Below are 128,373 nucleotides of genomic sequence, written 5' to 3'. Positions count from 1 at the left end.
GCTCATGCAGCGCTTTGTTTCGATATACGTTATCGGTCGAGGCGCTCGCCGCATGCCATCGGTGAACAGACGACAGCGCGCTACTCTGGCGCCATCTCGTAGAGATCGTCGCCGCATAGCCCATCCTGCGCGTTACTACACTTCTCACGCTTTCGCCGCACCCTCCTCCTCCGCTTTGCTCCTCGCGCCCTCTTCACTATCGCCGTCTTTCATCCCCTGCTACGCTTCGCGTTTGCTCTTTCATCCTTCACTGTGCTCGTTCGCTCGGTGACGCCGATGGAGGACGCCGAGGGACGACGACGACGCGAAACGCAGGAGCAGGCGCCCTAGAGCTGTGCTCTAAAGAAAGTGGGGAGGTCGGCCAGAGAGAAACTTCTTTGACGTGCTACTCTGCAGTACGCTGGGGCAAGGGGGAACAATATAGGCAGAGCAAAAGGGTAGACAAAACACAGCACGATGGTGAAGATAACGGCGAGACAAAAGTACGATACGCTGTTCTGAGCCCATTCTGCATTCATCCCTCGCTATGTCGACAGAAGGACAGCGCATTGTGCAAAAAAAAAAAAAAGCTATGGGGGCTACTAAACAATTCTTATGATGTGTAAATGCGAGTGCATGCATTACTTGTCGCTGAGTGTGTCGCCGAGTTGTGTTGGGGCGAAATGTTGCTGAATTTAGTGCTGCTGCGTTATGTTTCCGAGTGTAATGTTGCAGCTTATGAGGTCGCAGTAACACAAGACGATAAACCGGCCATACTGCGATCTCTCAGCTGAGTTCTATTTGAGGAGTGTTTCACGCACATTGCGTTGGATGTTCTTTCTCGATGACACCACTTTTCAGCACAATGACACCACTTTGCCGAGCGATGACAGTACTTTTCCGAGCGGTACCATGATGTTAACACTACATTTCTTCATCGGCTTCCTAGGCAAACTCCAGCTCATACTCTGGAGGCTGTCGTAATCGTCATCCGACGAGCATCTGAAGCGCGTTGCACCTTATTCGTCGTCGTCGTCCGTGGATTCCCACAACAGCAGCTGCGGGCCCCCGACAACGTGCAACGCAGAGCGAGCGGCTGCAGCTCGCTCTGCCATCTAGTAAATAGCCCGCCAGGCAGAGCCCAACCCCGTGCACAGGCTCGAAGATATTCATCACTGTCGCCTGTTGCAACGGTGCCGCAGTGGTTAGCGCGCTCGGCTACAGAGCGGTGGGGCAGAGGATCGAACCTTCACCGTGGTCACTGCTTTTAAATGCGTATGCACTTTTATGTCTACCCAACCAGGAAACCCATCCGTCCGTCCGTCCGTCCGTCCGTCCGTCCGTCACGTGAGATGATCGCTTTTAAGCTAGGGGCCACAGCAGCGAGCGAATTGACCTTCGTGCTGCCTCTCACTTCAACGCAGGCTAAGCGGCGAGAACACAGCCCACACGAAGCTATCAGCACTCGGCGCACTCTGTCCCCATCGCAGGTCGCTTTCGATATAGGGCCCACGCGGCCGCGCCATACGCAACTGCGGCCCGAATACGGCTGATCACGGTTGATAATGGCTCGACGCGGATGGATGAGGCGCTAACGAGCGATGACAACTTATAACGATCGGAACGTCATCAGCGCGCCTCGCGCCGCCACCTGCAGTAGTTAGTTTGCGTCATCAATTCACATTGCGCCGCCGTCCGCAGCAGTTCGTGTCGCCGCAGCGCTGTCGTTTATACTGGCAGGATCAAGTTTCATAACATTGATAACGACACCAGGCTGCAGGGAGATGAGCACGGGGCACAATGTTTACGCACACTTTGAGAACTTCCAGAGGAGTTTCAGCGTGAATTTTTTAGTTAGTTGAAGATGATGTAATTTGTGTGCCGTTTTTCTGCCGCGACTTTCTGATGACTGCGGGGTAGCACAATGAGCCAAGTAATGCTCTCGCATTCAAAAAAGAAAGTAATAGTAATAAACTCATCCCGAGGCCACTCACGCATAATGAGCATAACTGCGTCGTTATTTTCGCAGCGTCTTAGGGGTGCGGTTGATCGGCAAATTAGCTCCTGCAAGGTGTTACTTTATTACCCCTTTAGTGTGCCATTCCGACACTGTGCCCGTTGCCCGAACTTATGTTCGAAGCCTCCTCGACTCACTGCGCCGAAAAAACGACCATCAGTTTTTTTTTTTCGCTCTTTCCTGCTGACGAACGTCTTCTTCCGCGGCACATCTAAGCTGCTGTCGCTGGTACGGCCGAACTCCTCCTGGCGTTTTATTCAAAATCGAACTCTCGCGTCTCTTCCTTGGTATCGCATTTCTCTCTTTCCTTTCCTCTTATTACACCTAACTCCTTGGTCGCGGGACTGTTCATGTGTCCACCGACAGGTAAGACTTACAAATACCGCGGCCTATCCTCCTGCTTTGCTTCTTTTGAACTCCCAATAAAACAACCAGATTTATTTTCCAGCTTTGCAGATTTCATGTCAATGGTGCTGCGCCGCGCATTCTATAGTTACTATTTCGCTTCTCTGCGAGTGAGGATTGCTCGAAAATATTTAAGTCACGTACGTTCACGGTATATGGGACAAAAGCAGACATTTCTTCGTATATTGAGCTTCCTTCCTATACGCACACAAGCCATAAGGCTTATGCGGGCTGGAACTTTCTCCTGTACATCGTTCATGAGTTATTATTATTATTATTATTATGCGAAGCATATCAACGTAGGTTTCGGGCCTTCGCGCGACGCCCGGCGGTGGCCACCATTGACCCTGAAGTGGGGTCACGTGACATGACGTCACGTGATGGCGTCACACAGGCTGCAGATGGGGCCTCATATCGCGCCGTCGGTCGCCTCCCGGCGGTGGCCACCATTGACCCTGAACTGAGATCACATGATGTGACGTCACGTGATGACGTCACACCGGCTGCAGATGGGGCCTCATATCGCGCCGTCGGACGTCGCCCGGCGGAGGCCTCCACGCTTCGGTTCGCGCCGTCGCGCGCGACGCGGCGGCGGCGCCACCATCGCTGCATCACGTGATATGTGACGTCACGCCAGGGATGAAGCGGCGCGCGCCCGCCGTCGCGTCAGTCTCTGTGCCCGCAACCGCGCCAGCGTCTTTGCGCCGGGCGTGTATGCGGTCAAGATGCCTCCAAACGCTAAGGATACGCTAAGGTTAAGCCCAGTGGATGCTTCGCATCCACTGGGCTTAACCTTGATAAGCCTCCAATTATTATTATTATTATTATTATTATTATTATTATTATTATTATTATTATTAAATCTCCATCCATTAAATGTTCTTCAGAGCAAAAAATAAAGGTATCGTATTCGTCCTAAAGAGCGTATGAACGCAAAAAGTTTCACAAGAGCCCCAGCCCACCACCTAACAGCTGGCTCCAGTCAGGCGTTGCGTGAATAATAGGCATATTTTGACAAAGTTATGCTGCTAACCTACACAGCCCGTTGTAAAGAGGCAATGAAACCATTCCGTCAGCACTCGCGAGCATTTCTTAAACACTCACGGGTGTGATGTATAGGTAGGACACACTTGCACACAAAACCTTTAAGAATGCAGAAACAACAAGGAAACTGATTTTCCTTTCTCAGGACATAGGCTCTCACGGCAAAAGCCTATAAAGAGAAATTCCTCTAACTTTTATGTTTCCCTAACTACTTTGTTTTATAAACTGTACACTGATTTTTGGCACTTTTGTGTTTTGTATGCTATGAGTTTGTATTTTTGCATTGCGAAGTGTTGAAATGGTTACGGCGTTCTGTATTCGTGTCCTACCTTCTTGGGCCTTCTATACCGCATTATTCACAAACAAACTACTAATCCATGCCATAACAGAAGTGGTTCGATCATGGCGAACTCACGGTGTGGCGATAGGGCGACCGCTTCTCCCTCCCCTAACGTACACAACGCTTTCCCTATGGAAGAGAAAAAAAGACTTTAATCTGCAATGCGCGACACGTAAGATTATTTTTTCTCGCAACTATATTTCATGATCTTCTTTTCAATCAACTAAGCCTTTGAATCTTGTCCAACACTGAGTATCATTCACGTATGTTCACTGTATCCTTTTGTTGTGCACACGATGGTAGCTTCAAATATTCATTGATTCACACTACCGCTCCAGGTGAAAGTACTGAGAAAAAATAAAGACAGCACTGGAATAAGGGTGTGTAGTCGAAGAAAGTTTCAGCTTTTCATAAGATAGTGCATGTTTATATCACTTAGAAAACTGGTATACAGGGTGTTTCACGTAACTTATTGAACCAAGGATTTTTTAAAAAAAGTGGTTAACAGCAGCTGGGTGAAACCAACGACATATGGTTTGCCGTCATGCGGCACTCCTCAAATTATTTTTAATATTCCGCTGAATTACCGAATTAACTGAGATCATTTATTCAAAATTTTTAATATTCACTTTAGGGCCAAGTGCGTTTCGTTGCATTGTAGAGGGGTTTCAGAAACGACCGATCCAATTTTTTGTGGCAACGTACGTGCTGCGTGATGATTTTTTTTTTTCCGGCGTTCAAATAGTGCTTGCGCATAAGTAGACAATTCTCAGAATTTCTGTTGCATATTTTTATCGAGCGTCGCTCTATAAGGTCGTTTCCGATCCGCTTCTGAGCACCTCCTTTCATCTTCTCTCTGTCTGTTGATTATCTCCGAGTTCATGTTGCTGTTCTCGTTCTTCCTTCTGCCGACTACGATATTCTCGTCATTCAGCATTCCCATACGCCACTTCTCCGTTTCACCAAGGTAACGTTTCTTTGGTGCCACTGCAAGAACTCATCGTGGCACATCCAACCGATTCAAAGTGATCGTATGAACTAACCGTTACCACAACGCGTATTTTGCCAAACCACATCTGCCAATCAGTTATTCTTATCATTTTATACTTTATTACATCAAATGACTATGTCGAGACGATGGCAACGTGACCACATCTTTTTTAACGACTCTAAAGCTACCAAGCATTTGCAGTTAATAACGATTATCTTTACCAGTTACGCACTTATTTCTCATTTACAAAGCGTTACGGACAGACACGGTTTCTCCGGGGTACTCGCCAAAGAATGCTTACGCATTAAAATAATGGAGAGGTGACCCCTCCCCCCCTCCTGACTTTAAGCACTGCATGCAGTGCCGCATGGATGTGTGTGAATGAGGTCTATAGCTTATTTGTCACAGGAGAGCCTCAATTGACGGGGGACATTTACTCAATCGAATGAGGCGACTTATCTGAGCTTGGGATTCCAGACCGGCCAGACAGCTTCATCCAGCGCTTCCGTGTTCGAAGCTAACTAGGCAACGAGATTAGACTGTCAGGCTAGTTGGTTCATGATCGCACAACAGCAGCGCTAAAAAACAGGACAACAGAGACGTGTGTGTTGTGTATGTATTTCCTTTTGTCATGTATATGTTTGAGCGCTGCAGTTCTATGGTGAATTTGTACCGTCTGTGGGACAGCCTACAGGACCCTCCCTGGGCACTGTTTCCAACCAATCACCCTGGCTGTCCAACGGTGATTCGCCCGCGGCACGCGCCATGGAGCCTTTCAGAAAATTATACAGTAACACGATCCACAGCGCGACGCGCCCATTAGCTTCCTGCATAGAGCAACACCCAAAAACTGAACGTTGGCACCTAGCCGGGTTGCGTCCCAAGGTTGTAGCTTCGAATGCGTATAGATGAATTTTCGTCTCAACCCGGGAAAGCGAACTAACGACGATTTTTCCGCCGATAGCGAGAAACCATGCGTTTATACGAGCGGCCTTGGATAGCACGGTGCAATGTCTGCTTGCCAGACAGTGGCGCTGGTACCCAAGCAGAGAGCCAGAACTAGATACAATCTACATAGATATATAAACATTTCCTCTGGCGTTGATCTCAATAAAGCGAGAGGCTAGCATGCGGTGAAGATATCAAGCAGCGAGAGATATATTTTTCTGCAGTTATACAGATTTCATCACTCCAGTGCCTCCCTGTTGAGCAAGAACATGGTGATCAACCGACAATATAGAAGCGTTTAAGCGAAGCACAGAATGCGCCTTGTGACGCCCATACTTTGCAGTCGGCTGAAGAAGACACGGCCGCGGCCTGCGAGTACGCGCTCCTTAGCGAGAAGAGTATAATAATAATAATAATATTTGGGGTTTTACGTGCCAAAACCACTTTCTGATTATGAGGCACGCCGTAGTGGAGGACTCCGGAAATTTTGACCACCTGGGGTTCTTTAACGTGCACCTAAATCTAAGCACACGGGTGTTTTCGCATTTCGCCCCCATCGAAATGCGGCCGCCGTGGCCGGGATTCGATCCCGCGACCTCGTAGCGAGAAGAGCGCGTGGGCTGCAGACCGAGCGTGATGAGGGCTGCCTGTGACGCGCAGTCGTATGTGTGCCTCGAAGGCGTCCGTGAAAACGCCAAGCGCCGGGAAGCCATCCATTCTCAAGAGCAGCAGCGCCGACTGCCACAGCGCCCAGGCATGCACGCCTCCGTCTCTGCACAATTTCTACCTTTGTTCAACGTACCATGTCAGCTATGCACACACTGTTCGGTACGCAAGAAGTCTATCTGATTTATTCACGCAGTTTAACATCCCAAAGTGACAAAGAGGATAAAACAGGGAAGGCGGGAGATGGAAATTCAAGACGATGAGCAAAACGAGAACAAGGTGAAAGCAGGAGCCAACGTTTCGACAAGTGGACTCGTCTTCAAGGCGACATACGCTTTCCTCGCCCCAGTATATATAGGTGGGGTTCTTCTAAAGGGGAGAGGGCGTAAGGAGGGTGGGTGCGCCAACTAGCGAAGGTGTGTTAGCGGCGAGGGTGTCGAATTGAGAATAAAGGAGTGCTGTGCACAAGGCCAGGGACACGGCCGTCTGTCAATCACGTGTCAACGCCCGTGTGTCAGCCGGCGTGTCAACGACGTGCACAGCAGCCCTCTATTACCTGTTTCGCTGGTGGTCGTGGGCTATCGTGTCTCTGGCAGAGATAATAGAAGGAGCGGTAGAAACAGGTGCTCGTGAAAAAAAAAAGGAAATACTGAAATTGAATAAATAAATAAATAAATAAATAAATAAAAGGAAAAAAAACGGAAACAAGAAGGAGAAGAAATAAAAAACGCTAAGAAACCAAACGAAGTGTTGTTGCCTATAGCTTGCAATTTAGCATAGCAAATAGATTTTAAGAGGATAAGGGCTCCGCATTATTGTCGACCGCGTGAGGTTCTTTAACCTCCACCCAAAGCACGATACACAACCGTTATTTGTTTAGTTATCTTTTTTGCACGCCACCCCCATCGGAATGCTGACGCCGCGGCCTGGAATCGAGCCCGCGACCTCACGCTCGGCAGTAGCCTCAAGAAAATTATCTGAGTATCTCCAAGCAACGGCGAACATGACCTTGGTTTCGTCCAGCTACGTGGTATTCGCATATCTTTAAATAATGATGCATTATAGCTCGGACACCCTCATATATATATATATATATATATATATATATATATATATATATATATATATATATCCCGCGTTTTGGTAGTACCACCACCCTCCCGCAAAAAGAAAAAAAGAAACCAGGATAAACGCCTGCATGGGTTGGGCTTCTTTTGAAGTCGGAGAAGAGCAGAGCAAAATAAGTGTCGAAGAAAAACCCAGGAAAACTGACAAAACCAAGCGAGAAAAAAAAAAGGGGGGGGGGGGGGGTTCAGTGTACGAAATACCTGTGCCTCAAAAGCGGGAATACGGAATGGAGGAGGAGGTCAAGAAAGCTGCTAACCAAGGGGTAATTGAAATGGCAAATAAGGGACACGAGCCGTAAGTATACTACGTAGAATAAGTAAACAGCGTTCTAGTATGCGAAGTGACCCACTAATCATGATTTACCGTATGTATGTACGACCGATTCTAGAATTTGGCTGTGTTTTGTGTTTCCGGAAATGCAAAATATAAAACAGGACTACTTGTTCTTCTAGAGAGAGGAGCTCCTCGACTATGTTTAGGTCTTCCTAAATTCATTGCTAACAATGTGTTATACAAGGAAGCACGCCCACCTTCTCTTCACACGAGATTGCGCATGGTTGTGGTCCAAATCTACTTAAGACCTTATGAATATCCTTTACGACGTACACAATATGCATTTATCTGGAAATCAAATTCATTTTTTCGAGAACACGTGGCCACGGTTGCATACCCCGCTGGTAGTACTTGCGCAGGCACAATCACCTTTATATGTTGGTATTAGCGAAATCTTTCCGCTTGATAGGTACACGTTGTCACTCGAAATAGAATTTGCAGACATTTTCCCCCATAACGCTAAATTGCTGCCCCCAACGTATTCGAATGCCCTTTTGCAAGACTATTTGGTCATTTCCCAGTAAGTGCAATGGCGACTGATGCGTCTTCGTGTGAAGAGAAGGCAGGCTTGGGAACCTACTGACCATCCCTCGATTGGTCTTTTTCACTTCGCCTCCCAGATCATACATTATTTTTCAGGCCGAACTCCTGGCAATAGTTCTTGGTTTGCGAAAGTTATCCCTTAATGCTACAAGAGTTGTTATCGTCAAAGATTATCCTTCTCCGTGCAGTGCGCTTAACGCGTCTACAAATTCGACAGCTCTGAAGACGTTTTATGCATTAACTCCGCCCCACTTGAGTTTAGTTCATTTAGTATGGGTACCAGGTTACCGAGAAATAACTGATTCTCTAGCACGGCCTTCTTTAAGTGGTCCGGTGATATATTTGTGCTGCCGGCAACTGCGCATATCACTGCAGCTAGATATAGGCAGTTTTCTTTGACCGAAAAAAAAAAGCCTCTCATTAGAAAAATCTACAGACTTTATGCATCTGAATTATTCTTGGAACTGACAGTGTTGTCCTAACCGACAATTCGAAGTATCATTTACAAGGCTGCGTCGCCGTATTCCGCCACTTAATTTTTACTTGCACAGATGTAGTCTGGAGGTATTCCTTTTATGCTACCTCTGCTATTAATGAAACGGAATTCATCAAGCACTTTTTACTATCGTGTCGCCGGTTTTCTACACAACGAAAACGATGTTTGGTAATTCCGCTGCGTATCTAGGACATGCCCTCATGCAGTACTGCTCTACTCTCATTTGGAGCAACGGCATTAGGATACAGCCACAGGAACGTTTGCCGAGCCATTTACAATTACCTCTGTGACACAAAAAAGAGTGCCTTATTAATATTTCCCAATTTCTATTAATAATTTATTCCTCCTTCGATAAATTACAAATTTAGAAAATTCAAATAGCAAGCCCGAGCTGTTGCGCTTCGTCCGTCCACGTCCTGTCCTTCCTTAATATCGTGTTTGTAAAACTGAGCGCAATATAACCATGAACGTTCAGCAAGAACAGAAGTTCACAGTAATTATTAATATTATTATTCAAAATTTACCTTACACATTCTTTATGTCTGCCCTTTAGTATAGCTATTTTTAATATTAATTTAAATTACTATTCTTGTCTATGCAAGGCTGACAACCTTATTATATATATATATAGACTATATTATTTCATTTATTAACGATTTCTTTCTCATCTTCGATTATTCCTTTATTTTTCCTTTTTTTGTTTTTTTTTATCATATTACCACCCGATTCGTGGCCTGTCCCCCACAGTGGGTTTATGCCATTCAATAAGGCCATCATCATCATAATCATCGTCATCATAATCATCATAGACAACCCGCAGTCCTCAAAATGATGAGATAAAAAGAGACGGTACATTGAGTGCAAAGTTTGGAGACAAAAACGTCCGTGAAGATTACAAAGACTGCAAGAAAGAAAACGGGGGAGAAAATTTTTACGATAATACAAAGGAGAAGTGTTTTGCTACTTCAAGCCCGAGCTGGTTGTCCGAGGACTGAAAAATATAGGAGCAAATAGTCGCAATAGGATGAGGCATACGTGTAGCTGCACGAAAAGACCGGATACGACTCGGCACATCCCAACGGAATGCCAAGATATTCGCCCAGCCATGACCGTATGCAACGTCCACCTGCCGGAAACTCTGAGGTCAAATGTTATGGGAGCGTTAAATGTTCAACGGTCGAGATAAGCAACAGAGAGTAAGTAAGTAAGTGGAGTTTAGTGGCGCCAAGGCTATGCTGCGTCAAACACCAGGCGTTATAGAATCCAATTGAAGAACAGCAAAAGCTGTGTTGTTCTATACCTCGTGTAAATAGCCGGTGTCATCTAGAAATTTAAGCAGCTCAGGTAACGGCACTGGTGTATCATCTCCTAAAACTAAGGCAGGGTGTAAAGGTACGTGTAATTTATATAAATTGTACAACAGTTTTCGTCTGTATGTTTCAAAATGTGAACATGTCAGTGAGATGTGCATTACTATTAGCGGTTCTTGACACTTCTCGCACGTTGGTGGGTCTTCGTTTGTAAGTAAAAAATTGTGTGTATGGTGTGTGTGTGCTCAATCCGTAGTCGGCATAAAATTAGTTCAATAAACTGTCCCTGGTGATTACAAGACTTCCACTCGCCAAGCACGGGTTTGTGAGATGTATACCTTGTTGTTCTTGCAAGAGTCTCATCCGTGCTGCCATTTTAACGTAAAGGCTTTCCGAATCACTCGGATACCATCGTTGTAAGGAAGCGTCGTGTTCGTTGTACCCTTGTACGCTGTCATGGATGCGCATCTATCTGCTGCTTCATTGCTTGGTATCCCAACATGGCTTGGGATCCAGTAGAAATGATCTACCGTATGTGTTGCGAGTCAACATGTGCAAAATAACCCCTGCAAGGGATTCACACTCGGATTTCAGATTTAGAGCCTTCAGGGTCAGGTACTTAACGAATCAGCGTATATGATTGTATTTCCTTGCTTGTCGGTGATGATTTCTTTAACTACAGTCCATACAGCATACACTTCAGAAGTAAAACAGAGGCCTGCTGTGGTATTTGAATACTTGTTTCCCAATTTTTCGTTACGGACCCCGCACCCACGTATTCATGTGTTTTAGAACCATCTGTGTAAAATTTTATGTAATCTTAATATTTGTCCTGAAGAGCGCGGAAATCTTGCATAATGTGTTCTTTTGGAGTGTCTCTTTTCTTTATATATGTCAATGTCCAATCACATAACTTTGTAAAGTCACACCACGTGGGCAATCGTTCTGGCTTTTTAGTAACCAACGGACATCGTGAGGAGTGAGGAATGTCAAAATCCCGACAGCATTCCTCATAAGGCAAGTGGTCCAAGCATGTTCGGTTTATTTGTGGAGTGTAAGGCGTGAGTTGCATTGAGTGACGATGCTGTGGCATAAGTACTGTGATGATGATTGAGTTCAGAGTACATATAGGAAAGGGTGAGCAAAGCTCTTCGCTGCTGTAAGGGAGATTCATTACAGTCAACGTATAAACTTTGGACAGGTGATGAAAGCCCCACTTGCCAGTCGCAGTCCTAGATTATGGACTGGGTCAAGTCGTCGAATGTATGACTGTCTGGTTGAGCCATAAACTACGCAACCGTAGTCCAGAAGGCTACGCCCAAAGACCAGTAAACACGTAAGAGGCACGTTCGGTCGCAACCACAGTGCTTATGAGAGAACGCTTTCAGAATGTTCAGAGCTCCGTTTGCCTTAATTTTTGTAGTATTTATGTGGGCCAGGAAATTTCGTTTCTTATCGACAAACTCTCCAAGGAATTTGAATTCTTGTTTCACCGGCAGCGTCACATCATTAAGCTTTTAGGATCCGGTCCAAGTGTAATCCTCGTTTTTGCGAAAATAGCGCTGCAACTGTTATTTGTGTGGAGCCATTTTTGTCAGCCCATTGTAATAGTTTATTTATTGTAACCTGGAGCTGCCTTTCACACATGAGCAGGTTTGAGACGCGGTACGCTATTTGGAGATCGTTGACGTATATGGAGTACATAACAGGCGAGGGAACTACATTGTTAATGGAGCTCATCTGTATAATAAATAATGTTGTGCTAAGTATGCAACCTTGTGGCACGCCATTTTCCTGGACAAATATGTGCGAGAGCACAGTGCCCAGACGGATTTGGAATGTATTGTCGGACATGAAATCTGCGAGACAGTTTAGCATTTTGCCACGGATTCCTAAAACAGCGAGGTCACGTAAGATTCCAAATCTCCAAGTAGTGTCATACGTAGAACTGAGGTTAAACAGCGTGAATAAAACAAGGACACGAGGAAACGAATACCACGGACAAGCGCTGACTGCCAAGAGGAAGTTTATTTGAAATTCTCCAGCCATTTTATACCTTATTCAGCGAATTATCCAGCATAATTATGGCTGGAGAATTTCAAATAAACTTCCAGTTGGCAGTCAGCGCTTGTCCGCGGTATTTGTTTCCTCGTGTCCTTGTTTTATTCGCGCTGTTTAACCTCAGTTCTAAATATGAACCAACTAGTCGTCATCAAGATCTTACGAGCGACATACGCTTTTTCGATATCAAAGAAAACCGCTAGAAGGTGTTGTTTGTGCAAGAATGCTTCACGTATTCCGTGTTCAAGTCGCACGAGGTGGTCAGTCGTTTAACAGCCTTTTTTATACCCGCGCTAATGAATATCAATTAAGTTCCGTATGTCAAGAGTGAATGTTAATTAAATGGACACTAAAGGTTACTGTGAAGTCAAGCTAAAGTGATAAAGCAATGCCCTAGAACGTCTAAGGCGTCAATATAATCGCGAACAGAGTTTTAGTAACCGAGAAATTGAGGTAAATGCATGACACGATTTGAGACCCCCCAGCGACATTCCGGTACTAGCCCGATGACGAAGGCACTCCTCATCATAATTTATGTCACTAGTACTCAACTACTCGTATTAAAAAGAACATTTCATTAGGTTATAAGACGGAAGAAAATGCTACTTGTCTACTTCTGTTCAATTCTAAGTAAATAACATTTTGACGTTACCGCTCAGTAGTATGGGTGGTCGAAAGGTTTCGTTTTCGCTCGACTCTGCTCTCCACTCTGCACCGCGTGCGCTTTGGAGTTTCAGTTGTTTAGTTATCGCGTCGCGCTGTGCTGATTCTGCTGGCTCGCGAAACTTGCATTTGGAACAAGCAGCGAGAATACCACGTCCATGTGTTGTCGTGTGATGCGCGAACGGTCCGCGGAACTTGGCCAAGGGCAGTAGCAGCGGCGAATCCAACGTTACTTATCACTGTGTGCCAACGAGTGAACCTTTCCGTTCGAAGTGGTTAAGTGCCGTACCTCTGCCACAGCGCGTTGGCAAATAGCCGAAAAATCGCAGTGTGCTCGCTGCACTTTCGGCCAGAGGATTACGAGTTCAACGCCGACTTACTGAAGTCGTGTGGAGTGCCTTTCAAAGCAATGCTTTCCCGTAGCGCTGTTCCGTCGGTCTTGTCTGCATTCTCCGAAGCGCAAGAACAACTGCAGGTCGAAGAGGCGGTGAGTGCGGCATTTGGTTTTCATGAAGGAAAAGCTACAAATGTGCGAATATGTACAGCCATGAGTTGCCGTCGTAGTATTACGCAACGACGCCGGCAGCGCGAGCCCTCAGCAGCAGGTCACGTTCATCAGTGCTTAAATCACTGAAGTCGAGCCCAGCATCGCGAGCCAATGTGTCATTGTCAGGGTCGTCCATTGCAACGAGCGTCAAAGTTGGCGTCATAAAATGAATGAATGAATAAAGCCTTTATTTTAAGGAAGGGGACGGCTCTAGGCCGCTGATAAAATAAAGAACCAGCTTATCGTCGCGCGCTTTCCCTTCCGCTAGCCACCATAGTTCCGCTTTCGCGCTGCCGTCGGCTCTGTCTTGGCTCGGTTTCTGGCCGCGCGTTTGCATTTTGCGCAGAAAAGCCGTAGCGCCTTCTGCGGGCGTCGTTTTGCTCACCGACGGCGCAACGTCACTATGAGACCATTACGTCACCACTCCTCGATCGGAGGGCGGGCGATTTGAACTGCGCTAAAGGTACGCGAACGCTTCAGAACGCATTTTCTTTTAAAATAAGTCTCTTCTTCGCACGAAACAAGCGTTTCGAGGTTTCTGGGATGGTATTTCAACAGTTCACGTTGACTTAATATTAACCTTTAGTGTCCCTTTAATCTAGCATTTACGACACTTTCGTACTATTTAGCCAAACAGCTTGTCAGGGCAATGGGTCGAAAGCTGCTTGGGGATGTGGGGGATTTACCTGTTTTTAAAGAAAGCACAACTATTGCATTTTTCCAATCTTTTGGCATCATTCGAGATTCAAATATCTTATTGAAGAAATTAAGGAGAGCATCCACCGATGCTTGGGACAAGTATGCTAGCATGGAAGAATGGATGCGGTCAAGACCTACTGCTTTTTTTTTTTGTTTGTTTACCAGCACAGAGTGCCTGGTTTAATTCCTGGAAATCGAATGGAGCGTTATATGCTCCCTTGGACACACAAGCAGTTAGTAATTTCTCCTTTTCTGCTGACTGTTTGTATTTTAAGAATGTGTTTGAGTAGTTCGCCCAGCTTGAGACGTTATAGAAGTACTCCCCAAGTGTATTCGCTTGTTCCTGTAGTGTTGTCTGGGTGCCTGAAGGTGTAAGTAAGGGTATCGTGTATGATGAGTAGTCCCCCCTAAATTTCCTGACCTGTTCCCACATCCTTTTGGATGTGATAGTGCTATTGATTGCGGATACGTATTTCTGCCATGACAATTTTTCGGCTTGTCTCCGATGTATTGGGCTTTCATTTCGGCTTGTTTGAAGTTAAGGAAGTAGCAATGCATTGGGTATCTACGCAAGATGCCCCAGGCCTTCTTTTGCTGCTTTTCTTTCTTTTTTTGCTTCCGTGCATTCTTGTATCCACCAGGGATTCAGCCTTTTCCGAACAACGCCAGAAGGGGTTGAGAAATAACCTTTTCAGCTGCGGCAATTACGCACTGAGTAAACTTTTCATTGATTTCATCAATCCTTAGTTCCGTAAAAGTGAGTTCTTCCAGCTTGGTATTTTCCGAGAAAACAGACCAGCCTGCCATTTGCAGTTTCCAATGGCGCGGTTTTTTGGGGTATTATTGGTAGCGGTGATGGGAGTTTATGGCAGGTCAATGATCACTGCCATATGAGGCGTCCAGTACTTGCCATTAAAAATCGGTAAAGACAGAAGGTGAGCAAAAGGCTTAATATCAAGGCAACTAAAATTACGGGAGCTGGGTAAAAATTATGTTGGCGCATCTAAGTTCAAAAGACAAATGTTATTTGTTAAAATGAAATCTTCGATAAGTTGCCCTTTTTGGTCAGTTTTATCGGTGCCGCAAGGAGGGCAATGAGCCTTAAAATCTCCTACTAAAACAAAAAGCTCCGGCAATTGGTCTGTTAAATTTTCCAGGTCTCGGGTTGTGAAATGGGTATGGGGTGGAGCGTAAAGTGAACAGATGATGACAGTTTTGCACGATAAAACGGTGATGGCTATACAGCCTTGCACGAAAATAGCGACAGATCCTCCTGATAGGCTGCTGGAGTGTTCGCGATCCTTTCCTACGACAGTAAAACCTTTAAGAAAATGTGTACTTTTGGGGCCGAAGTTCATTTCTTGAAGGCGTAATGCTACTGGCGATAACTTATTTATGATGGCTTTGACATCGCCCAGATTGTGGATTAGGCCTCTGCACTTCAGATGAATGATGAAAGCCATTTCAATAGAATTGAAGATATTTACTTATGTGTGTGAGCTTAGACCTTGTAGGCGACATGTATTAAAAAGTTGGTTGCTTTCATCAGTGGCGGTATTCGTTCAGGCCCCCTTTTCGGCGCAGTTACAGCAAGTTTCTTCTTCTTGGTACACTCCAAAGAGCGCGGATCTTTCGGCGTCGATGACACCGGGGATTTCGAGTCGACCTCCATCGCCTTATCCGAGGCGCTGGACGATCGAGAGCCAGGCGCCGAGACGCACGTTTCGGGCACTGCGGTCCGCTGGCCCGTCTTCGATGATGATGCAGCAGCACTGGCTGCAGCCACCAAAGGGGCGGATGGAGTTTCGACAGGAATACCATATGCCCTGTAGACCCCCGAAGGTGCGGCGCCGCCCCCTGCCGCGTCGCACTGGCATATAGCTTATTTGAAATAAAAGCCCGAGCCTTTTCCTCGCTTCATGGAGTCAGATTCTTTCTTTTACCGTGATTGCAATTATTTATTTTTCTCTCTTCGAGCAACGACAGCTCCGTCAGCAGGCTGGATGGTCTCCCTTGCAAATGACACATTGTGCAGCAGCATTGCAATTGTCAGAAGGATGGTCGTTGGCACTACACTTCGCGCATGTTTCTTTTCCTCTACATGATTGTGATGCATGCCCGAACCTCTGGCACTTGAAGCACCGCCTCGGGCTCGGTATGTATACGGTCTCACGTTGATTTTCATATATCCTGTATCAAGTAAACTGGGCGCAGCACTCGTATCAAGAGTGAGCTAGTATCACGTGTTTCGCGGGGATCTGTGGGTATTTTCGCCAGAGTGTTATTTTTTGTACTTTAATGACGTTTTGCTCTTGGAATCCTTCAAGGAGCTCTTCGTCACTAAGGTTCAAGAAATCTTCTGCTGATATTACTCCTCTGCTTGTGTTGAGTGAGCGGTGTGCAAAGATTGTCACGTTATAGTCACCGATACTGGTGAGTTCAGCGAGCTTTTCAAGTTGCTCTTTCTTTGCCAGTTCGAGGAGAAGCTTGCCATCGCTTGCCATCTTTGAGGCTTTGTAGTTAGGTTAGTTGGTTAGTTAGGTTAGGTTTGCTAGGAATTTGGATGCTAGGAAAGGTGACCATTTTCTAACAGTTGTGTCGCCTTCAATGTGAAGGACGTGGCACTTTGGAAAGGTCTCGTCGTTTTGCTTCAAAAAGAACTGGAATGTTGCTTCGATGCACACATCTCTTCGGAGGGCGATATTGAAGAAGAGTTGGGGGGGGAGCGTTTGCCATCTAATCCTTGGGAATTAAGTTCGTGGGAAATGGTGGCCACCCACCACCGAGCCTAACAAGGGGGCGCTACAAGGTTGAAAGAGTACCTGCAGACGCCAGCCATGCATTGCCGCTATAACCTAATATAAAATACCCAAGGTTGGATTACTGCACCAAGTTAACCCTTGCCGCCCGGAAATTCAGAAGTGAGAAGTAGTGAAAAGAAGACAGGAAAGAAAAAACAGCAAGAGAGAAAGCAACAATTGCAAAGGAGGACAGGAAAAGGCGACTGCCGATTTCTTCCAGGTGGGTCAGTCTGGAGGTGCCTTCTATGTGAAGCAGAGACCGAATTAAGTGTGTTGCCTCCGCCTGGGAGCCTTAAACGTCCGAACAATCGGCGTCGGCTAAACCCCCAGGATACCCCTTTCCCCAGACACGGCCAAGCCGCGCACGGCGACACGCGGGAGGTTCCAACCTTCATGTGCTCGGGCACGTGGTGTCACGACAGACCAAACGCCTGCTGAAGCAGACGCCCCTGCGGGGAAGCAATAGAGAGATGGCGCCGGGATCGTTAAAGACATATCTGTACACCTTTACAATAAAGAGAAAAAGGTTTTAATGAAGCTAAAGAATATAAAGTAGAGATACGCAAAATGCTACACTGCAATTAATGTATTAAAACTTGATTAGCTCAAGCAGGCTAGGTGATTGTTGTCGCCCCGTTTCAAAGGGGTGTCATATCATTAATCATGATAATCGGCGGCGCCCCAGTTAAAAAGGTCCACGTTGACAAGCTCTGTCGAATAGACAGACACTTAACATGGCCATATATAGAAGAGCCGTGCTGTCAAAAGGAGGGAAAAAAAGGAAAAGAAAAGGAATAAGAAAACCAGTCTCCGAGTGCTACAGAACGGCGCGCAGAAGCAGCCATTTGCTAAATCCGCGCAACGTCGCGAGCCATAGCTCGCGCAGCGAGGAAAGGATGAGTTAACTTTAATTGCTTGTTCAGTTGTTTTGTTTATTATGTTGCTAGTTTTCTTTTCAATTAGCTGACGCCAGGGGTCTTGTAACGTGCGCGAGCCACAGTGCAGCGGTGAATGATGATTAAGCTGGCTCACATATTTGGCCTAAATGGTTTTAATGAAATCATCCTTGCGGTTGCGCGCTTGGTGGTTAAATTTTGCCACGCGCTTTACGGAAAAATAGGTGTGCGGAACGACCCAATTAAGCAGCACTAGCTGATGATTGGCAAACAATGGGAAACAAGTGGCTGCCACTTTTAGCGGTCAGCCATATATGTCAGAACGAGGATTGCTTTCTCGCATTTAATTGCGCAACTCAAAAAGTCCACACGAGAAATATGGACTTTTTGTTGGGAATTTTACCTCTGTGGGAATATTTTTTTTTTTCAGGGGAATTTGGCCTCTCTTGGGCCTCAAAATGTACCTTTGCGTAAATATCACTCTCTACGTGGCAAAAACTGAGGAGGCCGCCTAAACTTCTGTCCAAACGGGATCATAGTGGCGGATACAGACTGTAATGGCGAAGCATCAGCTTTTGGTCAGTGGATGACCCGTGACACTGAGGCGCACGTAACATAACGTTATTTGCACCCGCCGTGGTTGCTCAGTGGCGATGGTGTTGGGCTGCTGAGCACGAGGTCGCGGGATCGAATCCCGGCCACGGCGGCCGCATTTCGATGGGGGCGAAATGCGAAAACACCCGTGTGCTTAGATTTAGGTGCACGTTAAAGAACCCCAGGTGGTCGAAATTTCCGGAGTCCTCCACTACGGCGTGCCTCATAATCAGAAAGTGGTTTTGGCACGTAAAACCCCAAATATTATTATTATTATTATAACGTTACTTGCCGCTTCGCAGTGCGGCTCGGCAGAATTATAGGCGTAACGTTAAGAGACAGGAAGAGAGCGGTGTGGATCTGACAGCAAACGGGCATAGCCGATACTCTAATCGTCTTTAAGAGAAAGAAATGGAGCTGGGCAGGTCATGTACGTAATGCGTAGCTAGTTATATAAGCGGCAAACCATTAGGATTACAGAATGGGTGCCAAGAGAAGGGAAACGCTGTCGAGGACAGCAACAGATTAGGTGCATGGGGTGATGAAATTAAGAAATTCGCAGGCGCGAGTTGGAATCGGTTGGCGCAGCACAGAGGTAATTGGAGATCGGAGGGAGAGGCCTTCGTCATGCAGTGGACTTCAAATAGGTTGATGATGATGATGACGAAACTAACTTTTTATCGGGCGACCTTCTGCCCACAGAATGACGCTCGAAGTACAATGATAGTAGCAAGGACAGTCCGCGATCATCGAAATCTGATCAGCGATTCAGGCGCGTCGGCTTTTACACGACTCTTCGAAGGCTTCAGGGTAATCATCGGCCCGCGTGCTTTCCAGAAATTACTACACAATTCGTGTCGCGCATAGTCCGATTACACAAGATTCGGCGAGAAAATACACAACAGGTAGAATCAACACTTCGAGTAAGTTCCAAATCATGCAGGCGTGTTTTGCCCTGAACGATAACACTAAGTTGTTAGCGGGTGAAATGCAGTCCCCGAGAGAATGATAAATAAGTACACGTGTCAATACCTATTCGCGTGGGTCGATCGCTTCGTTCTTGGCAGGTACCCTCCATGACAGGCGTAGTGGCAAAATACATCAAAAATATTAACTAAAAAATGAAATCCTTGGGTTTTATGTGCCGAAGCCGCGATCCGATTATGAGGCACCACCTAGGGTTCTTTAACGTGCACCCGGGTCACGGGTCGGGTGTTTTGCATTTCGCGTTCGGGCGGTAGGCCTACTAAAAACGCCCTACTGGAAAGGCCTCCTCCTTTGTGTATTCCCCTCATCCCTCCCCTATGCAGTACTGTTGAGGTGTCCCCGCAGCGAGACAGTTCAGGCGCTGCACTTTCTCTTCCATTTTCATTCCTTTAGAAGTCACATACTAATTTAATCGGCTGTATAAACTTATACTGTATAAACTATCATTCGCTAACTAAATTTACAAGCATGTTGTCACGCATGCACAGGCAAACATAAACACATCTCACTTGATGACCACGGACACTCGCTGTCAAAACGCTGGTATGTATGATGCTGGCGTGAGGAAGAGTGGAAGCAACAGTGAGCGAATTGACCTTCGTGCTGCCTCTCACTTGGATGCAAACTAAGCGGCGAGAACACAGCGCACACGAAGCTATCAGCGCTCGGTGCGCATAGACTCTACCTATCGCATATCGCCTTCGACATAGGGCCCGCGCGGCAGCGCTCAGCCGCGCCATACAAAGCCTCCGCCGGAGTTTTCGTGGCTGCCATGTTGGGTACTAGTGCGGTGCAAGCTGCGTTCATGACGCAACATGAAACATGAGAACCGCAATCGGGCCACACTTGGGAGCCAACTACGCTAGTATAAATTGGCCGAAAAACGCATCAAGACCATTTCCCAATGTCCTAACAGAACATTCGGAATGCCAAGCTGGATAGTGGCACGTCGCATAGTTTCTATATCACTATATATCTTGCGTAATTATTTTAAACCGCCGCCACAAACACTGATTCATTATATCGCATTACTGTGGAATTGCGGCAGTTCGAGAGGAGATGAACGCTCGTTACATATTGTAAGCTACATGCATATATCTATTCTTCATACAGCTTGATCCAATATTTCGTGGCCTTCTTCAATACACGTACGTAATTACAAAGGCTACAGTTAACGTTATTCATGGTAAACGTACCACGCGAGAAATTAGTAACTAATAATCGTACATGAAAGCAGAGTGCATGTCAATGCTAGAATTGAATTCGCACCAAAACTACAAGTCCAGGTCTACTCGTAAGCCTGTTATTTTGACTTCGGACAGATCGGAGCCACCGAAGAACTTATGTTAAAACATGCAAAGCACACTGTTAGCACAATATAGGTACCATGTTATTCAGCCAACGTGAGACCGTCAATTCCTAAGCTCAGCCCAACAAATTCTTGGTCGGCTCACCTCTGTATGATGCTTATCGTTATTGCTCTCTCGCATACGCACGAAAAATTCATAGGTAGCTTTGGTACCCAAGGTCAAAATAACAAAACAACCAACAGCATGGCCCATCGTGGAAAAAAACTTTATTTACAAAAGAAGGATGGCAACAGCAGTGCAGGATTGCACCTACACCTATACATATGGCTTGCACATTCCCGAACTAGAATCACATTCAATAGCAAAGAAAAAAAAAGTTCATTGACTCTCATTACCTAATGGCCAGACTTGCTATCCATCACCTATTGTACTCCAGCAAAAACAACCAACCCACTGAAACATTTCCACAAACAACACAGCTGTCAAAAGGCAACTGCCATCAAAACTGCACTTTTCCCCTACATGTCTTAATGGCAGCAAGTGGAAACGTCAGATGTACTTTGTACTGCCATTGTACAACCAAAGCCGACACTTTCGTTCTACATTGCACTCGTACGCTTAGGCACAGCCCTGTTGCTTATTAGCCTGGGTCAGTCCTGTTCTGTGTCATCATCACTTAAAATCTCCAGGCAGGCAAATAACGACTGTGAAAACACACAAGTGCCAGAAAAAGAAAGCCCACATATTTTAATATAATACGAGAGCTGCAATATGACTAAAAGGAAACTTGGAACAGGCAGATCATAGTACTTTCTTATGTTGTGCTATGCTAGTCTGCTTTCACAAAATTTAGCATTCAACATTCTACATTGAAACTTTGGATCAAAATACAAAACTAGAATTTAACCTAATTTTTTAAATAAGAAGTTCTCCAGAAGTTATGAACATGCTTCAATGCATTGAGGAGCTGGATGTGCTGAATGTTGAAGATTAACAATCAGAGATATTTAACATTACCACCATGATGCCTGAACATAACTAAACATGCCAGTGTTGGTACTAAAATGGTGTGCATGTGTCCCAAAAACCACTTTTGTTAAAGTCAAAGCATCTTTCTAGCAAGCCAGCATGCCCCAGGTGGACGAGAGGTCACAGGAGCCTCCACGTGGCACATTTAACCACAGTCAACAGTGTACAATAAACATACAAAATGACAAGCAGTCCACATGACTATGGTGAAGTAAGGTCATGACAAAAAATGTCTTACTAGGCAGGACAAAATGCAAATTGAGGCTTTATTTTCTATAGCCTGATGTTCCTAGTCCACAAAAATTAAAGCATGATATGTCCTTCAAGTTTTGTTCTGCTAAGAAATTTTTGCGCAGTAGACTGTAAAGTCTGTGCTCATCCAGCAAGCAGTACCAAGTAATAAGCATGAAACTCAGGCAGCACATAAGAAATTGCTGGTGAAACTGAAGAAATCGTCAGGTGACTGCATGAAACTGTTGCTGGAAATGTACAAGAACACGAAAACTACGGTGATGGACACAAATACATTGACAAAAGATCAGGTCACCTTGCAATGGAGCAAGAAAATGTGGATTCCATGTAATTCCATTGTTTGAAATGACCAAGGAGTCAGTACATGACATTGCATTATTGCTTTACACTCTACAATTCGAGTTACAGTGTCATGTGCTCAGCTGGCAATTTTTTCAATTTCACGGGAAAATTCAGTTTAATGTTCTCCTGCTTGCATCTACTTTCTAAGGCTGTTCACAGAATAAATACGAGTGGCAGCTAACCCAGGATTCTTCCCTTAGCCTCAGAGTCTCAAGGTGGCTTCTCGCAATGCAATTTTTGCTACACACTTGCAAGGTTGCCAGTCTCATTTTTAGCCAGCACTTGATTGTGCCAAGATCTTATGATAGACATTATGTCAAAAGCAAGAATTAGCATGCTTGACCAACTATATGAAAGGCATGCACTAAAATGCTAGTGAAGACATGCAAGCTTCTAAAAACTGGAGAATAGAACAGATCTTTCACATCTTAGCATTATTACCTTAAAGAGATATCTTCAAAAGTGACACGAAAGAGCCTTATGTATAAGTTTTACCATTCGTGGAATATCGAAAGGTATAGCTGAGAATAGCACAGAACAGCACTGCTGCAACATCTACTGATGCTGTATTTAGCCAAACAGCACAGAATTCTTAGAGCAATAGCAGCCATGTTCACTTGGCTGCTGGCGTAAAGGTATCAGCAGTGAGATTATATTCCCTAAATTTATTTTTTTTACTTCAATAAGAAGCAGTGCACAGCACATTTCTCATGTATTATGATTGATAAATGTGTCAAAAGGATGCCACTACCAGCAGTGCTCTTCTCAACTACCCCGCCAGCACGTTGTGAACAGTAGAACACATACATAAGGCCGAAAGTCTAATGATTTTTATTATACAACACAAAACCTTCTATTTATTAAATTATAGTCATTTTTCTTTCTTTTAGGAAACAGGACTAGTTGGCCCGAGATGTATTACAAAGCTCAGATGTGTTAATAGCAACAGGCAAGCACACGGTTGACAATACCATCAGCACCATCTGCTATTAACCACGGGCACTATTGCGAACCATAGGAGGGTGCGTGGCATTTTTGAGCAGCACACCCTCTTCAATCCAACATGAACCATGGTTTTGGCATGGACTGGCTTGGCAGACACTGATGGTAGAGCGCTCACCAGTGTGGCTAGTTGAGCCTCCAGCTGACACAGCTGAGTCACCTGTGCCTGCCCATGGACCAATATCAAGCCAGCACATGCAAAAATCATGACTCACATCCTTCAAATGTGGACAAAAATGCGACCTAAGAACAGGTGTCTGATCTTAGAAGGGCCAGCTCATACCCTTGACGAGAGCTGCAGTGGCTATCAGAAGACAGCACTGTCGCTTTTAAAAAACTGAAGCCTTGTACATCCTCACTGGCAACACATACCAAGACGAAAAGCACAACCATATATTGTCTAAGTCACTGGATAGGCATAGCAAGCCCTCTGCATATGCTGCCAGCTCTTAATCCTATGTCCATCACAACAGTCCATAAGGCAATCACCAAAGGTGCAATGAAAAACTATATTGATGATATACACATATACTAGAGGCCATTGTGATTTCAACTGGAAGGCTGAGGATTGTTGGTGTAGTCACCTGTAGTACACTTGAAACATGTCTGCAAATGATTAGGACTAGCAGACCAGCACTTGAGCGATCTTGGGCATTTCATCATGGGCTTGGTGCCCATGACTACATGCTTGATTACCATATGGCTTTCCACAAATAAAAGAAGATTTAGATTTAGTAAAATGGCATTCCAACAAAAAATGGCGGCTATGCCACAACTGCTTCCTTAACAATACTGTGGATAAAGAATTCTTGCGGCAAATTGAAGTAACCAAGTACTGCATATAAAAAGCTCTTTCATGCTCAAGTAACAGCGCAGCAGGGAGTCTACAATATCATGGTTTCTTACATTGACCTGGGTTTTCCCTGCCTGGCACAAGTCCTGGCATCATTTACATCTTGTACAGTGTGCAATGCTGGCCAGATCATTTAATAACACGTGGGTGCCATCTTTTCAGTGCCTCACAACAGTGCGAGAAAGCGAAATGAGTAAGGTTAAAAGCATACGTAGTGTAACAGATGATGCTCCCACTTTCCCATGCTTTCATCGCATGTGCTTAACCTCACTCTCTCACTCATCTCACTATCATCAGGAACTTAACAACTACAGTGTAAGACATATTCTTAATGTGTGGACATAGCATGTTGAATAATGCTGCAAACGCCGTTGGAATTTTCTCTCAAGGAGCTCCAAAACAGACTTATGGTAGAGCAGCCCAAGTGCACGGTTACAAAATATAGATAAACAAAATGGGGTAGCCAGTGCTGTTCAACAATGAACTTGCACATCCCTGCCTGTTCTCTCAGGAGAAGTTTTGTTGTTGGTAGTGGTGCTGGCTGCTGGCACAAATTTAAAAGTAAGATAGCGAACTGAGTACAGTGTGCAGGCCTTCCAAGTAACAATAATAAATGTTTCACTCAGAAAAAAAAAGGACCCTTCTTTATAGCAAGCATTTCTCGTTCAGCTCCGTTTTCACCCCCACCACAGCATTTCGCTGAAATTTCAGCAGACCAGGGATCGTGTCCCAATATGCTACGCTTCATGAATGTGATGCCACAGCATGTGCACAAAAGAGTCAAACTTCACTGCTTGAGTGTAGAGTGGTGATGTGCCAGTGCTGGACACCATAAGCTGGGTGTCTAACAAATATCTGCTTATGCCAAAGAAAGAAGAACTCATGTAAGAACTAATGTTCTTACACGAGGTATAAGAAGCATGTCAGCATTGAGTGAAACTTTATGAGCTTAAGAAATACAAATCGCCGAACTCTGTGTAATAAGTTCATAATTTTAATTTTTACATAAAGAAGCTGATTAATAACAATTATGTGCACATATACATATATAAATGAAGCTGCAAGTGGCTCAGTACATCAGGACGATTTGGCATATTTTGTACAACTACTATTGGAATGTTGGCATTCCATGCTTAATGCAGTTGACGTCTGTTAATTGACAATCACTGTGCAATGTGAAAAAAAAAAATAGTAGGGGATTATTTGATGCTTGAAATAAAAGTAGCATATAAAAAGCATGGCCACCTACTGGTAAAGGTCGGTTGAATTAAAGGAAAACAAATAATTTTTTATTTTAGCTCTTTGAAGAAAAACTGCAGCAATTATGTGCACTTCCGAGGAACTGTTGTCAGAAAAAAAACATGACTACAAGGCAATAGGATGCTTCTTAAACAAAATGTTGAGGTACTCACAAAAGATGTGAAAATAGCATGCTGCAAAAAATATGTCTTATTGCCTTCAAAATCGACCTCACCAGGCATATGCATAGTCATAAGGGCATGAACCTAGCTTGACAAAAAAAGTCTGAGGAATTAATAAAGCAAAGGTAATTGCATTCCTTACACAGGAAAGCATACAAGAGTAAATTGTGCCAAAATGGTGACCATTTTTTATATAAAAGCACTCTTTAATCTCGCACCATAGCCTTATGGAATGCAAGTCTACTGGTAGCACTTTGAACTGGAGGATATCTGTTCCATAAGGCACGCTGTCCACACCGAATGAGTCTGTCTTATACCATGTGAAGGAATGAAAGGCTACCGACCGTGTGATATACTTAAAAATTCAGGCAGCACTATGCCAGATTGCAGGCTACACTGTGCTAGCATAGGTCCTCTCTAGGCTGCAGGCTGTGCACAACGAATACATGGACATTCACCACTCCCGATTTTCCATTTGACATTACGTTTGCAACATTGCAGTCTATGGCTGACCTCGCACATTTTTCATGCCCATGTGAATTCAACCTTTAAAAATTTGCAGCCATCCAAATTGCTACTTTAGTTTTTTTTCTGCTTGAAATGATAAATGGCATAGCTAGACAAGTAGAACAACATTGGTGTGACACCAATACGTGTCGCATTTTTGCTGGCGAGCTTTCTCTACCAAGGTGTTTCATTACTGTGTCAGGCATACATGCTGTTGCATGCCAAGAACAGCATGTGTTCTAAGCATTCGCAGGTCAACCTGTGTTCTGCTGGTATGTACATAAAAAATTCCTGCTTTCGCTACAATCCCATCGCATCAGTAACAGCTGCAAACCAATCTGTGCACACAGTTAAAGTTCTGTTACAATTGGCCAGCAGAATATGCCTTGGCATGCACTGGACATGATTGCAGATTTGATCCTATATGCTTACAGATATCATACTTGGTTTTTCAGTGACGACTCTCCTTTAACGAAAATCAGGAATTCGAGACACAATATTACTCTTTACAGGAAAACATTCAGAATGAGGGTGAACCAATACCAATTGTATGTATGTCACTAATGGCAAACTCATATCAAATCAGCTTTTAAAACTGATCAAAAGCATTTATTTAAAGCATGCTCGCATAAAGAGTTCCCACTTATTTTCAGTGTGAAAGCAAAACCGAGCATGTCAGGAGCGTGTGTAACCATGCATTAACTCTTTCCCTACTGCGCCCATTGGGCATCGTTAGGCCACTATAGATAGTTTGAAACACAGCTTTTGATACCTTCTGCGCGGCTGACGGACGCACTGCGCTATCGGACATAAAGAAGAACTATTTTTTTTTTCTCTATGCAGTTCGCTTTTTTCTTGCAAGGCGGTGATTTTTGAATGTGCTCCGATCATCAAAGCAGAAAGCAAAAATGGGCGCTGGTATCGACAGTATGAAACGCCGCTTTTGAGGCCTTCCGCACCGCTCACTAAGGGGCTTTACTGCTCACGGACACTCTGTGCTATCGGACGTGAAAGAGGAAAACTACATTTCGTTTTCTAAGCGGTTTGCTTTTTTCCCCATCAGGTGGGAACTTATTAACGTGCTCCGAAGTTTCATGATCGTCAAAGTAGAAAGCAAAAATGGCTGCCTCTGGGAGCAGCGCGCATGCTTCGAAAGATCGCATATCTCACAATTCCGCTGTGTTTATGGCTGATTTTATCGATAGATCGAGCAGCAGCGAGTCTGAGGATGCTGCTTTTTCGTCATACTTTGACTCTGAGAGTGACGACAGTGCAAACAAGCCCAGCAGGCCAACTGTAGTGCTTGCAGCAAAATTTTTGTAGTGGAATACCTGTTCAACAAAAAAGTTTGATTTTTTTGGAGATAGTGCTTATTAGACAACAATAACTTTTGTACATATCATAATTCTTGTTACATTTTTTTTCTTAGTAGGTACAAGTGTGTCTTTGCAAACTTTGTTAATTTTATTCCACATTTTTGATTCTGGAAATTTGTCTTTTTTATTACTATACCTCGTTAATAAAATGTTTAGGTGTGATAAGTGCATTCATTCTGCCTTTTGTTTATGTCTTACATAAAATATTAAAATCAGTAGTTCCGCAAGAAAACAAAATCTGGCCCCATAACATGCAAAAAACGCCCGTTTTCCACACGGTAGGGAAAGAGTTATTATATCATGTGGCGACATGACAAGACATGTGACATGCCATGGGTCTGATTGGAGTGTCAAGACAATCTATTCAAGGCAATTTCAGCTGGCGGCTTCCATTTGGTTTGTGCTTGTCACTTGAAAAAAGAAAATGAACAGTCAATGGTACTAGTCAATTGCAGATTCACACAGCTGTGCATCTATTGCCGACCATAGAACGCCCAATTTTTCAGCCAACGGCATCTAGTTGGCGCAAGGGCTTCTTGTTTTTGTTTCTCGGCATGGCTTTTGCTATTCAACACAATGTTAAGGCATCATTAAGTGCACTCCTGATGCACTCATCATTACCTACAACCACCCAATTGACATTAGCGGAATAAAGTTGATAATTAAAGGATTCATGAGCAAATACTATTTAACTAGGTTGCTAAATCGCCTGACAGGGAGTTTTATTTTGTCAGTCTTTGTTGTTAATCTTGACCTGCAAAATGCATAATTGTCTCTTGAATCCCCTATTTTTTAATGTTAAGAGACAGTCATCACTGAAACACATGGTAGAATAAACACCATTGAGTGCTTAACTGGCGATTAATGGAATTCTTTGATTATGCAGTCCCCTAGAGTCCTGCACAGGTAGAGACAGCATACGTAATGCTAGTTGGCTGAAAGCACTGCCTTTTGCAGTCCTGGGCAGTCTGGAACAACAAATCGAAAAGCCCCGGTGTGGCTACTTTTACTATAAGTTTTCTGTAGTGATAACAAAAGGCTTCCATTAACCTTTTAGCAGGCAAATTTTTCGTCGGAATCATGCAAACATTTTTTGCTGTATTTCAAAAGAAAAAGCTATCAAAAGTTCCTTTGCAAAATTCCTAAATTTCTGAAGCAGCAAATGGAGACTGGGAAGCTTGTTTTTCACTTACAAGTACAACAGCACTGAGTGAAAAATTATTCAAACTTCAGGCATGAAACGAACGAAAAAGCATAGGACACTTTTCTTCTGTAAAAATTTTCATCAAAAGTCGTAAAAAAATGCAATTCATATTTACACAGCGCTTTGTAAAGTATGACTCAATACACATGTGGCCAACACACAAGCCTTGCAGGCCTGCTTTATTTTGCTGTCTTCACACTCTAGTTCCAGCACCTTCCTTGTCACCTGTTTCCAGCAGATGCGCATCCACTCTAAGGAGTCTGATTGTATCTGGCACTGGTGCTTATTTGCAACAAAATGTGTGAAATAATATGAACCGTTACCAAATCCTAGCCAAGGCAACCTGCTCCGTGTATAGCGAGTAGAAAGCTGTATTCCCGTGCATGTTCACATTGATTCCACTCCTATTTGTGCATACCGTGAATGTTTTGAAGCACTTTAGGCACCTTTATGAGTACGTGTAAAATAACATGAGGCAAGTTTACGTGGTGGTGATGCACTGCTACAACTTGCACACTGCACGGGAAAAGTGACCCCAGTGAAGCTCATAGTATAGCAGACAAAATGTCTTATTTTTCCATAGCTTTTGCTAATGGCAACACTGTCCAGTATTGGGGAGAATGTTTACTGCAAGCTCAGCACTGAAGTGGGATCGTGGGAAGTTCACTGCTGCCTATTAAAAGGATAACAGAACAGTTATGTAGGCCAGAAGCCTGCTGGCTGGTGTAATAGCCTTGCTGTGTACACAATTTCCATCCTGCATAAATTGCACCTCTCTTCATAGCACGTGTAAAACAAACATTGACATTATGGTGTCACCAAGCAAGGCAGGGTAGTTATATAGCTGGAAATGGTCCCTTCTTCCTGCTTTCCTCATCATTTTCTTTTTTGTAGCAATGGCTATCTTCAAGGTTCAGAACCTAGAGTTGCTGTTTTATTACTGATGACTGAAACAGCATGTAACAATATAAGTCAAAGAAGCGAAAACACAAAGCACTCCTCAATGCTAATAAATGAGGTGGAATTTTTCTGCAGGATTCTTGGACACATATTGAAAACCCATGCACAAGCTTTCATACCTGTCAAGTCTCCCCCATATATAGACACAATGAGCAGGTAGCTAATTTGCATGATGCAACAAATTTCCTGACAAAACCACAATACCTGCCGCTACTCTGGTCCCATGGAAATGAAAACACAAGGGGCTAGGCCAAGCCAAGTGCCATCACCCCCTAAAAATCTTAAGATGGAGAGACTCCATCTCAGTACATGCGATTGCAGCACTTCATTCTGCAATGTGCGGTTCCTACAACTTTTCGCTATGCTAGCCGTGAAACAGAACAAATGTTGGTTAAGCTTACTAATGAAAGCATTTCTCTTATAAGACTCATTTCAACCCCCTTGACTTGGCTAAAGTTGTCGCATTGGTGTTAAGAGTCATATCCAATATGACAGTGCACACTGCATCAACAAAAGAAGAAAAAAACTTTTTGCCTAGCCTTTCCCACTTTAGGCCAAAAGGCCGTGTCTTTTTCCAATGACGATTCTTTCATTTATTAATTCATTCATGTTGTCTAGATGACAGTTGGTATGTGCTTTAGTACTTGTGTAGTTGCTATTTTGTAAGCACAGGTCAAGCAGGTGTTATGAAAGCCATTCATTACCTATGTCATGGTACTGCTCTTGTAGCTGATACAAGAAGTGTTGAATGATTTTCATTTTTTGACTAGAATACCAAGAGCTCAGACAGCCATGTCATCAGAACTATTAAAGTAGTTCACAGACTGGACCAACAGCAAAAAACACGCAAGAGCCCACAATGGTGGGCTCTCTATAATTCTCTCAGTACTGTGAAAGTAAAACAAGGAGCACTTTTTCTCACACTTTAAAGCATATATTCCTCAGCATCAGGGAAAGTCACTAAACTTCAAGATGCACAGGGAATCCCTTGTGCTCTTTCTTTTTAACGTAAGCATGCACTTCAGGGCACAGATGCATAGCACCTAAGTGAATGTCCATGCTAAAACACTCAAATAGTTACACAGGACTGATTAGAAGGAAAGAAAAATTAAAAGAACACACATGCTAATGCAGAGGCTGTACCTGTTATAAGTAGAGAGTCAATGGGCGTCTGGCTCAGAGATGTGCAGTCAGCACTCATTTCAACATCTACTTAAGGCTGGTTACGCCGCAGCTGAGATCACATGCTGACAAAAACCTGCTGTAGCGGAAAGACACAGCATGTCGCTAAGTCTACGAAATTTAAGAGCTGTGAAAAAGGGTAGGAAAATTTGGGTTATGTAGCAGAAGGAGCCAGCTTGTCGCTCAGTCTATCAAATTTAGGAGGTGTGAAAAGAGGGTAGGAAAATTTGGGTTATAACAAAACCCAAAAAGTCACACTTTTCCACAAAAAACAAGGCATTGATAGTGATAGCAAAGTATTAAAACTATTACACAAAGTAAGGCCCATAGTTTTATGGGCAGTATAAATTGCAGTAAACATCCGCTTACTAACTAAACAAGCATTGCAGATCACGTGATCTCAGTGGCAGCAAAAATGCACCTCGAGTGTTTGTATAACTGCTATTGCAATCAAACACCGACACGGAACCTTGTGTTCCCAGAAAAGTAGTTTTGGGACTCCTGCTCAATTTTCACAGCCCCATAAGTGCTGCACAAGCTTCACAATGAATTCCTGTCATGTGCACCGTGGCCTTTGAGCTTCTGTAGCAGGCAGTACTATATATCGGGATTAAGCCCATTCGTCACAATCCCACTCGTTACTGGAAAACTTCTCATAGGGAAACTGGTCACATCAGCCATCTGGTTTGAGCCCATCTCGAGATAGGAATTCTCGGGGAGGGTGCCTTTTTGTTGATTTCATTTCCCCATATCACAAATGTTGATACTGGGAGCACTAATACACAGATCGCCAAATTTCTTGATGTGGACTGCCTTGACAATGTCTTTTTCTGTTTTTGTGTTAGCATGCTTTAAATATGGTGGCTAAAAAAAGGGCAAGCAAAGGCTTCAGGTGATTTCATATTGACATAAGCTATCGCTCAACATAAAGATGGCAGAAAGATTTGACGTCCGAGTTTTTTGTGTGTGTGCTTTTTTTTTTTTTTTGGCGGCTTGTAAACTAGTGCAAACTAAGCAAAAGCATGATTCATGCGCCAAGAAGCATGCGCACCGTTACACTGAGTACACAATGTGGGTAGCATACAGGATTCTGCTGAGTGGCGACCGGTGTATATTGGTCGACCAAGGCGATATTTCAATGTCAGAGCACGTGAACATGAACTGAAAGTTATAAACAAATCTGGGGGGGGGGGGTCATTTAGTGGATCATTGCAACAGATGTGGGTGCACCCCCTATTTAAATAAGGTCACCATTCTAAAGTGCACTAAAACAAAAACAGAAATTGTCGAGGTAGCCCACATCCAAGAAATTTGGCGATATGTGTGTCAGTGCTCCCAGTATTAACATTAGTGATAAAGACCTGCAGTTCTTGGAAGATCATCTCTGGACTTTTTTTTTGTTCTTGTTGCTCATGATTTAACCATGTGTCGGCATGTATAAAAGCTGACTGATGATTCTGGTAAGAAACAGTTGGAAGGCAGTGCCTGTCCACATCATTTTTGTGTTTCTTGCTGTCCTGTCTGTTCATGACATCATGCTGCAAGATATGCCATGCACAAATAATTCTGCAGAACCCTGGCAATGCGGCTTTCAGGTCTGTTATGTATTCTACCTCCAATATCTTCCCTTGTTTATATGTTGGTTTATTGTTTAACTAATTTAAATTGTTACTGTTTTATTGCAGTCTAAAGTTGAGTGCTGCTTCCTGAATCACTGGGTATTCTTGAGGTGCCTGAAGGATGAGCAAGAACTGCAAGAACTTAAGATGGCACAATCAAATGTCAGACAGCACACTCCCTGCCTCACATGCAAATACCAAGATGTTAATGACTGCATTACAAGGAACCTGGTTCAACATGTCAGTGGAACAGCAGTCAACACGCTTGGCAAGATTGATCAGAACATCTGTTTTGAGCTTATTTATCACGCATGTTGAATAAACGGTATTTTTCATTGTATAAAAGCTGTTCAATGTGCCATTTATAATGTCGGCTTGTCTCAAGCATTTTTGCTGCTAAAATTGCCTGCAACGCGTGTGCAGGTATATTACATTCCCCTCACTTCAAGCATCTCAAACTTTGATGAGCAATCCCTCTAACGAGGCCTTCCATATTACTTTTCTTGTTATAAAGCTGATGAGTGGTAGGCAAAACAAATTGCTTGTCACATCGTAAACCCAGATCTTGTGTTTTGTCAAACAATATGTCATATGAGAAATCCTCGTACGACATGCCCAACGAAAAGTTGGCCTTCCCAACAAGTTTACCTACGATGAGTTTGCCTAAGATGAGTGACCTTGACAAGTGGGGCTAGGCCCCTATATATCATAACTGTGCTCTCATGGCTCACAGACTTGGTCTGCCTTTGCCTTGTTTCAAGAACTTAACTTACACAACAGAGAAAACATTATGTTGTGTAAACAATAATAAAGTTTTCCTACACCATGCTTATGATGCACAATGGGCAACAAGAAAACATCACAAAATGGGCCCTATTCATAAATTTTCGGTGCTACATGAACCATGTGGCAATGCTTCTTTTATCCACCTGGCCAACAAGTCCCTCCTTTGTTTTAATCCTTACATTAAACGATGCACTTATTTACTTAAATAGCTGTTTAGCCATAGTATCTTAGCTTTGTGCTTATAAGCCATGTTTGCCCTTCTTTAATTACTGTCGATGCTCCGCAGCAACTCCCAGCAAAGCAGTAAGAGTATATTGAGAACAAAAGGTACCTCCACATGTTTCTAAAGCATTTGATTGTATGATAATTTTGCATTCTAGATAGAATAAAAGGGAAACACTCAGCATTTTATGTCTGTGATGGCATACAGGTTCCAACCTATAAGCATGTAAGTCATCTTCAGTGTAAAGACAGGCACAATCTCCTATCCCCTAATGCAAGATATCCCTTGTGCTTGAATGTTTGTGGCCAAAAGCCTGGAATGAGCAGCATGTTTTGTTCTATTAAACAATGTTTAAACGAAGCTTCTGCAATGTGAATGCAGCATGTCAGCAATCGAATAAACAAACTAATCAGCTATTTTTAAACAACCAAGCAGATGTGCCCTTTTCAGCTTCACTAGAATATATTGAGACAAAGTAAAAACAAAATAAAAATACTTCAAATTTATAGTTCCTCATTAAATAAGAAATAAAAACTACCCCATTAGACAACACTTATAGTTATCTGAATCACAGTAAATAGTTTTCCATACCAAGAAATGAACCAAATACACCTCAAAATATTAAATATTAAAATGATTTAAGTTCCCTGATAAAGAAAGAGTAGCAAGCTGTAAGTGCAAAAAGAAGTTTTGAAATGGTGTACTAACATGGAGTGCCAAGAACATTGTAATTAAATATTCCACCAACTCAAACAGCCACTACAGCAGGCAACACCAGCTTGGAAATTCATCAAAATGACTGCCCTCATTTACTGCCTGCCGACATAGGCAACACCAGCTTGGAAATTCAACAAAATGACTGCCCTCATTCACTGTCTGCCAACATCTCAATAGGTAGGCTTCAGTGAGCCCTGTCAACTCACGCCTGTACTCAAGATCAATGCTTGTGCTTCATCTTCAGTGCTTGCATTTTCCCTGAAGATTTTGATAGGTCACATCTGATAGACTGCAACTGATAACCTTGCTATCTGATATACAAGCCTGTAAGACCCGTCAACAATCAATATAGTAATAAAATCTGCAATTAACTACAAGCACCTAAAGACAAAGCAAAGCCCTTACTTTATTCTTCTCCAGCAATGACTGTCTGTTTAAATTTACAGAAATGAAATTAGTGAGCCAGAGCAAAAGTGACCGGCAATCAGTGCCTACTGAAGGGCTGCTTTGAGCATGGTGCATGTAATGATAGCGTCATATGGAGGAGAAAGTTTTTACAGACAGAAATGTAATCTGTCTTATTGTTAATATCCAAACAACCAGTTAGGTGGGATATTCTTGGTTTATGACCTCTTACAGGCATCATTATTCCTGTTCAGGTAAGTAACACAGCACTAGTGGTAGAGCTGTGCCCAAGGCCTGGCCAAGCACTGTACATCAGTAAAAATGATCACTGTTGCACCTAATGGCTGACCTAATGCTGACCTAATGAACCACTCTGGAAGGTGCCTGTTCATGATCGCAAGAACAGTGGATCACATAATTTTTACTCAAATAAAATTTGGCAAGGCAGTTGTGCATGGAGTGACATGGCCTGTGTAAACACAGCCTAAACCATGGGGTACTCTGCACTGCAAGTTGTGAGCCAATAGCCAACAACCCGTGCAGTAGCAGAAACCAACAGTGACACTGAAGATGGAGGACTTCTTCAAGTTAACGAGCGCCAAGATGGTGAATGCTAATTATAGTGGAAGTGTGGTGTCAGGATGTGTACAAGGGCAGCAGATGGGCTTCGGTATTGAACAGGTATCTGGTTGGAGAATACCGCTCCAGAACGTCCTCTTCACTAAAGAGCAGGAAGAGGTATTTCAGCGTTTCTGCCAGGAAGAAACTTTCCATCATATCTCGTGGGCCAGTTTGCTTCGTGTTCAGCACACTCCCGATAGTTGTGTACCCACCACCAGGCACCTGCACAACCCAAGAAAGACATGTCAAAAGGTTTCTGGGCCCCACCAAACTGAGCTTGTTTTGTCAGCAGTAAATCCTTATCACAATATTTTAAACCACTGGCTCATCTCACTGACGCCAACTGTCGAAAAGGAATACCGTATTTTCTGGTGTATAACTCGCACCCCCCTCAAAACAACAATTCTTCCGAAAAAAAAAAAAAAAATAGAGTGCATATATAAAGCTTTGCAGAAAAGCCAGCCTCTCAGTAGCAAGGGGCATGGGTTTGCGAACAGCGACGGTGCACTTTTTTTGCAGGTTCCACTCCCAATCCTGAGCTTATTCATCATCATCATCAGCCTGGTTAAGCCCACCGCAGGGCAAAGGCCTCTCCCATACTTCTCTAACTACCCCGGTCATGTACTAATTGTGGCCATGTTGTCCCTGCAAACTTCTTAATCTCATCCGCCCACCTAACTTATTGCCGCCCTCTGCTTCGCTTCCCTTCCCTTGGAATACAGTCCATAACCCTTAATGACCATCGGTTATCTTCCCTCCTCATTACATGTCCTGCCCATGCCCCATTTCTTTTTCTTGATTTCAACTAAGATATCATTAACTCGTGTTTGTTCCCTCACCCAATCTGCTCTTTTCTTATCCCTTAACGTTACACCTATCAGGTGCAGTGGTGGCGTAGAGGTAGAGCATCCACCTCGCGTGCAAGAGGACCGTGGTTGGAATCCCGGTGCCGCGCAATTTTCCAGCGGATAAAAAAAAAAAAAAGAAATCCGCGTGTTGATAAAATTGCACAAACAGGCATGGAGTGCGGCCTGATCCCCGGTGACCAGAACCGGTAACACACTCCCTCACCAGAGCAGGATTGGCCACCCTGGTGCAGTACTTGGCCACCACCTTCCCATATGAACACAACAATCAAACCCTGAGCTTATTTCTCGACAGCAAATGCGATGAGTGACAACTGGTACAAGGTCAAATGCCTCCGAGTTTACAGGTAATCGATGTGGTATAAAAAGGAACAGGTTGGCAAGAACAGACTAGTGGAAATTACTCAATTTTCCAAAGCTAACATGAGCCAAACACACAATCTTTTAGCATAACTGCTTACTAGTTTAATTGTTTTACCAATGACAATGTAATTGCAATGTTCCAACATTTTAAAATAAGCCAACTTGCTAATAAATGCATGTGCATATTATTATTCGATATTCAATACTAAGTATTCGTATTCAATTTGTACTCAACAATGTTGACATTTGCACAATCCTAGCCAAAATACCACAATACACAGCAATCACTAGATACACTTATACTCTTGCAAATTACACTGGCACTTGGGTGCTGCCAATGCATTAAGCACATTAGCAACTTTCACAGTGACAGAACATGTTTTACCTCAGTGCACATCACACTGGGCGAGCAGAAGTAACAAATCCCATGTCGACGAGAATGTTCTTTTAAGTGATTGTTTGGTGCCCTGTCAGATGCTGGCAACCATTACATAGCATACTATTTAGTTGTCAGTTCATATTTTTAGTTCATATTCTTTAGTGGTCGGCGTAGAGTGCACCGAGCAATAGAATATAAGCGAGCCTTTTAGATGCCATTATGGCACAAATTTGTCCTTTTCGCACAACTTGGTGAAATGGTTTCCATGGATATCCAAACAGCACAATTGGCACAGTTCCCACACCACTGCTGTATTGTCTGTACTCCTCCAAAGATCACAAGTATTTATATGCACTGAGTGAACAGCCAGCTCTTCTCCACATAAAAAATGGGCAGATGTTAAATGCTTACAAACCTTGCAGTGCTTCTCAAACCCCTGGAAAATACGCCAAGCCAAATCCCGGTAAGTTTCGTTGCGTGTAAAGTAGTACATGTACCAGAGGCTTTCCAAAGTCTCTGGCCGAAGAAGATTGTGTGCATCATTGCCCTGCAAAAAGCAAACAATGCTATATCAGCATTGTGGCTATTGAGTTGCATAACTGTAGGCACACACACAAAGCCATAAATAACAATATTTTGTATAAACAGAAAAAATAAATAAAGTTGAGTGACCAGTAAAAGCCTTTTTAAAGGTTAAAAAAGAAAAGTCTCTAATTCTGATTTGTGAATGTACAAAACAAAGCAGGACATAGCAAAAGAATAACTAAGAGCAACAATAGAAAAATGCCTATATAGATTTATAAAGATCATTGATATACAGGCAATATTGCTAAATCTTAAGCTGTGAAAGAAGTAAGCACTACAACACATTCAAAATTCACATGGTGAACACGATGTGAAAGTCTTACTAGCAGTTCTTGCAGGAATACTGTTCTTATGACACCTGTTTTTACTAATAATTTACCAATACAGAATACCATTATACTACATATTGCAGTACCCCATTCATATGCTATGAAAAAAAAAAAGACAAAAACATACTAACCGGGAAAACGTACGATCCAAAGTCACTCAAAAATTTGGAAGACTCAATTATAGTTGAAATACACGTAATGCAAAGTGTTGCGCAAATCACTGCAGCATGAGACACTGACACACGCTGAACCGATGGTGCCCCGAGCGGTACACAGACACGCAATTGTTTTTTGTGGTTACGATTGTGTACCTAAGAATTTAGCCTGGGTCAGTAGCTTCCTCGGGTGAGGGGTTTTGGCGGGAAGTTTTGATGTGCCCACTCAGTGAGCATCGTTAAGGCACAAGACGCCGACGCGCTTCAGGCTGTAGGGCCTGAGCAACACGAGACGCGCTTTGTTGTTTTCCCACTTAGTAGCGTTTGACGACGGCGACGAAAAATCTAAACGAAATCGACTTGGTGATCAACACCGGGATACAACGTTGCCAGAACGAAACCTGACTTCGTGCCGCCTGCAGCACGGAATGGCAGCACGTTCGGGTTACCGCATGCAGCATGATTCCAACGGCACTGATAGCACTATGCCACATGCTCTGTCAAATGTAAATGAAGATATTTCTTGCGGTAGGGTTGGCAGCGAAGCATGAAGCACGTGAATGGTGATGTGCGACGTGACGATTCGTTGGTACCGAAAGAGGAAACTGAGCGTGCACCGGCATTTTCATGTGAGACAGGTGGGCGAGTTGCGGGGAAGCTGCTGCAGCAAGAGGCTACTGTTCGCGATCGCGTGCACCTTGCGACTTTCCTTGTTTACACGGGATCTAGCGGCCCCGAAAACTTAACATACAATCGCAGTTTGGCAGTGCACTGAAGGTTGGTGCCGAAAGATTGTGTCTTCCGGGAACGTATTAACGAGGTGCAACTGTAGTGGGTTGTTTTCTGTGTTCTCGATGGCGAACGTTGGCACCAGAAAATCGCACAAAACAGGATCGTATCAACAAGGTTCTACATAACATTATAGCATATTTTAACATTTTCTCTAAGCGTACTCTAAGTGAACTTAATTTTGAGTGTATGCTGTAGACTAAACTATATAGGTCAATACAGCACAGTTCTACTGCTTTTCAGAGTTACAATTTATTTATAAAGTGCAAAAATAGAGTCAATATATCACAATCTGGTGACACCATCTTCACTAACTTGAAACACTGTGAGCTGCAAGTAAAAGCATGCATGTGATGGGCTGACATTTAAGTATCTTTACTGACTATACGAAAACTTGCTGCAACAGTGCTTCATTGTATTTTTATAAAATGAATTCTCATTTCTACATACGTAAGCATGATGCTTAAAAAAACGAAAATAGACAGATCATGACGCCAGTTCTCTGAAGTGGTGCCCCTATCAGCAGCTTTACGTGAAACCTGGCCCGACACCCTTTCAATAATGCCTCACATGGTGTACAATACACACACTACAAGATGACACCCCAAATCCACACAGGAGGTGAAATTGAAACCAGGTAACAAAATCCCAAAGATTGCAGCATGGGGACTGCCTAATTCATGCATCCTGACATCTCCAAATGGCAGCCTCCTGTCTCTTTTTGTATCTTGGGACAGTACTCTAAAAGAAAAAAATCCATGTGCCAAGTCCACAACAAAAGCCTTGTGTCCAGTGCTCCTCAATATGTGACCCTTGATCAGCATACGAACATCTCCTTTCCCACCTCATCTATGCAAATGCTAGCTAGCCAAGCCTACAGAGATAGCTTAGCCAAACCAAAAGCATTTTTTGTAGCTCCAGTGGCACCTACAATAATACCAGTTGAAATTTAATTGCGGGGCTTAACGTCCCGAAACTGCACAGTGGGTTATGAGGGACATGTGGAGGAGTGCTCAGGGATAATTTTAACCACATGGCCCTCTTTTATGCGTGCCTACATTTAAAGAGCCATTAAAGAAAATATAATTTGAGCTAGATTGATAGAGTTTTCATTTAGTCTATCAGTGTTTTCTGTGTGCCAATACAGCCAAAACTGTTTATAATGAACTCTACAGTTCCGCGCAAAGTGGTCATTGCATCACTAGTTCGTCTATGTGGACTCCCATTTACGAAATGTTTTATTCCATAGAGCAAACTTAAAAATAAATTAGAAAAAAAAAAGCCTTTAGGAACAGACAAAAATTAACAATACCGTAGCTGGAGTCTACATTTACAATTCGTCACCACTTCATTCCACAATAGGTTTCTGAGTACTTTCATTTTTGTTTCCGGCACTTTTCCAAACCTAAATGCAAGTTTCCATTAAAAACGTCACCTAAAGAATGAAAAGCAGCTTCATAGCCCTTTCGAAAGAGCACCTGACTGGTTCCGATCAGCTGCCATTTTGAAACTACGAGCGCATCCACCGCCATTTTTTTTGCAAGAGCTTGTGATATATTTTATGGCAAATTAGTTCTGCGGAATCCTGCAATCTGGAACAATATGTAAAGAAAGGGAAAGCTTTCATCTTCCTAAATTCAGCATGAAGCTACAGAGGAAACCCACACGGATTGCTCATGAACAAAGTTTCCCAGTCGAGGAAAAATTCGTCCTGGCCTGGACCAGGGCCCGTATTCTGAAACGTTCGCCTTCCGCGAAACTATCACCTTGACCACGCCTCCGTCAACGGCACTCGCTGATTGGCCGTTTTAGCAAAACCGAAAAATAAACAGCGCCATCTAGTAGTTCTGGCCTACCCCATTTTAACGCCATGGTGTCGATGGGTCCTCTCGACATATATTGAATAAACGAACATGTCTTTTGGAGTCTCTTGGCGTTCGGTTGGTGGTGGAGTGCAGTAGAGATAAGATAGGTGGTAGTTTATAGTAGCCTTTTTGGTGGCGTCTTACACGCGTTGTTTCACGGCGATATTTGTTGATTCATTTGAAGTAAAACATCTCGCACTTCCTTATTCAATTTATTTTACCCAATGCGGCTGTAACCAACCACTGCGCAGAACCCGTACTGCGGCCACTACACTCGAAAACAACACACCCGAGCCGCTCTGCACTCGCACGGCACAGTCTCTCATACGATGTGAAGCACTCGACAGCGCGTGTTGGTAGTACACGCTAACGTCACGGATAAGCAGACGCTTGATCTATTGAACGTGACTATCGCGGCGGCGAAACTATCGCGGAAGGTGAACATTTCAGAATACGGCCCCAGGATGAATTTTCACTAAGATGTAAATCATAAGTGCCTTGAAATGTGGTCATTATAACCGAAAGATCCTTATATCTGGGATCGCTATAAGTGGATTCGACTGTATATGACTTTTACCTAATAGTTCTGTGAAAACCAGTAAGGTGGAGAGAAGTAATTAGTAATGGGAAAGTTAGACATCCGCCCAATCGTAGCAATTGTTACAAAGGAAACTTTGTTATGCAGAAAATTGCCGCCGAAGGTCCCACTGGTGCTCCTCAATTTGAACTACCCACGCCATAACGCAGGAGTTCACATAATCTCCACATGACCTCCCTCTATGTCGCTTCTATGTCTTTTATAAACTCTTTATTGCACTGCTTTGTGGCTGCACGTGTTCTGCTAGCGTAAGTTGCTCCAAGAAAGCCATATGACCCACAGTGGTGAGACACAGCAGCCACTCTGTGTGAATCAGTCATCTGGTGTCACATATGAGAGGTGCCATAGTCCATAGCAGGTGGCATGACTTCGATTTCCTATTTTCATCATTTTCTCGCTTACAAAAGCTGTGTTTTCATTACAAACGATGAACTTGTTATTACAGAAGATTAATCTCTCAAACTAGCTCAACTTAATATTTTCCTTTAGTGCCTCTTTAGGTACACATGTGTTTCGCCCTTATCAGAATGCAGCCGCTGTGGCCGTGAATCAAACCCGCAACTTTGTAATCAGCAAAAGAATAGTCACTTAAGCCACTGCAGCGGGTACAGTAATACAGTCGAATTCCGATGATTCAACTCTGACAGGATTAATGAAAGTGATCGAAATATCCGGCGGGTCGAGTTATACCAAGATGCAGAAGAAATGCCAAAACACACTGCTGATTCATTTGGCTGTGTTTGCCCAATTCTAACATGACCCCCAATCAAATGCACCCCCACTTTCTATGTGTCCAAAGTAGAAAAATAATATTAAACCTCCTAAACAAAGTAGAAATCTAAGGTGTATGTGATTTTGTCGCAAGAAAAATATGTAAGGGTCTAATATGTGTTGCACAACCGTGCAGGCAAATTACGGCATAATTTTCTTCCTAAAAACATATTGTGCATTAGAAATTCGGTAAATACCATAATAAGAAATTGCAAGCTACCGTTATTTCTTAAAGATGATGATAGGGCAAGCCAAAAAAAGGAGTTTTCGACGGGAAATTTCGATGTGTGCCCAACACATTCACTGCGCCCTAAGCTCCGCAGAGACATGCTGCCACTAAAGAGGCCGCTATTGTGATAACGATAGGGGCCAGGCATATGAATTCTGAGTGGACATGTTTGAACTATCCGGTGAAGGCCAATTTTAGGATAGAAATAACGAAAGTTTAGGCATATAGAAATACATGGGCACTGGTTGGGGCCTTTGGTCGGGATCAAATTAACCAAAAAATCTAATTAATTAGAGTATTAACAGAAGTCTACTGTACCGGCGCCTCCCTCTCTATTGGTAGTTACTAGGCTTGTGCGAATATTTGATCAAATACAGTTAAACCTTGATATAACAAAGTTGGTAAATCGGCAGTTTGCTTCACTATATCAAAATTTAGTTGTATTGAAATTCGACCTTTTATGCAAATAAGTATGGTCGCCGATCGATTTTTCTTTCACGGAAAAGGGCTGCAGAATTTTCTAAATTATCGGGCAATCGAAAAAAGCAAATTTGAATGAGAAAACAATTATATATTGATGAATTTGGGAGTTGGCGACGAGTGATACGGTTTCATGCTATGTACGTCAACGATATCTTCTCGGCGGTAAAAATTAAGTGAAGCCAGCCATGCTTTCGTGTGCACTCCGCCCCCGCAGCTATCAAGAAAAGTGCCGGCAGCAGGGAGTGGACGCTTCGTCTGCCTCTCACTCCAATGGGTCACCGAAACTCGACATTACGCAACCTCCAATACTAAATGCGCAGTAAGACAGCTTACATGGTGCCATGCCGTCTCAGCATGCCCACTCTTTGCACATGCCACAGATTACCTCTGAAGCACGGTGCGCAGCTGCATATGTGCTCAGGCAAGCTGACAGCCATGTGCAGCCACAGCCCAGATGCATGCCACAAATCAAGAAGCACGCCAACTTAAACCTTCACTTCGCCCCCTCGGGTGCGCTTGACCGCGTTACCACGAACTGGCTCCCCTCCCCTCTTTCCCTTTGCTTGCGCGGCAAGGAGGCACTCATGAAGCCACCATAAATTCTTGTCTCACCCTAACACTTTCACTCGCGTCTAAAGCACACTGTGTGGGGGTACAATAACATCTTATCGCACTTGCACTTTATACGGAATATGATGCGGCTCCACTTCGAGGGACGTTCTTGTCACGCACAGGTGGGGTAGGGGATTTGAGAGGACTGTTTGCAAACAATCGCTTGTAATTCAATCACTTGACCATCTGTGTCTGTGGGAGTTGCTATTTGTTGTCTTGGCATTCCTTTGCAGCAGCAGTGAAATATTGTTATATTGAAATCGCACACAAACACACTTTGTTATATCGAGGTTCTAAATACATGGTGTTCTATGGACAAGAGGTTATGAAAAGTTAAATACTTTGTTATATCGACAATTTTGTTATACTGAAGTTCATTATATCGATGTTTAACTGTATTAATGTATTCAATATTAACTTCTGCTCGAATTTCATTTTTTGAAGTATTTGAAACTAATAAATATAGATTTAAAAACCTGGTAGGTTTCAGTGCGCAAGTTTCATTGTCATAACATCGCTCATAGTTATGACAAGCTAAGGCAAGAATTCGTTTACAGTTGCTGCCTGACTTTTGCGGCTGATAGATTATTCAAATATCGATCTCGTGGCACCACCACCTTCTCTCTTGAATCAGTGCACGACAGCAACCAATGTCCTGAGCGCTTAAAGCTCTCCGAATCGATTTCTTGGATATGACCTGCATGTAACAATGTCTCTGAAAATAGCAGCCATGAAGAAACCTTGCATCATTCAGGCTGTGCCCCATACTCCCGCTTTCGCTGGTGAGATGGCTTCTCAGCTTCCCAAGAGCAATACGGCAACTAGAAATAAACTTGCATCGACTCAGCGTGAAACAGTAACCTTGGTCACCAACATCCGGTGAAGCAGCGCTGAGTGGACCTACCGGCTGGGGCTGGCATGGCAGTGGGCAGCACATCGTGGTACGTTTCGCGCAAATCGGTGATTGGGCCCGAAATCATGCACACAGGCTAGGCTGAAAAGCAGCGAGAGTGCCCAGCAAGTTTTTCTGTCTGCTTACTAGATATAATGAGATAAGCTCGCAAGTAGGCGGGCGAGTACTGTCAGGGATACTGCCATAGATACTTTCGGAGATGCTTTTGCGGGATTTAGCACAACTTGGCACTGGACGCGGTGCTGTTTACGCCTGCCAGCATTTCAGCTGCTGTGCCAAGCTCACTCACTCTCTGTGAAAGGAACACTTTTGGCCGACTGGTTTGCTCGACACATCCTGTGCCAAGTCACGCAAAATCTCAGAAAAGTGACCTCTGAAAGTGATCGCCCAAGAATACCGCCCCTGAATTTGCTTACTGCTGGCATCGCATAGTCAATGTCACACTTTGCGCCATTGCCTGTATCACGCCAGGCAAACGGAAAACACTCTCGCAGCCTCAATCATCGCGAAATTTCAGACTGAAGGACAACATGGAGAAAAAGACTAATTTTCTGTGCTGTTCGTATTGTAATGCATGAAAACATCTGAATAGCAGTACTGTGAAATTGAACTGATTCCAGGGATGAAACTGCCTTATTCTTTGCAAGAAAAGTACCGCATTTCCATGACTGTAAGTCGACCTATTTTTTAAAAATTTGAATATCTGAAGTGGTGGGGTCGACTTACAATCGAAACCAAAACATGGCACCGCCAAAAAAGCAAGACCAATGAGATATCAGGGGAGCTACAACATAGTTACAATTTTATGTTTGCTCTATGGCCCTACCCATAGCTTTTCACTATCCCGCGCATTTGTTCACTTTTTGGAAGGGTTTTTCAACATTTTTTAGAGTTTTACAGCGTACGCAACACTCATGGGGGGGTGGGTGTCGATGGTTGATTTGGAAGTGCCACTGTTCCATTTGCGGCGGCACCCTCAGAACGGTGGCGCTTGCGGGGAGTGTTGATAGTTCGTGGAAGAGCAGATACCGCTCCTGTGTTTCTCTTTCCCTGTAGCTCTTAGTTTGACGTGTTCGATTTGACTGCTGGCTACGTGCTACTTCCACGCTTTCTCGGTCGTCATGACTCATGTCATGAGTGCTCCAGGCCCATAAACATGCAGCGTTCATTCACGGCAGCGTTCAAGAGGGCTGCCATCCTTTACACCGAAGAAAAAAAAAAATCACTGCGCAGCGCCGAGCAAGTGCGATATTTCTGAACGGGTGGCGCGAGAGTGGCGACTGCAGCGAAGCAAAATTTTCATCTGTGATGGCAAGCGAAGAATTTCCCACAGGCCGAAGTCGGGACGCTTTCTGGAGCTGTAGGCCAGGGTTGCGGCGTACGTGATCGGTCCCTGCTCGGTATGCGTGATCGGTCCCTGCCAGTGAAGTGCGACATGGTCATGAAACAAGCCCAGATCTTCGCCTTTTAAAGACATGCTCCGCCGTGAGTACGAGTGGCTGGCGGCAGAAGACCGCGAACTTACGCCAACCGGACCTGTCAAAAGAGCTTCCCTGACGGGTGCATGTGGTTGGGTGCATTCAGCGTGGGCTGCTGTTCCACAACATGTCATGGTGCGGTCGTTTGCCAAATGTGGAATTTCGCTGAAAGACGATGTGCTACGGGACTGTAGCAGCGATGACGATGGTAGCACTAGTGAGAACGATGGCACAAGTGAAGACAAGTAGTCCAGTGACCATACCAGCGACTAATAAATTTTCGTTATGGAATGCGCCCTCGGGTACGCTCTTTTTTTTCCCCCTGTCACATGCGATATGGAGGGGTCAGCTTGCATTCGAGTCGACTTACAATCGTGGAAATACGGTACCTTTTTTAGCTTTGTCACCTTATGGCACTTGTCAAGGTTTTATGCCAAATCCACAAATATTAAAACTGTTCAGTTTGAAATTATTAGACACTAATTACTATTCGTCATGACTTCGCTTCAAACCAATTTATATATTTGCACTACCCTTGTAGTTATCACACATTATCGGGGTACCACAGATAGCAACATTTAAAGGGCCCCTGAAACAGTTCAGACAAATTTTGTAGACGTGTAGGGTACAGCTAAAGTTATTCAGTTGCCCCACAATTTGTGTGAAGCGTGTCATATTACGAGTTACGGACGATTACAAGTTACCCTCCTCCATAGCCATGCATTTTCTCCTTAACTAACTCGCCGACTGATCGGGGCTAAGTTCCGCCTTCACTGACTCTGCATCATGATGGCACCTCATGTCATCTACTTCCGGTTGTCTAGGAGCGTGCGCGTGAAGCCTCTCCAACCTCTTCACCAGCTGCTTGGCAGTCGACCCCAAGCGAGAGCTATCGAAGCAGCGTACGCTGCGAGCATTCTGTCACAGCGCTGAACGTGTCTGGTATTCCGGTAACCAAAGGCGAGCTTGGCGTTTCAACGGATGGGCAGAGGCATAAACTCAAGCTGATGAAGGAACTTTAGTGTCAACGTACGTGAGCGGCCTGATCGGTCTGCACGGTCCAGCCACCTGGTGGCGCAGAGCTTAAAGGGACACTAAAGGCAAATACTAAGTCAAGCTAAAGTGATAGATTAGTGCTTGAGAATCTCTAATACGCCAATATTATCGTAAACAGAGCATTACTAATAGAGAAATTGAGGTAAATGCACGACATGATTAGAGACTCCCCCGGGACATTCAAGCACTTCCCTATGACAAAAGCACTCCTGAGTTAAATTCTGTCACTAGTACTCTACTACTGGTTGAAAAAAACATCCTTGTATTATAAGATGAAATAAAATGCCACCTGTCCAATTCTATTTCATTTTTAGAAAAAAGAACTAATTGAAATCACTGTGGACAACGACGCGGGCGGTTGACAGGTTTCGTTTTCGCTCGACCCTGAGTCGCCCGTGCTTTCGTGTTTCACTACTTTCCTGATTGCGTAGTGCTGCGCTGGTTTTGCTGGCTCGCGAAACTCGCACAAACTGCAAGTAGCAGAGAATTCAACTTTCAAGTGATGTCGCGGGATGCGCAAACGGTCCATGCCACTGGACCGAAAAGCAGCTGCAGAGGCGAATCCACCACTCTTTCTTGGCTCAGTACCGCCGTCTGTCAAGTGCTGTTTTACTCACCGACGGCAGCAAAGGGTGGTGATGGTGTATGCAACGTCACCACTCCCCCGGTTAGGTGGCGGGAGATTTTAATTTCGAAAAAGGTATTCGTACCCTTCAGATGCAATTTTCTCGTAAAATAAGTCTTTTCTTGGCACGAAACAAGTGTTGCAATGTTTCTGGAATGGTATGTAAACAGTCCATGCCGATTTAGTATTTTAGTGTCTGTCCTTTTAACCAGCCAAACAAAGAGCTAATATCTAACCAAGTAAAGAACATTTTAAACATTTACAAAAACAACGAGTTAACGATTACGCTCCTGAGAAAAATTTAGACCAGCAGCAAAGAATACACTTCGTTACTGCTACTGTGTTTGGTTGAGCTCTGTGCCACCAGGTGGCTGCACCGTGCAGATCATTCACGTTTGCACTTCTGCTCATCCTGTGAAACGGCACAGTCAAACGGCCAGGCCCTGACCCCTTACGCTTGCATTTACCCGAATACTTGACTCGCGAAACGCTATTGTGGTAGTAATATTTTGGTGTAAAGTGACAGCCGCAAACGAGCAAATCCTGGCTTCTAACGGATAGCGACGGTCCGGTGTGCTGCAGCCACTCCGCTCGTCTGCTGACTTGCAGAGGGACACGATGTTGCAGCCTGATATATTGCCAGTCGCTACGTTTGCAGCCCACAACGCAGCAAAGGCGAATCATGGTGCTTGCAAAAAGACTGAGACAGACACTAACTGCGGAGCTTTCATCAACACGAAGCACGTTGTAGCACAAGCAGACCACAATTGCTGTGTGCCGGAAATGCGCTTAAATGTAGTGAGAAATTGTTCTTGTGCATTCTCTTTCTGATACTTTGTTTTTATAAAAACAAATTAAGTAACATTCCAGTTATTACGAACAACATTTGTTCACCATAAATTTATCGATTACGCGCCCTGGTTAGCCAATCGGATAGCTCGCCCTACTAGCGTCATTAGGACAATTTACGTCAAATGGTTAGGGGCTGGCTAAAAATTCAGCCGAGCGGTGTGCTGCGATCGGCAGCGATGTACACTTTTAAGACGTTATAATAAATTACACGCTTTATGCGGAGCACTTAAATGCATCAATTAATGATCAGAAGGACCTACTCTAACGACTCAGTACGTTTGTAAAAAATCGTCAAAATCGTTTCAGAGTCCCTTTAACGTATTTTTCTTTTAAAGAAAAGTGCATTTAAATGATCCTTGAACTCATGAAGCACGATGCAAGACACACTGAATTAGAATTTTTGGATGCCATTATACAAAGCAGGATATTGTCTTCAGTATAACCACCTAATCTAAAGTGTTGTATACAACATGGAAAGATTAAAGAAAGAAACAGACCTTATGCAGCAGAGAAAGGGAAACAGCCCATCAACTCACCTTTATCAAAATATCACGAGTGCCCTGTGGTTTAAGGTTGAAGTGGGCAATCTCAGGTGACAAGAATGTTGGGTTGATTGAATACATGCGTATACAAGTGTCCATAAGGTCTAAAGCAAGTTCCATGTGACCTTGTGGCATTCCTCCAACAACGTGGCCCAACATCAATGTCCCAGGAAAATAGCACACCAAGTGGTCCTGTAATTACCGATACATCATAAAGGGAGCAAATGTGCTCTCTGATCCACTCTACAAACATGACACCAAACAACATAACACTTTGGCAATGTAACTTTGCCTAACAATCACTGTCAGAGTTCCTTTAAGACTGTCTAAGCATCATTTTCAAGATTTATTTATCGCTTTTATTTCTTTTTTTAAGTACAGTGGACTTCTGTTAAGACACTCTTGTAGGAACAGTAAAAATCTGCTCACATAACCAGAAGTTCACCTTAAAAGTTATTTAAACATGTCAAAATGTATTATTCTTGGTGAACCCACATATTAATGATACAAAACTATAAATGAAACATCATTAAAACCAAAAGGTAGATGTAAGAAAAGAAAGATTTATTAGATGTGCATATTGCAAAACAACTGCTTTGCTTCTGTCCTGTTGGTGTCCTGTTGGCATGGAATCTCTTTTCCTGACAATTTTTTCTGCTCAACACAATGATCAGGACATTATGCACTCTTATTCTATTGAGTAATTGTTGCTTGCCAGTAGTACTGTGCAAACCTGTGCGCTGTCACAAAAGCTGACATTTCACCTATCTAGCTAAACATAATTTAAGACCTTCACATTGACAAAAAGAATGCAGAAAAAGATTGCAGCTGCATCATGTGAGAACACCGCTGGTTCTTATGGCTACTGGACAGTGTCATGACCATAAGTGATCAGCCTGAAAAAGAAACTTAAAAACCTTCCCAATTATCTCCATGGTAAGCCCTGTGGGTTTCCATGCTGCTGTCAATACTGGTGCAGCTGTTTAAGTGCACAGAAACACCATTTGCTCCTCGTGTAGCTATCACAGTTGCCTCATCAAAGTCTGACAGCCCAAGCCCTTCTGAGACAAGTAGCAGGCGTCTGTGACGGCAGCAAAAGTTCAGCTTAGCCAAATTAGTGGTTTGCATTTAGCGCATTTATTTTGCACTGTACCTATGAGGAAACAGCCAAGTGTTCACACAGTGTTCCTTATACAGTAAAAGCTCGTTAATTCGAGCCGCAAGGGGAAGCCGCTTCAGTTCAAATTAACGAAAGTTCGAACTAACGAAAGTGAAGGAGAACAACAGTACACTGCGATTTGGAAGCAGTAGGGCATGTCAGAAAGTGATGGCGTGTGCCGCGGGCGCACGCCATCTTCAAGTCGCAGCTCTGGGCCCGACTGTGCCACACCACCGGCGTCCACCGAAACGAACATTAGCCGAGGTTTAACACCATCATAAAGAATTGTGACGGCCGGAACATCCTAAGCTGAAAACGGACATGCACAACCGATGAAGACTGCTGATACAAATACGCTGAACATGTGAATGTGGCGAAGGCCCCGATTTGCCAGTTCTTGATTGCAAGTGCAGCTGCGATGCACTTGATTCACTGTGTTTCGGTGCTTGCCGCACCATCTGCCGCACAACATTAGCAGCTACACAAGATTTGCAAAGCCTCCGAGATTCCCGACGGGCAAGAAGTATCGGAGGTCATGTAGAACGGAGAGGAGGCAGCAGCCGCTGCCTTCTGGCTGACCCCACGCCGGTTAGATTTTTTTCGATTTTGCATTCTCTCACCGTTGTCTCCGTTCCGGAGGAGACCGAGCCTTGTGTGTAGGCAGTAGGCGCGTTTCTCTGGCCGTGTGCAAGGTGCCAAGCCGCCGGCACGGTGGCGCGTAGTTCAAATTATCCGTGGTGGAACCTTCTCACGTTTGAATTAACGGGCTTTTTTGTGCATCGACTTCTGTGGACCTTGGCCGGACCAAATTGTACAGTTCGAATTATCCATAAATTCGAATTATTGAAGTTTGAATTAATGAGCTTTCATTGTATATACAAAAATTATGCTTAACCGGGTTCGTCTTAACGGGAGTCTACAGTAGCCAATGGATTTTTCGGACTCCAAAAATTCAGACTTGTTGGATATTCCGGACTTCGTATATGCACTTCCAGGGTTTCCATGAGTTATTGCATTTTCGCGACCAATTTTTCAGACGAATTTAGCTGCCAAAGTTTGATTTTCCAGACTAAATCACCATTCTGAGCCACGCTACCTGATCTTAAAAGCCACCATGTTGGATTTCCTGCTGGCTTGGCTTCCAGTGGCCGCAATATCGTCATAATCACTTAATGCGGGATCCGTTTTTTTTTTCCTATCTTTCCTTTTTAAAGTTTCAATTGCTATTTTGCATGCGGTATCCAAAGAGCAGGTGTGTCTCGGAGGCATTGCGCATCTTGTGCGGCTTCACATTTGTGTTAATGGCGCCACCTCCTGTGCCTTTGTGAGAGCCAAGTGGTGCGAAGAAACATGCTCGTTTCTTCGTGTCTCGGAGACGTTGTCACATCTTTGTGCGTGCTTGCGCGGCTTCATGTTTGTGTGATCAACGCCACCTCCTGTGCCTTTGCGAGAGCCAACTGGTGCAAAGAAACATGGCTCATTTCTTCTATCTCCATGGCGATCTCCACCAACAGAGGTCGCCAATGTGGTGACGTTCTTGTCGACTGTATACGGAGACGGCAAACTCTTGTGCAAATCTAAGCAAATCTGATCGCCTCCAAGCGATGCCCTGCCTTCCAAGGCAGGGCATCATTAGGGATTTTCTTAAACCGCTCTAAGGCTTAATAAATTTCATTTCTTTCCGTGAACCGAGTTTTTCTGACTGTTCAATATTTAGGACTATATTTCAGTCCCTGCAAGGTTTGGAAAATCAGTCGGCTACTGTGGGACCTTCTCAATAATGGCATCAACTGACGTATATCAGACTGGCGATTAACTGATGATGAATATCAGATTGTGGATTCCACACACTTACTCCAAAGAAAAATTATGAAAATAGATTACAGTCAAACCCTGTGATAATGAAAGCCAGAGAGAACAACATTTAAACGCTTATAGGATTCAATGTATTTCGTGTCTCTGCACCTTATGCATAGGTGTCTACGGGAGAGTTTCATGCACGTGGGTAACAGCATTCCTGGTGCCAAGATGGTGTGCTTAGCAATGCAGGAATGCTGTTGCTCATAGGCCTTGATATGTATGGCGTCGAATCGCGGAGCTTTCACAAAAGTGATCATATCCCCGAAAGTGATGGAGAATAGTACTACTCCATGCCACTGCCACCATCACTAATTGACGCGGGAGGCATACTTTCTGCTGTTGGCAGTCTGGTTTTATATGATGGAGATACCACTCCAAGCCTCAGCCGCCATCGCTAACTTATGCATGGGGCGTACTTTATGCTGTTGGCAGTGCGGTTCGAGATAGCCTCGAGACAGGCTTACCAAAGTAGGCTACCAGGGGCGGTATTCTGTAGCGGTTCGTTTTGGAACCGGTTCCTTTTGGCTGTTACGTCAGGATTACGTCACTCGGAGAAAGAGTGGAACGGGGCGGCGTGAGGGGAACCAATCAACGAGCGGCGGTCTGCCGGAAGATCACGTCATCATTTTTGTTAGTACTTGGGGGACGGTATAGCAATTGAAGGATGTTGCTTTTGATAAAAAAACCTTGGTTTGTATAGAACACTTGCAAATATATTTTCAGTAATAAATGTGAGCTTGCGGCGCAGACGGCTACTGGGAGTTGTAATTTTATTTGTGTTGTTATATTATTTAGTCGCTAGGTGGTGTGCCATACGTTATGCAAACAACTTGCCTCGCTTTGTTTACGTTTTGGACTTGTTCGCGCACCGAAACCGAAACTATGTCGTCGCACAAGGACAGGCGGCTGGGTCCTCATGTTTCAGCGAGGCAGCGCGAAATACTCGTTTCATTTGTCGAAGAGCACCCCTACCTAGCAAAGGCGTCGTGTGTGTTGGGCCAGCACAGCTGACGGCGGCTTTCTGTTGCGCCGTGGATGGGAATCTAACCCATCCTTTTTCTTTGCCCACAACCGTAATGGCCTTGGCGACGGCTGTAATGATCCGGTTGACCGAACGCTGCGACAGTGCAATCGCTTCTTCATTCCCGATGCACTGTTGAAAGCTCCCGGTGGCAAAAAAAAAAAAAAAAAACGCAGCGCGCACAGCACTTAGTGTCGACACCACGAAATCTTTGAGGTCCGAGATGTTCTTCCAGCTCATCGCAAAGACGTCGCACTATGTCTTTGGAGAGCCTAAAATGCCTTCGAAACTCTTCTTCGGCCATGCCGAACGCGTCACGTCGTTGCCTCTCGTCGCGTCGTTGTCTTTCGGCGTTCGCCAGCAGCACAACCTAGCACAACCAAAGGAGCCGCCATTGCCGTCTCTGTCTCGTCTCATCTAGGTGCCGGCTCGTCAGCTGGCGCGAGACTAGCCGGCAGCCACAGTTGCCCTAGCAACCCTCGACATCATGCTCGCCACCGCGCGCGACCCTCGAGCGAACCACTTCTCCGCGGTTCCTCTCGTAGCAGGGAACCGGTTCCTTTCCAGATGATTGGCAACCTGTGTGACGTCATCAAAATTTGTCGTCCCGCCCACCAGGGATGACGACAACGAAGCGCCGACCAATGGCAACAGCCAAAAGGAACCGGTTCCAAAACGAACCGCTACAGAATACGGCCCCAGAAGTTTCACAGTGAACTTCAATTTCTCAGCACACCTTGATGTCTGCGCTGTCTAATTTCACAAGGAAATTCTCACGAATAAAATTTTTTTGCTTGCCACGCTGATTTCGTTATTGGGGGTATCAACTGTATATGTAGTTCATGCTGAAGCTTCCAATATGTGCTATGCTCCCTGAAAAGTAACTTTAATTAACCATACCATTTTGGGGTAGAAGGTCCGACCACGCACAAGTTCTCCAATAAAAAGCAATTTGTTGGGCTCTGAACGCCTAACCAAATGCTTCTGCACACCTTCCACAGCAGCCAGGTAGTCGTCTTTTAGCCTGCATTGAATATTAAAATTTTCAATTAGCAAAAAAAAAGGAAGAGTGCAAATAAAATGAAGCATAACTTTAATTGTACACCTGCAGCCCCCCGCTCATCATGAATAACAGATTTACAGTAATGGATAGTGTAGCATTAACCTTCAGGCAACTGATTACTTATACTTACTACAGTTAACCCTGGATGTAATGAACCTCTATGTAACGAATTCCTGTATTTTACGTATTTTTCTCAATCCCCAATGCTATCCCCATAGAAGCTAATGTATTTGTGACTTCCATGTAACGAAGGCGTTGCGGTGACTGACCCTGATCTAACGAATTTGCGACAACGATCATTTATTATTTACAGCCGCAACTTTACTGAAAATTCGTATGCACAACATGCATTTATAATTAAAAATATGTAAGATAATGGGCAGGCTGCGAGAGGAATGCATACGATCACAAATGAGTGGTCACTGCAATAATGACACAACAGCTGCTAGAACAGCTAGCACCACTCAGTGGTAAGCAGAGCAACCTTCTCACGTGGCCTTCGAGATTGTCAGCCAGCGTGTCATTGCTGCGTCGGGGCCGGCAGACCATCTCAAAGGCCATGCTCTGCAGCTTTTGCTTATGTAATTGTGACATCAGGTGGCACTACTATGCCTGCTCAGTTTGGCGCTTATCTGTGTTAGGCTTACTCCTGTCTCAGCGTGGCACCGGGCATGCTTTCATTGTTGGCCATGTCGGTTCGCTGCGAATATGAGTTCTGTAATCAGAAAACACAAAGCTTTGTCTCCTGAAGACAAACTTGCCACTGTGAATGTGATTTCCGCAGGCAAAAAGAAGAAGAATGTCACTGCCCGGTTCAACATCCCAGCCACCTGCCTATTGACAATTTTGAGTTCAAGAGACAGGACTCGCAATGCAGCGGAGCCGGGTACAAGTTGCAAGAAAAGAAGGCTGAAGCCGTCTATGTACATTGATGTGGAAAAGGCTGTTTTTACATGGTTTCTGAGCACATGGGCACGAAACATGCCCACAAGTGGCACAATCCTGCAGCAGAAAGCTAAGGATATTGCATGCATCCTTGGCCATGATGACTTCAAGACAAGTATGGGCTGGTTACAAGGATTCAAGAGCCGGAACAGTGTCGTCGGTAGAGTTATTAGCGTTGAGTCTGCCTCTGCACACTGTAAAGCCTTTGCTTCGTAGATGGCCAAGAAGCTGCCTGACATAATCAGCCGCTATGAGGCGGCGGACTTGTACAATGCCAGTGAGATGGTTTTGTTCTATCAGATGTTGCCAAATCGCAAGCTGGCGCTGAAAGGAGATGACTGTTGTGGCGGAAAACAAAGCAAACTCCACATGACGGTTTTGCTTTGCACCAATAGTGATGATAGTGATAAGAGAGTCCCATTTGCTATTGGGTGAAATATCCGGCTAATTTGAGAGCCTGGATGACATGGGAAATTTCCTCTGACTGGTTGAAGCAGTAAACGAAGACGTCAAGCGACAAGGTTGCCAAACCTGCCTTCTGCTTGACAATTGCTCTGTGCACCATGCATAAGGCCTTCAGCTCTCGAACATCGAGCTGCAGTATTTTCCTGCAAACTGCACATCCCTAATTCAGCCCTTAAACAAAGGGGTCATTAACAGCTTTAAGTGCTGCTATCATCGCCGCTTGATGGACAAGATTCTACTGGATATTCATTTTGAACAGCAGATGAAAATTGATATCTTTCATGCGATCAAGATGCTTGCTGCGTCCTGGCAAGAAGTTAGAGCAGAGACAGTCTCTAAATGCTTTGTGAAGGCCCAGATATGTACAGTCACCCAAGGTGGAGTCTGCGAAGATGGAGAGGTACCTTCAAACCCACCTGATGTCACCGAAGCGTGGGATGCACTATACGCGAGTGGTGGAGCTCCCAACAACATCCGACTTCCTGACTTTTGTGGGCAGACAGTGGTGCTGTATCTACGGAAGAGGTCTCAGAAGCGGCACTTGTAGAAACCAAAGATTGCGGTGATGGTTTGTCAGAGGCAGATGCACTGTTTGCGATGCCTACCACGAAGGAGGTTATGAAAGTTTTGCACCATCATGTCTGTTCACAGGACGATGAGGCAGCCTTGGATGGTTCAGTTTCATTGGAGCACCGCGTCATGTCATTCCTTGTGCGGAAACAGCAAGGAAAAATCACAGTTTTTTTTCTGCTAAATAAATGTTTCAGAGGGTAGTTAATCAGGATTAGCATCCGTCACATTTTGTTTTTGCATGATCTATGCTAGTCTTTACTCGAAAACTGCATGCAAGGAAAACCTGGATATGAAGAAAAATTTTCAATTTTTTCAATTTTGTTACATCCAGGTTTAACTGTACACCTATGGGCAGTGTTTGCAAGGATATGTGATAATGATGGGGCGGAAATGAATGTAACAGAATGTCTACTTGTGCAAACAAACAATCAGTACTTTTGTAGACCTTCATAGCACTCCAGGATGTCCACTCTGCGATTAGTGTTATAAATATGAGCCCTTGCGCCTCACAGAATGACTGTTTTTTAAAGCAGGCCATTACAGCATCTAGGACAGCATCTAGGACAGCATCTAGCTGCTCACCAGTCAATGGTCTTTCCTGTCTGGAGCCACTGCTTCAGGAGGTACTCATAGTAGCTGTCAGCTCGAGCCCCCAAGGTCAATGTAGAATCAGCATTGAAGCGGCCAGTCTCCGCATTGATGAACATGGGCACTAGGCCTTCCTTTTTGGGCAACTGGTGCAACAGCTCTGACACAGCAAAGGCCTTCTTCTGCAAAAGAAATGTTACCATGGCGATATGTACTAAACTACCACGTACACATCCCACAGGTGTGTGCCTGGTGTGTCATAAATGCTTGTCTAGGTGCTTACTGTAACAAATCAGGATCTTACACACCACAGGTCAAAATTCTGATCAGCCCTGGCGCTAGCAATTGCAGTCAAGGGTAAAATGTAAACCTGTAAAAATACTGAACCTTGGCATAGTATGAAAGTCTGTGCACAAATAAACAAACATGCCATTCTAGTGGTATAAACTAGAGCAGGGACCATAAAAGTTATAATAAAATTCTTCTTACATGATGTCTATCAAGAATAATGCTACATTTCACTTAAAGAAAGGGCTCAAGTCTGAGTATGAACAGTAGGTTTTCTCTAAATAAGACCCCCCCCCCCCTTCTTAGAATCTTAGAACTATTCATGATAGTATGTTTGCACATAAACTTGTGCAAACTGTTTCTACTAGGAGCAGCCTGCTTGTAAACGCACAAAACTTTCACTCATGGTTAAAAAATACATTTATTTACACAATAAGTTTTCTTTTACAGAAAAAGACACAATTTCTACGACTAGAACAATGCCAACACTGTGCAAAGAAAAAAATTTGCCCTATGCAAAGCTTTGTACCAAGTCAGCTGCCCTGCACAGCGGTAATCCTTTTCACAGCCACTATGGTGAAGAAGTTCAGGCTCAATTTGAGTACAACAGTGCCTGCTGAACTTGGAGGCTGCTGCCATCACAGAGGCCACGTGCAGCAGATGCAGCTATGCGCAGTGCAAAGATGAAATTATTTTTCAAGTTTTTGAGATCACAGACACATATATAGTTGTCATTCCTTTAACACAAAATTAGAAATTATGTATTATTGAGAATGTTCTCGCAATAATGAAATCAGCCAACAGCGTTGGTGGGCCAACTGCTTTCGATCAGCTTTTGACGACGACACTGCGGAGGCGAGAGAAAGCATCTGTTCATGATTTTTGACACAAGATTGTAAATTCTCTACTGCATGCAGTGCAATAATATTTGGCTTACATGTTCCCAGGAGCCTGGCTAACAAGTTGGGAAAGTTTTTTTACAATGTTCAAAAAGTGTTTCAGGGCCCGTTTCAGCTTTGCCTGAAAGGCAAGCCTGCACAGCATTTTTTAATTTGAACAGGTTCTTGCAGAAAGTTACCGCATGTCAGACCCCAACATGCTGCAATTGTGGCCCTGAAGACGGCCCATGCTGCCATAATAAAGAATATTTCATTGCAGAGGACTTTTCATTGTACAGAAAAGCTTTCTTGAGTTTTTGAAAGGAGCTGATAGTCTGTTTTGTCGAAGCCAGATGCTAGGAAAAGATACATGATACATCAGCTAGGGTGCACACAGTGTGGAGAAAACATGCAAGTACTGCATATGCCAGGCTGTACAACAAAACAATGTGGCATTTTAAATTTACATTCAGGAGTCAGATTTTTGTGCTAAGCAGTGAGCATAACAGGAGAGCCTTGTAAAAATTGGCTGTCCTGCATCTTGTTTGAATTACTAGCAGTCTTGTAATCCAATATACTGATTTTGCCAGGATGTGTGCTGCAACATTGATGCTACAGTTGCATTTCCCCGATTGCCGTCGCTTTGTTTCTGCTCTGAGAAATGTGAAAGCAGAATAATTAAGGAATCTGTGTGACTTATTTTGTTCCTCTTGATTACATTCAATAGACAAGAACACTCTAAGTGCAATGCAAAAATAGCAGCAGCAGCATGCAAGAAAAGGCCTCTGACTCTGCACCTTTCCAAAAGAACCAAAGGTTCAAGTGTATCGAATACAACAACAAAACTGGCTCATGCAGCAGGCCTTTGAGCAGGATAGAGGACTTTACAAGTTTTGCACTTGAGTAAAATTAAAGTATTCATTTGAATATCATGCAGAAAGCTCCATGTTGTATCACACAGCTATCTTTAGCTGACAGAACTTGTTCGCCGCCTGTTGTGCCTGACTAAAGTAGCCATTCGCTAAAGTTGAATGTGTATGCTTTAAGGTAGAACAAGGAAACACGCTTTCTGGAAGCTCTATTTCTGCTACCGGTTTGATTCTGTGAAAGAAAGTAAAAACAAGCAAATTTCAATACTTATTTCCTTATATAAATACACTGTCGCAAATGGATGGAAACAAGTTTATTCAATGCATTACGATGATAAACATACATCAGAAATGTGGGCAATGATTTCAACCAAGCTTGGTGGCCATCCAAATCGGTGATACATGCAAGAAACCTCAGATGATTAAAAAGTAGGGGTGTGCAAATATATAAAAATTTGAAATACCATTGAATATTATATTTTTCATATTTGTATTTGATTCAAAAACTAGATATTAGAAAATTTTTGAATACGCAGCTGGATACGAATATTCAAAACAAACCGAATATACTGCTGGCTGTGCGAGAGCAAACACAGTTCTTAGCGCTTGTTTCTGTCTAATCTAAGAATATGTATCTGGTTTCGTGCTGGATATTGCAACAAATTTGTGCTGCTGGCAGAATTTCACCTATAAAAAGATCTCAGCCACTAGACACCCAAGATTTGCCAAAAAGCCAGCATCCCAGGAGCAAGGAGCATGGGTTTGCAGACAGCAAGGGTTCACTTAGAGTGCAATGAAAGTGTATGGGGGAAACTGCATAAAAGAATCCAACTGCAATAAGAATGCTATTTGTGGGAGTATAGGTCGCACGGGCCAAACCTCAGCAGCGATTCCTGTCTATGTGTGTGGCCTCGCTATGCAAATGTGCCAGCTTCCCACCGTATGCCTATGCAGAGTCTCTGTGCAGCATATCACATGCTGTTACAACATTTTAGGATAGAAAAATGGCCAATTCTCTACCATGATATGCGCCCTAGCTAGAGCCGAGACTTGCAGTACAGATCTCGCAGGCTATGGGTGTTCCATGAACATGATTAACACGATGCCTGCATGCATCACGGTATGCTAAAAGGTATTGTTCTGAACGAGTATGGGTGCATTACACGTGCTTACTTGAATTTATAATCAAAACATTTCTTATTGCGACAGCAATTATATGAACACTCCAGGCGGATTTCCACCACTGCCGTCGGCATTGCCACGACATTCCACATAAAGTCCAAGAGCAATAACATTGTCGCCCCACGCTTATGCTGTATCTGCGAGTGAAAGCGTGTGGGGGTGAAATGACAATGGTGGCTCCATCTCGTGCATGCAAAGGAAGGTATTGCACCATCTTCTATCGCAAGCAAGGCAATGGGGGGGGGTCGCAGAAAGGGAGGGGGGAGGCGTTCTACACCGGTGGAAACTGCGTATGACGTGGCCCTATCTTGAAAATGATCTGCGATGGGGACAGTGTGCACCGAATGCTGATAGCTTCGTGTGCACTGTGTTCTTGCCGCTTAGTTCGTGTTGAAGCAAGAGGCAGCATGAAAGTCAATGTGCTCGCTGCTGATGCCATGCTTCCTCACGCCAGCATTTTGCAAGCGGGTGTACGCGGTCATCAAGTGAGATGTGTTCATGTTTGCTTGCCCGCGTGTAACATCATGCTTGTTAATTTCATCAGTAAACAAATGTTTACAAGGCTGATAAAGCTACTATCCTTACTTTGTATAGCTGTATACTAATTTGGTATTGCAATCTATGCTTCGCCTTTCCGGTGAAACTACGACCTTCTTATTTCATGCAATCAAAGGTGCTCTCTCCCTACTTCCTGCGGTATATGTAGTACAACTAACATGATATCGGTGGTTATGCTATATCCTTGCAACTGCAGTACCTTAACAACAGTGAGTCAGTCAGGTGAAGGAAAACAATAGTAGGGGCTTGCTGCACAAGCTGTGCTGCAAAAGTCCTGCTTGCAGTGGCATAAAACATACGAAAAGTAAAGACAATGTTCCCGCAGTTTATTTCTGAACAACGGTCATAGCAAACAGTACAACACCACTCTGTTTTAGCTGGGTGTGAGTGCAACTTTTAGCTTGCTCATTTATTAGTTTTGCAGCACTGCCCGCTATCTTGAGCTTATTGCTTGATAGCAAATTTGATGACTGACAGCTGGCACAGCGTCAAATGCCTCTGACTTTATGGGCATTTGAGGCTGTAAATAAGGCACATGCTGGTGAGAAAAGACAACTAGTGGGAATTACCCAATTTTCCAAGTTAGCACGAGTCAAATACACAATCTTTTAGTATAACGTCTCACTAGTCTAATTTTTTTACCGTTGACAGCATAATTTCGATTTTCCAACATGTTACCATAACGAAACTTGCTAATAAATGCAGCATATTTTTGTGTGTATAGCCTGCACCCCCAATTACAACAGCCCGGAAAGAAAAAAAATATTCTCACGCATAATCTGTGGAAACAGCTGAATACAACAATGTCCACATTTTTGCAAAATCAGTCTCCACTGGCGGATGCATGACTCATCCACGTCATATCTTTGGTCAGTAGCTCAGTACTCCATTCTTCGGCGATACTGTGAAAGCTGGATTCACACGTCCGACATTCTCATGGACGAATCAGTCACATGATATGTGACATGATTCGAAACTAGCACTTACAAGACAGCGGATGACAGTGCGGATGGAGAAGCCCTCACATGGGCAATGGCGATGAAGCAAACGCGACCGAGCCGAAAATCCCACCAGTGGTTTGGCTCACTACCGTATTGCAAAGAGCTTTGTGTGAACCAAGGGAACGCCGTGAGAACGTATGAGCTTGCACGCATGAATTTGCCGGCACCACGTGCGCTATTCGCTAACTACTAAATGCAACATGCCTACCTGTAACGGGGAGGAGAATTGGCGACCATCAACGAGGGGAGAAGGGAGCTTTAACATGCAGGAGTGGGGAGAGGGTGGGGTTACTTAGGAGATAACGAAACTTTGACTGGCTGAGAACCTTGCCTTGAGGTGTGGCTTCACGGCAGCACGACTGGCATTGCCGTGAAGACACACTTCGAGGTGAACTTTGCATATAACCAGCACCTCCACTTTACTGATAATTTTCTTTAAATTTTGGCGTGTGTTATATGTGCAAAAATACAGCATATGCATTTCATTATTCAACATTCGAAGTTAACTTTTTGCATTAAATTTGTAATTGAACATTTTGATATTCATTACAGCCATACTAAAGAGCCCTATTGCAATCAGCTGAAGGATACAACTAATATGTCGGAAGAGCAACTTCCAGAAAGCTCATGCAAGTATTGATAGTGAAATCTCCATATAACAAACTTCAGGGGACTGTGCAAATTGTTTATTATTCTGAAAAGTCCTTATAGTGAAAGCCCCAAAATGAACCATTCTGCCCATCAACCCATTAGTTTATCAAATGGCACCATACGAGCTATCAACGAAAACACAGCTGTTGATATTTTCAACATATATTCTGCCATCATGCACCATTAAACCACCTTATAGTAACAGTGGTGCACACAAAAGAGATGCGGACGCGAAGAAAACCACCAGCAAAGAGGAAGCTCCATGTCGCTTCCAAAGCGCAACATATCTTATTGTTTGTTGTTCACATTCCTTGCCCCCTTGGTCACCACAACTGTCTCACTCAAGGCGGACAACTGAAATATTCGAAAGCGTAACCGTGTGGCATCCCCGCGAACACGGAGGTTACATATCTCTGCGCACGTAGCTGGTACAGCCACAGAAAGAAGCATGAAAGAAAGAAGAGGCATGTGTAGAAGAAAACGGCAAAAAAAGAAAGAGATGTGCCTCCATTGTTAGGTGACACTTGTCTGGGCGGAGCATGTGCTAGCAGAACCTGATGCGTCGTCGTTTCCGCAATAGAAAAAAAAGTCCGCTCCTGCATTTTTCTCTTCTGGCGCTGTCTCAGGCTTTCCAAACCCATGCATGGCAACGGCCGCTTTCTGTGCCTTGTCGCCTGCCAATCTACTGTTCCAGCTGCTACGAAGGATACATAGAAACCCAAGAATCCCCAGATTTCTTAATATTATTTCGTAGTACTGAGGTGTTGTTAACGTGACATGGAAACTGAATAACGATTGTTAGTCTGAAAAGTTTGGTATTCTGAAGTTTGTAGTACTGAAATATTTTTACATTGAAACTATAAGCGGTAAGCAGGGGATTTCCGAAAAGTCTGTTAATCTGAAAAATTCATTAATGGGGTGTTTATAGTAACGAGGTTTCACTGCCTGGTGAGACTGTTCTATTGTAATGCATGAAGCTGTGATGTGACCAAAGAATAACTTCAAACTATCAATCAGCTTGAGTTTAAATTATCAAAATTTCATAGAATAAGGTATTAGTAGAACAACTATATCTGGTCCCCTTTGAATTATATATCTACAGGCTGAGTTACTTCCATTTTGGAGCAGGATGACAAAGCAAAGCGGACTGGCACAATTGTAACAGCACTTCCACTACTGCAGCTGCAAGTGGTCTGCAGTATGCAGCGTAAGAAAGTGCCACATACTTCAAACTGTGGGTCCCCTGAGGCACGACTCAGAGTACGAAACTCGAGCTGCAGTGTGGCCACCTCCGAGACACTGCTGTCTGGAGCCCAGACAGGGGCATGTGCCACTCCGGAGGCAAGGTTCACGTCAGAGTAAGGCACCCCCGATGCCGACCGGAACCCAGGTAGCAGGCGGCGCCCAAGCTCCAGCTACATGTCAGGAAACAACGAACAACATCAGAGAGACTATGCTGCAGGCAGCTGTGCTACATATGTAGTATCCGGCTTCCTGTGGAACACAATATGTGTTTGGGAGAAGGAGAAAAATGCAGATTAAGGACTTGAAAATATATAAGCTTGGAAGTGCAGAAAACCCAAGATGATCACTCAGCCCACAGGCCACAAGTTTGAGCAAAGCCCTGTCAAAAATAACTAAATAAATAAAGAGTCCTATGTCAAAATGTACACATTAAAAGTAAAACCCAACCCCTCGAACCTGTCCAGAAAAGCCACTAGTTCACCACCACTAGTTCAACATTCAGTAGAGATTTTTGATTAGGGGGACGCAATCATTGGGCCCCGCTAGTGCTTTGGGCCATGGTACTGTGTCTGCGCAGTAGAATGGCCCTAAGCACTAGCGGACCTTAACACTTGCGTCCCCCTAATCTAAAGCTCTCCATTAACTTTCAGTGAGCTGCAAGAGCAATGGAACTGTTTGCATAGTAGACTCCCTACGCATATTGTGTTAATGGTCAGTGCTACTTCAGGATTATCTTTTCACCTATGCAGCTCCTGTAGTCTGCAATACCATCTTCATGTGATCCATTAGTGCTGAAAATATCAAACAATACAAGCCATCTGCAATCAACTTGAAGCATAAGCAAGAATGCCTCCTAATAAATGTCTGCCGACAGTGTGGCTCAAAAAAGCATGCTCTTAACTTTTTCATTACCGCTACAAATGCGCTCATTTTCAGTAGATTCATGTTTTAATATTTTATTTTAAGACGTAGTAGTTGCAACGGTACAACGGTACTGCGATACATAAAATTATAGCCTGATCACTGGAGTCTTGAATGGATGTATACCAGAAATAATTTCGGACAATGTTTTAGAACTCTTATGTTAAACTTCAAAGAAGCACCCCAAGGAACACAAATGAAAGTAATGATTTACTGTTTTTAGTATAAGTACTGAGAGTAAAAAAGATATGAAATATACAAAATATGCAGCTGGTTCCTAGTTCCCAACTTTTTTAAGTCAGATCACGCAAAAAAAGATATTAAGAAGATTTGTTGGCCGTCAATACTAGCCATAGCGATGCCCATGCTTAACGAAAAAGCTGTAGCTCCACAAATGTGAAAGCAGTTAACTTGCTACTGTACAGGGCACACTTGCTTTTAGTCACTGAAGCAAGCACCTGGTTTGCTCTTACCTGCATTCTTGATGCTCGCAGAGCAATGGGTGTCAGGTCAGAGAGCGTGCGGAAGCCCTTCTCATAGTTAATTATTGCGTTTTATCGGCTTTTCTTTGCAAGCAATGTGGCCTGGCGTGCATTCAACTGGCACTGGAGCCTCCACATGCTTCGTTTAGTTCCTGTACAGTGGTGTACAGTAATGTGGAGTGTTTCACAATATTGTACAGAAATCAATGAGGGCACTTGCACCGGTGGTGTTCAAAATGTAAGAGATTAAACAGCTAGTCAAGCTTCGGTCGAAGGTTGGTCCGAAATCGACTGCGTGCTCTTGTGCGAGTGGAAACCCCACACGACGACAAGGAATGCTTGTGATCATTTCTACATATGCTGTCGAAGCACTCGTGGATAAAAGCAACCCACGGTGGGAAAAATAAAGTTACCTTTGATATTAGCCGATTGAACACAATTATCAGCATACATAACACATACTCATGAGCATCTACCATTGTTTGAGGCATCATTAAAACAGCCTATACGTCGGATCGAAAAACTGACAACCATAGAGAAGCGTCTGCGCCTTCAATGCTGCTGTCATTTAAAGATTATGTTGCCAAGTAGGCCAAAGCGCAAATTCTACGTCTTTTTATTGAAGAAGTGCTAGAAGTACTGGAGGCTGGTTTCGACAATACTACCTCCAGTTGAAATTTTATTTTTCCAGACACACCCTAGTCTAACTAAAATCTGACAAATAGTCCAGAAACTAAAATCTGACAAATAGTTCAAATTCAGCCATCATTTCATACGGTGCATGACATTGCAAGTAAAAAAATTCCAACAGAAACGTTTAACAATTGGTAGAAAAACTATCGATCAAATTGATCTATTTCTATAGGTGCGGTAACAAAAGAGTTAAACTTGTAAACACAACTTGGATTTATCTGAAATCTAACTGAAAGCTCACAATCAACTCTAAACAAATCTGAAGAGTAGACCAACATGCCCACTATGCCCTTAAATTGTACTTTTACATACAAAATCCCGCAGGATATGAGAGGTAAGCAGCCGAGATTCCTTAACATGACCCATAACGTCAGTACACAGGCCTATCCACAGCCTGCCCTCAATCAAAAATGGTGATGAAGTTTAGATACGAAGCCTCTGAAGTGATGCCCTGCAGCAGAAAGGCACATTTTTAGCTATAAACCACTGCAGCAGAACAAAACACATGTGCAGAATGATGTACTATCAGCTTCAAATGAAACGTGAACAGCGGAGTGCGTGGCCCACGCATAAGTGAAAACGCAGTGCGTGCCATCCAGTCATCACCATCAACAGGTGCGCACATCCTATTTGGCCGCACGGCACTCGTTTGGGAGTCAAATGCCCAAACGCGCTTGGCACGCCCACACCGGCCAACGTCACGACTACAAGCGATACCGCGCTGTGCACGTTGACCAATTGAAAGAATGAATGTGGTGCACAAGCATCAAACCACATGAGCGAATCTATCTCTAATGATGACGGCACAAACTGCACAACGCGCACTGCTGTTCGCGCCGATAGCACTTATGGTTTCGCGAACTGAGAGACAATACTTGCCGCAAACTGCAATATTTTAGCATATGTTCTTTTTTCTCTTTATTTTCTCCCTTTCAAATGCAAGAACCGGAACAGAAGCGAAAGTATCTCTCTATAGGGGGATGGCGCTGTGCGGCCAAAGTGGATGTGTGCGCTTGTGAATGGTGATGACTGGACGGCACCCCCTATAGCTTCACCTATGCTTGGGCCACGCGCTCCACTGTTCACGTTTCACTTGACACTGATGGCACAGATATGATTAGGACTTTTCTAAATAACTGACTTGTTGTAGCACATATGAAGAAAACAAAGTTACTGGCTTTATATTCGTATACATGCAAGCTAAAAAAAAATGCCTGGGCCGTGGAACTTGTCCAAGCACTTTGGAAGTGAATGGAAAGTTGAGAATACATGATGTATTCTGCACATCTTTATCAGCCTCGACAAAGCCAAACTATAAATTAACACAATAAGTTTGATAGAGACTGGAACCTTAATATTTCATAAAAACTTTAACCACTGCTCTTCTTTCACCATGCATCAAAACTTACCAGTTGCTTTCTGCGACTCTTCTGATGTGCAAGAAGCTCGGACAGAGTTGGAAAATTACTTGCACTATCCACACTTTTGCATGCAACAAGCTAGTAATATTTTCCACAAATGTTAGTGAGCAGATAGCATCTTATGCCTTGAAAGTAATAATCTTATTTAAAATTTTGTGAAGCTTCAGAAGTCACATACCGAAACATAGAAGTTTGTTATGTCTGAAGCTGTTGTCAAGCAGCCAGTATAAACAGCATCTCAAGCAAATACAGATATATTTACATAAGTGTAGAACATTTCACTGTTTTGTTAAAAAGACTTTTGCAAAACTTATGAAACAGTGTTACCATTTTATATAAACTTAAATTTAAAAGTCTGTTCTAAAAATTTGGTGAGAAGTTTACAGAAATCAGGCACAACAGTACTTTGTTGGGAAGTTACGCTGTTGTAAACTCTTATTTCCTTTATAAATTTTGATTATTTATGCCAATAGTACTTTCAAAAGAAACTGAGGGTAACAATAAAAATATGCTTGAAGATGTTCTTAGAATTTGACTTCCTTAAATGGCGAAAATTTCATTGCAATGAGATCATTTCTGTTTGTTTCGTATGTATTTACACTCGGAGAGTCTCAGCTGAAGCTTTTCTTACAAAATAAGTGTCACTGGATAAACATTCATTAAATGCAAGCTGTCTAAGACTCTGTTTATGCTGCTAAGAGGGGAAAAGTGAAGGCGAAGTGAATGACACACACAGAACATGCTAGCAATTAGCAGAGCCAGACAGGGCCGAGCTCCTCGGCACCCTTCTTTGTTATGACTTGACATTCCTAAACCATTACATATAGGTAGCCCTCTACATAAGGCCACCAGGCAAATAACAGCCGTTTTCTATTCCAATGTCTAGCAACACAATTAAATTACTAGCTTTCCTGGATTACACCACCTGCCCCCTATCTATGAGGAGAGTCCAAAAAATATACATGAGCAGGGTTTTACTACAAACAATATCTAGATCACTTAAATATTAGTTAACAAAATGCTGCCACTAGCAAATACTAAAGAAGTATGCCTGAGGTTATGATGCAGCATCACTTATAGATACAAGCTGTCTCACCGCTTTGTCAAGGTACAGCTGCTCCTCAGTAAGGGTATGCATACTCAGCAGGCCACCCAGGACACGAATAGTAGTCTCAAACACATTCACATCTCTGTGTTGTGCCAGTTGCAGACTGTGTGCCACCCACTCCTGAGCAGTCGCCAACTCTGTGCAATATATGCAATAACCAAACTTTAAAGAAGAGCACACCTTAGCACTTAGAACATTTCACAAATATTGAGCACCATCATAAGGTCTACTCCTGCAAATAACCAATGGTTACCTACAAGACTGGAGCCATACTTGAAAAGGTGCAAGACCTTAGTCTCCTGACATCGCACTTAAAGAAAATATGAAGCGCTTCCCAGCATATATCTTGAAAAGGCAACTTTCACATATACTCCACACTTAGAGCTCTTGACATTGGATTTTAATGGGTCGAGTACGCCAAAGATAATGCAGCCAATCACAACCAGACCATTTCAACTCAAGCTCAATACAATTCAGGCCTCACAATGTGACAGTACACAAGGGCTCATCAGTTAAAACAAGCATCAGCAGTGAGGACCGCTGCTTCTGGCAAAAATAAAGCAGGTGGCCCACCTTCATGAAGGCCCATGAGGTACATGGTGTCCATGCCATCAATAATGGTGAGACCCAGGCCAAACCACGTGTGCCCTGTGCGGGAAAGAGGTCGCAGGTGGTCCTGGCCCCAGGCATACGCTTTATAGCCTTTCCACGCATGGCGAAATGCATCTACCACAGCTTCCCGGCGCTCACGTAGACCCTGCATGTTCACAGCAGAGATGGGACCTACTCATCCAGGTGCAACACGCTATGTGTGTTGCACAAGTCATAAAAATGGGAAATATAACACGGCGCATTTTGATGCTAACTATAAGTGAGGAGTTCCCAAACTGTGTTCCACAGAAACCAGGGGGTTTTAGGTGCAGTATTTTTGCCTTTCACACGGTCAAGAACCAATGCATGTGCATTGGTCTTGCAGCTTTCGACCCGACCTCGCCCCAACTCCCCCCTTTCCTCCACAGTATTTTAAGGGGAATGGTAGCCGAACAGACGACTTTAATGCTTTTGGCAAATATCCACTAGCTCAATTTCCATTGGCAACCAACGAATTCAAAATTTGCTTAGCTATACAAATGTGTTTTCGTTTCTTTCATATGAAAATGTGAGCAAAAAGGTTGTGTAGTATGTCATTTATAAAAACAGAAATGAAACAAATTTGTTACTTTGGTAAAGGAACATTTAAAAAATAATGATTCCTTCTAGAGCAACAAAAGTGCTCTCAAGTCTTTTTTACAACACAGCGTTCTTACTGAACTAAAAGAAATAAATTTCATAACTGCATTCCTCAAATACATTTTTTTTATATTTTACACTCTAACTAGGCGGTTTTTGGACTGAGAAATTGGTAAATAAAGAAAGTTTTAGGTGAAAAACAGTATTTTAGTTCAGTTTCTGCAAAGACCCCTAAAAATTTATTAATTAAGATTTCAAAGGTAAACGTTCATTCACTGTACAAAAAATTTTCCTTATACAAGTCAAAACAGCATTTTCAGAAATCTTGTTTGAGAGAGAGAGAGAGAGAAACTTTATTGCAATTGTAAAGATTTGAAGGAGGGGTGGTCGGAGCCTCTCAGTCCAGGGCCCCACTGGCCTCTGCCGCCTGCCTGACCTGGCTAATTAAGGACTTTTGTCCTGCCAGGTCGGAGCGGGCGAGCTGTGCCTCCCACTGCTCCATTGTCCTACTGGCATTTAGCCTATGAGGGTGCTTAGTGCACTCCCAGGTTATGTGTATTAGGGTAGGTATGCCACCGCACCAAGGACAGTTGGCCCTATAACGAGTGGGATACATGGCGTTTAGCAATTTTAAATGGGGGAACACCCCGGTCTGTATTTTACGCCAATCGGCGGCCTCTTCCCCGTTAAGTTGTGGGTGGGGCGGCGGGTATTTTCTGCGGACTCCACGCTGATGAGCAAGGATGTCTTTGGCATTTAAATTGGTGGAATTTTGTGAGGGATAGTGTGGGTGGTTGGGGTTAGAAGAGGACGCCGTCGCTCGGTTAGTGAACCCTCGAGCTAACGCGTTAGCCTTTTCGTTCCCCTGTACCCCCGCGTGGCCCGGGCACCAGAGTAGGCGATGATGGTGGTTGAAGGATTTGGGAATTATCGTGAGGCTAGCCGCAGTCACGTGCCCCTTGAGAAACATGCGACATGTCTCCTGGGAGTCCGTGACCACGACCGAGTCCCTTTGCGAACGCTCCGCGTGGGCGAGTGCGATCGCCACTGCTAATATTTCAGCCGAGGTGGGAGATCCTGCCGTGGCCGACGCGGTAATTTGCTGTTGGCTGATAGTGTTCACGACTGCCAGGGCGTACCTCCTTTGGTACGCCCTGGCAACTTTTCGGCCACCCTAATACGCACCTGGGGTCTAGTCTGCAGCATCATCTGCACCAGATTTTTTTCGGAAACCTTTTCTGGCCCTTGCCTTGGTCTTCCTTCATTGTTTGCCTTACTGTTGCATTACTTTATTTAAAGTGAAAATTGCAACGTAAGCAATTTCTTTAGAAAGCCACGCCCACTTTCACGAGCGGGTGTGCATCATCAGAAGCATGATTTTTGACTCGCTTGTGATGCAACTACAAGCGTGCCACTTGCTGGACATGTTCTCCATAAGATGAAGTATTTATTGCTCCTACTTTTGAAACAAAGGTGTTTTGGGTACCATCGGCTATGGTGTTGGGCTGCTGAGCACGAGGTCACGGGATCGAATCCCGGCCACGGCGGCCGCATTCCGATGGGGGCGAAATGCGAAAACGCCCGTGTACTTAGATTTAGGTGCACGATAAAGAACCCCAGGTGGTCGAAATTTCCGGAGTCCTCCACTACGGCGTGCCTCATAATCAGAAAGTGGTTTTGGCACGTTAAATCCCATAATTTTGGGTACCATCCCCCTTTAAGTCTGATGGAGTAGTCGACATGCTGCTTCCTTTTTCAACCATAGTGATTACAAGACAATCTCAGCCCTGGTAATATATATGCAGAAAAACAAGTATTAAAACTGGCCTGTAGAAGGCTGTCAATTAAGTGTACGAACACAGAATTGGCTTGGTAGAAACACTAATCAGGGTCTTAAATTTAATGAACACAATGCTCAACATGCCCTATCAGCAAAGTTCTAAATCTTATACAACCTTAGCAGCTTACTGAGAGACAAAAAGTTATTTCATACTTATTCATGCAAAAACGCCTCGTCAGAATTTTGGTTAGAGGATAACAAATCTATATCTATGTTCAATTGAATAACAATTAGAAAAGTTGAAGAAGCCACTAACATTAAATTTGAAAAATATTCAGCAAGAATTGAGCAATAATTTCACTTGTTTTTTGTGTATTGCTGTATGTTTAATGTTTGACAAGCCCATGTCAGAATGCATTGCTACTGACAAGCCATGTGTATGATGTCATGCCAACATGAAACACGTGTGAAAAAGAAGTGCCCTGCTTTTACATACAAACAGCAGAGTTGCATTGCACTTGTCTCACTGTCAAATGAAATACGAAGCAGACAGTTATGGCAGAAGCAGAACACCTTTAAGAAGCTCATCTGTATACAACACTTTACAGCAGCATTGACTGCAGGCACACCTTATTTTCATAAATTTTGTTTGCCTCAAGCATTTGTGAATAAGTTGCTTTCGCTAGGTAGGCAACCAAAAAAACTGATCAGTACAATGCGGCCCACCACTCTTTCCCCTAGATAGTATGCCTTGCTAATGCGTGATTCACAAGGAGCCAAGGATGTGGCAAGGAGCCATGACCATGCTGAAAGGCAAGGGAGCCAGCATCTGCATAAACTTGCCACAATACAGAAGTGGGCTTGATGTAATGCCATTGTCAAACTTGACCTAAACGCGCGAGCAAGCGGCCCACATGACTATCGGTTCCATAAAGCAGCACCACTTGGAATAGAGACGAGAGTGGAAACATCACATAGGCAGCTCACTCCCACGTTCGGGTTAAGTGTGACAGTGGCAGTACATCCCTTTTATCAGTCAAGCTTGAGCGCTATTTTGATTTTAGTGGTGCAATTACTTGGAGCTTTTATCCCCAACCAACTAACCTATGCAATAACACCCAGTGCTCCTCATGCTGCATACTGCAGCAAATACACACACAGGCTGTGTCCGTTCTCAATGAACTAAATGGTCTGCACTTCTCACAAAATACACAAGATGTGCAGTGTAAGTTAACTAGCATACTCCAGCACAAGGGTACAATAAGTGGATACAAGGGTACAACAAAAGCGGCCCTTGGAAGAAAACTGAACAAAAGACCCCAGCTACAATGAGCGGGTCATGCAAACATGTAATGCCTGCTGGTTGCAAAGGGCAGTCAAGTAGGCCTTACTTCCATGCAATTTGCATATTCTTGATGTTACCACTGCTTGCTAGTGCACCAGTCAGAGTAAAAATGCAGAAATTAGTTGTTCATTGCTTGTTTCTGACTAAAACTGGAGCTAGCCCCATTTTTTGCATTGTGCCAGCTTCTAAAAAGGCAAGATTCCTCTTCAGTAAACCTTTCAAGAAAAGATTATGCACATATATTCTGACACTGACATAGATGTGTTATCTAAACACACCAACACATTTTGAAGGAACAACATCAGTTCAGATCAAGAAAACATGGGAGATGGCAATTTCCTCATAGGCCATAGCTTAACTTTCTGTTTCCCTTGAATATAGCATGTCCTGCCTACGAATCCATGAGAAGCAAACTAAACGTCTCCAAGATGTCATAAAGCTGATGGTACCAAATATACTACATAATTACAAGCACTATGGCAAGCTACACAGTATGTGGCAGAAGAATTGAAAGTTGGGAGAGTTAGTACTGGTTCATATTCCGAGTTTCGCGAATGCATGGACAAGAAAGGAAGGTGATGTGGAGACATATGTGATATCAAAGGTGATGTCAAGATAATCCAAACTGACTTTTGGTACAGGATGTGTGCAACCTAGAGAAAGTGCAATAGTGACTACAGAAGCTGCACGACGAAAAATCTACCACAGAAGTGTAGAAGTTGTAAGCTATTACTGTAAGTTAAACAAATGATTCCTGAATACCTCTGTTCAAGCATCACCTTAATTAAATTTTGCTGTCGTTCTAATTACTATGCAAATTTTATTTAATAAATAACATAGTACACAATTAAATGTAAGTGCTGCCATCATCATCATCATCATCATCAGCCTGGTTACGCCCACTGCAGGGCAAAGGCCTCTCCCATACTTCTCTAACAACCCCGGTCATGTACTAATTGTGGCCACGCCGTCCCTGCAAACTTCTTAATCTCATCCGCCCACCTGACTTTCTGCCGCCCCCTGCTATGCTTCCCTTCCCTTGGGATCCAGTCCGTAACCCTTAATGACCATCGGTTATCTTCCCTCCTCATTACATGTCCTGCCCATGCCCATTTCTTTTTCTTGATTTCAACTAAGATGTCATTAACTCGCGTTTGTTCCCTCACCCAATCTGCTCTTTTCTTATCCCTTAACGTTACACCTATCATTCTTCTTTCCATAGCTCGTTGTGTCGTCCTCAATTTGAGTAGAACCCTTTTCGTAAGCCTCCAGGTTTCTGCCCCGTAGGTGAGTACTGGTAAGACACAGCTATTATATACTTTTCTCTTGAGGGATAACGGCAACCTGCTGTTCATGATTTGAGAATGCCTGCCAAATGCACTCCAGCCCATTCTTATTCTTCTGATTATTTCCGTCTCATGATCCGGATCTGCCGTCACTACCTGCCCTAACTAGATGTATTCCCTTACGACTTCCAGTGCCTCGCTGCCTATTGTAAATTGCTGTTCTCTCCCGAGACTGTTAAGCATTACTTTAGTTTTCTGCATATTAATTTTTAGACCCACTCTTCTGCTTTGCCTCTCCAGGTCAGTGAGCATGCATTGCAATTGGTCCCCTGAGTTACTAAGCAAGGCAATATCATCAGCGAATCGCAAGTTACTAAGGTATTCTCCATTAACTTTTATCCCCAATTCTTCCCAATCCAGGTCTCTGAATACCTCCTGTAAACACGCTGTGAATAGCATTGGAGATATCGTATCTCCCTGCCTGACGCCTTTCTTTATTGGGATTTTGTTGCTTGCTTTATGGAGGACTACGGTGGCTGTGGAGCCGCTATAGATATCTTCCAGTATTTTTACATATGGCTCATCTACACCCTGATTCCGTAATGCCTCCATGACTGCTGAGGTTTCGACTGAATCAAACGCTTTCTCGTAATCAATGAAAGCTATATACAACGGTTGCTTATATTCTGCACATTTCTCTATCACTTGATTGATAGTGTGAATATGGTCTATTGTTGAGTAGCCTTTACGGAATCCTGCCTGGTCCTTTGGTTGACAGAAGTCTAAGGTGTTCCTGATTCTATTTGCAATTACCTTAGTAAATACTTTGTAGGCAACGGACAGTAAGCTGATCGGTCTATAATTTTTCCAGTCTTTGGCGTCCCCTTTCTTATGGATTAGGATTATGCCATCATAATTATCAGCCTATTTTGTATCCACTGCAGGACGAAGGCCTCTCCCTGCGATCTCCAATTACCCCTGTCCTGCACCAACCAATTCCAACTTGCACCTGCAAATTTCCTAATTGCATCACCCCACCTAGTTTTCTGCCGTCCTCGTCTGCGCTTCCCTTCTCTTGGCACCCATTCTTTAACTCTAATGGTCCACCGGTTATCTAACCTATGCATTACATGGCCTGCCCAGCTCCATTTTTTTCACTTAATGGGAATTAGAATATTTGCTATTCTTGTATGCTCTCTGATCCATACAGCTTTCTTTCTGTCTATTAATGTTAAGCCTAACATTCTTCATTCCATTGCTCTTTGTGCGGTCCTTACATGTTCTCGAGCTTCTTTGTCAACCTCCAATTTTCTACCCCACATGTTAGCACCGATAAAATGCATTGATTGTACACCTTCCTTTTCAATGATAATGGTAAGCTTCCAGTCAGGTGCTGACAATGTCTGCCATATGCGCTCCAACCCATTTTTATTCTTCTGTGAATTTCCTTCTCATGATCAGGATCCCCTGTGAGCAACTGACATAGATAAGCCTACTCCTTCAAAGTCTCTAGAGGGTGACTGGCAGTCCTGAAATCTTGTTCCCTTGCCCGGGTACTGATTCTTATCTTTGTCTTCTGCATATTAATCTTCAACCCCACTCTTACACATGCTCTGTTAGGCCCTCAATCATTTGTTGTAATTTGACCCCAGTGTTGTTAAAAATGTCATCAGCAGACCGAAGATTGCCAAGATATTCGCCATTGATCCTCACTCCTAAGCCTTCCCAGTTTAATAGTTTGAATATTTCTTCCAAGCATGCAGTGAATAGCATTGGAGAGATTGTGTCTCCTTGTCTGACCCCTTTCTTTATAGGTATTTTCCTACTTTTCTTGTGGAGGATTAGGGTAGCTGTGGAATCTTTGTAGATATTTTCCAAGATATTTACGCAAGTCTCCTGTACTCCTTGATTATGTAATGCCTTTATGACTGCTGGTATCTCTACTGAATCAAATGCCTTTTCGTAATCTATGAAACCCATGTAGAGGCGCTGATTGTACTCTGCAGATTTTTCGATTACCTGATTGATTACATGGATGTGATCCATTGCAGAGTATCCCTTCCTGAAGCCAGCCTGTTATCTTGGTTGACTGAAGTCTAGTGAAAACTCTTATTCTGTTGGAAATAATCTTGGTGAATATTTTATACAATACTGGAAGTAAGCTAACGGGCCCATAATTTTTCAATTCTTTAACGTCTCCCTTTTTGTGGATTTAATGTTGGCATTCTTCCAGTTCTCTGGGACCCCTGAAGTCGTTCGACAGTTCGTATAAAGGGCCACAGGCTTTTCAAGCATGATAGCTCCTTCATCTTTGATTAAATCAACTGTTATTCTATCTTCTACTGCTGCTTTCCTCCATTTCATGTCTTGCAAGGTCCTTCTAACTTCACCGTTAGTTATAGAAGGAGCCTGTGTAACCTGTTCATTACTACTTCGAATGGAGGTATCGTGGCTGCTCTGGGTACTGTACAGGTCAGTATATAATTCTTCTGCTGCTCTAACTATACCGTCGAGATTGCTGATGACATTACCCTGCTCATCTTTCAGTGCATACATATTGATTTGTCCTGTGCCAAGTTTCTTTCTCACTGATTTCAGGCTGCATCGATTTTTTACGGCTTCTTCTGCCTTTCTCACGTTATAGTTTCGAATATCACTTATTTTCACCTTGTTGATCAGTTTTGACAGTTCCGTGAATTCTATGTTATCTCTTGAGTTGGACACTTCCTTTCGTTATCGTGTCTTTATTAGGTCCTTTGTTACTTGGAAGAGCTTGCCTACTGGTTGCCTTGGTGCCCTGCCTCCCACTTAAGTTGCTGCCTCTGAAGCCAGCCTAGTTACGGTTTCATTAATTATCTCTAAGTCATCTTCATGTCTCTGTTCTAAGGCTGCATATTTATTTGCAAGGACCAGCCTGAATTTGTCTGCTTTATTACCCTGCTTATCTTTCAGTGCATATATCTTGGCGAGTCTTATGCCAAGTTTTCTTCTCAGTGATCTCACGCTGCATCCATTTTTTACTGCTTCCTCAGTCTTTCTCACATTATAATTTCAAATATCCCTTACTTTCCCTTGGAGTACTGTGGAGCACTCCAATAATAACTGCAAGAATTTGTACTGGATATTGTTACAATAAGATTAGACTATGCGTGTTCTTTGAAAGAAGCTAAAAGATTGGAACAAACTATGAACAGTGCATTCTATTGTATACAATAATAAAGCATAAAATTGTCAAAGAAAATGCAACACATTACACCCACAAAAATACAACTGTAAAATGTGTGAATAGTGTCATTTCGTTAAAAGTTTACACAAATGAAAAAGGAGACGTTGTGCATATCAAGCAAAGTTTCTGCTGAAAGTTTTGGACCTCTGCAAAAAAGTTGAGAAAATGATATATATATTTAATTAAGCAAGTCATTGAGATTTTGGAAGTTCTGCTATTTTCACTCATTATTTTAATAGTCACAATGAAAATCTTCTACTAAAATTTTTTCCCCCAACATGTTCTCTTCACTTCCACAGTGCCCAAGCTATTCCAGGTTCTCTTCAGCAAATGCAGCTGCAAGCATGTGTACTTCACCCTTTGTTATAGCTTTAACATGCAGCACACCTGCTGTAACATAACTGCTTAATGCTTATCTGTGATGAATTGTACTTATGTGTTCCTGGCTTTGGCTGTGCTCCATAAGAACCTGGAGCATGTCATAGAACATTTGATGCGAGAATGTCAGCCATCTACCACGCTCTGCTGGAAGAGCCGTGAGGAGGCTGTTTCTGGTGTTGCCCCAAGGAAGCTGGGCCCAAGGGTGACCTTTATGTCTTCCGGAGGCTGAGAGGTCGAGGGTAAGCTCTGCCGAGGTGTTGCCTCCTCAGGGGGTCGGCCTGTCTCTGCAACAGGAGCTGCTGGCACAGGAGCCTGGCCCATGCGTGATGCCACAAGTAGCAGCGCAGCCACAGCGAGCACCAGCAGCAGTGATCGTTGGAGTCTTGACAGCTGCTTCCATAACTGTACATGATTCCAGCACAGCAATGCTTAAAATAAGGAATAATGTCAGACTTGCATTACGTGCAACACAAGCACCTTCCACACCATAACTGAAAGAAAAAGTTTGCTTTCGCCATTGTAAAAATGGTTTCTCAGAAAAAATTCAATTACTAAGGTTGTTATGCACCTGCACTGAATTAAAATTAAATTATGGGGTTTTACGTGCCAAAACCACTTTCTGATTATGAGGCACGCCATAGTGGAGGACTCCGGAAATTTCGACCACCTGGGGTTCTTTAACGTGCACCTAAATCTAAGTACACGGGTGTTTTGGCATTTCGCCTCCATCGAAATGCGGCCGCCGTGGCCGGGATTCGATCCCGCGACCTTGTGCTCAGCAGCCCAACACCATAGCCACTGAGCAACCACGGCGGGTCACCTGCACTGGGAACACATAGCGGTACATGGTTAGTGCTTGCCACCTGTAAGCTGCCTTTAAATAGGCCACGCCTATTTTTTTTTTTTTTTTTTTGCGAGCAACTGTCATCATGCGTGACCAAAGAGGGACTACATTTACATCAGTAGCGCACACACAAAAAAAGAAAGCATACAATGAGGAGTCAACAAGGGTCTGGATTACATAAGCTTAGTTATAAATAATTAATTCATATCAGCCAGAAGATTCAGGCTGTAAACTACTTAATAGTATCTACCACTTGGAAAACACACCCATGCATGCACGCATGAAACACGCACACACACTCCTTCTCTCTCTTTCAGAAAAAAAATGCACCTCCCACATACGATGATTTTATGTGCTCATACAACCTTGAGGAATGTACATGTGTGTAAAGCGACTGCACAAACAATATCAACCATAAGTATTTGGTTAGTGCGTGCTCCATGTAATGCAACTCAGCCAACTCATTCCTTTGAATCATGCAAATTTAATGCGCATAGGAAGACAGGCAACACACAGACTAGCACCGAACATAATTAAATGTTCACTACTCAGTTTTACCACTACAGTTTTCTCAGTACCCCCATGTGTTTACTGTTTGTTCCTTTTTCGAGCTGCAGCAACACAGCAAAAGCGTTTTGGCCCTGGCCACACACGTGTATGTGACCAATGCCAAAGTGTTTATGTGTATACACATGTGCATGACACATGCATCCTTGCCTTTCCCCCTTTTGGCTCTCTCAAGAACTAGCTATTCCCCTCTCTTATATTACAGTTTTGTTGAAATACCTGCTTCTGGCCAGCCATAACCAACCCCATGAATGTCTGACAAAAACACAAAATGGACATCGCCATCTTAGATTATCTTTTGCAGCAGCCTGTCACAAGCTGTAGGCATTTTTTAAACTTCAATTGCATAGTTTTAAGAAAGAAATTGCTTTTCTTACTGCCAAAGCAGTGCTTATATCGAGTTAAATTTTTACGTCTTGCTGCTGCCATTGTCTAAGTTATCTGCACCGCCAGCATCCACAAACTTATTTGAAACAACTCAAAGATTGAAAAAAATGTTTACAATTTTTCAAGTTTTCCAAAGTAATCGCTGCAGGTATGGATACTTTCAGTGATATGCTTTTGAATGAATTCTGGTGTTTTACATGCCAAAATCACGATTTGACTATGAGGCACACCATAGAGGGGGACTCCAGATTGTTTTCGACCATCAAGGGATCTTTCACGTGCCCCCACAATGAGAGGGACAATGAGAGGGACCACGAGTGTTTTTGCATTTCACCCTCATTGAAATGCAGCCACCGCAGTCGATATTTGATCCCGTGACTTCGTGCTAGCAGCAACACCATACCTGCTAAGCCACCACGGCGAGTAATGATAAGCTTTTCATGCCATTGCAAAACTAAGTATGTTATAAACTGGCAGACAGTTGCATTAACTCCAGATGACAAGAAATGTTTGGCTGCCACTATGAAGCAGCAGCAGCTGAAAGAGCCCCTTACACAAGAGCATGCGTTATACCAAAATTTTACATACCCACTTTGTTTTGTGGCAATTAATAAATACTACAAATGATAGCTGTCATGTATAGGTTGTGCTTAACTTAACAAGAGAGCTTCCAGTTTCTAGTGCCCATATGGGTTTTTTAATTAGCACGCCAATCAATGGCCAACTTTAACTTACTTTCGATAAAGCACAATTCTTCAAAATTTGGAAGTGTGTAGGTTATGGCTGCTATCTTTTTTGCAAAATAATGAAAGAAAAAAAAGAAAAGAAATACTGGCACTGGGGGGAGTAAAAGGGGGATAGGTAAGGGGCAGGAGTAGTGTGTTTTTGCAATAAACACAAACAAAATGAAAACCAAATAAAGCGGTGATATGTTGAGTACAAACTTAGCATAATTGAATTTTCTTGAAAGGCATTACAAAATTTGGCATACATTTACAATTTTTAAGAAGACCAGCGATAAAGCCAAATGTCCAGTGGGTGTTTTCCGTAGCCCAGGGATCTGTGAGGGCACGAAAACAAATCGTGTGTTTATTAACCCACTTCCGTGCTGCATTACTATACCAAATTCTGACCAAAAAATAGCCAATTTATTTTTATAAACCTCAGTTGCCACGTTTACCTTTTAAGAAAGAATAAATTCGTGGCTGCTTGCACTGTGACAATGTTAGGCTAGTCCATGGCATTGCTACAAAATGCTAAGTACCGCTGACAGTCTGAGCTCGTCTTTGGCCGTTTCTACTAGAAACCTGTGGATGAACCCAGCTCGTCTAAGGAATGGAAGGGGTTAATTTGGCTCATGGTCAAACTGTGCCAGATGAAGCGGGAAGCGCCATCAATCGGTGGCTGCATAGAAGGCGTATCAGAGAGAAGCATAAGTTGCACTTGGACTTATAGGAGAAGGGTGAGAAGAAAAAATAAATGGGAAAGGATGTAGTGCTCAGTATCAGAATTTAAGGTAGCACAACAGTTTTATTATTGCAAGGAGGTTAAGGAATTGGGAATGAATGCACTTGCAACCATTCCACTGTTCGTTATGTACAGGGATGTGCATGTTTCACTTAAAACCATTGAAAAAAATCTCTAAAATATACTTTGCGTGCACCGCTGCTCTGGTGTTGATCAAATTTTGCAGAAAGATAGCATTACATGGAGCAGATTGTTCAATGTAATATTTCGCACAGTTACTTGCCTTGTTCTTAAGTAAAAAAATGCAAAGTTGCATTTGTCTATTCGTCTATGGGGAAGCTAGCTGCTGCCCAAGGCTCCGCTAGCATAATCTTGTGTCAGCGCCTGTCGGCAGCTGCAAAATGCAGTTGTTCTAGGAGGGTTGCCGCATGTTCCTGAGGAGCGGGCAACATGCGACCAAGCAACCTTTGCCTATATTTTGTCTTCACCACAAAGTACTTCGGCAAAAGTTATCGAGTTCGACTGAGACATTTTTTTGCTGCAAAAGGTTATCAACTTTCCTCAGACACTGAAAAGGGTTCTTATCTGGTAGCTCTTGACAGCAACAAAGTGTTTTGGTTACTTTGTGACCTCACCTCAAAGCGCTTATGTGGAATGACATGCAGCTGAAATTCACCCATGAAAGACCATATTAATGAAATCAATTTAGTGCTAAGCTATTAGTGTTTTTGCCGTGCTTTCTGACAACAAGCAATGTGACAACTAGCTCTCATAAGTATGGTACTTAATTTCAGACATTTTGATTTACGTCAAGAAAAGTGCTTGCATGATATCAAATACAACTCTTCACTTCTAAGCCCCGATAATCACAGCCCCTGCGCTACACAAGAACAAAAATGATATTCAATCATTAATGCCTTAAGTCCCTTAATTTTTTTTCCTACGGAGCTGCCCCACAAACAAATTTAATTACATTTGAGATGATGATGTCAACGACAGCATTTTCTGAAGTAAGCAATTTTAGGGTGCAAAATACATTTACAAAATATACATTTACATTAAAATACATTTACAAATACATACCATTTACAAAAATAACACTACATCTCTTGTGGCAGGTACACGCCCTCAAAATTTGGGACCCTTTGTCAGTCTCCAAAGGCGAAATCCACATAAAATTTAGGTGACACCGATCCCTCCACTCATATGCATTCACCAGCACAAATATTGAAGCATTGCATTAACTAGAACCCCACAGCTACAAGGAGCCAACTACCATTTTCATAAGACACTGCACAGCTTCATATGAAAGAAAGTGTCACATAGAGAGAAACAAGGAAAAAAAAATTGCACAAGGTATAATGAGCATACCCTTATGTAAGCACACAAACAGCTTTACCGAAGCATGAAGGTTGTAAGCAGCACCTCATGAATAACGGGCGTGCCCTCCATTACAATGGGCAATTAATAAAGAAAAGACAAGCCACTATGATGAAGTACATGAAGCCTCCTTAGTGGGATCAAAATCGGTCATTTTCTTAAAGAATGCTTAATAATTGCTTTCTTGTAAGTGCCACTTTACTCATGTTTATTTAATTCCTGGTTTAATAAATATAGTGCCTGTTTGCTTTTACAGCACTTTGGTACTTCACCCACTCCAGTGAAACTGGGTTTTAGATAAGTGAAACATTATTTCAATAAAGCTTCGACTGGGGCTAGTTGATATGGCATCGTCTGCTTGCTGCACTATACTGCTTATACGAAGGACAAAAAGAGACACACATGTGCGCAAACATTTAACTGTTTATTATTTGCTAGCGCACGTCAAATATATACACAAAGGGTGACTGTAAATAAAAAGAAAATGAGATGATCCACAAGAAGCAGCCCTGCAAGCTGCTGATGAATGCATCCATACCTACAGGGCAGTGAAGTTCCAAAATCATAGCGGAATGAGTGTTGACGCCTTTTTGAAACTATTAAGGTCCTACCTTGAATCCCTGTTCGTCATGTTTCAGGGACAAGTGTTTTTACAGAAAGCAGGGATCTGTATTGGGTCATGTTTAGCTCCATTGCTGCGTGACATACTTCTAAATAAAGGGGACAGGGTATTGCAGAAAAACCTACATGGCCTTGGAGCAGTCAGATGTTTCCATTACGTTGATGATTTTCTTCTTTGTTTTCCATATGACCAGTATGCAGAAATTACTGAAACTGCAAGTGTGGAAATGTTCACAAGCGCGCACCAAGGGCTGCAGTTTACGGTGAGAATGCCAGACAATGATATCCTCCAATTCTTGACATTCAGTGCAACTCACACATGTTGGGAGTACAAAATGAGGAGTGAAAAGGGTCTGCTCCCTTACGATTCAGGGCAATATAAGTTAATAAAAAAAGCAATTGTGAAGTCAAAAAATCATGTGACCACAGCATTAACGATAGTATGCAGCGGCAGGTCTCGAAGCTTAAGGACAGTGGTTATCCTGTAACACTTATAACATCCATCGCCGAAAAAGTTTTGAGAGGCTTAAATAACAAAAAGAAAGTTGCTACAAAGGGGGGCGAGGATAAGAAGGTAACTGTCATACCTTATATGCATAAAATTTCACATGGCATGGCACCAAAGTGGTTCTTTCAGCTCCTTTAAAGATGAAAGGCTTATGTAAAAAAGTAAATGATGAAACAAAATCTGACAATAACAAATGTGAAATAAAGCACGCAAAAGAAAACAGCATTTGGATTGTGTCGACAACCATGTGTACAAGATACCTTTCATGTGTGGAAAATCATACATAGGCCAGACAGGCAGATGTATTAATATTAGGTTAAGAGAACACAAATATGCAACAAAAATGCTACAGTCAGCAGGACATTTGGCGACGCATTGCGCACGAGGCGGCTGCGAGCCTATCTTCAAAGAAACAAAGGCATTGGCTAGATGCAGATCTAAAAAAGCGTGAGAAATTTTGGAAGTATATTTCATGCTCAAAAATGACTCGGGAGACCACATTAGCACACCTTCTGTGGCGCTGGGAAAAGCAGCATTTAAATTCATAGCCAGACGTTAGATCAAGCCATACTTGCCGTTGTCAAATCAGATGTGCGTCGATCGGCTTCTTTTTTGTCTTTCATCTCATTTTCTTTTTATTTACAGTCACCCTTCGTGTATATATTTGACGTGCGCTAGTGAATAAACAGTTGAAAGTTTGCGCACATGTGTGTCTGTCTCTTTTTTGTCCTTTTTATAAGGAGTATAGAGCAGCAAGCAGAACGATTATTTCAAACTGAATTGGCATCTGCCTTGAAGGCAGCCTTTTTATGGTCATACTAGCAAATTAAAAGCATCTTCTGAAGATTGTATGACCACATGTGAAAGTGAACGTTCAGCTAGACAGAAGGCTGGCATGATAACAGTAAATAAAATTTAAGCAAGCCTTGAATTAATGCCTCACGATTATTTTCTATATCAGTAACAGCTCTGTCTAAATATCTTTAAGCACCAAGATTTTAATTCTGTTGTATTTCAGACAACTAGGCACAAATTTTACACAACAATACTGAACAACTTCTCACCTGGTTCCAGGAAATATATGGTGGCATTGCTCAATATGAAACCGAGTTCACGTTTCAAATAGCTGAGAATACAGCGCTACTCATATACACAGGGCAAACCAGCCACAAGAGCAGCAAATGTCCAAATGTCACTCTTTATCTATGTGTTCGGGACTGGCTACAGTATCGACGGTCTCAGTTAAAAGGCAGACTCAAAGCAACGACGACGATGAAATCCCTCGCAAGTCCAAACTAAAATCCATGTTCTAAGCCCAATGGCACGTGCGGCTATGCTTCAGAGCACCAATAAACCACACAAACGGCACAAAACGTTATCGCTATCGCACAGCGCCTTGGCAGCACTGAAGACAAGGCGACCAGGCGTGGTACAATAGCTCCAAAACTTCAAGTCGTATTTCTGCTAGGCAGTTACGCTCTATCCCATCCAACGTCGCGAGACACTTGAAGGTAACTGCACGCATGAGATAAAAAAAAAATTTTCTGCTAACGGCACACACTGACATAGAAAAGGAAAATAGAACTGTCGTTAATGAAAGAGACTCAGGGTGACTTTATTGCAGTATCTTAAGAGTACTGTTACTTTGACGATCAATCAATCAAACTTGTTTCACGTGGCACAACAGCTTTTGTAATGACGCGAGAAACATTACGTAACAAAAGCGATACATCTGCCGATCAGTCAACGTACAGATTTTATTTTACTTGGAAATTTGGATGATGCACAAAACAACTACGCGCATCATAAGCGTTTGATAAACCGCCTTTGATCGTTCTGATACAGAACATTTTGCCATGGCAAAATGGACATGCGGACTTTACGCGGACAGCAAACACTGCGTATGAGAGACATACAAGGAGTAATTAAGCGTCAAAGCCCCGTCACAAGCACATGATGTGGCATAAAACATTGTACGCACCCTCCAGAGACTTTTCCTCTGACCCATCCTCCATGTAAAGCTCCCAGCCCAAGACGGCGGTGCGCCCGCCAAGTTTATCAGGCCAGTTTCAACGTCGCTCGAGCGCATGATTCGTTCGTTAGACGTCAGGACGCCGCTCATCGTAGAAAGTGATTTCTGTGCGGCGACGTTGACGCACCAGATGATAACGAAACAGTTTTAAAGCAGACAACTGATCGACATTGAGGCACCTTAGACGTCTGCCACGTTTTCGGTGGCGCAAGAGAAGGGACACCTACGTCGGAGTTGCAACCGCGACCTCGACAAATGTACAGCAACCTGCACATCGCGCATGTTGGTTGCAAGCCCCAGTAGGAGGGCAAACGTAGCACAGAAGCGGCCGATGGCCGATGTGTTTTACAACAAGCCGCAAAAAAAAAAAAAAAATCTTTGCATTGTGGATTGACTTGACTATAAATGATTTAGGATAAAGAACAAGAACGTAACATAGCATAAATTTAATTATGTACGATTTGCTTAGATTACAGCATGTATTACAGTATAAGCACCAATAAATAAAAGTAACTTTCTACAAGGGTGTATTTGTTATGACCCTAAAGTGGCATGTAGCCATAGAGTTACTACATGTAGACAAAATCACGTCACGACCTATCCAACTCATTGACTCCTGTGTGGAGGCAATGGAGGTTTCAAAAATCTGCCGACTCTACCGTATCCCAGCTGCTGCCGTGTTGTTAAAATTGACGGTTTGGCCTGCTTATAACTAGAGTGTGCCGTTTTCGTCTAAGGAGGTACCTATTTATTTACGTGCGAACGGCAGAAGAGACAGCTAAAATTAAACAGATAAAATATCTGCGTTTGATTTGGTATTTCAAATCTCTCTTGCTCAGCGTCTCAAAAAAATTAAGATTCTAAGCAAATGGCTCAGGGTGATCACGCAGATGTACTAAAGGAATGGGACGAGCAAAAGGCCATGTTCTTTAAAGCGGCGGAGCATGTCCAAGCCCACACCCGAAACCTGGCCAATGATCAACTGCTCTACCTTTATGCCAGGTACAAACAGGTGCGTGCGAGTGAATTTGCGTTGTAATGACCTCACGTCAGTACTATTTGTTAATGTAGGGCACATTGTGTAAGCATGCACACGTGCGCTCAGATTTTGAAGCTCGAGGAGCAGTAAATGTGCACTTGACACGAGATACTAGTAATACAAAACCGTTGAATGTGAAACCAAGAAACGATTTTTTTTTTTTTTTGCCTCATCGTAAAACTGTTTCTTTCGTCAGTACTATATCGTGTTAAAATTACGCGATATAATGTTAGGCCAAATAATGCTTGAATTAATGTTGTGGTGAGCATATAATAGCAACAATAAAATTTATTCATCAAGCATCGTAGTGACGAATCAAGTAGATCGGGACATCCGATCTTTTTTTTTACAAACAGCTACGTTGCACAGGAATAAAACTAATTCTTGAAGAATGCCAATTGTACCAAACATAGTACAATTGGTCCAAGTGCCAATTGGTACACGTGTCAATTGTACCAAACATGGTACATTGAACTTTTGCAAATTTAGACGTGCTGAAGTCATGAAGACTGGTTGAACCAACCAAAATGTGAATTAGAGAAAGCACATTCCCATTTTTCAAGACCTTAGCCTGCGTTTAAATTACGCAAAAATTGCAGTACGTTAAGTATTAAAAACTTGTGCTGTCTGTAAAATGATTGCCCTTCACGATTAAGCACTATGCACCTAATTTAAATACAAGATCTGTTACTGTAAGTCGTGGCTAGCCCCTGGATTAATCCTTCTCTCTTTTGCAGCTCACTTCAAATGAATGAAAGCCATAGGAGGCCACTCTACACAGCACCTCTATTTATTGAGCGTAACTTTCTCTAGAGGCTATGACATTTTTCACCACCGTCTTCATGCTGTACATGATATTACAAGACCCTGAATATCTGTAGATTGCATGAATTTTTTTTTTTACTATTGACTTTCTTAAATTATTCCAGATCGGAGGCTGTATTTTCTAATGATCCATTTCATTTTGCATTCTTCTTGCCCTTCCTCATTGGCTCAGACACCGCCACACTTGTTATCACTCAGAGTGGCACCTAAGTACATGGCACTTGTCAAGTGTAAACTGATATCTGGCTCAAAAATGGACCCTTTGCAATAACTCCGAGGCAGGATCCCTGCACAGTAGAAATCCCTTCACCACGCTTGTGTAGATTGTCCTCAAGGTAAAAATTGTGTGCATTGTGGTATCTGCTAATGTGTTGTTTACTATGGGAACCTTGACCAGTCCATAACAGTTGCATAAGCTTGCTGATGTCCTTCAGCTGATTGGATTAAGTCCGGCGGTGGCAAGCCAAAGTATACCATATATGGTAGCTGCATGTGATGACCATGCATGCACTTGTTTTGTGCTAAAAGCAGCTAATGTCACACCAATTTTACCTTTAGTACCTGTATAATGGACGATATGGAAGGAAATTTCACTGCTGGCTTGAAGGTAAAAATCTGAAATAGGTCCAGAAGTACTAAAAAAAAAAAATTTTTTAATGGGTGCATGTATTTTTGTTGCACAGTGTCTCTGATAAGGTGAAAAAATGTTAATGTTCAGCAGTGCCTTTGGCAGCTCCACTCTTTGGTGTGATGCATATTGTTTCTTTATGTAGGCCCTGGAAGGACCATGCAAGCTACCCAAGCCAGCTTTCTACGACTTTAGGAGACGCCAAAAATGGTAATTGGCTATGAAAGTGTGAAAAAAAGTCACTGGGCCTTGAAACAGGTTATGCAATGCATTGAAAGTAGTAAATAAGTTATCCCAGCCATTCGATCACGTAACAAACATCTGAGCTAAGCATTATACCCTCACAAACAGCAAAATATGTATAAGTTCACTCAAAGTGACTGGTCCATTTATCCATCAATTTGAAATACCTGCCATCCTTCAGTTGATGAATTGAAGTTGCATAATTTTCACCAAACATAGACATTGGTTAGCTTTCAAATGTCACCAACTAGCAGCTACAAACAACAGAAAAATGCCATGAATTTGAGAAGATGAACTGAGTGAGTGCAGCAAGTTGCATGCCTAAAATGAGTCGCAACCAGATTAGGCACAAGAGGCGGGAAAAATTGAAAGCATTGCATGGTGATTTGTCATGAGCAAAGCATTGCCCCCACTTGTGTCAAGTCAAAGCTTTCAGCATGCTAGGAATGACAGAAGGGAAAAAAAAAAAGAGCTTAGATGATGATAAATGGCAACGTTTTGCTTTTGATAGCTTTACTGGTACAATGTACTTTGAAAGAAGGCAGAAGGAGACTCAATGGGTTGTGCATTTTCGTACCTATGATATTTCATAACATAGTTGAAAATGGGGCCTCATGGAAGTTTATGAGTGATGCAGTTTAAATATGAAAGTGGCGAGAGCCATGCTTAGTGAGCGCCCATTCTTTATTCCATTGGCTTGCATGCAAATGCACTGCCATCATCAACAGGATTGACCACTCAACATTATGGGTAACAAGAAGTGAATAGAATGTAAAGAAACGAATAGTTACAAAATATGGTCCCAAGTCTTCATTATGTCTGCATTCACTTCGCTTCATTCTTTCCTCTTAGCAGCCTTGTAGTATGTGGGGTTTTAACATGTTTGACAATGACTTTCACATTGCAACTTTTCATCAATAATTTGTATGCATGTGGTACCATGCGCTTGTGTTATTTTACTTATTGTTTCAGTGCTAAGAGAGAACTGCTATGAAGAATTGTTCAATACCCAAGTTGCAAAAATACTTAACTGCTGTCATCTGCTATTTATAGCATGGAATAAGCATGTTTTTTGTATATTAAGTTAGGCTGCTGAGCATGAGGTTGTGGGATCGAATCCCGGCTACGGCGGCCGCATTTCGATGGGGGCGAAATGCGAAAACACCCGTGTACTTAGATTTAGGTGCACGTTGAAGAACCCCAGGTGGTCGAAATTTCCGGAGTCCTCCACTACGGCGTGCCTCATAATCAAAAAGTGGTTTTGGCATGTAAAACCCCATAATTTAATTAATTAACTTTGTATATCAAGCAACGAGGCAGCAGTGATGGTGGTGCCTATTCTCCAACTTGCAAGTCATTTGCAGCACTGTGGAAGCTGCAAGACTCCTTAGCCAATAGGAAAGCCAAATGTCCCTCCAGATGTGTTCGACGCCTCATCGTCTTCTCACTGCTACAGTAATTCGCTGTATACAACGTGCATGTATAAAGGTCCTAATATGTCATGTCTCATTGTAGCATATCATGTACCAAGCAAAAATAAAACTCTCTGATCTCGCCAATAATCAGACAGGCCAGAACTACATTACACTTATAAAGGATATTGCCTGTGTATGCCTCATTCCTTCGGTAGTGCTGCAAATGACTTGTGAGATAGAGTATAGACAGTTTTTCAGCAAGCACATTATGCAACAAAAATATAGTCTTTTTTTTAGTGAGACTGATCACTAGCAGTGAACTTCTTTAAGAAAGTAGCTCTAGTCAATGAAATAACGGTAATATTTCAGTATCAAAGTGCCTGAACAGCAAGTGCATTCATGCAGTGATCACGTCTCGTTAAAAAAAAAGTGAGCACAATTTTTTTCAATGATGGCCATTATGTCGTGCCTTGATTACCTAATAAAAATATTTATTCTCTCTCTCTCTTAACAAAGACGGATATTACGAATTATCAGATATCAAGAAGTCAACCTAAAATTTGGTTACCCGCCGTGGTTGCTCAGTGGCTATGGTGTTGGGCTGCTGAGCACGAGGTCGCGGGATCGAATCCCGGCCACTGCGGCCGCATTTCAATGGGGGCGAAATGCCAAAACACCCGTATAATTAGATTTAGGTGCACATTAAAGAACCCCAGGTGGTCAAAATTTCCAGAGTCCTCCACTACGGCATGCCTCATAATCAGAAAGTGGTTTTGGCACGGAAAACTCGATATTTTAAAAAAAGTTTGGTTGATTATACTTCATAGGATTCATAGGAGTATTTTCCTACTAAAAGGAAATTGAAAATGCAGGATCCAACACAATATCAGTTATAGCAAAGCAAATCTTTGTTTGCACATTCCTCAATGTATATATTCTGGGAGCAAAAGTTTAATAGTTGCCAACTGATTTTTCAGATTCCTCATTTTTCAAAGCTGTGTAATTATTTGAATTTACCTGCAGCACTGGCACCTACCCCTAGCACCAATGTATAATAGCAACAACCAAACTTTCGGACGCCATGCAGTGTTTTGGTCATGAACTGTGCATGTGAGGCTGCAAATGTGGTAGCCGTGAACAAAGTTGCTGCCATGTGAGTAGGCACAAAACAGCGTCTTTGGTTGCCAGCTCTCAATGAAGTGGCGCATCGTTAGGCCACGCAGTTTAAGCAGTGCAACTGGTGTAGTTGCTGGTGACGAACTGTCTCGGGAAGCTTGCCACCAGTATGTCCACCTTCATAGACCTTACGGTGATCAAGTGTGAGATCAGATGCACAGACAAGACTGATGGCTGTAATAGCAGCTTACGGATCCATGTGTGGTCCTCTCTGTGTCTGAAAAGTCTGGTGGCGGTGGCTTGGCTAAACCATAGTTAGTTTAACCGAGTTACCAGTTGGCAAGCCAACAGGCCGATCCCATACATGGAGGACTCCGTGGTCCTGCAGGATAACTCTGATCACACGGTTGGGTATTCACGACGATGCAGAGTACGTGTATGTAATTTGTTGTTCCTGTGCCTTGTATCGGCACAGAAAAATGCCCATGGGCCATCAAAATCTGCAGGATACCATTTGCTGTCCTGTTGGAGGTGCCCGGCTTACTTTTCTTTCGCATAGACCTAACTGCAATTTTTTTATCAATGTCTATGTGCATGCTTGTAATAAATATCAAATATAACAAAGGTATTTTCGTGTCCAATGCGACTTACGAGGTTTGACTATTTTGCAAGTTTCACACCAACTTACGTCTGCCTCTCTTTGTGTGCATGTACGTGTAAAACTTCATGCAGTAGCACTTATATAAATGGGTACCATTGCTGTCATTTCAATGCAACAACACACTTTTTCATGTCGGGTTTGGTGTATTTTATGCAAAAAAATTAGGCATACATATGCTGGAAGTGCACTTGCAGTGACTAGTGAATGGAAAACATGAATGTCTCTTAATTCTGATAGCATTTCAATGTCCCATACAAGTCTAAAGAGGTTATAGAGGAAGTTTGGGACAAAGAGAAAAAGGAAGAAACAGTTCTTAAGAGTGAGTACCTAACCAGTCCTTCTTGGCAAATCACTGGCCCAGTTATCACAGATGCACCCTGTCAAAGTTGCTGCTTTCTTTGGGCTGTACCACAACACCCTTGCAATTTTCAACCCATCAGAATTGACATGGCAGATAAGCAGAGTTCAAGGATTCAGATAGAATCCAACAGGCCCCCCTTACCATGCTGAACACTGCTATTGTTGATGTAACTTTCAAGTACTGTCTAAATAAAAATAGTTATACAGAAAATGGCTTGACATCGAGAAGCTAAATTCACAGTTGTGATTTACCATGCTGACACTGGTGTTTTTTATCTAAATTTCAAGCACTGTCTAAAGAAAAGCAGTTGTACAGAAAATGGGCTGACAGTGAGGAGCTGAATTTACAGTTTTGAGTGAACAGAATCAGCAGATGCAAACAGCAAGCTCATGGTCAGCAATCATGTTCTAGGATTATGTTGAACCATAAGGACATGAAAAACATTAATTTAATGAAATTGATACTGCAACAAAGCTCTTTTGTCTTTATATCTGGCTCTTATTGAAAAGTCATATATGTAACAATGTTAGCCTTTATGTCGCACAACATTCACTTCACTTTCCCCTCTAACCTTCATTTTTGTGGCAGAAAAGCAAATAATACTGATAAGTGACAACTAATAATATTGGTATGGATAAGTATATTGACAAGTAAGAAAAAAATGTACTAGCAACAAACAGATGAAAAATAAAATTATATAAATTTCCTATCTAAGCTATTCACCTCACTCCTGCTCATTTCCTTGCCGTATTTTTTTTTCTTTTTCTTTTTTCTTTAGTTGTCTTTTTCTCTCATTTATAGCCTTTATAAGTATTTTGGTTTGTTATGTTGCGAATGCCCTAAACTACTGTTTTAATTGTACGACTAGCTATTGACTTTATATTACTTTACAGTTTGTACTTATACTTTGAATAATCTTCCTTATAGTGACTACTGTATTGCTGTTTTATGCCTTGTATTTCCTTTAATGTATATATTTTCTGACAGGAGGTCCCCTTTCAGCCACATGCTCTGGGACCTCCTTCTGTATACTTATGTAAACATGTATGTCTCCTCCTTATTAAAGAAATAAACTGAAACTGAAATTTATAAAGTATTATATTGTAATTGGCATCAGTAGACTAAGGTCTGAATATGACCTGTGCCATATCTACTTGACTAAGGGCTGCACCCCCAATTTGGCAGCCCAGAATTCAAAAGAAGAAAGAAAAAAATGCTGAAATGAGAAATTCAAAGACTGAAGAGAGCGTCGCTGGTTGATAGTAGTTGGTTAGGCATTGTATTTACAATGAAGAGCATTAAGCATATTTTTCTGAGCAAATGTTAGGGAAGCTTAGAAGTCATGTGCAACATGCAGTGCTGTTCTGTCTCTTCACCTTAAACCTGAGGAAGCTTATTCTAAGTACCACTCTCTTATTTTTGGGCATTCCCAGGAAATTCTCAAGAATACATCAGCTGCAACAAGCAGGAGTTCCTGTGAGTTGACAAACACAGCTGAGTCTTAGAGGAGTACTGACACATATTCTTGAATTTGTAAAAACTACACCACATGCTTCTTGCTTAAAGAAGGATGACACTTGGCAAGTACGAAGGTTGGGGGAAACGTAAGATATCTTTATTTGATACTAAAGTTGGTCTGTAAATGCTGGATGTGGCGTCATCGAAACGATTGTGACATCATGACACGAAGCAAAATTTACTGATATTATGTAGCAATAAGGCCAAGTATGATGATGCTGCTCATGAAAAAATAAAATTAACGACTGCTGCGCACATTTCCTCTTGCTGCACTTGTGTGTAGCAGCTCCAGCGATCATGAGAAGAAAACAAGCCAATGTAATATGATACATCCACCTCCTGGCTACTGAAACCATAACTAGTTTGTACAAGAAAGGTACTATTATAGTAAATTATTTATGATGCTTTGACGCTTGTGAGTATTTCTTCTAGGGTTTCTGAGGTTTGGACCTTCCTTTAAAATAAAAGAAAGGTAAAAAAATGCCATCTCAATACTCCAATATTTGTTTGTTCAAGAACCTTTCACTTTTGCAGCTACTATATTCACTACAAAGTGCTAAGAAAAATGTCCAAGATTTAACAAATGACATTTGGTGCTCTCTTATATCTAAACTACAGCAGTGCTGTGATCTTGCTTCAATAACTAGACTTCACGTGAGTGTTACAGGACATATTCACAAATATACATCTAATGACAGGGACTGCAATCATTGCAGCACATTCTAGTAAAATTTTAATCATGGAAGGGCATATAAGATGTCAGCCAGAAAGAGTGTTTAAAAAACACAGAAGCTTAAGCTGCTAGAATATACAATACTTCATGGAAATAAATGTGTAATTAAAATAATTTTTCACCAAAAATGCAACTTTGTTATGGTGAGATTCTAGTGTAGTCCTGTGGGAGAGAGGTAGTCAGAATTGTAGGGTTTGTCATGAGTTTTTATCATTTGTTGCAAACTTGGATAAATAATGATGACCTTGATAATGGGGGGGAGGCTTGCTGTTAATGGTAGTTTGTCATGGCACTAGGTAACTACAAAGGCTGTGTAAAATGTTGTGCTTTTGTGCTTGCAGATAAAAATTTGACTGCGATGCTTCTAGCACATGGCTGCGATGCTTCTAGCACAGAAGAGTTCACACACGTGTGTCTGCAGTGGGCTCATTAGTTCACAAGGAACGCTAAATTTTAAGAGAAAATTTCCCCCATGCAAGCTAGCTGGCAAGAGAGCAGCTGCTTGGGGCCGTCCTCTTGGCTTCTTCTGTAAAGAAAGTCTTTCTCACTGTCTCTATGTTTCATCATAGCCATGGTTTTGACATCTACAGACTGGATTGCACAACAGGAGAAAAGACAAAAAAATATTCCTCTTGTTAACAGGGATGCCTGGAACCAGTTGGGTGGAATGACTGCTACCACAGCAATGGATGAATATGTGGCTTTCGTCCGTCATCTCTTCCCTGATTGGAGGCCTGAGGTAGTGTTACATTTGTCATACCAAGCCTTCTGCTTAGGACTGAGCACCCAGCACCTACTTTTAGTGTGTTGGCATTCTTTCGGCAGTTTGCATACTTTCTAGGGGCTGTATATCTGATATATCTGCCTATCTATGTACATTTATATCTAACCATTTTCCTGCTTACCTGGTTCACTAGGTAGTCTGTGGTCAAATGGTTAGCACATTGTGCTGCTGTGCTGAGGTAACAAGGTTCAAAACCAACCATTTGACCAACTTCAGTCGCTGAATACGTGGCAATGCGCATGTACATGCTGATCTTCAATGAACCTCTTTCATGCTGACATAGGTCACTGTATATGTGGGACTAGGTAGGCACTGCTGTTTGAAGAAACTCTTTGGCGTCGACTTGGAACACTGGGTATTTGCCACTCTGTATGTGCTGGTCTTGACCTGCTCAGCCACTTGGTCTGAGCGGGTCTTCAGTGAACCTCTTCAATGCCAACTTGGGTAAGTAGGTATGTGCCACTGGAAATGTGTCGCCCTACAGTGACGAAAAAGATCCCCTAATTTTTTTTGAAACTGAGCGGAATCAAACCAACATTACAAATGTTCCTCAAGAACAGCAATCCAATGCATTAGCAGGCTGTACCACAAATGCACTGAGTAAGTGCATCTTTTCAGTTAACATCTTTCATGCCAAGGCTTCAGCGAGTTGTGCCATGAACGCACTGGGTGTGTGCCGCTCTTCAATGAACCTCTCGTGATTTTGGGTCACTCGGTATATGCCACTGGGTGTGTGCAAAGCAAGGGAATACTCTCAAGGCATGCACTGGCGCACTACGCATCTAGTCTCAGAGGCCATGTGCAGACTGCTCAGCAGCGCCACTAGATGCCACAGCATATCCAGAAAGAAGCACAAGAGAGGAGCCTGGCTGCCGCATGATGCATTTCTCAGCATTCACATGCACCAGCACACCATGATTTCGGAGGCCACGCACAAGCTTTGCGGCAGCAGCGCTAGATGGTGCCAAGTGTTCTTAGAAAAGCATGAAAGAGGAGTCCCACTGCAGTACGTGCCTCATACATTACTGGTTTCGATGGTGGAAATACGAAGTTTTGCTATATTGATTCAATGCTAGCGCAAAATCGTTGACTGTCAGAGTGAGATGGGTTCTGCCACAATTTTTTTTATGTAATGCTCATCTTTTGCACATACCCTAACCACAATTTTCACTCTGGTCTATCAGTTGCTTCTACACATACTGAATTGTGTTGGGTACACCCTAAAGTGTACAAACTTTATATTATTATGTCCCCGTTCCTTGTCAAGCTGCAAAAAAGCAGCTTTTAGTTCATGTCCCAGCGTTCATTTTTTGTAAATGAATGAATGCGAAATAAAGATTGATTGAGTGATTGTTAAATAAGTTATTTTAGCACCATCAGGCTTTCATTTCTCAGCATATATATATATATATATATATATATATATTAGTGTTAAGCATGCATGGTCTTCCAATTTTTAATTAATTTGCTCTGCTTATAGGGCATATCATGAGAAGCCAACCGAGAAATGATAAATTATTTTTTTAATGCAAATAATCAGTTCAAGTAATTTCCCCTATGTTTTCATTGGTGTCTTTGTTTATTGACTTCGCATGATATGATTAATAAAAATCGGGCCCCTTGGTTAAACCCCTTTCTTCTCGTTCTGCTTATAGAAGTTACACATAACACAGCTTTGCATTTCGTGGTGTTCATTTTTTTTGGGACTATCTGGCAGACGCTTTCCAGTGTTTAGTATGCCTTTTTTTTTTAATAGGTGCATTTGATGTATTGCTCTACAAGGACGTCATAAAGCAGCAATTATTAATTAAAATATCAGATCAAGAGAATGTTGGAAAGTCCAGTGAAACATGATCACACATGAAAGCAATTTTTGCATTCGTCAAGGATGGAGGCCAGATGGGCACTCGCTTTTCACCTCACGTGATGTACTTTTGCTCCCCTCATGCATATTGTATAAATGTTTCGGTGTTACTCAGAAATACAATGACAGCAGCAAGGACTTAGTTCAAGGCCAAGTCAGAAAACACTACCGTGCACAAACTAGCCCAACCGCAGACTCTCTTGATGCATCATACCTTTTGTTTAGCTGATGGGAGAATGATATTCAATGTCCCAATAGTGCAGGCAACATACTTTAATTCCTGTTTTACTGAACAATTTGAACTGTTTTGAGTGGGACCATTCACATCTTCATGAGCCTTCACAATAGTTACTGTGGCTCTAGCCACTCACAATGATGAGGGCACTGTGCTGACAGTGCCCTCATCATTGGCTTTCTACAAACTATTGCATTCAGCAAAATCATAAAAGTTCTGTTGTTAAATTTCGCACGCCTGAATAATTAGGCATAGTAAAAAACTGATATGAAAGGAACATATCGGTGTATTAAAAAGCATCTATGATCAGAATTAGGTAGACCAGGTGCATCAAGCTTCATACAACAAGCTTTTCACGCTATTATGTGCTACTTAGTGTTATTTTCAGCAGATTGGGGGTGGTGAGAAAAGTGGTGCTCTTCTGCTGCCCCTTTGGTATTGGAAAGATCTTCGGTTACATTGTCCATTTCAACCGCTAGTCATTGATGTGGCCTATTACTGCACTCCTCAATAAATGATGCATTTTGTTGGTCTTTTTAATGTTGGTATGTGTAGTGGCTGTAATGCTAGCGCAGCGTCGCAACCACTGGGAGGAAATTCCTCGAGGTCAAAAGCTTCCAAGGGCTGGTTGCACGCGCATCTTTTCAATGCAAATTTACCAACAAATGCATGTGTGGTATTGAAGTGGTTGTTTTTTATTTATAGTTTGTTGTTGCTGTTAAAACTGCAAAGAGCCTAAATATAAAGTTTCGTACTCCAGAACTTTAATAGCGTATTAGCCTATTTACTCATATCTGAGTACCCTCTTTTTTTCATGGCCATAATGACCAAAAGAGAGAAGTTGCTTAGAGTTATAGTGAATATACAATACTATGAAGTTTGACCGTCAAATACAATTCTCATATCTCCTTTGAGCACTCTGTGCACAAGTCTGCATTGGAAGATAGTCCATCAGAAGCAAAAGCACTGATGAAAATATAGTTAAGGCTAAACCCTATAAGAACGATTTTGTGCGCGACGGCAATGAGTGACAGCTTCAAGCGACGAAATGGGCCGTCACTTGAACAGATCGCTCGGTCTTGTTGCTCCATTGCTCGGTTCTGAAAATCTAGAATTCGTTGCTCGTCACCTGGAAGTGCTATCAGCGACTAGCCAGCAGCGCGAAGCCGGAACTGGATTTGCAACACTTAAATACTACCGAATGTCACACAGAACTAGCAAACAATTGAATTTTTATACGTGCAAGGACAAGAACCTACTGCAAGACCTCTGAATTTTTTATGCTGCTCTTCACAGTAAAATACATTCAGTTAAATTAATAAAGCATGCAATATGTTAGATTCTATGCATATTTGCTGTCCTCATACCGGCAACACCGGGGAGACATTGCTCAATATCATCGCTCGCATGGGATACGACTTGTAGGCGATGAGCGAACGCGACAGCCATCTCCATCGCACTGCCTGTCGCTGTCGTGTGCAAGATCACTTGAATGGGGTGTATACTTTTAACCTCAATATAACAAAGTCAGTAAAATTGGCAATTTGCTTCGTTATATCAAAATTTTGTTGCATTGAAATTCTACCTTTTATGCAAATAAGCACAGTCACCGATCGATTTTTCTTCCATGGAAAGGGGCTACAGAATTTTCCAAATTATTGGGCAATCAAGAAAAGCAAATTTGAATGAGAAAACAATTCATTTTGATAAATTTGAGAGTCGGCGACGAATTATACAGTTTCATGCCACGTACGTTAACCATATCTTCTCGACGGTACAAATTAAGCGAAGCCAGCCGCTCTTTCACGTGCACTCCGCCCCTGCGGCTGATAGTGTCGCCCGCACTGGGACGATGCTATCAGGAAAAGCGCCGGTGATGGAGAGCCAATGCTTTGTCAGCCTCTCGCTCCAACGGGTCACCGAAACTCAAGATTACGCAACCTCCAATACTAAATGCACGGTAAGACAGCTTACATGCCGGCATGCCGTCTTGGCATGCCAGCTCTTTGCATACGCGGCAGATTACCTCTAAAGCAGGGCACGTGACTGTGTATGCACTCAGCTGCCGAGACGCCAGCTAACTTAACCCCCACTCCGCCCCTCGCACGCACTTGATCACGTTACAGCAAGCTCACTCCCCTTCCCCACTTTCCCTTTGCTCATGTGGGAAGGCACCACCATCTTTCTTCTCGCACACTTTCACTCGCACCTAAAGTGCACAATGCGCAATAGGATCTTATCGCACTTGGACTTTATACGGAACATGATGCGGCTCCACTTCAGAGGTTGCTCTTCCGCATGATTTGAGAGGTGTCTTTGCAAACAGCTGCTTGTAATTCAATAATTTGACCATGTGCATCCGTGGACGTTTCCATTTATTGTCTCGACATCCCTTTGTGGCAGCAGGGAAATTTCATTATATTTAAATGGCATACAAAAACACTTCGTTATATTGAGGTTCTAAATACATGATGTCCTACGGACAAGAGGTTATGAAAAGTTAAATACTTAATTATATCGAGAATTTCTTTATCTTGAAGTTCATTATATTGAGTTTTAACTGTAATGATATTTGAAATATTTGGTATAGTGCATCTGATGTGGGTCTAAAGGGACAGCATGGCAGATTGGTCGCATTCATTGTTAACTGCGGCTTCTTTTCAAAGTGTTCTCCTACCCTGACAAATAAAGGAGTGTGGGAAAGTACCACGCTTCTTATCTTACAAGTGGGGAGTCCCAATTACTCCTGAATGTAGGAGAGGGGAGTGTACGTAGCAAACCATTTCCAATCTAAGATGGGTCAGAAAATAACAGCATTTAATGTTACATTGAATGCTAAGTAACCCCTTGTCTTTCCAAGACATACTCCTACCCTGACAAAAGGGTACGGGAAAGTACCACGCTTCTGATCGCACAAGTGGGGAGTCCGAATTGCTCTTGAATGTATTTTTTCAATACTCCTTGAACAGTTTATCTGCACTAACACCTGGAAGATAAGGTACCAAAGAGTATATTATATGCTTTGTAAGCTATGCTAAGCTCAAGCTGTATGACCAGTGGGCTACACTTAAATTGTTTTGTATATTTAAATGTGCTTCAATATAAAACTTTGCCTTCTAGTTTTCACTTCAGCCCATCTAAATGGTGCCAATCTTTGCTCATCTTAGAAGCAGTGAGTCATGGTTAAATTGGTTCATGAAGTGGCTGAAATTTCTGTTAAGCAATAAATGCTATACTGTCCAAAATTTATAAAGTACACTCACTTAAATATACATAAATATTCATAAATATTTAGATATGTAAATATATGGCACTATGAACTAGTCCCAGTGGTCTGCATGATTAAGAAACACCAATTTTTCAATTCTTGGTTGCCCAGTAAGTGCTGCCACCTTGTGGAATTTATCTCACGTCATAGATGCCGGCGCATCGGCAACTGTGTGAGTGCACGGCAGTTAGTTTTAGTTTCGTCTCGTGGGCTGTTTCCATTTGTTGCTTTCCCAAAAACTGATGTCTATCTGGTTTCGAACCTTTTAAATGTTCACTACTAGCTGCTCGCTTGTTTATTGCTCACAGGGGTGCATGTACATCTGTTCACAGGCAGGCGCTGGTATATGCAAACGAGGCCACCGTATACGAACGATGCTGCCGTGCTAGTGTTTCCTTGCTCAAGGCTTGCAAAAACTGATTACTGAGCAAGGAAACACGCAAGGCGATTGGGCAAAAAATTACTGCAAATTTCTAACTTGTTTGTTTTTCTTGACGGGCACACAACGATAGAGTTCTCTTGCCTGCACTCACATACACAGCTAGATTATGCTAGAGACATGTGCGCTGGTAGCTCTGCTACAAATGAGTCGAGTGGTGATTCCTCTGATGCAGACTACTGCCCAAGTGCCAAATCACAAAGTCATTGGATGGCAGCTCTCCACACGAGCAACTATTACTAACCACTTTGGACTTGGAATCTAACCAATGATGCAACGATGCTGACTGGGACAAAGATGATTTTTCTCCCTCATTGTTTACACTTGACACCACTCATTCTGGAAAAATGTTAAGCTCTGCATTACCACTAGATGCAAAAGAAGCCAACTACTTCAGGGTTTCTGTTTTTTTTTATACAAAGAACTACAGGTTTTCCCACTCAGTTTAATCCTAGTGCCATTGAAAATGATCCAGGTGCCAGCCAATTTGATCTGAGTGACAGCATTTTTAATCCAGGTGCCACCACATTTAATCCCACGGCCATCTAAATTAATCCGCGTGCCAACTGATTTAATCCTTTCCCAAGCCGCTTTAATCCAAATGCCATTCATTTTAATCTCAGTGCCAGTCAACTTAATTCTCTTGGAAATTGATTGAGGAACGAATAAATATTGCAACAAGAGGTCATAATAGGCATCATGAACTCCATCTATTTATTGACCCCATCGCTGTATTGGCGGCCTCTTCAGAACCATTTTCGTGAGATATATCACTCATTTCCATCTTTTCGAGTCGCGTTTCTGAGTGACAAAAGTGAGTCACATTCGTGGCACACATTGCACGACTTGGGTTGTATCATAACATGCGATTTCCTTCCATATCGTCGTGTGTATAGATAGAAATAGTTCCTCCAAATAGTTATCACTGCTCAGCCACTTGACATAATAACTAAGCAACTCATGATAGGTCACTAAGCTTGTACATTAGCATGCACTCCTATGCTCCCGACACGCATATAAAACAAAATTGTTCTGAAAGTGTAACTGCTTACCTATAGTTGCTTAGTGGCTATGGTGTTGGGCTGCTAAGCACGAGGTCGCGGGATCGAATCCCAGTCATGGCGGCCTCATTTCGATGGAGGCAAAATGTGAAAACACCCGTGTAGTACTTAGATTTAGGTGCACATTAAAGAACCCCCAGGTGGTCCAAATTTCTAGAATCCTCCACTGCGGCGTGCCTCATGATCAGATTCGTGGTTTTGGCAATAATTTATTTTTTTTTAGAGTGTAACTGCTGATTATTCAGTCACATGGTTAAGCCACTACTGACTCACGCAATGTCACCACCGTTGTACCCAAGCTGCGCTCTCATAACCTACCAACATGCATATAAAATGAAATGTCTTCTAAAGGGTAACAACCTGCTCACTATCACTTGTTCAAATGACGTGATCACTAGTGATTCACATGAGGTCACCACATTTTTAGCCACACATGCACTCCTAACCTGCCGACATGCATATCAAATGAAATGGATTTCAAAGAATAACTACCTGCTCACTATCACTCAGTCAAATGACATGATTACTTGTGATTCACGTGACGTCACCATGGTTTTTACTCAAGCATGCACTCTCCTAATCTGCCGACATGCACATTGCACCCTTGCAAACCATTTCGATCGATATGCATGACGATAGGGAAGGAAATCGCATGTTATGATACAACCCAAGTTACGCAATATGCATCTTGAATGTGACTCACTTGTGTGAGTCACTTTTGTTACTCGGAAACGCAACTCGAAAAGAAGGAAATGAGTGATATACCTCATGGAAGTGTTTCTGAAGCGGCCGTGACGACACTCGTAGTGTGGAAACTGTGCTTCTATAATGCTGACACCAATACAGTGATGACATCAATAAATAGATGGAGTTCATGATGCCTGTTCTGACGTCTTGTTGCAATATTTATTCATTCCTCAATCAATTTCCCAGAGAATTAAGTTGACTGGCACTGGGATTAAAATAAATGAAATGAATGGCATTTGGAATAAAGGGTGGCTGGCACAAGGACTAAATGAGTTGGCACGCATATTAATTCAGATGGCACTAGAATTAAATGTGGTGGTGCCTGGATTAAATTATTGGCACATGGATTAAAAATGCTGGCGCTCAGATTAAATTGGCTGGTACCTAGATTATTTCCCATGGCACTCGGGTTAAACTGAATGGGAAGACCTGTAGTCACAGATCGTGACCGAAACAAACAAGCACACACACCAAAAAGTTCGCAAGCTTAGTCTGCCCCGAAAGTCATGACTGAGGTCATGGCTGGAAACAAATGTTGCTGGGGTTTACTGCTTTCTAGTGGTTGTGCTTTTGATGGACCTGGTCTGAAAAAATACTCTGAGAGAATACTGATCCAAGGATACTATGTTGGAAACTCCTTTTTTCTGGTCAGTCTTTTCTGCCAACTGCTTTGCCTTTTGATGCGGGTGCTACATTTCAGCTTGACCTTAGATGCAAGGGACCGCCAAAGGGCAATCAGGCCGATAATGGAAGCAATTCAGAAAAGATTTTCCACCCTTTTTGCCCCGTTTTCAAGACCTCTGCATAGATGAATCACTGATGCCTTGGCAAGGACGGCTTTCTTTCCAACATTATATACTTTCTAAGAGGCATTAATTTGGTGTCAAGATGTTTGTGCTGCATGACGTTGGCATTGGCTACATCTTGCGGTACACCAGAGCTACTATAGGTGACCTTCCTGAAAGAGTTGGGGTGTACAGGCTCTGTTGTGCAGCTGTTAGAAGACTCTCGGCAAGGGGCATTTCCTGTTTGTGGACAACTGATATACCAGCCCAATGCTATTCGACTATCTCCACAGCAGGCAGACTAATGCCTGTGGAGCAGTGCATACTAATAGGAGGGGACTTCTGAAGTTTGCGTAGAACCTGAGACAAGGCAAAGTGGAACGTTTCCACATGAACACCATGCTAGCCCTGAAGTGATTTGATAGACAAGACATACATATGTTGTCAACAATGCACAGAGCGGAACTCGTTGAACAGGGAAGGTGAATTGGAGGACAGGTGAAAAGAAGAAGCCGACATGCGTGATATAAGAGTATAATGCAAAAATGGGACTAGTGAACAAGGTCGGCAGGCAACTGAGCTTTTCCGAAAGCATAAGAAAAACAATGAATTGTAATAAGAAATTGATTTTTCACCTGCTGAACGTGTCGATGCTCAATGCATTCGTTCTCTTCCACGAAAACACCGGTTCCACTACAAAGTACGCAGACTTCAAACGACTACTTGTAAGCCAACTTATCGAAGGGCATCATACAAAAAGGAGCAGGCGGGGAAGGCCCACTGGAGACAATACGCTAAGAGTGACAGCACAACATGTTGTTCGGAAATTACCTCCCACCACAGCCCAGACCAGCAGAACTCGGGGAAGATGCCATGTCTGTGCCAGTGGCACTTGACGACAAAAACGTCGCAAGGACACAAGGTGCATGTGCAGTGAGTGCATTATAGCCCTCCGTGTGGAGCCATGCTTCGAAGATTAGCACACGTTTTAGAAGTATTAGGCAGCCAAAGAGCATGAACATTTTTGATAAGAACAGTAGTATGTTGCGCACATTTTTACTTGTCTGGAAACATTTATTCCAGTGCACATGCTTTTTTTATTGTTATTGTACGTCTTTAGGCAAGCCCACCTGCATTCATAAATAGGGCATGTATACCTACGCAAAATATTTTGTTGTCATTTTATGGTCTCTCTAAAAATATTGCTGTACTTTTTTTTTCTAAATAGGTCACTGAAGATTGTAAATGTGCAATAAAAAAATTGACTCTGGTGGGTTGCATTTGGCAAAGAGAATTGACCCTCAAAGGTTAATATGGTTAACTGAAGAGATATGAAACTTTTGTCATGGTGTCATTTCATTTAACAGTACCCTTAATATCAAAAAGTAATTTTTTGAGCAATTTTTGATATTTTTCTTACACACACACACACGCACACATCATCATCACCATCAGCCTGTTTTTTAAGTCCACTGCAGGATGAAGGCCTCTCCCTGCAAGCTCCAAATACTCCTATCTTGCACTGGCCAATTCCATCTTGCCCCTACAAATTTCCTCATTTTATCACCCCACCTTGTTTTCTTTCATCCTCGACTGTATTTCCCTTCCCTTGGCACCCATTCTGTGATTCTAATAGTCCACTGGTTATCAACCCTACGCATTACATAGCCTGCCCAGCTCCATTTCTTTCTTTCATGGTAATTCGAGAGAGTCAGTGTGGACAATGCAATACACATCGCTTGGAACGTCAAAGGGGCAACATTGGATACATCGGTTGAACTGCAACCATTGTGAGAAGATGACGGGATGGCGTGCGCAGCTTTCCTGGCATCGTTGCTGTGGGATGGAAACACGGATGATGGCAGGTGCCCAGCAGCAGTGAGTGATGTGGCTGCATGGCCATATCTTGACATGACCACTGCACATTGGACTAAGAGCGGCTTCACAACTGTATATCAGCAAGGCTCGTTACGTGATGGCGGGCTATTTAACCCTTTAAGGGTCAATGACGTAAATATACGGTGCCACGAACAAGTCGAAAAATGGTCAATGCTGTATATTTACGGCGCCGTCTGTACGTTTAAAAAGCGTGCCAATTTCCTAACTTTTTCTTTTCTGTCATGTGCTGCCACTATGTGGGAATACAGGGAATTTTTTTCACGCACCTCCCTCCCTCGATTTTCATTTTGTGGTCGCAGCAGAAAATAGTGCACAAGCGAATTGAACAGATCGCAACAAAGGTTGAAGCTCTGATCGAAGGCAATGTAAGGGAAAGTTTTCGGGTACAAAACACCAAACTGGCTGATACCGTGCACAATGTATTGGCAAAATAAGACAATATTGGAAACCGGTAGCGCAGAAATAATTTACTTTTCTTTGGTTTGGATGACACTGCAAAAGAAACATGGGATGAGTCTGAGTCCAAGGTGATTTCGCTTTATGGGGAAAAACTCGAAATAGAAATTAATCCCTCTTCTACAGAGAGGGCACGCAGGATTGGCTGACACGCAGTTGACAAACTAAGGCCTGTAATTGTGAAGTTCACTGCTTTCAAGGATAAGCAAAGAATCTTGACCACTGCCTCTAAGCTTAAGGGAACCATCCTTTCGATAAGCGAAGATTATTCTGAACATGTTCGTCAGGCAAGAAATTCTCTGCATGCATATGCTTTGGAACAAAAAATGAAGTACACACTTAGGTATAACAAGCTGGTGATGGCTGGACAAACATATATTTTTGATGGATGTAATGGTTGTGTTCGAGAATGTACCCAATAGCAAATAACACAGCCTTCTTCCCAATTTACTAGAAATAGACCCGAACAACTTTCTTTTATTGTGGTAAACTGCCAAAGCCTACAGAATGAAACTGCTGATTTTGCATGCCTTCTGTTGATATCAGAGCCTGACATTGTTATCGCCACCGTACTCTGACATTGCAGATTCTGAGGTTTTTCCATCAGACTATGTTGCATATAGAAAGGACCGAAATGTGCATGGAGGTGGGGGGAATGTTTATTCTAGTTTGTGACACAATTGAAAGCGCACCATTACTTCCAGCTGATGGTTTGTCAGAATCTGTATGGTGCAGGCTATGTTTTTCAGATGGAACCGTGCTCAATGTAGGTTCTTTCTACAGACCACCCAATTTGAACACTGTCGAACCATTATCAGCCTTTCAAGGTCACTCTCAGCCCAATCGTCTGAAACGGTCATTCTTAGTGGTGATTTTAACGGGCCAGATGTTGAATGAAGTGATCTATGTCCTGTGCAGAATAATAGGTCATTGCTTCAGTCTGCATTTTGCGAGCTAATAATGACCTATGGGCTCTTCCAGTTTGTTGATTTTTCTACTAGTTTTGGATGTGCAGATGGAAATATGTTAGACTTGGTTTTTAGTAACCAGAGAGATATCATAAACTTCATTGCACCAGTACCAGGGATTAGTGATCATGAAGTAGTTGCAGGCAATATTCATTGCAGAAAAATAGGATTTGCCAAAATGCGGCGGAGAAAAGTACCTTTTTATAAAAGGGGTGATTATGAGGCTATCTCTAATGGGTTAAATGATTTCCTACCTATATTTGTGCATTATAGTTCATTTATTAGCATCGACAGCCTGTGGGTCATATTCAGGCATAAACTGCTTTCATTGACCTCAAATTTTGTTCCGCTTAAAGTGGTTTCGGCTAAGCACTGCAAAGATAAACTTTGGATTAATAAGACTTTACATTCATCAATTCAGAAAAAATCTCAAACTTACAAAATATATTGCAAGACAAAAAAACCCTAGCTTGTACACAAAGCTAAGAGAGATGAGCACAAAACTTAAAAACAAATTGAAGGTTGTGAAGAACTCATATCTATGAGCCTTAGCAGATAAACTCAAAATGAATCCAGAAGAGGTCTGGTAGTATATTCAGAGCAATAAGAAGGATAACATTGGCATCCCGGCCATCGCAAATGATGGCTACCTAATGAAAGATGACAAAAGAAAAGCAGAGGTTTTCAACAAGTATTTTCATTCAGTTTCTACAAAGCCTTGTAGCATTGCAATTTCTGACACATTGACACAATTACCGGAAATGGAAAACATTGCTGTAAATGAGGAAGGAGTGGCAGCATTGTTGTGTAATCTGAACCCGCATTCAGCTCATGGATCCAATGGAATTTCTAATCATATCTTGAAACACTGCTCAAGACAGGTAGCACCTTTTTTAGTAATATTATTCAACAAGCCACTAGAAATTCAAAAGCTGCGCGAAGATTGGAAGACAGCCAATGTGACCCCAATATTTAAAGAGGGGGATCATACACACGTAGGCAATTACAGGCCAGTATCTTTAACTTCCGTTTGCTCTAAGACGCTCGAACATGTCCTGTGTTCTAATCTGATGAAGCATTTTCAAGCAAACAAATTTTTTATCTCGGCTGAGCATGGGTTTCACTCTGGTCTTTCATGCGTAACACAACCGAATTTATGCATGACATTGTAATTAGCTTGGACCACGGTGAACAAATAGATGCACTGTTCCTAGATTTGCGGAAAACATTTGATGTTGTCACGCAAAATCTGCTTTTCTTAAAATTATCATTCCTAGGCATTCCTGAACATATTCTCGGCTGGATAAAGGATTATTTACACCTGCGCAAACACCAGGTTGTTCTTAATGGGGTGACATCGGCTCCAATGCAAGTGCTATCGGGAGTGCCCCAAGGCTCTGTACTTGGGCCACTTTTATTTCTTGTTTATATTAATGATGTAGTAGTAGGCCTTAAATTAAGCATTAGACTGTATGCCGATGACTTTGTCATGTATCGTCCAGTGAAATGCCATGCCCAAATGTCTCGTCTTGCAGAATGACCTTGAAAAAGTGTCTATCTGGAGCAGCCAGTGGCAGATGACTGAATACCGCTAAATGTTACCATGTGCAGTTTACAAAGAAAAAGAAAAAATTCCCCGGTTCCTTTAACATAAATAATATTGCACTTAGTACCACTGAGCATGTCAAATACCTCAAAGTTATGCTTTCTGAAACGCTTGACTGGTCTAATCATGTTAACTCAATTACCGCAAAAGCTTACCGTCTTAGTCACTTTTTCCAATGAAATTTTAAGAATTCTCTGTCATCACTGAAACCAACCTTGTATTTGAGTAGCATTAGGCCTCTTCTAGAGTATGCGTGCATAACCTGGGATCTGTACACTAAAAACTTCATAGACAAAATAGAGTGTGTACAGAAGCAAGCAGCACACTTCATAATAGGAAATTATAACGACGATGATGATGATGATGATGATGATGCTGTCAGAGGATCCGGAATACGGGAAGGGTTGGTTTGGAAAACTCTCTCTCCACGCAGGAAAATCCTAAGATTGAAATTCCTTAACAATATATACAAAACTAAAACTCGTGTTGACAAAACACTGTTCATTAAGGAGCTGCATTACGTTTGATCTAGGACAGACCACGCTAACAAAATTAGAGCTTACCAGTACCGTACCAATGTGTTTAAATATTCATTTCTTTCTAAACTGACTGCCTAATAAAGTAATGGCAGCATCTAGTATTGAAAATGCTATTTGGAGCCATATTCTTCTAATGTTATTTTATTCATTTCTGAACATACACTACTGTGTGCACTGCTGTTCCATTTTTGTTGCTCTAGAAATTATTGTACTGTTTGTTAGTTTGTCTTCCGCTGTTGCGCATTTCTGTACTTAGCCGATGTTGCATTTACTGATGTATTCTTTTGATGTTGAACATTTTTCCATTATGACCACCTGTATTTTAACCCCCCTACAATAATATGCTGTACAGGCGATGAAGGTGTACTAAATAAATAAATAAATAAATAAATAAATAAATACATGTCAACTAGAATATCGGCTACCCCCGTTTGCTCACTGATCCACACCGCTCTCTTCTTGTCTCTTAACGTTACCCCTAACATTTTTCATTCCTTTGGTCTTTGTACGTGTCGATGCACAAGCAAACAAACTTCCCCATTTTACCCGTCTGCTTGCCCATCCATTCATCCAATCCAAATAGCAAGCAGGAGGCTAAATAAAGTAGAGTATTGACCTAGCGAATACTGTGAAAATCTGCATGGTGGAAGTGGATTGTTTAACCCTTTATTGGCAAGTGTTGTCGCAGGCAACATACCCAATAAATGTTTTTTTCTTGCTAAATTTCTATATTGAGTACGAAGTTTTTAGCTAAATGTCTTTGGCCAACACTGAATCACAGGCAGCAAGCGTTGTTTGTTAGTTCAAAGCAGGAACACAGGAAAACGAAGAAGTTTGGCACATGACTCGCTTTGTCTTGAAAGTATGGCCAGAGGAGGCAGATCGATGCAAGATGTCAAGCTGCAATGGTGTCACACACGTGATGTTAAGCAAATGAAATGTACGCCCATGGTTCACATATGACCAGAGCTGTCTGTGCAAATTCCAAATGAAACCACAGATGTCTGGGGTGAAGCCCACTTCCACTTTTCTGTCTGGTGTTTCCTTCCTATTGCTGAACAAGTTTCAGCAAAATATTTTTTGTTCTTTTAATTTATTGTGCTTATTCTCGTTTTGTTTTAAACATAAATAAAAAGTAAAATTTTTTCTCTTTTATTTATATGTGCCGTCATTAAAAATTCTCCTTTCTTGCAACTAAAATTTAAAAATTAAATTCAGGGGTTTTACGTGCCAAAACCACAATCTGATCATGAGGCACACTGTAGTGAGGGCTCTGGAAATTTTGACCACCTGGTGTTCTTTAGCATGCACCAAATGCACGGTACATGGGTGTTTTTGCAGCATTTAGCCCCTATCGAAATGTGGCTGCTGTGACCGGGATTTGATCTTGTGACCTTGTGTTTGGCAACGGAAGGCCAAAGCCACTAAGCAACCACGGCGGGTTTTTCTTGAAACTACCTCCATGGGCCCTGCAAATTTCCAAAGTACACATTAAGACATTGCAAACAGGTCTTGTTAGATGCCTTGGAAAGTCGGGCTGACACAGGGAGGCAGTATGCTGATGCCTAAGAATGATGTAGCACAGCGACAGGTAAAGCTGGTAACATTGAAAAACCAATTTCTCTCTCTCTCTCTCTCTCTCTCTCTCTCTCTCTCTCTCTCTCTCTCTCTCTCTCTCTCTCACACACACACACACACACGCACACACACACACACATATATAAACAAAGAGGGGGATAAGTGTGACTCACCCACATGTCATTTGAATTCAGGATGCACATTGTTGCAGATTTTATGCTTTTGAGAGTGTATGTGAGTTGAATCACAACCTTGACAAGGAGTATCCTGAAGCCTGAGAGAATTTCACAAAATAGGTTTATTCAGAAGATTGTTGCTGTCAACTGTGCATTATAACATAATCTCTAACATTAGTAAAGAATTAATTAGTGAATGCTAACTCATTCATCATCTGAGTGTTGCAGCCATATTACCAGGGGTGCGATCGAATATCGTTGTTCGGCGTGTTCCTTCAGTTCCTTCGGTTACCGGCGCACGCGAGTGGCCTACTCTGCACTGACGTCGCCAGCCGCAGGGCGCGGCCACATTTTTGGTGACGTCAAAGTGACGACACGCTCCTGTCAATCATCATGCAATCAAGCATGTTGTCTGCTAGGCGCGGAACCCGACGGGAGTTGGAAAGTTTGGAGCGATCATGCGCTCGTTACGAGACCGGCTTCGCACGGCGCGTCCGGTGGATTGGATTGGATCCAATTGGCGGTTGCAGCTGCGGAATGGCACGTTTGTATCCAATCGATAGTTTAATTTGAGAAAATAGTGCTTGCGTTGGGAACTTTGGTTGTTGCGCTGGCATTGCTCGAGGAGGAAGGAAAGCGGGTGGAGGTGCAAAACGCGTTTGAAGAAATGGCAGAAAGCAAATTCTGACGTCGCTTTCGTTTCTCGAAATAAATAGTGCTTTGGTTGTACAACGAAATCAATCCGATCATCGGGTGCCAGCGAGCCACTGGAATGTAATTGCTCCCTCTTGAAAAGTGCGCCACTGTTCCCGTCTTTCTTTTCTTTTTCTTTTTTCTCGCTCTGCGCAACACCACCTAGGGACAACGCAGAGACACGAATAGTTATAAATTGTAGTAGTCACACGTACTACTATTTGAAAATGTGTTTAAGCTTGAGAAGGAAAAAATACATTTTTTAGATAAAGATTTCATTCATTGGAAGACAAGGAACATTTCGTTTTGTAGTATACTGACTGCAAGCAGACGACAAACTAGGGAAGTAAACTTCTGGAGAGTTCACCGCTTGCCAGTTGGCTGCTCTCTCCACCCCGTTCTCACAAATTTTGCATACTGCCAATTTGTGACGTTGCAGCAACTCAACAGAACGCGTATCGAACAAAGATCTCCGATCGCGCCCCAGGTTGTGTTTGCCTGGCCATGTTATTCTGCTGTGTTACTCCACTACCTGTGATGAGCTTTCTTAATTTGTTCATAGTAACAGAAGCATACTGGGTATTCTAAAGCCTAGCTTTGAGCTAAGGTGTGGATGGGGCATTCTCTCTCTCTCTCTCTCTCTCTCTCTCTCTCTCTCTCTCTCTCTCTCTCTCTCTCTCTCTCTCTCTCTCTCTCTCTCTCTCTCTCTCCTTGTTTTCTATTTTTTCTCTTTTTTTGTGTTATCCTTAACCCAAGGTTTCCCTATCTTGATCAGTGCTCATGAGCTATATGTCAGAATGCAGTCAAGGATATGTATGCATTCAATCATGAATATGTAATATGTATTAATTACATTGAATAATATGTTTAGTGTTTTACCTGGTTGCATCCTTTTGCACAATTGGGAGCGTTTTTGCTAGTGCACGTTTATCAGCTGTACAAGAGTGCTTCTTTTTTGCATGCAGGAAACAAAGAGTAGCTCAAAATCAATGCTGGGAGCTGTGGTGAGCCGGCCCTGCTGGGTAAGAGTGGGCACATTTCTACCAATTTTGCTTTTTACTGCACCAGAACACTTTCAATTACGTTTGTTTTCTTGAGAAAAGCTAAGCCTGCTCATGCATAATATCTTATAGCCCTGTATTTTACCAGTGTGCTGCCTTCTACATGACAGGTACTTAGGCTGTAAAATCATGTGTGTTCATTGGTATGTTTTAGCAGTGGGGTCACATCTGCTACTGTCGCCAATTACGTGGAAATTGTGGCATCTGTATGCATGGGTCAGGAGCAGCCTCCGTGCATTGAGTCAGACATTAATTGATGAGGTATATGCCACAGAAAACTTTATTTTACCACAACATAATTATATAAAATATAGAACAGTATGTAGCGAAGTAGATAGTAGTGCAAAATTGCGTGCATCCATAGTACTAGTTCATCTTGTTCATCAGTTAAGTAGCAGGTTGCATTTCATCTCCTGTAAAGCCTCTCTTTCTCTCAATTTTCATAGAAATATGGAACATTACTTTATTCATTGTGAAGCTGCATTACAGCTTCATAATGAATAAACACATCATAAGTTATTAAGTACAATTGCTCATAACAAAAGATTTGTGTTTTAACTTTGTGCCAAGAATAATTATGTAAATAAAAGAGAACCAATGATAAAATAAATATGGTTTGAGGTAACTGCCACTCACGTTACAATTGATTATTGAATATGACAAATTAACTGGTTGGCCATGCTTTATTTCTCTGGATGTCTTATGATGGAATAAAAATGATAAATCTGTTGTGGCTATACCAAAGCTATTTGCTAAGTGCAGAACACTAATGCAGAAGTCCTGGTTTATTGTTTATCCTCAAGACAGGTATTGGATGGTGTGCCAAGTCCCCAGCATCAATAAATGAAATCAACATTGTCTTTGTTTTGGATGCTTGTTGCTTTACTTTTTTTTAGAGGGAGGTGAACTGTAACTTCACCATTAGGTGCTTTGTCGCTTTGCTTGAGCGTCATACTGGTTGCACCAAGTTTCATCTCCAACAGTGATGCTTAACACAAATGTGGGGTCACTTGTGGCCCTTTCCAAATGTTCAGTAGCAATTGTCCATCTGGTTTCTCTCTGTTTGTCTGTTAGTGTGCAAGGGACACTTTCTGCATACAGTTTTCATTTTCCCTAAATCATTGTGTAAGATCATGTGACGCACATTTCTGTTCAATTTCAGATCTTCTGGTATTATGCACACAGTAACACGGCAATTTTTATGCAGTAACTGCCTACACATTCCACATATATAGGGTTACGTGACACTGATGGGTGACAGACTCTAGGATCGTCTTGCACTGAATCCCAACGCAGAAGTAACATTAACTCTCTGGTCAGAATTTGTGTCAATCATGTCACTCATGTAAAGTCCAACTATATATGCTAACAAGCCAAACAGTGGGTTACTAAACACAAATCTGTGGCCTAGTGAGTTTGCATGAGAACCCTTTCAAGGCTATGTCTACTCTGAGCACATACAAATTACCTCAGTAACACCCAGTTTTTGAGTTTGGATACCATAGAAAAAGAAATAAAAAATCCGTTGTGGAACTTTTCTGACAGAGGGTATATCTTGGCAGTTTTACTTTTTTTTTTTTGCACTTTGTGTAGGAACCTGGTGTAGCCCCTGAGAATAAGGATGCATTTGACTGGACAAAGGAAGGCTGCCTTGAGAGGCTTACAGAGTGCCTAAACAACAGCACATCAGTACATGAACGTGATGCGCAGGTGAGAGATGATGTAAAAATATGCATTTTGCAGATGTTGTGGGCACTATCTATGTGCAGTTGGCAATGAATGAAGCAGAATACTGTAAGTGTGCTGCCTTAAGGGGGACATTAGTCTTGGAAACAAAAGAAATATTTAAAATATGTATTTTTCATTTCTGTTATTTTTTTATGTACATATCATGGTGCACCGGCTGGCAATAAACTAACTCAAAACAACATGTCGTTGAGGGAAAGAAACGCCATGCTTATACTTTGAAATGCTCTGTTACCCTTTGCCATTCCAAAACCACTTATCAGAGCATCGCCATCATGGTCTCTTTTGAAAGAGGATCTTTCCTGCTTGCTTTCCTGTCCAAAATGACCCTTCAGTGCTGCTTCAGAAGAAAGCTACCTGGCTTTGTTGCTTCAAATGTATATTTTTTCACTCTTATTAGTTCATTGTATTCTTCTGAAAAAAAAAATATTTTGACAAATTGCAAATTTTTGTCTCTGCTACTCATTCAATTCTCCTAATTTTTATTGCCTGAATGTCTTAGAGTGCAGAACTCTATGATATAGTGTATTAGTACATGGCAACGTTTTGAAATCTTGTAGAAATTATCAACAAAATTTCATACCTGCAATGTTGTAACTTTAGAATGTCATAATTTCATCTAAAATATGGGTACAAACATTAAAATACTAAGTTGCACTTTTTGGATATTAATAAACATACCTGCTTCATTTTAGCTCTCTTGTTAAAGTACATTTTTTGCAACTTGCCTGCCAAATTTATAACAAAAATGTTTAAACACTTTTCATAGAATTGACTTTAAAAAGCCAACCACATATTTGCAATCAGCACACAAGATTGAATATTTGCTAAAAAGTGCAGGTGTCTAGAGTCGATAACAAAAGTGTTTTTCCTGAAACCCATGTTCCTCCTTAAATAAATTAATTCTGCACTCTGTTATGGCATGCGTGGATGATTTATGCTTAATCAGTGTGGCATATGCTACTTGCATATTTTTCTTCAACTATGGTGCAGGTACCACCAGCAGAAATTGAAATGCAAACAGGAACAAATGCCTGTCACACATAATTACATGGATGTGCAATCTGTAATTGCTCCATAGCCAGTTTATAAGCATGGAGTGTATGGCTTGGGAGTCACAACTAAGTCGCCATTACAAATGCAGGTGACTCTGGAAATGAAACAGTGCATTGGAGTAGTTTTAGAGTTGCTAACATTTGAATTTATACTAATAGTACATTTAACAAAAGTGCAGAATATGATAAAGCCCGTGTACTTGAATTGTTATGTTTCATTCTTATTGGCTATGCTTGTACTTGTTTGGGCTTTTCTTTTCCTGGAGTTGGCTGGTGAACATAGAAGCTTTGACTAACTGGTGTAAGTACTACTGAGAAATTAAGCCTTACTGGAATGTAAAACACACCAAGGCTTTAAAACTGCAGTTTAAATTTATTTTTAGTAGCCTGTTTGGCAGTGCAGAGACACCTGCTTTTTCTTCTGTGGCAGCCACATCCAGAGACTTCAGGCTTCATTCAACTTATTTCAGTTCTACCAGTAGCTGCCTGCCATAGTGCAGCCTAAAAGTAGAACATGACACTAACCATCAAGATCCTTTTGAAAAGGTGTATGTATTTGTAGTGCAGAGTGGCAACTTTTGCATGAAATAATCTTTTTTTAAGATGGTATTGCAGCTTCCCTATCCCATGCTTATATATTGCTTTTTGAGTGCTGCAACATCCCACCACCTCGGGCTTCCTGATCGGCCACTACTTCGCTTCCATCTCTACGACCCTCTACCTTTCTCCCTCCTACCCTCTCTCTCTTTTAACCCCATCCCCTCCACCCTGCTGGCGCTGAGCCGTGCTCCCGCATGGGTTTCAGAAAATAGCGCTAGCCTTTTCTCCTTCCCCACAAGAACCACTTCTCTGCAGCTGATGCTTTCCGAAGAAAAATTCAGCAACTATCAATGAAATCCCCCTTGAAACAACTGTCAGTGAAATTAAGGGCAATAACAATAGCCAGCATATCAAACGCTAAACTAGCTGATTTTATTTCATTTATGTTTGTGCAGTATACGTTCAGAATAGGTAACAGGAAATATATTACTTTTTTGTTATTGCTTAATTATGTTTCTCAGGTTCGTTTTTTTTTTTCTATAAAGTGTATAAGGCTGTGTAACACAGAAGCAAGGATGGCTTGTGCTACAGGGTTGTACACACTAGTTTATTAATGTTGAATGTTTTTCATATTTTTCATGGAGTAATGGGACCGCATCAGGACTCCGTAAAGGGCCCCTCACCAGGCCCAATTGCAATTTTTAGTTATAGAGTGGCAGTTCTTAAAAGCATTCTAGGGATCACGTTACCTAAATAAATTTCCAAATTGGTTTATTATTGGAGGAGATGGAAGAAATTGAATTCCCTGTTACCATGCTGCTAGGAGGTGAATGTTACAGCCAACAGAGACTCTCTCTCTGCCTCAAGTAGTGTTCCAAGCGACATTCCTTCCCCGCCTTCTTCCATACTGGAGCTGAGGGACTGCGTCGGGTTCACATGATGAGGCCCACCTCCTTTTTTTCTTCTTTCTTCCTTTTGTTGCTGCTCAGTGCATTTCTGGTGGTGGCGTTGCACATTCCACATTGGACGATTTAGTGCAGTAACATGCCATGGTGAGCGACGTCGCTAAGGCTGCATTTTATGACACGGCACTTGGGCGTCTTACCTCAACTCTCTGGCTGGGAGCAACGCCTTGAGGGGGAGGATGCCCGGCGTTCGGTTTGAAATCTCAGTTGTGTTCAGTGGCCTGCAGCACTGTAATACTTTTCAGACATGATTGTAAGCGCGTGAAGTATTGTGCTTGTCTGTTTAAAATGGCCGAACCTGGTAAGGGGCCCTTTAAGGCCGCTTATATATGTTTCGAACAAAGAGACTGTAGCTGAAAAGTTTGCAAGAGGTTTTTTTAAACTTTCTTTGCCTCTTCCCTCAACTTTTCCACTGCTGCTGCTGCTGCTGCTTCTGATGTTGCTGTTGCTGTCTTGCACGCCGTGTTGGGGGCTGGTTGAGAATGTGCATAATGCACATGGTAGCGACATGGGAGAGGCGTCTGTGAGCCCTCTCCAGCAAGAACTTCATGGGAATCACCACAGTGCCCTCTGGAGCTCTCTGGTCATTGTTACAACGCCCTCCGGAACTCCCTGGCGATCGACACAATGCCCTCTAGATGGCCATAATAACATGTTAGTCCCTCGGAGAAGCATTGCAGAAGCTGTAGGGCTTAGTTATGTACTCACGTGCAACAGCCCAGAGGGAAGATATGTATGGTAGGAATAGGAGACAGAGAATGCGTAAAGCCAACACCCTGACGAAACAGGTGAATAATAGCCACTCTTTGCTTGTGGCAGCTTGCATGCATGGTATGATCATGGAAGAAGGGAAAGGGGCCATCAAATGATAGGGGCTCTTCAATAAAAGAAATGCTGCTACTAGACATGGCAACAGTTACGGACGAACTGTAAAAATTTTAATTCAAGGTATGATACAGCACGTTCCTGCTATTTCTGAAAAATAAGCACCGTACCAGTTTGTACATGTGGACAACAGATGCAGGGTGTGCAGACCCAAAGCTACACTAAAGTACCGCAGCGTCAAGACAACACAAGCAGCTGTCTAGCAAATCAAAACTTCAGCCACAGTGCGATGCATCCGTGTAAGGAAATGACAGTGCTAACTTTCTCGCAGCCTACGAACAATAGTGCACGACGACGCCTCGAGCAAACACATCTCACTGTGTGTTCTGTGTGCTACGTAGACAAACACAAGTAGTGCACGTAAGGTAACATTTAACATCGCATCATCACTGTCGCCGGCCATCATCATCACCGCCAGATATTGTCAATGAATGCAAACAGCACAGATAGCTTTACTTACATAGATTCCTACAGTGCATGGAATATGCATCATTTTTTATGGTTTACTTGCTTGAGATACTCTTTGTACAGGCTATCTGAAGTTGTAATGTTCTGTGGAATGACATTGTTTCTCTAATACTTAATGCTTTTACTGAAGCAGTGTGGTCACAAAGTTGTGTGGTCTCTTTATTTCTCATTGTGCTACTTTTTTTTTTTATGCACTCTTTGCAAAACTGTTTTGGTTAATACATTTTTGTCAGCTCCCGCTGCTGTAAATCTTTTTGTCCATGCAGGAAATGAACTAACACTGATGTAGAATTGTAGCTTGCATAGCAACTATAGCTCTTTTGACATGGCTTTTTTAGGAGCTGAACTTTCAAAATTTTGTGTGTAGTACTGTGTGTACACATTGCCAGCCTCACTCCCGTCTCCCTTCCACCCCTCCGACGTCAGTGCAGTCAACTTGTGTATTGAAGGGGTGGAAGAAAGATGGGAGAGAGGGCATGTGAGGTCGGCGTAGGTCGGGAGATGTCATGGAAGCCTACCATGCAGGGTGTATGGCGCTCGGATGAGTGCGTCAGCTCGTGTTTTTTTTCCTTCTTCTTCTTTTGTTTTCCTGGATTTTGCGTTCCTTTTCTTTTCAGTATAGGCACCCAGTAGCCAGATTTAATTGTTATAGCTAGTAATATGGCATGGGAACATCGTAGCCAGTGGTTTGTAGTAAGTGGCTTCGGCTGTACTTCTTTCTGTCTAATTAAAATGTTTGTATGTTTGTCAATTCTGCTTTTTTTCATGCAACTTGGTTATAACAATGGGATTTTCTTGGGCACTTGAATATTGTTATAAGTGGGTTTGACTATGTAGTACATTATGTAGTAGGCAACTGGGGTTGGTGAATTTGTAAACAACGTTTAATGGAATTTAAGGTGCATTTGCAGGGTATGTGCATGCTACACTGGGCATGTGACCGTGGCCATCTGGAGATAGTTGAGTTGCTTTTGGACAGAGGTGCTGATCCTGAAGCCAAGGCAAGTTGCTGCTCCTTCTTTTCTTTCTTGTGTTTTTCAGGTGATTTAGCTACTTACACAAACTGAATTAGTTGAACAGTTGCAGTGCAATTAACACATAACAACTGGAACTCAACACAGACTGCAGCCTGTTCAGTGATTTTTGTTGTCCTACATTTTCACAGTGTAGTCATCACTTATGCCACACCACAAGTCCAAGTATATAGTCATGTGTACTGGTTAATTACAGGTCAGTACAAATTACATGTTCATACAAAATAAATACAGTCATACCTTGACATATAATGAACACAGCTGTAAAGGAGTAAATCTAAAATGTTTCTCGCCAATATCAGCATGTAATGAATATATGATTATACTAAAGATTATTGGATAGAAAAAAAAGGTATTTTCATGTTGGATGTGACTGTTATAGAAACATTAAACTGTGTACCACTTTCTCTAAAAGCTTGCACAGACTTCCCCATGACTGTAGAGTGTGTGGTGAGCCAGTGCTAATACCTCTAACCATGACATATAACAAAAGGAAACTGGAGTGATTGCAGCTTATATGTTGGTTCAATAATACTATGTTCAATAATTCTAGAATACTATGTTCAAGCAGAAGCTACTCACTGTAAAACTCCACAATAGCTGGTGATGTTGGCAGAAATGAAACACGGAATATTGTGAATGGGAGTGTAGAGTCACTGGATAGCAAATATTTAGGATGAAGTAAATAGTGTTATGGGGAACTTATGGCTCCACCATGTATTTTAATTCTTTGAGGACCTGCAAGGTGTAGGCAGCTAGGCCAGGTGATGAGTGTAGAGCATAGATGAGCGGACAAATCACAATTTTTATTGCTTCATAATTGTAACTTTGTTATTATGGCATTGTTTTGCAATATAAAAGAAAACTGTGGTGAAAGGGAATATTTCTTAAGTGCCTTAAAACTTAGTCAAATGAAATTCTCAAGTAAATGTAGTTAAAGGACACTACAGGGGATCTTATAGTTGATTTATTTGCTTCTGAAATATTGAATTCAGGTTTCCCGCCCCTGTTTCATGGGCTGTCCACGCTAAGCACATTTATCAAAAAGTGTGAGTTGAAAAAGTCTGTTTGTACTTCCTTCACTCCTAATGATGTAATAATGTAAGCCAATCATGAGTTAAGTGCTGGTGATTATTAAAGTGCTATAGAAGTTATATAATTACTCATCCACAATGCAGACATTGGTGCACATGCAAGTCCATGTCAGAAAAAGCATCAACCTGCGGGTAGTGAAGTATGTGCGCCTGCCAAGAATAAGGGATCCATAGCAAGGGACCATGTTCATGTCAGAAACAGGTGGCTATGCTCCTCCCTGAAACAGCTCTGTCGGCATAAAGCTCAAATCAAGACTGTGGTAGTGCTATGTTCTCTGGAAGGTATGCACCAAATACACAACTGCAAAGCACAGTGAAGAATGAGAGAACAGGAGAAGCCCGAGGACCATGGCAACAAGTGGGATAATATAACATGACTCAAGCTTTGTTGTGACCACTACCAGCTAGCAGAAATGACGACACATCATCTACAAAAATGAAGGTGTATTTTTCGCAGCATGCACATCAATTGACCTTCTACCTGATGATTCACGGTTCAATTTGAGGGTATCACCTCTAAAAACAGTGAATAAACGACCGCTTCATGTTCTGCTTGTGGTACACCGAGCATATTCAAGTATCATTTTAACCGGCTAGAATATTATATTTACTTTATTACTAGAAAAATACATTTTTTACCGTGAGAAATATAACGCAGATAACCCATTCTTTAGTGAACAATTATTGAAATATTCTGTAATGAAGATGGGATTGCAAGAGACCCATTGACTTGCACTAACTAATGACATGCCCTTCTGTAGGTATCTTAAACATCATTGACATTAAGATGCTGAGTAAGCCTAGTGACAGCTTACTTACACAGACTCTGCTGTTTTTGCACTCAGCGGCTTCCCTAAGAAGTTAAGTAAACAAGAATGGCGATAAACATTCACACAGGCCTGTAGCTTCCTGATGGAAACCCTGTGGTTTGGCATAGTCAAGCTTTGCGCAGCTGCTGAAGCACAGCTGTAACTCTGAAAGGCAAGACAATTCTTTGCCTCATTAGCTGGCTGGGACAGTTGACCTTATGGGGAGGGATGAATGTTATGGGCCAGAAGAGAAAGATGGCATACTATCTAAATAAAAGGGTAAGAAGATGCATTGTGTGCAGAAGATGAAGGAACATAGTGGATGTATAATGCAAGGGTTTTTTTTCTTTCTTTCTTTTTTTCAAGGTCCGATCGGTCGCGAAATGGAAGCCACAGTGAAAATCCAATGACGCTGTGCGTACATGTGTTGCGCAGTGTCTCTAGTATGCCCATCGATTGCGTGAAGTCACAATTGTCAATTCTAGCACACAGTGAGCATGTAAACATGCCTCAAACAATAGAGTCTCCCACTACGTGTGAAGTGCATGCTGTCATTCGATTTCTGCATGCTGAGGGGTGCAATGCGGCTTAAATTTATTGACAAATGGGTAATGTGTACGGTACAATGTTCGTGAGTGATGGCAAAGTGCGGCAGTGGTGCAGGAACTTTGAAGCAGGGTGCACAGACGTTCATGATGCAGGGGGGCAGGGAAGGAAGCGAGTGTCAACCGATGATCTTGTTCGGCGAGTGGATCAGACAACTTGAGAAAATCGTCTGTTCATAATTTCTGTGTTGAGTGCGATTCGTTTCCCGAAATTTCACAGTCAGCTCTCTATACCATCGTGAGTGAGAGGTTCCAGTACCTCAAACCCTGTGCGAGATGGGTTCCCAAGCTGCTGACCGACCATCACAAAACACAGCGAATGGGTGCAGCCTTAACGTTTCTCCAGCACTATCATGATGAAGGAGAAGATTTTTTGAAGAAAATCGTCACAGGGAACGAGACATGGGTCCGTTTCAAAACTGAAGAAACAAAAGAGCAATCCAAACAGTGGATGCATTCTGATTCCCTGAAAGCAAAGAAGTTCAAGCGAACCTTCTCCAGCAGAAAGTGTATGGCTACTGTGTTCTGGGACAGCAATGGTGTTCTCTTGGTGGAATTCATGGAGTGTGGCACAACCATCACTGCAGCCTCGTACAGCGTGACTCTTGAACGTCTTTGAAAGGCCATTCAGAAAAAGCGAAGAAGAGTGTTGTCATCAATCAGGCATTGTCTTTCTTCATGACAATGCACGGCCACACAGTGCAGCTCTAACAAAGAAGCTCCTGCAGCGTTTTCGATGGGAAGTATTTGATCACCCATCCAGACTCGGCTCCCTCTGATTACCATCTCTTTGCTCACATGAAAGGCTGGCTAGGAGGACAGGAGTTTGACTCAGACAATGAGCTGCAGACCAGCATACAGAATTGGCTGAAAGCACAGCCGACTGCCTTCTATGACGAGGGTATAGGAAAGTTGGTACCATGCATTCGGAGTAGTGACTATGTAGAGAAGTAGCTGGAAAGTGTGTCTAAGTGTTCCTAATAAGACAGTTGATTTTCACTGTGGTTTTCATTTTGCGACCGATCGGACCTTGAAAAAAAATATAGCCCTCGTAGCTTTTGCCCCATTATGAAGTGCATGCTAAAATGCATATATATAAACTATTTTTCAGCCTCAAAGACACAAATATGGCATAAGCTCATTTTCTCTTAATATAAGAACATGTTAGCAATGAATTTTAATGCAGTAAACATGATGGGTAAGTATCAACCAACCAACCAGATACGTGTTGACTTGTTGCTCGCAGCAGTTCACACAAGCTCCAGTAAAGTCGCTAGCAATGCAGTAGAATGTTGTTAATTCAAACTCCAAGGGTGATTGAAAATTTATTCGAATAAATCAGAGTTTGTACTAAGGAAAGCCCCTTTAAACATAGTGCCTTATCAATTGCACGCTACAATGCACAAAACCAAAACAGTCACTGGGCTTGCATTGAAAAGGTCTTCTTTTTCCTCCATCAGAGTGCAACGACATGTGCCAGAAAAAGCCTAGGTTTCGTGTAAAGTCCAAGTGCGATGAGATCGCGCCTCGCATGCAGTTTGTCCTCTCATGTACCCAATGTTGGAGATGAATTGATCGAGAGTGCACTAAGAGGTGGGTGTAGGCGTAGGTGAGTGGAGTAATGTGATGGGGGGGGTGCTCTGCTTGCTCCAGTTCCGGCTTCCCATCACATCATTTTTACGACGTGCGACATTACGGCAGCCAGTGACGCATCTTGATTCACCTTTGCCTCAGGTTTGTCTGTAAAGCGGCCCATGCTAGCAAGGAATTTCATTTGAAATAACCATTGCGCGATTTTTGGAGCTCAAATGCACGGGAGTTTTTCTCTATTCAAATACATAAGATTTTGTCGAGACCAACAGAGCAGTTTGAATTATCCGTCAATCCGAGTGGTGAAAAGGTTTAAAGTTATCGGGATTTCGCTGTATCTTCTTTTTCTGCATTATGTAAACGGAGCTCTGGACACTGGCAAATTGGTGCATTAGTGCCCTGTATGACATGGTCTACAACATACATTCAGAATTGAAATTCACTATAGTGTCCTTTAAAATAACTCACTCTTTCAGTCAGTTTTCTTCATGCTGGGTTTGTGTGGTATCTTGGAAGCATACGAAGTGTAGCAATTCACTATTGCATAAGATTTTAGTGCTTCATCGTTTCCAACTATCATTCATTTTCAGGATGAAGAAGGCCAAACACCCTTGCATTATGGTAAGTAGGACCTAAAGTATTTATGCCACATGTACAAGTTTTTCTAGAAAGGTATCTAGTTATTTATTATGCACAATGATGCCGATTTCCCATTCACAAATACATACATGCAAGACATAGAACTGCTCTTACTAGGCAACTGCTGAACGAATTTGTGTGAAATTTGTTGCATTTAAAAGAATTACTGATGATTTTTTTATTTCACAGCTACCCTAGTGCACCAGAAACAGGTATCGCATTCCTGTAAACAGTAACTAGTAATGTTGAAAGCAGACAAAATGAACACGTTAATTTATATTTTACACAAAATTCTTACTCTATTTTTGTGAGCTGTACAGAACTGCTCGTCACAAAATGTGGACGTGTATATAGACATTATGTCAATAGTATTGATTTTGTCCACTTTAATTAGTATAAAAAATGCAGCTTAGAGAATTTAAATATCTGTTTTTGTGGCTGAGTTAGTTGTAAAGTTGAAGCTTTAATTTCTTAAACTCTCATTTGTCTGTAAATTATTGTAATGAAAGATACAGAAGAGCAACACCCTTCATGCCTACCTGCACTGCAGTGCTGAGCTGTTGCTACTCTCCTGTACTTGGATGTTCTTGAAGGAAACTGTGAATGGCAACAATGTGTGCAGGGCCTTCTGCTCTTAATGGTGGAAGCACCTCATTAGTAGAGGTGCATGAATATCAAATTTTTCTAATACAAATCGAATATGAATGTAAGTGTTGAATATTGAATAGTCAATACAGATGCACATAGGCATGTTAAGTGGTACCACGCCTATTTTGACGAGTATAAGAAAGACAGCTAACTATCAGGGACAAACAATAAACACAAGATCCCTAATTGTCATTAAAAACACTGCATCAATAGCAGCTTAAAACTTTAGAGCCTGGTTACAAATAAGCTTTCCAAATATGTGTAGTAGTTGACGAAAAAAATTATTTAAATTGAGAAAAAGAAAGCTGCTAAAGAACTTATTTGCTGTAAGCATGTATAAAAAGGCCCATTGCAAGGACATCACTGGTTGCAACGTAAAAGATTAAAAAATTGAAAATGCTACAAGGCTAGACTGCTGAAAACACTAACAGGTTGTCAGGTTGCATTGTAGGCTTCCGCCATGAAACCATACACAAAACTTGGATTATTAATTTTTAATGTGAGACACAATTTATGCTCCATTATGCAAAAATGCATTGGCATTGGCGTGACTGAAAGATGGCACCAAAAATGGCCAATGGCGCAAAGAGTAAGAACACGTCAAAAAATGCTCGGATTGATGTCAAATTTCTCAGGGAGGTTCCTTAAAGTAAATTAATGGCTTTGAAAAGAAAATTTGGTACATTTCAGTCTGAGTGAGAATCGAACCCGGGCCTCCGGGGTGCGAGACAAGTATGCTTCCCCTTCCCCACAGCAGCTCCACAGTTCTGGCTGACTAAAGATGTGCCTAGTGCATGCATTCATGAGCACGTTAATGAGCTCATTCATGTAATGATCGCGTTCATGACGCTTCGAGGTCTGCAAACGGTATAATGCTTTCACATTCCTACACGTAAGCAGTCTTCAGTGTCTCTGCCAAATTTCTTTTGTGCATTCCCTCAACTTTAAGATGCAGTGCTTACTGCTGCTTAGTAATGCACAAAATTTTATTTTTTAGATAAAGCATTACATTTCTAGCTACATATCTATTGTATAATTTTTCTGCTCAAGTTATAACCCCTTAGCCATTTTGTTATATGAGTAAATTTTTTACCCTGAATGCTAATTTTTTTATTGCTGATTGTGAATATATATAATATAAAAAGCAGGTTGTTGAAATAGGAAAAAGATAGCCGACTCATAGAACAAATGAAAGTAAATGACTGAAGTTTAATGTATGCCATATAATAAGAGCGCCAGCTACCTGCTAGTAATCAACAAAACTTGTGGAACAAATATATAGTGATCTTTTATTTTTTCTCACATCAGCTGCACATGCTAACAGTGTGTTATTTTACAGAGGGAGCTTTGGCAGTGTGTAGCACAACTCAAAGCAAGGCATTAGGCAGATTGGCATTCCGATTCGTTTCATCGGCTATCATCAAAACCAGCTCGTCTATAAACATTCAATATATTCAACAATTCAGCAGGTGGGCTTACAGTAAACTTCCTACAGATTACAGCCAAAAAAGGAAACCGTGGAGGCTCCAACAGAACGCTGTTCACGTCAATTTTAGTTCACTGTTGTGCACTTGCGATGTCGTGCTCTGAGCTGTCCTGTTAGCCTTTCTTCGCCCGAGGAGCTGCTGATCTTTTGTATTCGGTGTCTGAAGCATCATTGTTGGAAAAAGACAACAACAAAGAAATGACTTTTTCTATCCTCTGGAAGACTGGCCAGTGATACATGCATTGCCTTCGCTGGATGCATCTTGAAAATGCAGACTTCCGCACGAGGAACTCCCTTCAGTGGTAGCAGAAAAAAGAAATCACTGACCATGTACTGCCATCTGCCAACCAAAACACCAATTAAGTGGCAAATAAGCACCTCTTGTCCAATCTAAATAAAGCTAAAGGGGTGGACAAATACCACAAGGAAGAGTTGCATTCATCCTAAACACATTGGGGATGCATCGGGTTGGAGAAGCAGGGTTTGTCTGAAACGGTTAAGGGGTCAAGTTTGTGTGAGGTTATATTCCGAGCAACATAATATGCAGTAGTTTAAATCTTTGTTCCACAACATATGTCCTACGAACATAACGCGTTGGGCAATTTGGGGATCCATTGTGCCCAGTGCGGATGCAGCCCCGACTTCCACCAGGCACATATTGCCCGCAGCTGCCGCGATAGCCACCCTCGGGAAATCTACGAGGCGTCTGTCAAGCATTCCACAGGGGCCTGCCCCTGTGTTAGTTCACCTTCAGTTGCATTAAGAGACAAGGAGATTAACCATCTCTGCAGCTGAGCTATTTCACTGTTCTAGATAGGGTAGGACACATGCGCGTTTCAACCCCCACCCCACCCTCTCTCTCTCTCTCTCTCCTTGAATGCGTACATATTTTTGCTTTCAAAAATAAATGCTTTGTTGGCAGTCGGCGCCTGACCTGTCCATCTTCCTTGTCTCATTTTTTATTGCGCTGTTTCCCTGTAATGATACCAGAACAAAAACATTGCTTTGCTAAGTAACATCTATTCAGAAAGGTGACAATCATAATGTCCAAGCATATCTCTTTTTTTTTTTTTTTTGCCATGCCACAAAAGTACCAAACTACGTGGGTGACTGGTTTGGGCAATATGTTTCTAATATGTTTATAGTGGAAAAGATGTCTTCAGCTCTTTATGAACACTTTGTGAGCATGTTTCATGCAAAGGGGATGCTTTTGCAGCATCATCGTGTGGGCACTTGCAAGTGGCTGAACTGCTGCTCAAACGAGGTGCCCAAAGAGACACCAAAGACGTGGATGGCCAGACTCCTGCTCAAGTGGCACTCTCCCCAGAACTAGAGACTCTCCTCTCGCCTTCCTGACTCCTCTCCAGAACAGAGGCCTCCAACACGTTGTGATGTACCTACATAGTACTCTCCCCACCCCCCACCCCCCCAAGTTTCAAACATATGCCATCATATGTTATCTTGTAGGTAATAAGCAGTGTTGCTGCAAATTGATTTCAGGGTGTACCACAGTAATGTGCATAAAGTTATTTGGCTTCCTTACATGTACCGAGAGGCTCCTATATTAGGCACATTCTTTGCTACCAATACCCAGTGATGACATCACAGCTCAATACTCAAAGCAGAAGGCCATGAATGTAGAGCATATTGTGCTCTACACAGCTGCCTTTACATAACAGCAACATCAGAGAATAGTGTCATGTGCACACAGCACTGCTTCTGAGTGAATGCTTTCACTAACAGCAAGTATCATATTACAAAAAGCAATAGCTCTGCTTAAGTATTTTTGACACTTTAGTACCACCATATAAACATCCTCAGCAAATTCATGGTTAGAGTTCAGCTCAAGCAGACCAAGACAGAATTCGACTTTTGCCAAGAACTGCAATCATGCCAACAGTTCTCATTTTGAGGTAATATCTGTTGTTTTAGGATAAAGTCATTTCAGGTGCACATTATTTTTTTACTGTGCTCCGCGAAATTTTGTTGTTGGCTGGTTACCACAAGTTTTCATGTCACAACGAAATAAAGAGGAGCTTTTTACTGGAGTGCCTCTGCCTGTCACTTCTGTATGTGCCCAAAGGTAGCCTTTGGCATACTTATAATCCAGCCACACGTTATAGGCTGGCTTTTATTGTTTCAAGCAGCCATGACAGCATCAGAAACGGCACAATAATGACCAAGTACCATATTTGAGTGATTTTACCGCACCCCCAGTTGTAACACACAGTTATATTACTGCCCAAATGTATATTAAAAAAAACTTGGTGCAGATTCTACCTGCACATCAAATAAAGAATCTTGAGTCTATACGTAACGTGTTAAAACAACTTTATGGAACATACAAAGACACACAGACTCGCACACAGCTGTACCTGAGCAGCTAGTTGCGATCGGAGTCCGGCGACACCTCCTTCTTGCCGTCTACCAACCACAGATGTCTTCAGTTCCATCTAATGCATTAGAAATGCCACACATACAGCAGACTGGAAAATGGTGACCCCAAACCAAGGCATAAAAAACAATGTCCCAAAGCAACACTGAGCTATGAGATAAATCATACTGGGGGCCTGCAGGTTAATTTTGACCATCCGAGGTTCTTTAAGCACACACACACACACACACAAAAGTGCTCGTTTGTCTTCTCAGTTCAAAAGTGCTGTTTCTTTTCCAAGTATGTACCAATTGGCCAAAGTTAGCACTTTGTTAGAAAAACTAAACATGCTGTTTTAGAAAACAACAAAGCTACGTGAATAGCATTCAAGCCCTCTCACTTCCACCATCCATCTCTGCAAATGATTGTTAGGATTTCCAGAATCTTGAGTACAGTAGAAGCAGTTTTGAGTTTATAAATAGGGCCCTTTGTTTTTTGGCAAAACCATGTATTTCCCAATTTTCCTCAGGTAGCTTTGCATTTTTTGGGTCAAGCCCTATTCACAAAAAGTAACATTTACCATAATGTAGTCACTGACAACACAACAAGACTTACACCAACTGCTCAAATCTCTAAACCAGCATCTTGATGAGTGTTGTGCTCTGGTCACTCTCAGGTGCCCACAATGCTTCAGAGCAGTGCATTGTGGCTACCACACTTTAATTGCCTTGTCAGCATTATGCTGCAGCAGACTACTGACAGTTATAATGATAACTGGTGAAGGCACTTTGGGCACGGCTACTTCAACTACTGAGCCTTGCTACGACAGCAGCAAAGGTCACTTTGCAGACGTTTTCTAAAAAAAATATGCACAGGTTAAAAAAGTAGCATGATGCAATGTTTACGACAAAATAAAGAACAAGCTATAAAAATGAAACAAAATGACAAAGTCCTTTCCCACAAAA

General features: G+C 42.5%; 2 protein-coding genes across 10 annotated transcripts; one reads left to right on the top strand and one right to left on the bottom strand.

The window, feature by feature from the left end:
• Positions 1–21,004: 21,004 nt before the first annotated feature.
• alpha-Man-Ib (alpha-Mannosidase class I b) lies at positions 21,005–85,123 on the bottom strand. 5 transcript variants are annotated; one of them, XM_075670332.1, is made up of 10 exons: positions 84,722–85,123; positions 77,102–77,368; positions 68,292–68,475; positions 67,707–67,855; positions 63,075–63,263; positions 56,416–56,603; positions 53,688–53,811; positions 48,742–48,939; positions 37,281–37,412; positions 21,005–35,479 (listed from the first exon to the last, which is right to left on the bottom strand). In XM_075670332.1, the coding sequence occupies exons 1-10, from the start codon at positions 84,860–84,862 to the stop codon at positions 35,273–35,275; spliced, it is 1,779 nt and encodes a 592-aa protein (XP_075526447.1). In that variant the 5' UTR covers positions 84,863–85,123; the 3' UTR covers positions 21,005–35,272. The 5 variants fall into 5 exon arrangements, with proteins under 5 accessions (XP_075526447.1, XP_075526455.1, XP_075526459.1 ...); XM_075670340.1 differs by having other exon boundaries at positions 77,174–77,368; XM_075670344.1 differs by lacking the exon at positions 84,722–85,123 and adding an exon at positions 83,805–84,161.
• Positions 85,124–85,360: 237 nt separating this feature from the next.
• LOC142558135 (acyl-CoA-binding domain-containing protein 6-like) lies at positions 85,361–127,082 on the top strand. 5 transcript variants are annotated; one of them, XM_075670296.1, is made up of 10 exons: positions 85,361–85,774; positions 87,410–87,474; positions 92,494–92,536; positions 93,954–94,050; positions 111,375–111,431; positions 113,064–113,180; positions 118,041–118,130; positions 122,325–122,405; positions 122,852–122,882; positions 126,251–127,082. In XM_075670296.1, exons 1-10 carry the CDS (start codon positions 85,641–85,643, stop codon positions 126,388–126,390), a joined length of 855 nt encoding a protein of 284 aa, XP_075526411.1. In that variant the 5' UTR covers positions 85,361–85,640; the 3' UTR covers positions 126,391–127,082. The 5 variants fall into 5 exon arrangements, with proteins under 5 accessions (XP_075526411.1, XP_075526427.1, XP_075526433.1 ...); XM_075670312.1 differs by having other exon boundaries at positions 85,362–85,784; XM_075670318.1 differs by lacking the exon at positions 122,325–122,405 and having other exon boundaries at positions 85,363–85,774.
• The last annotated feature ends 1,291 nt before the right edge of the window (positions 127,083–128,373 follow it).

Source organism: Dermacentor variabilis, chromosome 1, assembly GCF_050947875.1.
Source record: "Dermacentor variabilis isolate Ectoservices chromosome 1, ASM5094787v1, whole genome shotgun sequence".
Classification (NCBI taxonomy): domain Eukaryota; kingdom Metazoa; phylum Arthropoda; class Arachnida; order Ixodida; family Ixodidae; genus Dermacentor; species Dermacentor variabilis.
Note: the sequence above shows the minus strand (reverse complement) of the source record. Positions and strands in the feature narration are given on the sequence as shown.

What these genes read in the sequence shown, in the direction of transcription:
- alpha-Man-Ib (XM_075670332.1), bottom strand. Translation starts at nt 84,862, where the DNA reads ATGAGCGGCGTCCTGACGTCTAACGAACGAATCATGCGCTCGAGCGAC. An exon ending in CTCGTGATATTTTGATAAAG is followed by an intron (nt 37,413 to 48,741) that starts GTGAGTTGATGG and finishes TGCTTTTTGCAG; the next exon opens with GGCAATGATGCACACAATCT. An exon ending in GGTTTGAGAAGCACTGCAAG is followed by an intron (nt 35,480 to 37,280) that starts GTTTGTAAGCAT and finishes TGGGTTGTGCAG; the next exon opens with GTGCCTGGTGGTGGGTACAC.
- LOC142558135 (XM_075670296.1), top strand. Translation starts at nt 85,641, where the DNA reads ATGGCTCAGGGTGATCACGCAGATGTACTAAAGGAATGGGACGAGCAA. An exon ending in TGCAACAAGCAGGAGTTCCT is followed by an intron (nt 92,537 to 93,953) that starts GTGAGTTGACAA and finishes TCTTGTTAACAG; the next exon opens with GGATGCCTGGAACCAGTTGG. An exon ending in TACATGAACGTGATGCGCAG is followed by an intron (nt 113,181 to 118,040) that starts GTGAGAGATGAT and finishes GTGCATTTGCAG; the next exon opens with GGTATGTGCATGCTACACTG.